Source organism: Acromyrmex echinatior, chromosome 2 (assembly GCF_024713525.1).
Source record: "Acromyrmex echinatior isolate Ae372 chromosome 2, ASM2471352v2, whole genome shotgun sequence".
Lineage (NCBI taxonomy): Eukaryota > Metazoa > Arthropoda > Insecta > Hymenoptera > Formicidae > Acromyrmex > Acromyrmex echinatior.
Window position 1 is genome coordinate 10,166,419 of NC_141853.1, and position 144,179 is coordinate 10,310,597.

A 144,179-nucleotide genomic window follows, 5' to 3' on the forward strand; every position below is an offset into this window, starting at 1 on the left:
TTAAATTAACGACATATTTAGAAGGAAAGCATCATAGCGATCTAGAAATAATTATAAAAATAGTTAAAAAGAATTATAAATTGACATTATAAAAACAGTATATTTCATATTATTAAATTATTGTATTTATATAGAATAAAGACATACGAGATTGTCTGAAAACTGAATCGTGATTACGGAGAATTTGGACTTCGAATCCATGAACTTGATCTTGGCAAAATAAGATCGGAATGTAAATAAAAAGTAACAGCAGCATAAACGAAACTCCTAGAAGATAAAAAATGAGCCAATAAAAGATAAAAGAAGTGTAAACATCTTTCATTTAATTTTCTCCTAGAAACTTTGTTTATGCTTTTGTTACTCTCTACATTCCGATTTTATTTTGCTAAAATCAAGTTCATGGATTCGAAGCCCAAATTCTGTCATTTTTCTCTTCTGATTTTTACTTTCGCCAAGGCATTGTAATCAACTGATCGACAAATACATGAATGAATAATGAAAAGGACACAATTCGAAACGTTAGTGATGAAAAATGAAAACAAGCAATTATAAACGTCCGTGTAATTGAAACGACTTAATAAAATTATAAAGTCCTACTTCGAATAGATATCGCGTATTTTTAAATTTATTAAAAAATCTATTGTATAAATAGTTGTGCTACTTGATAATTAAGAAAAATCGTCTATTAAACTATTGTAGACATAGTATATGTTTATTGTATATTATACAATAAGAGTACCATAAAAGAGAACATTTAAAAATTAAAACAAATTAATTTATTATCATACAGACATTTATGTTCTAAACACATTCTTTATCTTCGAATAGAAATTATAAAAAATAAATAATTTTTTGAATTTTTTCCACGAAGTAGATATCTAACTTAACGAGAATAAATAGTTGCTCATTTTATGCTACGTGTTTATGTTTGTTCTCCCCTGTTTCAACGGATCATCGTTGAACTGATAAACCGCTGTCAGACTTTTATCTCTCTCTCTAGTATGGAACGCGCTTCTGCAGACTCGCCATTGGGATTCCAGACCTGGTCTGTAAGGTAGCAGGAAAAAGAATAGCGAGTGGCGCCTTAACGTGCGGGGAACTGGCAGCCACGACTCGTTGTCGCTTCACGGAACTAAATCCTACCTACTTAAGCGGCTCAGAACAGCTCCCGATACGACGGATGGTCGTGAATATGGAGGTCAATTGGTATCCTGAGGCGTTTCTCAGTGCGAAAGAAAACCTTAATCCGTCCTAGGTTTTGCGTTCTTTCCACAACGTTGTTCCCTTCTCTCCCTCCTTTGTTCTTCATCTTTAAATACGTCCTTTTTACCCCTGCTATGTAGATTTAAATATCGCAACATCGAACAGTTCTGTGATTAAAGCTTCGTGTCTCGCGTCTGACGCCTAACTCTTTCCGAACGAAATGAAACAAGTTGGCTAACAATAAGTGATTCTACGTAGAGAACTACATAAAAATATTTCAGTAATTGATACTTATTTATACTTTTATTCTTTCTATATTCTTTTTATATGTATCTCTGTAACAGAGAGAGAGAGAGAGAGAGAGAAGTACAACACGTCTATTGCAGCACGCAGATTCTTGTAGAAATTTTTTTATTGCACCTGTGAAGTCAAAAACTTTATGACAAAACTTGATTAAGACATCCATTTATCTTCTTTCAATTCGCAATTCTAAATATTAATAAGTCCGTGGATCGTTACTGAATTAATATAGTCCCATGAATATTAATAAAAACGAGAGGACTTCGAGTCAAGAAGTATCTCAAATCAGAGAGAGATTCTTGTGAATGTTGAGTTTCGTGTCAAATTACTATCTAGTTCGGGAAGTCGCACCGAACACTCCAAAATAGAGGACTGAGAAGAGTAAGACAACGAATACCCGACCGTGGCAACGGCAGCTCGTTGTAAGCATTTTGAAGTTCGCGTGAATTATTGCGGACCATCGGCATGCCTCGTGCATGCCTTCGATAGGTTCAAGCGAGAAACTTCTAAAAGAGAAACAGAGAAAGAGAGGGGGGAGGGGAGGGGAGATGATGAGGGAAGGGAGATGGAGAGAAGCATCTGCTCCGGGATGCATTCGGCGCTGATAGCTTTGTCGGCTTCCCGCATCTATACGCTCCTACGCGTTGAGCCGCTTAAGAAGCCTTCCTTTACGCTCCCACTTCAGCATCCCTGTCCCGCGCTGTGCCACCCCATTGTAAAATCTCATAATTTCGAGGCACGCTGCGCTTTACCGGTCGCTAAGACGAACGATCTTCTAACACTCGATATCATCGAAAAACGTTTTCCGATTCACGATGGCAAGTCAGAGGAAGCAGAAAATTTCGTCATTTTCCACACCGATTGCGACGCATTAGAAAGAATTGAACGGTGTCGTCATTTAACGGACGTTCTGAGACTACCTGGGACAATTTTTTACTTCAACATCATAATAAATATAAATTCAATACGCATAATATTATATTTAAGGTATGAGAATAATTTATAATTAAACTGATGTGCAGAAAATAATAAATAAATTATGTTTTCGTAGGAGCGTGTGTTATGTATTGTATATTTACATATGATAAAAGAGCTTGTGCGAATCTCTTTGCACAAATGTAAAGCAGAATAAATAAGTAAATTATAAACTATTTCATTATTAAACAATTATTGGAAGACTAATGCCTAAGAGCTATATAACATAAATTGTTCACGTAAATGTTAATTTTATATTATTAAAGTAACATTTATAAACAATAAGAATTTTACTGTACATTTAAAAATTCAACAATAAAAAACGTTTATAAACATTTCAACTCTCGTTTCGGATAAAGAACTTCTCAGTATTCAAATTATATCTTAACGCTAATAAATGAAACATTTATAACTTTATAAACTAGCCTCGCAAATTTTAAAAAGCATGCTCTCAAGTCAAGTTTTGAGATGATCATTTATCTTAGCAAACAACAACTTGTATTGGTTCTCATAGGTACTATTACTTTTTCGTCGATTTATTCACAGAATCTGTGATTCCATTATTTGTTCAATCAAATTGTGAAATTATATGCAAAAAAAAAAATAATAAAATTTAACTTCAAATTTACAAGAGAGTACGTATAATTTTCTTTAATTGTAACTATCTCAAAGACGAAATTGTATTGTCAATTTGTATTAAAAAAAAGGTATATTTAAATTTTCGATGTAACCCGGTCTAATGCCTCATGATGGTAATGGTACTGACAGTTTAACGAGTACTACGAGATGTACGTCACAAACATTTATAGTAAGTTCGAATGTATGTCATCATGTCAAAATATATCGTTCGTGACTTATCTTTCTCGCTCATGCACTTTGTAAGCGTATCCCGAAAATCCACGGTTTATTTCTGATCAATTCAGCTTATGTGCGATTTTGTAAACGCAATAAGACATTAGGTATACGTTCCCGTAAAACGTCGGCTCTTTATGTAGCTGAATTCACCATTGAACTCATCGAGATAATAAAAGCAGAAATGTTTATCTCAGCTCTAACAAAGCAATAATATTTTAGTGACATTCGAAGTACAAACAACTGGAATGCGAAAAATTGTTCAAGCAACTTCCTTGGAGATAAAATGGACATTCAGTTGTTAAATTTACAAGCCACAATAAAGGCAAGGCATTGCCGCAACGAATTCTTTCAATTCTTTTGATCAAGACTTATGTTATACAATTGTGGTCTGTAAAACTTCGCCAATTGAGTATTGCTGTACAAATAATCCAAATATTATTGCAGATTCTAAAATTTGGCCCTTTGATTTTTTATTACAATAAATTAATAATTTCTATTATATTTATTTATTTAATTTGTATTAATTTATTTTCTTTTAATATTTCTTGTAACATTTTTAAAAGAAACAGATTACGAAGTAAAATAGAGATACCAGACCCAAAAACAATTTTTTTTCACAATTTCTTTAATTTTTTTCTCATAAAACGCTCGTTTATTCATTAAAATTTTACCTCTTTTAATATTTTTTTTCATTTTTAAAAGAAATTCTTTACAGACTGCGAGGTATATACATGACAAGATGGATCTTTTATCAGCAAAATGGCCAGTCCCCGATATTGTATTCCTCCCGGCTCGCCGACCAACTCGCTGGCGTAACGCGGATTAGCTAAATGTGCCGCAAGCGAACCGCGAAAGCTCTTCCTTTTTTGCCGTGCGAATCACAGCACGCCACGCGAGGCTGCTGCTCTTTTTGCTTCTTTTTCTTGCGCAAGCTCCTTTCAGCTTCGATTCGAAGAAAGAAGCTTCCGCTTGAATCGCACCGTTGTGTCGTGCGACACGCGAGCCGCGCCTCCATTCCGTTGCCCGTTCAAGTTTCGACTATTCTTTTCGTCGTCATTTCAAAGAGATCAATATTGATCCTACGAAATCGGATAATAAACGATAAAGCGGAATAAATCGACAATATTGCTACTTTCACTTTCAATCAGGGCTGTGCTTTACATTAATTATGTAATCACTGCAGCAATCGGTATTTTGTATTCGTTTGCGATTATACCAGCATCGAGTTTGGCGTTAACGCAAATATATCTAGTATTAGAAAACGCCGATATTGTTTAATCTAATTTATACACTAAAGCGACAAAGATAATATCAATAAATAGCCGACAAAAGATAGTTTTTATTGCAAATTATAATACCATAATGTTGAATGTTTCACGTGAAATGAGACGTAGTTACATTTAGCAAATGTACAATAGAGATATGTTATCTTTACCCACTTTAAATTACAATACGGAGGTCTAAATGGCATTAGCTTTCACTTTCGTTAATATCTTCGATCGATCGATCGATAATTTTCCAGTAACGCCGAAAGGTTTAAGATATTGATTTTTAATGTAAGCATGTATACTTGTTTTAATATCATATACTTTTTCCAACTATAGATATTTTAATCACAGTGTGTCGATTTTCGTTTCCAACATTTACAGAAATATTTTCACAATTATCACTAAATGTCCACTTTGAAATTATTTGTAAGAAATTTACGTATATTAATAAATAATATACAAGTATTAATAAACAAAAAATTGAAAATTAATTTTTATTTGTGGAATACAAGAACAAATGCAAAAAAATCTTGAAATTTGTCCTATTACAATATTTCAGTAGTTTTATTGTCGAATTTCTAAACATGTTGATAATTGACTTGCTTCTGTAGAAATTACAATTTCATATAGATAAAGTTCATATTGAATGAAAAATAACAGTTTAACAAAAGAAAATGAGATTTTTTTTTTAATTTATACAGTCGCTGACACTTAATTCCGCGCTGTTCCATTTATTTTATAATGTATTATCGCGAATATACGATAATACATTTTACAATGAAATCTAATGGATTAATTTCTAGAATTGCCCCTCCGAGAAACGCTATTTAGTACATTAGGAAAAAAAGAGATTCTAATTGCTCGGATAATGCCGCGTTTTTTTTCTGACTCGAATATGAAAATGGTAACTGCTGTGATATTCAATCCGCCATTCAGCAGACGTAATCTTGTCAAACATTGATACAGCCGTGCGCGCGACGTGTCTTATAGAGACCAGACAATTTAACGAGACTTTCAGGCAAAAAGCTCACTCTCGTTGAATCGTAATGTCGGATAATGTGGCGAGAATGAATCACATCGATTCGGCGAGCGCGAAGGAAATATTTACTTCCGCGAGAAAAGCGCACGCTTCAAACTTTAGTCGGGCCGAAATGTTGAAGCAAAAACTGTCGGACGAGCCAAAATTTTATTTGATCATCCGACATCATCATCCCTATCAGCGTTGATAAAGGCGACGTTCAGCGTTATTCCAACGAGATTAAAAACACTCGCCCGCTAACTGGACGAAGGTGAGTTAATCTAAAAAATTTAAGGGGATGAATTATTATATACGCGAGTAAGTTCGACGAATACGAAACTTCATTTACTTTAGAGACTCCATTTACTCGATTCAAATTCTATAGTCGGTGGGTCAGCTCGACTTTGCATAACAACGCTTCGACGCTTTTCAATCTTGGAACAGTAGCGCGTACATGACAATACAAATCGCAGGGTGTTTTCTTCGAAACCGGAGAGATTTTCAAAAAGCGAAAAGATATAAAAGAAATTATCATTACAGACGAGAATATAATAAAAACGTCTAATTCTAGAGTCACAAAGCGAACAGACGTGTCGACTTAATGTCAAAAGAGTTATGTGTGTGCGAATTTAATTAAAAATTATCACGCAGAGAGTATTAAAGACAAAACATTTTACTTCGCAAGCACTTTGTCATTAACGAATACCTATTACCTTCAACTGTGTTTGAGAGAGAGAGAGAGAGAGAGGGAGGGAGGGAGGGGAGAGGAAGAGAGAACCTTTTTAAAAATGTAGAATATCTTCAATTGTGTTATCATTGAGAGAGAAAAAGAGAAAGAGAGAGAGAGATGGAGGGAGAGAAGCTTTTTAATAACACAGTAATCATTGTGATTCCGGTTCGAAATAAAACACATTGTGACTGTAGAATTAAAATAACAAATATTTGTATTCTTTAATTGAGAGTAATTGTAAAATATTCCGCTCGTCATTGTCTCCATCACGCATTTATCATCGTGGCCTCACTTATTTTCTTTATACCATCTTAATTTCTTAATTGTATATTCTGTTATTTTTTTATTGAAATCGGAACGAATTGACACTCCGTAGTCAAAATTATAATAAACGAAATGCAGCCTGGATCTGCCATTTGCACACGTTTTTTTCGACTTCGGTTTACCTTTAAAGCTATCGGCTAAGTATACTTAAATTGAAAGGCTACAGTACACTCCCCCATTCTCATTCAATGGAATCCAAACCGAACTTTTCGCTGCGCGATGTTTCTAGCCTCTGTCGGACATTGCGCAGAAATCGACCTAATCGATACCTCGTGCGGCGGTAGGAAGAGTCTCGCTGTTCTCTACCGGAGACACGTTCGAAGTGTCCTCGAATATTCCTTTAAAGCGACGGTTTACTCAGAAAGGAGGACGATGAGACGAAGGGAAACAGCTCGAGAGCCGGAACGTTTTCGAGATTTAACGCGAAATACGAAGGAATGAGAGATGTCGGGATGTCTGTCAATTTTGAAAAATTGCGCGTCGCGTATATAAGTGGCCGCCATTAGAGATAGCTCCATCCGTGACGACGGCGAACGTATAAGATATATCTTTTTGATCATATATACGTGAGGCAATGCCAAGTATTTGGCAACTACCGGTCCAGTTTATGTACTAAATGTACGAAAAAAATGTTTCGTTACTAATAACCCAATCATGTATTTTGCTCCATTACAAAATTATTTAACTATTCAATTAACTAATATAAACAAGAAGAGAAAAAAAATATCCCAGGTAGAACACAGAAATCCAGAACACAATAGATAGAACACAAAAAAATCTGCAGAAATATTGCTACAACGTTTGCAATGTTACCGCAATATTACTGGAACAAGGTTGGTTGCAAGGTTGCTGTAAATTCTGTGTATATTTGGAGTAATATGACGAAGACATCATCATTTGTTACTTTATTTATCACTCATAAATTCGCTCATAAATAATAAATAAAGTCATAATAATGTTCTATGGTATATTATTGTAACTCTTGTTTTATCCGTATGAAAAAAAAGGTGCTAAAGTACTTAAAAAAATTTAGCTAGATACGGATCTGAAAACAATTTGTTAGACTATTAAAATAATGATGTGAGATATTCAAGTACAAAATAATTATGTGAGATATTCAAGTACAAAATAATTATGTGAGATATTCAAGTACAAAATAATTATGTACGATATTCAAGTTGGTTGCTGGAATGTTAAAACTTTTTACAACATTGATTATTTGCTATCATGCTTGAGTTTCCTACAAAATTATTTTGATAGTCCAATAAAATTATGGATGTGTGTGTGTGTGTGCATGTTTTCCAATTTTTATCTACCTAAATTTTTAGATAATTTAGCAAAATCGTTCTTTCCGTATAGATAAGTGTAATTAATTGTCGATCTGAGACTTTATTCGCAAAAAATATCACACCATATAAAAAATTAGTCTAATATATAGCGCAGGAGTTTGCAGCAACATTGCAATATTATTGGAACGTAGCAATGTTGCTGCAATATTGCTAAGATATGATTTGTGCTGTACGGGATGCATTACGTATATTACAGATTTCCGAATAGATTCAAGAATAGGTCTCCTAATCGCAAGTCACGTGAGATAGTGGGTCGCGATGGATATATCGGCAGAACGAAATCGTAAGATAGTCGAGAAACAAACGAGAGGAAGAAAGAGAGTCTCGGAGAGAGGATATGCGCGAATTGCAGTCGAGCGAACGCGGGCGTAGCGTGCCACGGACACGACATAGATACCGGCCCTTGGTTACCGCTCATCGGGTAGCATCACGGCAGCTCGCAGATTAACGGAGAGAAAGAGCTGGAGCCGTGAGAGAGGGAAGGAGAGAGGCAGAGGGAAGAGAGAGAAGGGGAGGAATGATGGAAAATATGTCGGCGAAGACGAGCAGGCGAATACGACGATATATCGGCGGCAATGGAAGGAGACAAAGAGAGGAGAGACAAGACAAAGGAACAACGAAGGCAACCCGGTGGCGTACAAAGGAGGGTAGCAGGAAGAAGGAAAGCGCAGGAGCAACGTGGAGGAGAGGAAGAGAGAGAGAGAGAGAGAGAGAGAGAGAGAGAGAGATAACGCGGCAACGGTAGGAGGAGAGTGACGCGATGGAGGTGGACAGGCTACGGCGGAGGAGAAGGATGCGTGGAGTCGCGGAGGATAGGCACACGCGCGAATCGATTAGGTGCGCGTCGGCCATTTTGTTGCCGGTTCGCCGGGCGGCCGCGGAGGCGTGGATCCCGGACGGCGTCGACTCCGCCGCGAGGACGAATCGTTCGCTGTCGCGCGCCGCTCTCTCGCGTTCGATAGGAACGCCCGAAGGTGGTAGGGAAAGTTATAGAGATCCGCCGCGAGGTCCTGGTGAAGGTAGGGGTATCACGAGTCCGTGGTGGGAGCGAGCGAGAAATGATGGAGATGAGCGAGAGGGAAATAGAGTGGATAGTGGGGATCCGGCAGTGGGATCCGGTTAGGTTGGGTTGGATTCTCCAGCAGACTATAGCGAGACACCTAACTGGCAGTCAGTGGCTCCCGGGGCCCCGCGTCGTCAGTCTCGTTGGAGTAGTTTCGTGTAACCGCGGCGTCTCTCTTCTCCTTTCTCTCTCTTTCTCTCTCTCTCTCTCTCTCTGTCTCTTTCACTCCCTCCCTTTCCATCTGTCTTTCTCTTGATGCCTGCCCTTTCTCTTTCTCTTTTCACCTGCCTCCCCTCTTATCCCTTCGTCCCCTTCTTTCCTCTGATTTCTATACCTTTCTTCAAACCTCTCGTTCAGCTTCTGCTACAATGATTGTTTCTTTCGTTTGCCCTTATCATTGTCTGTTATCGTTCGATTCATCTCCCCAAAGGTTTCAGTAACGGAATATTCATTGTTACAACGCGCCACTTTTCGCCCGGCATTGCTGATGAATGACGTAATCGTGTATTCGAAATTCCGATAAGGGACCGCAAGTAGCCGATTTCGGAGCCAGTTACTCCAACAAAAACTCGATCGCAGAGATCTAGAATGTTCTTCCAGTTCTGTACAGTCATTGATCATGTCTATGATCGCATTTACATCTGATAACCACGAGAAACCTCTCGTCGAACTCGCAAGATAAGTTTCGCGACATTCAAAGAGTGCGTGTCGAAGTGTGGTGATTCGACGGAGATCCCAAAGAAGAATCGGAGCAAGAAGATCGAGTGGAAAAACCGCGAAAGAGAGAAGTACCAGGTGAACTGAGGGAACTCTCGACGAAGCAAGAGGTCGTGGAAATATAAAAAATAACAAATTAGCGAATAAACTTTCAACGAACCAAGGAGTCGCGAAGGTGTTGGTTGAACTGGACGGGTGATAAGCCGGAACAACAGACGGAACGCCAATTACACTCGGTAGAGATTGATTTAACTGCCTTCGAAATTCGTCAAAGTTTGTCAACAAATGTTTCGAACATTTATCATTTCGAGATGAAACAATAATACAGATCACCATTACATTACGTTGATATTGTGTGGTTCGTTGAAAAGCTTATCTGGAGACACGCGTGATTTTTTGCTTCTAAATTGCATAAGAATTGAGTTTTAATCCGATGACGTAGTAAAGTAGCAGGAAAGTCTGAAACTCTTGTATCTTGTATCTAACGTGTTGTACGTGTCGGGGTTGTACGATTCGACCCCCAGTGAGCTTCGGAAGCGCGCTCTGAAGGTAGCAGACACGTCGGGCCGAAGTTTCGCGAGTTTAAAGAGTACGGCCGGTGGTCGGCGTACGAAGGCTTCAAGATTGCTCGAAAACCGTCGCGCGAGGTGCGCAGGAGTGGCAGAGCTGCGGAAATAGGGGCTGCCGGCGTGATGCAGCGGGTGGGCGCAGCCGGGGGGCCCGGGCCCATCGGCTTTCAGGGCCCTCCGAGATCGCTGAAAATTTCACCGGTCAATATACAGGACGAGCCGGCCGATCCCACGCAGAGTAAGTACCACTTGAGCTGTTCTTTTCTCTACTTTTCACGCAGAGATTTGAAATATTGTTATGCGAAGAAATACATCCCTCTTATTGTCAAATTTACAAACGAAACTTATAAATTCATTCAATTTTAAAATCTGTAGACCTGACATGGGTCTATTGAACTGATACAATTATATCCTTTCGGAGTTGACAGTTCGGATTGGTTACCCACTGCAGTGATTGTTTGAATAACAAAGTTGAGTAAAAATGACTACCTTCAGTAGAAAAAGTACCTTTACAAATGTCGTGCATGCTTTAATATTCGTCTTCCTTGTCGAATTCCTTCACTGATCTAACTGTATAAACTAAAGATATTAAAGAATTTCACAATAATTGCAAAACCACTTTTTCTGCTGAACGCAATCATTAACTCAGCTTTCTCCATGAAGTAATATTAAGAATACATTATTATATAATTGAATCTACTATTAGTTCTGAAATCTTGTATTGTTGTAGCAATCGCCATTTTACAAAAATGTCAAACAATTCAATTTTCTTTATGTTACATCTGCAAATTTGAATTATTCTTATTAAAATAAATTTAGTATTCATTCTTTTTTATATGAATTACATCATGTTGGTTGCTTCGAATTAAATAATGCCTTTTGATCAACATACATGTTATTATTTTAAATTAATAACGGAGCAATCAATTTACAACTTCGTCGATTTTTTTTTTATTCCATAGAGAGTTTTGGTTATTTCTTATTTTATACAGTTGATCAGTCTGACTTCCGAAAGGCTCATATGATACTAATTGTAAAAGGAGGCTATATAAAGGAGGTTCGCGACGCGAAGGAACAAATTGCCATTTTATGTCTCTCATAAAGTAAGCTTAATAAAAGCATAAAATCTGTACGAAGCAAGATAGACGCCACTAGATGTGCACAATAATACACGTTCTAAATATAAAAATAATGAAATGAGACACGCCGATCACACAAGATAGGGTATTTTCCACTCCTTCGATCTCACCGATCTTTATTCGTGAAACTCGCGTACATGTGCAACGAATCGTTTTAATTTTCGTCCAGAAAGTGAATAAATCTCGTCGTGACTGACTCGATTAATTCTACATTGCAAATAATCTTGTTCGATTGAAACCGTTTTTTTTTAACGATAATGGTAATTTTTTTCTATCAATTAACTACAATTTGCACGGTTTGCTACACCGTCACTGTTTAAACGTTTAAAAAACTCGATCGCTTGAAAATTAGTTTAACGTATCACTTCGTTGCGCGCACATCGTAATTAGATGGCCAAATAATCCTCTCGTATTCATTATTTATCTATGTTAGCGTAAATCAGAGGACAAATGTATTAAATATGAATAATAGATATCCGATATATATATATATACATAATTATTTATACAGTTAAAAATTATTATTTAAAAATATTTTTATATTTTAAAATATATACTTTTAATACCTTCAAATATTTAGCTGCAGTTTTCATGATTTAATCTTGTCATTTATATATTCTACTTTTAAAAAATTTACTATTATTTTCTTGATGTTCGTAATTGTCAAAGATATGCGAGTAATGCAATCTTAATAATAAAACGCAATAATTTTACGATTACCTTGTGTTAAACTATAGTATAGGTACCTCTTAGATTTGAAATAGCAAAGAGCGAAAAAAAGGATTCGACGGCAACGATGAATATAAAGTCCCGAATGATTAGATTGAGTGTCTTACGTTTAACGCAAACTGCACGCACAAATTATGCTAAACTATTACACCATAGCCAAATTGTTACACGCAGCATGTTGAATATTTTTGCCCGAGTGCCATAAGAATGCGAAACGGCCTCCTTTCACGATGTGACGTCATTACAATTTTGTTGGCATTGAAATTACCGGGAAGTCGTCGTACGCGTGTCTAGCCATGCAGGTGAATAAAATCTTTTTGTCGCGTGATAAGACGGCAGTTAAAGTCCACGTGATTTATGAGCGATGACTTCTCGCATTGCAGCGCGAATCATAAAAAGATTGCACTCTCAGCATACGCAAAAAAAAAAGGAAGAAAGAATAAAAAAATCACTAATCTTGGATCCACGAATACTTTTCGAGCAATTTATAGTTAATGAAGTACATTTGTGGTAAATAAACCTTGGGACATCGTGCATTACTAAAGACGCATATCGTCTACATATTTTTCGACGTAATATTGACCATAAGTCAAGGATAGATGGTCGCAAGCAGGACAGGCAAGGATAACGGACGTGAAACCTGTTAATGTGCTTGTAGAAATGCGCGATCGACAAGATCAATCGTTAATTATCTTGCCGCTTAAAAGCGATCATAGAAATGCCAAAACATGTCTAAGGGAACTTTGATATAATTTCCATCATTATACGTTATCGCTGTTCATCTTGTCGAAATACTCTTCGTTAATGTGGCCAAAAATCTTCATCGACACGCTGTATGCTAATGTTACGTCGCATGCATAATGATAATGTTAATCCAAGATGCAAATTACCGCAGCAATGAACGAGATTCTTTATCATTTAACATATTTCTTTGTTACATTATCGGAAAAGCTTCTCCTAAATATCTGCCGATGACAAACGTCGTAATTCTAAATTTCAAATAGAATTAAAAACAATTATTGTCTTCCAAATTCTGGCATTCAGAGGAAAACCTCATCACACTACAACGATTACATTCAAGTTATATTTTTTGTATTCAAACTTCATTATTATATCATTTATTGAGAGAAAAGTATTTAATATTCGTGATTTTAATTACATGGAAAAATAATTATGGTTAGGAACTTCATTTTTATAGTTATTATTGCTGTAATAGTCAATAATAACAATTATATTCATAATTCTGTATAAAAATAATGTACGGTTATCCCCAAAAGCGACCATAAAATTATAACCGTTTAACATTACAGCAGTAATAACTATAAAACTGAAGTTCCTAACTATAATTATCTTACCGTGTAGTTGCAGTCACAAATACTAAACACTTTAATTTCTCTCTGTAAGATAGCATCTCCTCAAGTGCGCAAACATTATATACGTTAAATAGAACTCAAGTTCGTAGTAATAATGATCAACTGTATAATTTTATCAAATGTCAATACCGAGCAAATATAAATTATTAAATTTAATAACTATAACAACTTATTAATTTGATATTTAACAACTTATATTTGTTCGATAATGACTTTTGATTGAATCATAGGTCAAGATTATATACGTTGTTTCCAGCACCTCGTGCTATATTTAGAAACTAAACTAATATAAGAATGATAGAAAATTATAAAAAAAAAAAAGAATTGCAAATAAAAAGAAATATGTAACACCAATAAATATATGGAAGAGACAGAAAAAAAGAAGAAAGAAAGCTCAATTTTTACTTCGCCAATACATCGATGATTTCGATCTTGGATATAAAATTTATAGTACTTATCATTAAATTCGGAATGGGAATATGTTTGATATTACGTTATATAACCCGGGGAACTTATCGTTGTACGGTATAGAGTGAATGATGTCGCTCACGCAGGAGTCGGCGAGCCTTTTCCACGTGCAACCGTGTGCTCGTGTGCTCATTTATTATTAACGCGAGTTATCGCATTTTCATAATCGGATACATGGAATATTCAACGGCGCGAAACGATTCGCCGATGATTTTCTGTAATTAAATGTTACAGTATTGCGTTTAACACGTGTTTTTCGCGCGCGCGCGAGCGTGCGATCCGACGAAGTCGCAATTATCGCGGGGGCAACATTAATATCAGCTGTATTTATCACTTATAATTATTGCGGCGCTATATTATTCGCGAGAAAGAATGGTGGAGTGCATGCACGATCGCACGAGCGCGTCAATGATACGATCGCGGTCTTTAATTTATGCTCGCGATTAATTCGATAATGTGTTCAATGAGACGGATGAATAATTAAGTCGATGACCGCGATGTAGGCACTGCCGAGAACAAAGAATAATTCAATTAACGGAATTGCGAGATCGTAGTAATGCGAGCTCGCAGTGTAATCTCGATACGAGACCAATGTTCGATGCAACATGAAAAATCGATGTGAAAAGAGATCTGTGTTATTTCATACCATCTCGATGTCTCTTTTGACGAATAGACATAGTTCCGTTAATCGGAACACTTGATGCTTGAAAAAACTTCGGCAAACAAAAGTCTCTGGCTAAGTTTAATGGATATTTCAACTCATCTCAGTGATATCTTAAATTTGCAACACAATGAATAAGTTTAGGTAATTAGATTTTTTGATATTGTGTGAAAAATATTCAACTTTATTGGCTAACAAGGTGGTTATAATCGAAATTTCAGTAACTAATCGAAGTATGAAATACAGTGATTGTAAATGAAATTTCGTGAATTTGCTAGATTCCTTTGTTTCCACCTGACCACATAATACATTCTTTAATTTAGTTACGCAATCGAAAGTAGGTTCAGTGTTATAATTCAAGATTAGGCTGACGAAAATATAAATTAATTAAAACAAATAATCCTATTTTCGGGTAAAGCGGATCTTAATGCTTAATAATACTGATATACAAATTTTTGCAAATACAACTGAAAAAAAAATGTATTTACAAAAATTTGTATATGAATATTATATTAAGCACTAAGATCCGCTTAGATCGAAAATAGGATTACTTCTCTTAATCAGCCAGTTTTTCTATATATTTCCAACATTTTGATAATCGCTTCCGATAATCAAAACGCGGAAGAGAATAGTTACATCAAGGTCTTCTTCGAAGAACGAAAAATATTTTCTACTTCGTGCGAATAATTTACTGTAGCAAACAGTTTATTTTTTAAACATAAGTAAACAACGTTTTTTCTTGTAAACGTCGTGCCATATAATAAATGTAATAAATAAAGTAGATAGTATATAATGAACATAATAAAACATCGAGAAAACTGAGAAAAATTTACTCGCATTACTTACCGCGGTGACCGTCAGGAATGCAAAAACTCGTCGATCTTCCACCTCTTTCCCTGCCAAGTCCCGCGGCGAGATACAGTTTGCGTCGGTTTTAATTAACGACTCATACATTTGCATGATTAGATCCTGAAACAGAGTTATGCGGTATCAATATTCTGTACTTGGAAAACGATCGCGACGTTATCGCTGGGATTCCTAGCTCACCGACGCACATAATTCTGTCTTTTTATTTAAATATTTAAAAATATCCGTCTTTCTTTATTTTTTTTTTTCATTGTCTAAACGCGCACTTACATTTGCGTATAGATGATTTATAATTTTATGTAAATAGCAAAAGCAACTATATGTAATTAGAATAAACAAGCGATATAAACAGCAATATTCTACAATTTTATCTAGTTATTTTTCTCTTGCTGAGGCAATCGGGAAAACAATAAGTATTCTAATCGGATTACAGATACCTATGCCTGAAAATACCTGAGATAAGATGGTTAGAATATCTAAATTTTTTGTTTCGAAGATCTAAGCTTTTTACTAACAGACTCAAAAATATTTTAAATATTTTAAAAAGATTTAAATTTGTGAATTAATATAAAAAAATTTCGTAAATTTTAAGAATTTTTCAGATAAATATTAATGTATCATAAAAAATTTGTGCATCATAAAAAAAAGGATGGGATTTAATTCGTAATAAACTTAATATATTCGCAACTGATGACGTAGTACTGTCTTTTTGTGGATTAAATTTTGTAACGTAGAACTACATCTTTTATTTATGACAGGCGGCAATGAACATTTACCTGCATGTTAATTTATGCTTATTTTATAAGTCTTTTTTCTAAGATTCGTATAATGAATATAATTAACTCAAATTCTGCTGTATTAATATTCTATAAAGTAAAAAATATATTACTTTTTATTTATTTTCTCTTTTAAAGAGAAATAAGTATTCCATAGTAGTAATTTATATATTTTAAATTATATAGCTTTATTTAACTACATATCAAAATATTATTTAAGGTAACTCTTTTTTTAGATTCATCTTGTAATTCAATGTCAATAAATATATTCTTTAGTTTTTTTATTTTATATCATTTTCGCTCTCATGCATAAATTATTTTAAAATTAAAATTAAATTTCTAAATTCTGAGTTATAGTTTTCATTTTTTAGCGCATCTGCTAAAAAATTTTCATAAAAATTTATTGATATCTTCGTTAATAATTAAATATTCGACTTTCAAGGTACATGTCCTCATATAAAAATCATGTGCAGTATTGCTTCTCAAAATGACGACTGCCCATGACAACTTTAGTATCTGTCGGACGGAAAATCGCCGGAAGTACGCCGCTGTTATCAACTGCGAAATAAAGATCCAGCTCTCAACTAGTATCCCGTTAATCCCGATTGTTTGCCTCGCGAATGCTCAATATCAACGAACGATTTATTTCGTACGCGTGAGAGGAGAGACGCGTGCGCGTTAAGAAGCGGGGAATCGGCTTCGGTGGAAATCATCAGCCGATTAGAGTGCAGATGTTCTCATACGGAGATTACGAGCCGTTTCCACCCTCTGCCGCGGTGCCATCGTACGGGGTTAGGCTCGGCAGGGGCGGCGGAAAGTGGATATAACGTCATAGGGTAGGCTTGATTGAATTATCATGAGTGTTTGCGGAACGGCGGCCTGCAATTGAATTAGATGCGGGGCCTTTTCTATCGAAGCGCGTAGACATATATCAGTGTCTAGACGCGAATTTCTGCGTCTTCCCCTCCCCTCCCCCTCTCTTCTCTCTATCTTTTTTTCTCTCCTTCTCTCTCTGTTGGGGACAAAAATTACTTATATTTTCTTATCAGCCCTCTTTCCATTGACATGTTTGAAAGAACGAAACCTCCGAATCCGAATGTATTTATAGAATAAAATATAAAATAATAAGTACATGAAAACTGTTCATGATCAACTTGAAGGACACACTTGGGAAAAGCATATCCAACCCAATTTGATTGCTTATAACTTTCATAAAAATGAACATATAAACCATAAGCGAACGCATATACCTTTATTAACAAAATAAAGTTATAAGCAATGGAAAAAGCGTTGGAAAAATATTGGAAAAATAAAGTTTTTGTATTCTATATCCAGAGCGGCGCAAAAATGTTTATATTTATATATAAAACTGTTATGTTAAATATTTATTTATTGCACTTTTATTTAATATAAATTTAATATTTAAATCTGCAACAGGTTTAAAGAGAGGAATCAGAAATCGGCAGGAAGGCAATCATGCGGAATTATATCTAGTTTATTATCGATGAAAATCGAAATCGATAACGATATGTTGTCCTGATGATACCGCGATTCTCGAAAAAGTTATCCGGACGTTCCAGCTTTGGACGGAGGGAACGTAATCGTTCGGTACACAGAGTTATCGATAATCGGAGAGATTCTTTGCGAAGCGTGTACAACGAAAAATCAGTGCATCCCGTGGATCAAAGACATGCCGCTCGGTGAGAAAAAGGCGTCGCAGGCGTACCGAACAAGACGTCTGATAATACATTTCGCGGCTTATCGCGCAATCGATTGATTAACCGGTCGACCGACACGATAAGGATCTCGACATCGGTATTTGTCATCGCGTGACGCATCTCGAAACCACGTAATTTTGAAGAGTTCTAACCTCAATGCTAAAATGTACAAGTAATAACGATCTAAAGACCATGATGATAATCGCGAAACGAAATGGCGGAAACGAATAGAGATAAAAAAAACGTTCTAATATTGATGGTGAGAATATCGACCAAGTTATGCTAGTGGCATGCACTGACAAGGAGAAAAATTTCTGATTGAAAATAAACGAACCAGAAAATTCTGATCATATCGATTCTGATTATCTCAGCTAAAATTATATAATAGTGAAAAAAAAATTCCTAATATTTTCTTGAATAATACTAAGTAAACATTTTCTTATTGCAAATAAATATAATAATTAAATATATTATTTAAGTATTACTCTCTTTTTTTGAATAAATATTTATTTGCAGTAAGGAAATGTTCGCTTGATACTGTACAGGAAAATATTATTGTACTTAAATTTAGGAATTTTTTTTTCAATGTAACAATGGATTCAATTAGAAAATTTTGATTTACAATTAGATGCAATTAGACTCTTTTTTTCAGTGTGGCATATATAAAAAAAGCAATTTTTGCAAAAATATCTAAAAAATTAATTAGATATAGGTCTGAGAAAATAATTTTGTCTGGACCATTAAAATAATCATGTAGGACGCTCAAACTGGTTGTTAGAACATTAAAATTTTTTGCGGCATTGTTATCAACGCAAGTGTTTTGCATAATTATTTTTATGGTCCAACGAAATTATTTTTATCTAGCTAAATTTTTAAGTGTTTCAGCAAAAAACCGTTCTTTCTGTGTAAAAAAACTTAAGTAAAACGTAAATAGTAAACGAATTGGCCAATTGAGAAAGGCAGAAATGTAAAACAGTAGCAAAATAAAAAAAATGTTGATGTTTCCTTTATACTACTTATATTTTTCTATGTGCTATAACTTTATCGCGTTGAAAAAGTTTCAGATCAATGAGAAATCGTTCTGAAACGGATCACGTTGTCGCTATTTGTATCGTAAGGAACACGAACATCGATAATATGTCATAGAGCCTGATCGTTTATAGAAGATTCGATATCGGTGTACATTTACAGGAAGTAATATGCCACGCGATTGCCACGCAAAAATATGTTCGCGTGCTATGGTTTACGGCGTGGTCACGGCCGTTTACGGGCCATTTGGTTGTTATTCTAGCTACGAAAAAGTCCAGAAGGCCCAGACCGGATCAGATCGGCTTGGACCGATGTTCGAGTCGGCGCCCGGCGCCAGACCCTCCAAGTCTCCAGGTCCCTCCGGTCTCCAGTTTACAACACCGTAGTATCGGACGTGGGGTCCTGTGCTTCCCGTTATTAGACCCCTCTAACGAGAAGGACCACTGCCGCTGTGGTTTGAGAAGGCTTATCGCGCTCGGGTCGCTTATAAAGAAGTGTAATCGTCGCTCGGACGCGGTACGGTATGTCCGATTTATCGTCGTTCTCGATCTCACCCGGACGATTTTTCCTCTCGGAGAAATCGCAACGGGCTCTGCTACGGGTGGTCATCCGGGTATATTCTGTGGTCACACACCTCGATACGTGCACTTGTCGCGCGATCAACATATAACATGCAAGTTTCTCGGACAGCGAGGAACGCAGACAGGCGTCGTCTGTCTGTTTACCTAAGCCTGCGAGGCACGCGTCCGTTTCATCAGTTTTTAGCGAGGCAAAAATTTGTACGGTAGGACGGCCATAAAGCGCCGGCGATGTTTGACGAAAGGATTCCTCGGAAAATTTTTCGTTGCTTGTAAAAGATCTTTATATATTTTGCACCTTCACGCGAGGAAAAACTATCATTGGGATAATAATTATTCTGTTATCATCTTTAGACCGCGAAATATTATTTTTCATTATAAGACAAGACGTTTGTTTAGTAAAACGATCGTGTATAATTCATAAAAGGAATTTGATTAATTAAGTTTCTTTGTAAAAACTAGAAGAGATTATATTTTCTCACGTTTTTTCTTGCTAGTCCATATTTACATGTATAAATTTTACACAGATGAAAATATTTAATTCTTTCCTTTGTGTTTCTCGATAAATCGATAAAAGAGAAATCAGATTTTACGAAATTATTTAACGAAACACAATAGAGACTTTTCTTACACGGAGCCTTAGAAGTTAAATGAAAAATTCGACGAGAAAGTGCGATATAAAAACTAGTCCTTACTGAGATCATATTAATTGTTTATGTAGAATAGTATCTGGAAGAAGCTTCGTTGAAATATAAAAAAATTAGACTAGATACAGATCTGAAAGTAACATGTTGCACCGTCAAAATAATTATATAGAACACTCAAGAAAGATGATAATGCTATATAATGTTTTGACTTTCAGCAACTAGCTTCCAGTATAATTATCTAAATTATCTAATCATGTTTATATTCTTTAATCTGTATCTAGCTAAACTTTTAGATACTTCAGCAAAACCATTATTTTCGTATAGTAATTAGCATTAATTAACGTCGAACAAGGGAAACTTCATCGAGACTAAATTTGAAATTCTGAAAGATGGAAATGCCCGCATGGATGGATCTTTCGGTTATCCGCATTATCACCGGTTTGCAGACGGCGTACAGCATGCGCGTATCAAGCGTGAGGAAAATTTATGAAGATAAATCATTGTCTCGCGCGATTCCTATGCCATATCGGGTGCATAGGGTGGATCACCGGAACAACGGGAGAGGGATGAGGTGCGACCGACTTGGAGTCGCACGAATTAGAACCTGCTCGGCGGCGACGTCGGGGCGCCGGGTGGACGCGCAGGAATGCTGGCCGGACTGATAAAAGCCACGGCCAACACCTACATAAATTTCAACGGGGGATATCTGAGGACTGGCCTTTTCGTTCATTTAAACGTACGCCCTAAATTTAGTGTCGACCGCGCGGTACCGCGTATCGGCGCCGAGGATGCTGCGTTCGGTCCAGCGCGCTTGTCATCTCGAGCCGGACGTCGCCAGCGAGATCTCACGTTGAATTCTAGACGATTAGGACCGTCGTTATTCTGGTAACTCAGGCAGATCTCTTTCTCGGGGCTTCGTGTGACGCATGTATTTTGCGGGCCTTACACCTTTCCCCAATTTATTCACGAACTTCATTCGAACTTCGTCGATCAGCTAGTTTCTTAACTGTCTTGGGATGCGTTCCATTTGGTGTTTACAACACGCGAGCATTATCTCTATTTGTCCTCGTTTAACATTTGATAAACAATAAGGATGAAATGCGATTTCCAAGCGTGTGTTGTGAGCATCAAGTGAAACGTATGTTAACCTTGACAGAAGATTGGCGGCAATAAACTTTTTGCACAACAGTCGATGAGATTTAAATCGTATTTTTGTATCTGAACATCCGATATCGAATTAATCAATAATATCTTCTGATATCATTTTTACAGACTATGCGTCCATCACGAAGAGACAGGTGCGGGTTGCCCATATATCGCGGATTTGTTCGACCAGACATTGCGAAACGATTTCAGCATTTCTGCCGACGTGATACCGCTCGCAAATTTGCACGCTACTTCTCCCATACGTCACCCCGTACACTTTCTTCTTCCTTTTTCTCGCCGCTAAATACAGTCGAGTGTACGCACTTACGCGGGCGCGTGCATGCGTGTCCGTGCGTACATTCGCCGGCTTGTACGCGCGTATCTTGGGCGGCCAACTGCACGAAAAGCGAATCGAGAAGCGCTGGAGAGGAGGCTGCACCGAGTGGGCTTGTAAGGTGCATTCCCTGATTCCGCTACGAAACTGGCCGGTAAAAAAAGGGAAATAATTAGCGGAGGTGTTAATGAAATACCAAACGAACGCCGTGGGACACCGGGTCGGCGCCTCTGAACTGCCAACCAGACATCCTCGACACAAACTCCGGCGCCGCTTCTCTTTTCTCTCCTTCGTAGTAGCAAGCTACTCCAAGATATCTCCTTGTTCCTCTTTTCTCTCTCTCTCTCTCTCTCTCTGCTTTTTCTTCTTCTTTCCCCCTTCTTCTCTCCTCATCCTTTCCTTCTTCGTCTTCCTCTACTTCACATCTTACATTTCTTTGTCGCATCTATCTACATCTTCCTTTTTCTTATTTTTCTTTTCCTTGTCCCATAGAGCAATCTCCACATTTCTTTTTGATGTTTTCTTCTCTCTGCCTGAAAATAACGAGCTTGAAAACTCTGAATTACATATCGGCGACTTCTCGCATTTTAAATGAATCGAACGTAGATTTTATTGTCGTGAGAAAACGTTGTTCGTCGCGAATAACATTTAAGAGTGAATATTATACGTAAACAAATAACGTTATATCTTTTTATATATTTATATAAATTAATGGTTTTAAGCGATACAATAATGCCGAATTAAAGTTTATGATACTAAGTATAATTTGCACGTCAAATGTTGAAATGTCAAATATGTATATTTTACATTCTAAAAGATGCATTTTAACGAGTCGAATCTAGAGATTAAAATGATAAAAATGAAAAAAATGAATAAAATACAGCCCTTGACATATATACAGTACTTGAAGCTAAATGCGATGTCATCACATAAATAAATGACGATATCGTGTTTAGCGATATTATCTCTTTTGTAAAAAAAAAAAAATATCGTGGCAAACCAAAAATATCGTGGCGTTCACCAGCACAAAATACGTGACCTACAATTGAACAGAGAGAATGACCCGCCACCCACATTCGGTCAGTAGCGAGCCGATCCAAAATCATTGCAGTCGTAGCTCTCTTTTATCTACAAGAGAAGACCGAGGAACGGTGATGTGGAGAAGGGGGAGGACCACCTTGCCGCATGACATTATTATCCTTCGGCGTGTTCCGGAGATCGAGTTTTGCCACCGATCAATCGTGACGAGGGCCAGGCAGCACATTCTCCCTGTCTTTATCGACGCGACTCCGCCATGCACTTCTCCCGTGAATAAATTATATCTCGGCTCGGCTGGCGTGAACCGTACCGTTGATACGCTTTTAACTTTTTCTGGGCACTCTCGACGGTCAACATTAAAAAAGGCATCACGCGGGTACGTCTCGCATTTCTTTGAACTACACAGAACCCGCACGATACTGCTATACCTTTAAATTTCCATATTTAAAGGTATATATCTATAAATATTAAAAATATACGAACAAAAGTACCCTCATTCATAAATAGATATAAAAGAGAAGAACGATTTTGCTGAAATATTTAAAAATTTAGTTAGATACAGATTTGAAAACAATTGGATTATCGGAACAATTATATAGGAAATTCAAACGTAGGCCGGTATTCATAGTCGGATCTTATATATTTAAGACCGTCTTAAGTAGAATCTTAAGATGTCATGAACCAATCAAAGAGCCGTATTAGCATTTTAAGATGTTACTTAAGGCAGTATTAAAATAATGAGCAACAATAAAAAACTTATATTCTAGCAATTAGACTGAGACAGATTGAGTATCCTGGATAATTATTTTGATAATTCAACAAAATTATTTTCAGATATGTGTATACTTTAGCAAAACTTTTCTTATACATTTCCATTTTGTATTGACATTTGATGTCGTTTTATATCGAATAAACGAGACTCGAAATACGAAGTCGACGTTCTAGAAAGAGCTTAAATTGTTCAAGCTTAAACTGTACAAAATTGCATCGATTGCGATTAAGACTCGATGGCATGATATGCGGCAGAACGCTAATACAGTTATATTAATCGACGAGTCGTATGATTGCAACATTAACGGGGGATTAACCTTCCATGTACCGAAAGATATTCATTCACCATAATTGGATGATAATTATTATTCCTGTCATATCACGTGGAAGTTTTAAGTATGAATTGCAAATTACAATCGTAATCTGTCGCCTGGCTCATTATTACTCATTAATGTCAACGCAACGTGATCCGTACCAATAATCGGCTTGCTGGGAACGAACGATGACGAAAAATTAATGGCTTTTAGAATGAGAGAGAGAAAGAGAGAGAGAGAGAGAGAGAGGAAGAAAAAGGGATAGCTGTCACAAGCTATAAAACGTCAAAATTGTAGATATTATACTTTAATACAGATTCAACTGAAAATTTGAAATTAGCGCTCAATTATCATCTTATAATTATTCCCCACTTTTTTTTTATAACGGAGCAAGATTATTTCATCATTAAGTATGATAATTTGTCACTTTAATAATCTCGGAGCAATGTGATTAGCGCAATTTTTGAATCCTCCGGGATCGGGAATGATTCGAAATCACAGATAATTCTTTTTAAAGGTTAATACAGATTCGGGTCGGCTGAAACATCCACTTCATGCCCGGTAATTCCGGCGGCATTAAATCATTCGCGCCCACGTGAGCAAGACGTGTAACGAAATAGCGACAAATACGCGATGGTATCTTCAAGATGATTTCAGATCAGGAGGGAGGGAAGAGATCGAGCTATGCGCTCGCGTATTACAGAGATGCGCGTTCTGGCGCATTAGATCGTACGCTTTAGCTCGAAGGATCCGAGCCCGAGATACGAGGTGGTTGTCGTCTCTGGGAGCTAATGGGATGCCGCCGACACTCTCTGCTCGTTCGAGTCCCTTTGATCCTGACCGACCTTGCCCTCGCCTCCCAGTAACTCCCATCCCCGTCTCGTCTCCGGTTTCTCGCTCGTTTCTTTCTTCCTCTTTTTTTTTTCTCGCGTGCGTATCCACCCTGACCTTATCCACTGGCCGGTCGGGAATTTTCATGATAGTCGCGAGATACTCCCGCGTCCACACGCGAGTATAAATATGCATCCAACTAGAGACTCTTTAATAAGTGTCTAGATACGAGCCGTAGTTTTGTAATTTTAATAAAATCGATGAAATAAAAGGACTTACTTTTATTATTTCTTTCTTTTTTTTTCATTTTGTCCTATCTTTTCGGTCTTTCAGGAATTTTTAAAATATGGCAGCACTAAAAAAAAAGTTTCTTTTCTGGCTTTCTGGTTTTCTCATGTCCGGATGTCTTTAAAGAGAGTCTCTACATTCAATGCGAGTCTATGTTCTGCGCTTCACAAGCTTGTAAATCTCGACGACAATACGGTTGAACAAGAATGACAAAGGTCTTTCATCCTACGACTAAAAATCGAATCTCGTTGCTTCTACGATTTTTAAATGATGTTTTCGAGAAGACGAAATTTCGCAACTATGAGAATTTTTTTACTTATACAATTTATAGAATCTCACGGTTATCAGTTTTATAATCAAATTTTTATTTTATTTTATTTTTTTACGTTTACTACATGGAAAGAAGGATTTTACTGAAGTAAACTAAAAATTTTACTAGTTACAGATCTGAAAATAATTTTGTTTGTTGAATCATCAAAACAATTATGTAAGACACTCAAGCTAATTATTAGGATATCAAATATTTTTGCAGCATTGCTCATCATGCTTGAGTTTCCTATATAATTATTTTTAAGGTCCAACAAAATTATTTTCAAATCTGTTTACTGTTCGCACAACCGCACACTTGCTTTAAAGTTAAAAAAAAAAGATTATCATTTTCCTTAAACGGTAAAATATTTGATGTAGGTAATGGTAATATTGCGATGCATTTTTGCGGATAGTTTTATCTAAAACCAAGCTCTTTTTGCACTTATATATACTTAACTATGACGAAGGTGACTCTATCTTTGAAAATAATTATTTGAACCAGTTAGCTGTAATTAACGTCTAATTATACTTATCAGTTGATAAACGGAATGACAGTGCGTGACTAATTTTCACTTCCAACGTGTATAACGAAAATGTGAAAATTGTACAGTAGTGACGTGTCAAATAGTTGAGGTGTGTGTGTTTGATGAATTTAAAGTTAATTTTTAGAGGATGGAAGTCTATTTTTAAAATCATATACTTTTCCTTGAATAATATTTGTTATATTAGGTCATTTAAAAAGTATTCGCGGTTTTTTGTTCAATTTTTGAATGAAAAAACCGCGGATACTTTTTAAATGACCCAATAATTCATTATTTTATTACATTCCTTTCCTTAAAATATAACATTCTTTCAACGCCACTGTAGGCTTTCACATAAAGGTTAATATAATGTCATTTATAAATAATATTTATGAATAATATAAAATTATAAAGAATATTCATATGTAAATGCAATGAAGGACTATATTATGCAATTGTTTCCTTTGTTATTTCCTTTGTTGTTGTTGTTGTTGTTGTTAGCATTTAAAGCATTTTCTATATATTGTGAATTCTTTTAAACATTTAATTTCTTTATGGAATTAAAAAAATATCAATGTAGATGCTACGAATCAAAGAAATATTCCTGGAAAAATATTTATGAGTAGGAATAAGTATATATTTAATAGAAGTAAATACACACTGAATACACTGTAAACTGAATACACTGTAAAAGATAAAATGTTAATTTTAACTTAAAATGTTAAAATTAACACAAAAATGTTACAACATTTTTGCATGTTTAAGAAAATCCATTATACGTCTTAAAGTTAAAATTAACATTTTATTTTTTACAATGTATTTAACACATGCTAGATATAACTATAAGCTTTTCGTCTCTTTTTTTCTAGTAACAAAATACTTTTATTACGATTTCTTATAATTTATCGCATTTTCAACGCATAAACAAAATAAAAGAACGATTTTTCTAAAGTACCTAAAAATTTAGATACATTGAAAATAATTTTACTGGACCATCAAAATAATTATATAGAAATCGCTGCAAGCGTGATGAACGCTGCAAAAAGTTTTGACATTCTAGTAATCAGTTGGAGCGTCCTACATAATTGTTTTGATGGCCCAACAAAATTATTTTCAAATCTGCGTCTAACTAAACTTTTATATATTTCAGTAAAACTTATTCTCTCCGTGCATTTAAATTCATTTCCTCAATCATAACACCGATATCTAAATGTAAGATGCGTTTAATATATAGAATCTATTTTTAGAGATGAAAACATCCCATGACGCAAATCATGCATCAAAAGAATACATCATATTTAATATTAAACGCGGAAAGAATAGTTTTGCTGAAGTATCTATCTAAAAGTTTAGCTAGATACAGATCTGAAAATAATTTTATTGAACCAATCAACATAATTATGTAGAACGCTCAAGCTAGTTAGTGAAATATTAGTGGAATGTTAAAAACTTTTATCAGCATTGTTCATCATGCTTAAGATACCAACATTTATTATTTCAATGATCCAACCAAATTATTTTCAAATCTACATCTAACTAAATTTTTGGGCAAATAATACTTGAGCAAAATCGATCCCCTTATTAATACGCGTATCTCGTAATAATATCCACTCTCGCAATAATTTCAAATTTGGTGAAAATTTCACGTGAGTCGCCACTGACACCCCTTCGCTCGAGGGATCGGCGTCGCGAGGAGGAAAAAAAAAAAAAGAACCGACGTCCATCGAGCGAACGGACTCCGCAAATTCCCGGCCACCGCACCGAGCCACGTCAGGGCGCAGAATCCGGTGTGACGGACGCCGCCGATTGCGGACGGTCTCGCCGTCGGAACTCTGGGCGGAGTTCCGGCGGCGAGACGGTAGATGCGCGCCGCCCAGGCGTGTACGCCCCTGATGGTCTTCGACGCGCCTTCGTTGGCGCACTCCTCTCCTCGTGGCCGCCGAGCTCGCTCACGCACTCGCGTGACAATGCGTCTCGAAGGAAACGTACAGCTCCAGATATACCAGAGTAGCGCTACCCTTTGATCTGAGCCGAATGCCGACAACTTTCGTATCACTGCAGATCCGAGTGTGTATAATAAGTGACTTCAATATACCTATGTGTGCGATTAATTTTCCGTATAAAAATAACGCCCTGCGTGCAAATATGGATTTACACATTTAAATATGTCATTTTTACATGGAAAATTAAAAAATATATACATATACCGAAGTCATTTTTACACATTTGGATTTTCAGTGTATTGACAGACAATTTTGATGGTCTTTTTTACCTGATGGTCTATCGTTCGATAAGTAAGTAATAAATAATAAGCAAGCTTAGTAAATAAGTCAACGGATAAGTATATAAGCTTATTAAAGTTTGCTTTTCTATTTCTGCACTAGACTGTATTAGGACTCTCTTTCTCGCTTTTGTCAAATATCAAACATGTATCTATCTCACTTTAAGTTTCAAAAGTGTACACTAGTTGAGTCACAGAAAAAAGAGCTTAATTCTTTAATATAATGTGGTTATTATTAGGTGTTGGAATTAATTCGTAGCGTTTTTTAATGAAAGAATGTTATTTATTTCACATGAGCATTAAAAAATACATTAATGAAAGTACTTCCCATCACTTGTAAAACGCTACGAATTAATTCCAACACCTAATAGATTAAACATAGTGGATCTCTCTCTCTCTCTCTCTCTCTCTCTCTCTCTCTCTCTCTCTCTCTCTCTCTTTGCTACTCTGATACATCTAGAGTTCTGAGAAAACGTCTGTGGCATCTGTGATACCCGATTTTGATTTTTGAAACGCGACTCTCATCTGTGTCGTAGAGATCGCAGGCTCTCTAATTTTTTCGTATCTACCGTCGACAGCACGTTCGACCCACTGCTGGCTATGAATTATAATTATACCATACTCTGGTTAAGTGGATTAATTTAACCGCGAGCTAACCTCTGGTGCTTCGATAATTTTTTTTTAAATATAACTCCCACGCTGTGCTGCTAGATTAACGATATGGATGATATATCGAATTGCTCTTTTTGGCAGACGTTAAATATTTATATTATATAGAAAATTTATACAGAACATATTTATATCGACGATATTTATTTAAATACGATAAATTGATCGTTTTAATTATATTTTGACATTTAATTATATGTCTCGGTAATGTATGTAATATTATGGAAAGCTATAAATATTTTCAAAGATAATTTCCAACATATAAAACAAATTTCTCTTTATAGATTTGTTACATGTTATAATACATTCGCGACCGTACTGTAATATCGCACGCATTTACTACTATTCTTTTATGTAAATGATATATTAAATTTTTGTAAGAAGATATTAACGAATTTATATTTGTAAACAATAAGAGATGAACTATAAACGCAACTAAAAATTGTACATAAATTTAATTTCAACTTTGATGAAAATAATTTATGTATGAAAATAAAATAAAATGAAAAACTTATGGAATATTTATTAATATTAAATTACAAAAAAAAATCTAAGCGAAATAGTTAATTTAAATAATATTTTGATATTTCGTGATCAAAAATATGTAAATTAAACTATGAAATTCTTTCTTAAATAATTATTATAATAAAACAGAAAATAATTATATATATATATATATATATATATATACACACACACACACACACACAAAATATTTCTACACTGAATATTAATGCAATAGAATTTTAAACTTTAAACTAATAATTATTATACAGATCTTACAAAAGAGAGAAATTGATGAAACAAACACAATAAAAGTGACACAAATAAATATGTAGATAAAAATTTGTCGTCTGTCAACAAAAGACATACTATTTACTATTTTGGAAAATCGTTAGCGAATGTGTTAATTAAAATAATGATATTTATGTACGCAATTGTCTAACATTAAAAAAATTTTAATCCTAAAATATAAAAAAATCACACTTGATGTTTCTTCCTGTTATAAAAAAACGGAAAATGATTTAAATTTTTGATTAATTCTTAAATTCCGCATGAAAAAAAAATTTTTTTGATAAAATGCGCATTATAAATTATTTACTTTTTGAATTTTTTTCTATATATTATTCTATAAAATCTGTCTTTTGAAATTACTATTGTATCTATAGATAAGATTTATTTAACAGTGTAATGAATTAATAGATCTTATATGAAAAGTACTTAAATTGTAATACTAATCTATTTCTTAAATTAGATAAGTCCTCAGGAGAATTCGTTGGTGATTATCTGTCTTCGATAACATATTCGTATGTACTAATTTTCTAGATGCGACATCGTATGTTCAGAAACGTATGCGAAAAAAAAACGGGCGACAAAAAAATAGATGCTTCGCCGGTCATCGAATTTTGTTGGAACATGAATTTCTCGCTTCTTTTTATTTATACTAAAGAAAAAAAACGCAACATGAATTTTTTATTATTCATTTATATCCCATTTTTAGTATTCTTTTCTATCAAGTTTTAGTATTCTTTTATTTCAAGTTATATTAATTACTTTGCGTGTTTTTCATGCTTTCTTCTACATAAAAAAAAATGAACTATAATATATTAATTTAAAAAAAAAAAGAAATTTTTTTCATTTAATTGACAATGTAAATGGGTGCTTAAATATCATGTTACCTCTCTGATACGATTCTATTACGTAAACTTTATCCGCGAAATCGCTGACAACGCGTGATCGCGAAAGCAATGACAGAGCAGGCAGATCGAAGTATTGATTTCATTTTCATTTGTTGCCTCGCCGGTCATCGATCGCTATTCCGCGACTAATACGTATCTAACGATCGAGTGGTCGATGATAAGATCGATTGACATTCAGTTATGTTTTAATTCAAGTTCGCGTATCACTGAAATACATTTTATTTATCACGAGGCGGATTGCCCTTTGTGCTTTCACCGCAACCATATCGCCTCGAGATAACAAGAAATTATTATTTCACGTTATTATTAAATTCTCTCTGAGGGAACATATCAAATTCAAGATTATATCGGCCATGACTTTCAGCAAAGAGATCTTTAAGAATTTTAAAAACTCAAAACATGTTTGCACATTGTTAAATATCAAAGGAACAATGGTAACCCAATCCTTTGAATTAAATAATATTTTTTAATTTTTCATCTCTATGTGTCAAAATGTAAATCAATCCATTTCTATGATTAGTTTCAAAGTGAACAGCGTTCGTATGAATGTATGCTCTTAATAAATAATAAAAAAAATATATTGAATTTGATTCAAATTTAAAGCTTCTCTGTAACTTTTAATTCCAGTCACAGTCCCTTTTGAGACAAATTCAATATATATATATTATCCTGAGATAAATTATTTAACTCGATTGTTTTAGTTAAATTAGTGACCTATTGAAAAGGAGCAGTAGATTTATAGAAATGATTCAAAATAACTCAAATTGAGTATAATTTGACATTATGAACTTAACAGTGCAAAACTGATGATTTTGAACCGTATTACATTCAGTAATAATGAAAGATTGATTCAGCATAACGATCACATGTAACTTTTTCCAGTAAGAAAAATGGCGAAAACATGAAAAGTTTTGAGAAGTTTTATCATTGAAGGTAATGGAGAAATTTTTCATGGTTCCATTTTTCTAAGGAAAAAGTTACATCGTAATCTGATCGTTAACCTGATTGTATTGTTAAATTTATAATATCAAATTATATTCAATTTGAATATACATAATTATTTTATCATTTCTATAGGCCGCTATTGCTCCTATTCAATATCATTAATTTAACTAAAACAACTGGAGTTAAACAATTTAACTAAAAAAAATGTGTTAAATTTGACTCAAATTTAGTTTATTATTAGGTCATTTAAAAAATATCCGCAGTTTTTTGTTCAATTTTTGAATGAAAAAACCGCGGATACTAAGTATATACTAAGTATATACATTAATATGGACGTTGTTTATTTTGAAACTAACCACAGAAATGGATTGATTTATACTTTGACATACGTAGAAGTTAAAAATAACAAATTCCAGAGACTGGATTGCCATTGCTCCTTTGATATCTAACAAAAATTAAGATTTTTTTGGATGAAGAATGACAACAGGTTTCTCTCTCTTATCCTCTCTCAAAGTAAACCGATTTTTTATGTTTCAGAAGGCAGCAGCTCGCTCTGCGTTGGCTGCGGTGGTCGAATTCACGACCAGTGGATTCTGAGGGTAGCACCTAATCTGGAATGGCATGCAGCGTGTTTAAAGTGTGCCGAGTGTCAACAGTTTCTGGACGAGAAATGCACCTGTTTCGTGCGGGACGGCAAAACTTACTGCAAGCGCGATTACGTTAGGTAAGTCACGTCGACGCTTTCTTTGAAAGAACTTCACGTTAGAAAGTCGGACAGGGAAACTTCTTTTGAGAGGTTGTTCAATCCTATAGCCACACGAAAAAAAAAAGTAAAGGGGGAAAAAAAGAAAGGATCTTCGCCAACGGATTCACAAACCGAAATGAATGTTCGATTTTCCAACATAGTTATTTAGGAGCATCTTTAAAGGAACAAAAAAAATGTTAGTTAACCGAAGGAACACGCAAAAGTCAACAAAAACTCCAAATGAATTTATTCTTAACGTCAATAAATAATCAAATTTTGTAACAAAAAGTCATCGTTTTGACTGCCGTGATGTCAAAATAAAGTCATTTTGAGTTTTCCTTGACTTGGTGCATTCCTTGGGGCAATTTATGCTCGGCACTTCATCTTCCGGTCGTTTGACACCACGCAATTAACTCTTCACGATTACGAGAGCGACGAAATTGCGCGATGACGTGATACGTACGTCAAGCGGAAGCCGTCTCATCGTCCAATGGTTAAGTGTCGCTCCTTAACGAACGAATTCTACGAAGAGGTGAAACAAGAGGCACTCGGGTGAGAGGCCCCGGCCTCACGATCGCAGTGCAATATGGTAATTAATGCAAAATCGTGCCTCTTGTCACTGCGACCGCTACATTCTCCGGCGACACGCGATACGCTCTTTCCGATACGCATTTGCAAATGCTTGGATTGGGAGGCGAGAAGGGGGAGGGAAAGGAACGAAAAAAAAAAAAGAAAAGAGGAAGAAAGAAAGAGAAAAATGGTCGAGAGACAGAGATCGGAGAAGGAGAGGGCGACAGAGTCGAGAAAGTTCAGGATATTTTTATCCAAGGTATACACGTGGAGTGCAACACACAAACGCACGCATACACACATTCATACACACTCACACATACGTATCACGTATGTATATGCCCACATCGTCACTGTCACGACGTTGCGTGCGTTGGCGCGTGCAAAAAAAGGTGCGTGCAACTATATGCTCGTGCGAGCGAAAAGAACTCGCGGGAGTTTTAAGCCCGCGAGTTAATGCGACGAAGCGATGCGTGGCATTGATCGACACCAACCCGACACAGTGATGGTTATTACTGACGCTGCGGTTGAAACAGTCGATCCATTCGTAATAGCCGGCGTAGCCAATGTGTGGCTACATGGTAGTCGATACATGCAGGAAAACCACTTGAAATCTCCTCGATCGCGGTTACCACGGTTTAAAACTGCGAGAAATATCGAGCAAAGCTTTCGATGGTTACGGAATTACGTAACCTTGAGGGTTAAGCAGCTTTTGCCGACTTAAAGTCTAGAAGTTTGAGTGAAAATTTTATATACGAAGCGTCTTTTTTTTTTTCATTAATCTTTCCAGAGACAGATGTAAAAATTAATTTAAGAAAAATCCATTTTTTTTGTATGTAATGATGTTTAGATTGTTGAGACTTTATACATTGAGAAAAAATGCAATAAATTTTAATATTTGAATAGTGTCAGTGGAATATTTACTATGTAAATGTATATTTATTAAATTTAGTACAAGAATCATTAATTTAATTCTTCTTAATTCATTTTTTTTATTTAGTAAATATTTATTCTTCATAAATAAATGTTATATTAGTATTAGTCAAATAATTATTTATTAAAATGTAATATATTTTTCCATTTAATTGTAGGTATTTTTTAAGAATGGATTTGTAAATATATTTTCATATTTGACGACTTATAATTATTCATTAAATTGTCACTAATTTTTTTTAGAGAATAAAACTTATGTGGCAAATAAAATATTTGTTAAGTGAAACGTCAAGTCTATTATCAGATTATTTTTTCTGAAAGTTGTATTGTTCTGAAGGTTATGATAATCAATTTCTTTTCTATTATTTTCTGTTGTCCGAGGGTGACGGAATAACAAATATGTTTTAATAACTATAATCCAATCAGTTATCATAATTGATTTTGCAATGTTTACATTCAATTTAGTGCGGTATTATTAAATTAATGGAAGTTATTGTATTTGTTGTTATGTCACTTTCGATGGCAGAAATAGGGACGGAGATGTGAAAAAGACGCATCTCTTGCACGCGCGGGAATTTCTTTTCTTTTCGTTTTTTTTTTATCGTTCACGATGGTAATGCCACCAAATAACCCATCGGCACGAATTCGACCTGGACCAAATATTTTTCTCTGTCGAGGCAGCGGGTTTATTTGCGCTGATCCATCGAACGTCGTCGTAACTCGAAGAAGACTGGCGTATCCGGCCGCGGACTCGAGCGACAGCGATGACAGCCGTTTGTTGTTGCTGTCGCTTTCGTTCAAAAGTTCAAATTAGCAAAGTATAACTCCCTCCTCATACGTCATTCTGGGTGTTCCTGGTGTCGGCTATTTCCGGCACAAATGCCAACAATCGCGAGTGTTATAATTATTATATAAAAAATAATCGAATATATCAAAATTCACTATAGTGCGATTTACATATGTTGTGTACATATAATTATTGTATTTATATATATTATATTATAATGTTTATATGTGTATATATTGTTTATATATGTACATATTATATTAATACCATGTATAAATTTAACAGTTACATGTATTAAATTATAATATTATATAAGTATTAGGTGTTGGAATTAATTCGTAGCGTTTTACAAGTGATGGGAAGTACTTTCATTAATGTATTTTTTAATGCTCATGTGAAATAAATAACATTCTTTCATTAAAAAACGCTACGAATTAATTCCAACACCTAATATATAATTATATATAATTCATATTTTTTTAAAACTGTAGACAATGTTTCAAAGCCGGAATGTTGATTCTTTTAATTTATCGGTTTATTTTGTAGAAGTACTTACAAATTGTAATTTTGGTTAAAGTAATTCGATTTTATTTCGATTACGCTACGGGGATGTGAACCTAATTTTATATATAAAAAATGCGCCAAAACATCTCTTAATGCGCATAAGGAAAGTTTATCGACTTTGAAAAATAGCAGTAACGATAGTAACAATAGAAATGTCTATTGTACATCAACACGATCGTCAACCATTACGCGATGGGCAACCATTAATCCCACGTTACACTGCCATCAATTTCACTCACATTACCGCATTTTTTTTTTCAATTTCAATGATGTAAATTGGACATTTCATTATATCTTGTGCTGGACGGTTCGCGCAGTTTATTTATTGAATTTATATGTATGTATGTATATATATATATATAAAATACACACACACACCCACACACACACCCACACACACACACACGCGCGCGCGCGCGCGCGAGCACGTGTGTGCGTGCGTGCATGTGTATGTGTACGTGTATAAAAAGGGTCCTCAGTGTATTGCATACAGAAATAAATATACGATGCGACAATAAAGTCACTTTAGCCCAATTTATATTTCTCCACTTTGCATTTATCGAATTTAGAATAGAGCTTTTTATTTCGCCAACTGAAAATGTTTACAATTTTGCGATGTGATAAAATAGAAAATAATGAATGGAAATTTATCAAAAAAATAACGTAAGTAATGAAAAAGTTAACGTTATAACTCATCCTGCTCGATATTAGAGTGGTACGGGCACAAACGTTATAGCAGATTATCAGCGATTATTTTACAATGAGAAATATGGATCAACAATTATCAACAATTTATCAGAACTGAATTTACACATACTTCGTCGATAATGATTAATTTCTATCTAAATAGGTATATCAATATAAATAAAGTGTTTAATTAAAGATTAATACAAAATTCTATTTTCTCAATTAGTTATCATCGAATTGAAAAGATCTTTTATTTGTGAAATTTTAAAATTTTCTACGTTAATGTTCGAAAATTATTTATTTTTGTCAGTTCTGAAGTTATACCAGTGATACTTGTCGGTAGTGAGATGTGATATATATAAAAAAATCGAATTATTATTAGAATGGATAACGTAGATCTGTGAATTAAAAAATGAAAATTATTTAAGAATACTGAAGTGAATCTAACAATTTTCCAATTTTGTTATCAAATTTTGAAGAAAATGAAATAAAATAAATAAGTTAAAAATGATAATTGTGACCATATTTATAAATCTATTATTTTGTATATAAAGTAAAATAAATAAAGGAAGTAAATTTTATGGAAGTAAAATGGAAGTAAAATAAAATAAATAAATTTAGTAAAGTTTAAAATTATATACGTTGTGTTTTTCGTTCATGACATCTAAAAGTATATATACTTCTCTTTTAAAATGATTTTTCTCGTTCGTTAAAACGTCAAAATTAGAGAATTCTCGTATATATAGGATAGTAATTAGAAATCAAGAAAAATGTTGCAAGATTTAATTGATAAAAATTTTGAATTAATGGTATAAAAAATTTCTGAACAAAATAAATAGTTAACATAGTCTACTTCTATTAATGTTGTGCTACCAAATTAAAAAAAGTATACAATTTATTAATATATTTTTACTTGTGGATTTTTCAGGATATGAGTTATAAATTTCTTGGTATTTATAGTCGTCTATTTATAACCATTGAAACAACTATCAAGTTCGAACATTAGTTGAAGATCATTTAGTTACTTTAAAAAATGATAGATAATAGCCCGTATTCAGAACACGCTTTTATCGATAAATATACGTTTTTATTTTTGAAATTCTATAGTATACATAATGTGAGCTGTACGCTAAATATGTGCTAACATTGTTATAAGTGCGTTCTGAATACGGACGTAAATACATATATGTATATAAAAATATATAATAAATAGAAAATAATTATACATATATAATCCAAATTCTAATTATCAGATCATTTTGTTCCACTTTCTCTAGAATTTGACATGATAATAAAATCCGAGGTAAAATCTGAAACCCGACTCAAATTCAGTTCATCAAAGTATTTGATAGAAAAACTAGTGCATATTCTTAAATACAAAATTCACGTAAAATTGTGTAATGTATTCGCGTAAAAAGTTTTTATTGGAAAAACAATTTAACTATCTTATATAAGTTGATAGAATTTGATTTACTGGCTGTACTGTTGGCTGTACTGTTACAAGATAAGGGCGCTCTCTCTGAAAATATATGACTATATAAAACACGTGTTATTTTTACAAACTCTCGCATTAGATCAATATTCTGTGGAGTTTAAAAATCTCACCACTTAATTAATATTAATTGCAATATTTTTCCATTGTCTACCTCTGTTTTGACAAAAAATTTTCTTGATCCTTTGAGTATTTCTCTTTCATCATGCTCTCATTACATTTTTTAAAAATCATCTAGAAAATTTAAGCTCTATTCGTTTAAATTTCTCTTCAGGGATCAACGTTTTTACGAATTTCACGTATTCATTTGTCACGATGACGCATTATATCTTTTTTTCGTATATGTTGCAGGTTGTTCGGCACAAAATGCGACAAATGTAGCCGCTGTTTTAGCAAAAATGACTATGTGATGAGAGCGAAAACTAAGATCTATCACGTGGAGTGCTTTCGTTGTTGCGCCTGCTCGAGGCGGCTCGAAACTGGCGATGAGTTCGCTCTGAGGCAGGACGGCCTCTTCTGTCGACTCGATCACGATGTTCTCGAAGGCGGAAAGCACTGCACCGGAGGTGTTGGTATACCCGGAAGCGAGAATAACAATAACGCCTCCCTGACGAACAACAATCATCATCTACACCCAAACGACGGCTCGATGTCAGGTAAAAGCATGGTCATTCGTCAAAGACTGGATTGTTTTTTTCTTTCTTTCCTTCGCGCACGTGCGATACATTTCGGATTGACAAATTATTCATGAAATCATTCCCCAAGATTTTTCAAAGAAGTGAAAAGATCTAACAGTAGATACCACGACGTTCTGAATTTAGATATCGAGTTATCGTAAAGTCTATTTTCGTATCGACGTTATTTCCGTACTCCCGTCAGTTCCTTAATTGAACATCGTTATCGAGATATTCTACGATTAAATTATCTCACGTTCGTGTGAAATGGGAAATCCGGCTTCTGATGTACGTCATGACAGGACATGGGATATATCTGTGGATTATCAGGCACAGTCTATCCATGTTCCCAAAGACCAAATTTACAAAAGGGTGCCTGCTCGAGGGTAAGCTCAAAGGACTCTCCTATGTTGTGTTAGGCTCACGACGTATAATTAGGTGTTGATAATTGAAGCCGTTAAGACCGTAAAGGCTTGACCACTACCCTCCTACACGTCAGGATTACGTAGGCTTAATGTCCTGTAACCTAGCATAACGTATACATTCAGCCTACTGGCTGGATTGCTACCAAGCGAATTAACTCAACCAAGCGGGAATCGGAATTCAGACACCAAATCTAATCGTATGTAAGACAGCATGGGATTGCATCGGCAATTAGAGAGAAAAGGACAATCTGGCAAGTAATCACTAAAGCCTACGGCACACGATGAGTGTTTTCCTACTGAATTGTTTGCTTACATTTTGATAAATTAGTAGAAAGTCTGCGTTCTGTGTAATATAATTCTAGTAATTTACTAAAACGCAAGCAATTCAATAGGAAAACAAGTATCCTGCCGTAGACTTAAGAGTTAATACCAGACGATCAGTGTTAATTTTCTTGACTCTTTCGAGTTGAAAGGCAGTCGCAATTACAACTCGCTAATTTGCCAAATCGGTTAGTGTGTCAATGACAAACGATTAAATAAACGTCGGTGAAATGCTACTATGAATTACACTTTAAAATGATGTAAGCGTCAAGATACCGAATGAAAATATCCCAATGGGATAATGAAAAATGAGATTTAAATTACATTTTGTCAAACAGCACGTTCGATTTCTTTTTTTTCACTGATTAAGAATCAGAAAAGAAGGTGAACTTTTTAAAATTATAAAACAGAAACATGTAATTTTATAAATTTGCATATGAACATTATTAAGTATCAAGATTCGCTTCGATCAAGAATAGGATTTTTTCTCTCTTATTTAATTTATTCTTGTTGGTCTTTTCATTTGCAATTGAACTTTTTAATGTGACATAATAAGCGAGAAAGAAACGTATACGACACGATCGGCTACCGTTTCTCCTATGGATTTCCTCTCCACGCTCTTCCCTCTCAAAATGTAAAGAACAAACATCGGCATAATTACCCGATATACTAATTTTCGTGCAAATAACTCGTGTGCGGCAACGCGACGTGCGCACGTCGTCCCGTGTTTGTCATTGTGATTCGTCATTGGAGATCGTCGCGCGTAAACGTCGTTCCCCACGCACGAAAAAGTTGGACCATCTTATGCCGACGGTAGTGGCATAAGGTGGTCCCGATGTATCTTCAGAATGCTGCCGAGGTGCCAAATGTAACACCACCCTGCCAACTACTGTCACGCATAACTACGCACGATCTGTTTTCTCTTATTCCTATCTTCTTTATTAGCGTGCCGGGGATATCCCGCAGGATGGGACACCTGAGTGTAATACATGAACGTGTCGCCAAGTTATTAATAGTCCTCGAATTATTGATAAACTCTAATAAACTGTTCGTTCTTAATCTGCGAGAAATTACGATCGTCTCAGGTATCGTCTGTGCGCTTCGTGCAAAAATGCTTTTGTGCTATAATATTAGAATAAAATAAATCTTCCTTTCGTATTTATTATTCGTATCTAAAAGCTTTGATTATTCTTTATCTAAGAGCTCTGATCACTCTTAAAAATTTATCTTGGTACCTATACTGCTAGAAATCAAAGCAATGGTAATCCAATCCCTTCAGTTAAATAATATTTTGTTATTTTTTTTATTTCCTGTGTGTCGAAATGTACATCAATTCATTTCTGTGGTTAGTTCCAAAGTAAACATTGTCCATATCAATGTATGCATTTAGTAAATAATACATTTGAGTGTCAAATTTAATACATTTTCTTGAATTAATTGGGTAGGAGTGGTAACCTATACAAATAATTAAATATAATTGAATGTAATTTGACACTATAAATTTAATAGTGTAATCTCTGATCTTAAATTTTTTCTTTTTTTTAGTAGATTCTGTGAATTTATGCCCCGCATATTTATTGTATGATCGCTCGCTGCTCTCTAGGCGTTAAAAGGATCAAATTTATTAGGATACGGATTATTCTTACGTGTAAAGGAACAAATTTTCGGCATGATTGTTTGAACACGTACACTACGAACTAGTCAACATTAATCAATTTTCAAAAAATTAATGAAAATTGAATCAGTTGAAAATTCACCTTTTAAAAGTATTTAGGGTATTTGTTTAGTTTAACGTTCACAAATCAGTTAATAAAAAGTTAATTTCACAAAAGTTAATAAAAAATATATCGATGCGTTTTTTTCATAAAACGAACGTATCTGGCAAAAAAAGTGTCACTCTATTTCACTGAGATATTAATCTTGAAATTTGATAATTGCTCAAATTAGAAAATCCATTATATCGACGAAATAGAGTTTCGTAATTAAAAATTTATACATATTCTCTGCTTTAATTAATTAAAAACGCAATTTTCTTATATAATTTTAATTATAGTAGAGGATATGATTTATGATTCAAAATTTATACATATTCTCTGATTTAATTAACTGAAACTACCAATTTTCTTATACATTAAATCATAGCTGAGATCAGTTTATGATTTGAAATTTATTCCTTTTTCATTCTTATCTAATCCTAGTGCATGAGCAGTTCGCTAATTATATCGATATGACAAGTTTGTAATCTCATTAGTAGTAAATAACTACGATTAATATCTTCGCAAAACAGAGTAATACTTTTTTCAGACAAATTCCTTGATTTCATAAAAAAAATAAAAAAAAACACGCGTCAGTGTTGTATATTCTTATTTTAATTTTTATGATTGTGTATTCAAAATTGAATAATTACCGAATTTGCTTTTTGCTATTGCTAGATGTTATATACTTTTTACTTTTGCTAGATGTTATATACTCGCGAGATAATTTCTCCCTAATCAAATTAAATACCTCTTCGCGCATACCTTTCACTCTTTCTGCGGAAGGTATACTTTCCAATCTATACATCATATGATAGCTGTATATACAATCATATACGATAGTTTTTCGAAGGTCGAGGGTCTATTCACTCTTCTTATCGTCGTGCCGCCGTGTCAACGCTGGTTTCATTCTCGCTTATGCCAACCAAGACCGCTATTTGGTTAGGACACAGAAATAGGATTTCGTTTGTTCTCTTGTAGTATACTCTCGTTGACTTTCCATCTTCCCGCATAGCGAACCTACTAGATCTCGAACGACACGATGCCTAAAGAGATCGTCGGCATTATCTAGAATACATTGGTAAAACGATTGGTCAAAATTTTTATTGTTGGTAATTTAACTTCCTGCAAGTGATGTGAAGTGATTTTAAGTGGCTTCTGTTGATTTCATTTTCTCCTCATTACATCATGAGGATTTCTTTAACACTCTATATTGTTTAGATCATCATTTAACGGCAAAATATACCTGCTTTTTCCAAATGCTTTTCCATTGCTTATAATTGCTTTTTTCATTGCTTATAATTTTTTTTAAAATAAATTAAGATACATATAAATTTGCTTGATACTGTTATATTCCTTAATGTCTGGTGTTTTAATTGAAAATAAATTTTTTTACAATATATTTATTTTTATGAAAATTATAAGCAATCGAATTGAGTTGGTCATACATTAGTGTCTTGTTCCCGCAATGAGATGTTTAATAATTAAAGCTTTGCTTTTTTTTATTAGTTAAAATCTAATAAAATAATTTAAATTTTTGCTATTATTTTCTTGGTATACTATTTCATAACAGTCATCTCAGTCGCGAAACTGTGTTGATAAAGACTTATATTTTGCCATCTTTTTTTCTTTTAAATAAATCTCAAGTGTATCTCAAGTATCCTCCAGGAAAGACAACTATGAGACTGATGGACAGATCAAACAACGCACTATTTTTTGACAAAAAACGGAAAGCCTCTACCATCTTTTGCAAATAAAACTTTGTGTGACCGTGGCTCGCGAGTCATGAATGTATCACGCTTAAATGTTCCACGATGCCAAGGTCGGTTGATCAAGGAATCACATGAGTACGAGATCCGCGTTTGCCCATCGACAATATTGTCTCTTAACTGTTGTGTCGAGTGCTGGGTTCGCAGACGATCGTCGCGTCGGTACCTTTTGCTTCGCTCCCCGTTGATCCGCCATGCTGAACCCAGTATCTGGATCTCCCATTAGCCGGACTCGACCGTTTTGTAAGACCGGTTAGAAAGATAGTCCGGAACCGTATCGTGCGTTCCCTTCTTCCGTACCTCGTGCTCGGGATGCTTCGTTTCGCGAACGCGATGCTCTCGCGGATAAATCTTCCCGAGAGGCGGGTAGACCAGCAATCGCACACTCGCCCTTTGTAACTGTCGAAAAAAACGTTAACGAAGAATCCGGAAGACTCGAAAGATTTACAATCGCCACGTGAATTCGCGTTTATCTTTCTTTCTGCGATTTCACAGTTCGAACAATTCGCGCTTACGTCAATTTATTGCTACCATAGCAGCATCTCTTTCTTAAGTCTGCGTATTAGATTAACTAATTAGCTTTGCAAAAAACATTCCTTGATACATCTACTTTTTCCCGCAAACTTTATTAACACCTACTTACGCAAACGCCACAGTGATTCAAGCCCAATCAATACTTTAGATATACACGGAAAGAACAATTGCTCTGCAAATAAATTTAATTTATAGATGTAAATCTGAAAATAATGTTGAAATATATTCAATATAAAATATTTGTTGAAATATATTCAAAGATTACATAAATGTATCATTCTTCTGATAAGATTATTAATTATTATCGTATTAAGAATTAATTAAGATGAAAATAATTATGTAGAACGATAAAATCTACATAGCTGAAATATTCCGAATATATCATATGAATATTTTATACATGCTACGCTATTTTCAGATTGTCCCTATGATATAATTTGGACACTTTTGCTATATGAGAATATAACGAACATTGTACTGCTGCAAAAAAATTTTGATATTCTAGCAACCAGCTTGAATATATCATACATAGCTATTTTGATATTCCAACAAAATTATTTTCGGATCTGTATCCAGTTTTTTTTAGATACTTCAAGAAAACCGTCCTTTTTATGTATATATCTTTTTTTATACTATTTGTACGTTACGTTGTAGCTTAATTCTCTTCAAGAATAAATCATATCTTGCACTTTAAAATGCACTTTTCGAAGTCCCATACAGCACAGACGTCCTAAAGACGTCCAGAGAACGTTCTTATATATCTTCTGAACGTCTTTAGGGAGGGACGTTCTTAAGGAACGTTTCCAGGATGTGTCTCGAAGTGTGCTGTGTGGGAATGTCCCGTAATTTGTATTGCTTATAATTGATATTTTATATTTGGAAAACGTATTCGTTTAGCTCGGCTCGACGACGACCACGAGGGAGGACTCTCGACGTTTATGCTTGCAGATTCCGGATCTGAGAGCGGATCGCATAAGGCGGGAGTCGGTGGCGTTCGCGGTTCCGGTGGCCACAAAAGTGGCGGCGGTTCCGACGGAAAGCCAACGAGGGTACGCACAGTTCTCAACGAGAAGCAGTTGCATACCCTGAGAACCTGTTACGCGGCAAACCCTCGACCGGATGCCCTGATGAAGGAACAGCTTGTCGAAATGACGGGGCTGAGTCCACGCGTGATCAGGGTGTGGTTCCAGAATAAGAGATGCAAAGACAAGAAGAAGACGATCGCCATGAAGCAGCAAATGCAAGAGAAGGTAACGAGCTATGATATCGCCTATATCAATTACAGTCCATATTAGACTGTATTGATCATTAAAAATGAAATAGAGATTTAAAATTGAAATGATTGAAACAAAATGAATGAAGATTAAAATTATTTGATTGGTCAAATTCTGATCTTCAGTTTACGATTGCCAATTTTCAATGTATAGATACAAACTTAACGGGACGTTATATCCTTTTGATGATGAATACATTGCCAAAAACTAACTGAATTCAATTAACTAAATGAATAATGAATGAACGTACACGCTGTTGAATGTACTAACTTATGCTTGAGGACAGAGTTCAGAAATTTATTTTTATAAAAAAAAAGCGTAGCTGTGTATCAACGTCTGCCATTGTTGCTGACAGTAATTGTGGCAACTCGTGCTTATTCAATGATCTCACTCAGAAAAGATAAAATAATTTTTACAATTATAATGTCATAACTCTGAAATTTAAGTATTTCTGTAACTGATTTAAAATTGTGAAAACGATAGTTGAAAATTACGAAAATATAATCATAAAAACAAATGTAAATCGAATAAATAAACACACAGAGTGATTCATTTTAAATGCATACTTTGAATATTTGGAAAGAATTTAAAAAAAAAAAATATTTTAGATAAAAGTTCTTTTAAAATTTTGAAAAAAGTTATGCCACCCATTTTACCATAAATATGATGTCGATTTCATTTTAAGATATTTTAGAATTTTTAAGTAAAAATCTCCATTTTTTATTGTTTTAATTGATGTTACGATGTTTTTAAAATGTTGGTTTTCAAATCTTATTTAAGTAAAAACTTCCCGAGAGAGAGAGATTAAGAATTATCAAAGTTTAAAGATGTACATATACATATATATGTACCACTTTAAATGTCTAAATTATCAAGAGAAACATAGTATCTGAAAAAATATTTTAGATAAAACTTGTTTGGTTTTAAGAGTGAAAACACTAATGTTATGAGTGTAACTTTGAAAAATAATGTCAAAATTATTTCAATTTTTAAAATAAAAACGTATATCTTTCTCATTATACATATATTTTCATAGTTGATGTCAAGTCTACTTTGAAAAACTCATTATTTCCTTACGCAGTTTATGTACCCTTATTTCGTAGTATCGATCGCAGAACTTTTATATGAAGAAAATGTTGTTACAATTTAACAACTCTAGACGTTATAATTATTGGATTAAAAGAAAAGTAGAGAAAAAAATGAAATAAAAACATTTTCTTGATATAAAGTACTCGAACATATATGAATATTAATACTCTTTTTAACAATGGAAAAAGCTTCTAAATCTGATCAAAATGATAATAGAAAAGGAAATACAAAAAACATCCAGTTGATAAAATAAACTTTAAAATCCCCTTAATAAGTTTTTTAAAAAGTTTGACATTTTTCTATAATGTATCTTTTAAGATAATTTAGATAGGCGTTTTAAATATTGGATACACCCTTAAACTTTGGCATCCTTTAAATGAAAAAGTTTTCACTCAAATGGAATTTAAAAGTAACATTTTGAAAATATCTCGAGGTCAGTAAGAAATATGCGATAAAAATGATAGTTTTCACTAAAAAAATTTCAAAGTAACATGATCGTATCAACATCCAAGAATAAATAGATGGTATAATTTTTTTATCCTTCAAAATCAAACAGCTTTTGTTTGAAATACATCTTTTAATATTTTTCTTTCCAGATATTTGAAGTAGACATTTGGAATAAATCATCATGTATAACATGATATTTCGATGAATGATCTAATGGAACCAAGCGCTTTTTATTTCAGGACGGGCGTAAATTGGGCTTCGGCGGCATGCATGGCATACCCATGGTTGCCAGCAGCCCCGTGAGACACGAGAGTCCTATCGGCATGACGCCTCTGGAAGTTCAAGCTTATCAGCCACCGTGGAAAGCGCTTTCGGAGTTTGCGCTTCATACAGACTTGGAACGACTGGATCCTAATGCACCATCGTTCCACCATTTGGTGTCTCAGGTAACCATATTCAAAACATTTAATTTCTTGTTTCTGAAATATCATCGAAAGAGTAACCTCGAACAGCGACTTTCGCCCTGGCGAAAATAAAAACCGAGCCAATAAATCGAATGACAGAAGCATAAACGAATCATCTAGGATGCAAACGAAAATTGAGACAACGAAAGAGACATTTATTCTTTTTTTATGTTTCGTTGTCTCAATTTTCGTTTTTTAGTTATTCTTCGTTCACTCTCCCTTTATATTCGATTTTTGCTTCAATCTTTATGTTCGCCAGGACATGAGCAAGATTTTTTGAAAAAAAAAATCTTCTTAGAAATGTAACTAGACACGAATGAAAGAGAATGATTTACAATGGTTGCCAAAAGGCTCTAGCCTAAATAATTTTACATATTTTTTTATATCAATGTTTTTCAGTTTTATATATTATAAATTAATATAAAATTCTTATTTTAAGACCATGATAATTTAATACTAAAACATATTCCAATATTTACATACTAGATTATTTTATTTGTAAAGATTTTTTTATCTGAGCAATACAGTAAAATTATTTAGTTGGCTGGAAACTTTTGGCAGCCATAGTACATTCATAGAAGAATGCTAGGAGTTGTCTTTACTCAGAAAGTCGAGTGTTGTTATTGCAATAATTGCAGATGCACGGCTATGACTTGCATGGGGGACCACCGCCGCAATTGGCACCCCCGCCAGGGATGCTTGGCGGGCCGATGAGCGACGGTGGAGGCGGACCGTTACCGCCACCGGGGCCTCATCATCCAGGTGGTGGCGGGCCCGACATGGGCCAGCATCCCGACAGCACTGATAGCTACGTGACCTACGTTGAGAGTGACAGTGACTCGTTTCACCACGATACGGGAAGTCCATAGTGTCGTGCAAGGCATGAACGTAAAATTACCACGCCCCCGTTGTCCTTCGCTTTCGTAACGACTCTCGTCGTGGTGCTCGTCATAACGGTGAGATGCCTGCAACGGCGAATATGGAGCGGTTACGGAACCAGGGAACATCGTGATACATATGGATATAGGAGGAACAATTCAGATACCAAAGGATGCATCGATCTTTCGACGATAATTAAATAGACTTGTACCGCACTATTACCAAAAGTGGCTCGGAAATGACAAGTGAAACACTGAAAATGAACGGCGAAGGAAAGAAGGGGCAATGTCGCTGTCTTGGACGTACATGAATAATGTATTTTCATTTTAGTTATGAAATAATTTCTTTGAAATGACACAAAGGACGTTTGCAAAAATAACCGTCTAATCATTGAGCGTACAAAACTTTCAAAAACCTTGAACATCCTGTATATTATTAGCTTATTGATATAAAATCGAATTCTGGCCAGACCGAGCATTATATTATTTTGATTCCCGCCATTTTGATTTTTAATAAACATGACATTTCCGTGTGTCTCTATCGTTTTGCATTACATTACATTATTAACGTAACAATGAAAATTCGCTACCTGTGTAAAATTATAATATCAATTTCGCTGGAGATTTGTAAACGGCTTGTACGTGTGTCGTTAACTGCCTGTATATACCAGAAGGAGATGCGATTCGGTATCTAGTACTGGAAATACATTGTACATAATTGCTACTCGCTGTAAATCTAAGCAATGTTAAATCATAATGTACTCAGGCGCAAGTTGTAGCGTAGAATACGAATAATGGAATATATATACAGATACATATAGGCACACTGAATTTACATTGATAATTGTATTATTCCAGTTATGTTAAGTTTCGTAACGGCAGAAGATATACATACTCGTGAAAGGATACAATTTTATTTAATCATCTTCGACGGGAAAGTTTCCGTTATCGTTGTTAATATTCTGCGTTATCTCTCAAGTTTGTATGGAAGGCGATTTTGTATTTGTACGACACACGATTTGACTTGTTAAGAGATGGCTTACGCTTAGTTACCGAAGAAGCACAAGGGAGCGGTACTCCTTCGTTTTTATAATTGGATATAAAGAAGTTATAATTTAATGGATCGTGCAATCGATACCATTTAGTAAGGAGCGAGCCAAAAGAAAATTAAGAAAAGTTAATAAGAATTAATTACATATAATATATAATATATTATACTATATATATATATATATATATACTATATATTATATATAATATACATATAATAAAAGTTAACTGAATTTCTAAATATCTAAATTTAAAAATATCATTAAACGATTATATATATATATATATATATATATATATATATATATAATCGTTTAATGATATTTTTAAATTTAGATATTTAGAAATTCAGTTAACTTTTATTATATGTATATTATATATAATATAATTATTATATATTATATGTACTAGGCGAAAGATTAAAGAAAGTCTGATATATATAAATATAATATATGCAGAAATTTATATAATTTCTATATTTTATATATTTAATTTTTTCTAATCTTTGAAAAAAAGCAATTAGCCTCAAAATCGTTAAATTTGTGTTTCTACTTTTAAGCAGGAGTACTTCTCGAAGCGTAATCGAAAATCATATTTAAAAAAAATTAATTTCGAAGTTTAAATCTTGAATCTTATAAGTAAAATTTAAATTCGTTTTACAGATTTTTACGTCAGATCGATTTCGTATTTTTGTGCCGTTAATTTTGAATAATATCTTTAATGATTTAGTTCACAAATACACCTAATCTGTTCAACTCATCCACGAAATAATTATAAAGGATTATTTCATCGGATAATTTTGAAGAATATTTCTGTTTCAATTTCTCGTGATACTGAATGTAGCATGCATTTTTCAAGACTTTGCGCTCCATTTGAACTAAAAAAAAAAGACTCAAATACAGCCTAATGCGTGTTACTTTCACAAACTGCTTTCTAGTCTCGCAGAATCGTTAGCTAACATTTTCGGAATAAACGGAATTTTATTGCGAGTACTTTTCGATACTAAAATCTGCTTGGGCGAGACGGAAGGCGTAATGAACTGTGTATAATTGTGTATAATTGATTATTAATTAACTTCATTTAACGGGAGCAGCGATGAAAATTCACCATACAGCATGCGTCAAGCCTTTTCGAATAGAGAACCGTTGTACACCGCTCTCTTGTACGTAACATCATTAAAAAAGAAAAAAAAAGAAAGAGAGAGACATAGATCATGTAAATTTAATATTTCGTAATTCGTTCAAGCATCTTCGAATTTGTATAATATTTCTATACTGGCACAATGTATGTAATAAACTGTCGAACAAAAGCTTTTTGATGAGATTCCTTTATTTTGAGTACTTAATTGTTTGTAAAATGTATATTTCGAAAATTTTTCATTTAGAAATTTTTGTAGACGGTCATTAATTATATTTAAAAATCTAGACAAAGTACAAACTTGTAGAATACGTTTTTGCGAAACTACAATTTAGTAGATTTCTAATGACAAAAAATAATTACAATCACAATGTAATTATTGGAATTATTGTAATTACATGGTAATTACAATTACAATCGTTAAATAATTCTAATCTTGATCTTAATCCCATTTCAATTATTTAATATTAATTACAAAGAGAAATAAAATTTCATAGAAAGGGCATAGTGGAAAAATAATTATTAAAATTTAAAAATGTTCATCGTTCGAATTATCGAAAGAAAGAACTATTTATGCCTGACAAATAAGAACTTATTTATAGGCTTATGTTAATTAATGCCTGATTTATACTTCGATCTTAATCCTAAAATCCTAAAATTCACCCAATGGAATACAGATGTCAGGACCAATTATAACTAGAGACCCTTTAATCAGAGACTGGCCAATTCAAATTTCTTCGAACGAGAAAGGAATATAGACTATCTCACTCCTACACCAATAAAAATATGTATATATCATGCATACACACCGCTATTGGTGGAGAAGTGAGATGGCCTATACTCCTTTCTCGCTCGAAGAAATTTGACAAAATCCTTAGGGTCAATCTCTGATTAAAGGATCTCTAATGATTAGAGTCCCTCTAGTAAGGAGTTAAAGGGTATCGATTTCTGATATTCGAATTCCTTTAAACACTGCCATTTGCAGATACTTTCGATGCGATAGTGAATTCGTGTGAGCTACTATTTCATGGTATAAAAGGCGCGAACGCGAAAATGGACTATCAACTGTCAACCATGATGGAATTGTGCTGTTTCCGGTCACCCATCCTTCCGGTCTTATGTCTTAATTCTTAAGGTGCATTCCGTTTCACACATGATGCGCATGATGCATCATTTATCCTTGTTGTTCATCGAATGTTAAACAAGGATAAATCATGCATTATGCATATCATGCGTGAAACGGAATGCATCTCTAACTCCTACTAGAGGAATTCTAATTATGATTGGCAGCCTTATTGGGCTGAATTTTAGGATTTTAGACCGAAGCATAAATCAAGCATAAATATTTTTCATAAATAATAATAAATATCACGTACTTGATGACGATCCATGCACCTGTTGCGTTTCTCGCTCCACTCCAAACCTGCAGATGAGGAATGCTGATACCAGGATCTTCCAAATCGATCTGCGGAACTTAGAACGGCAAAAAATTGTCTGTCGTCGATTAAATTGTCTTTGCGTTAATGCAACATAACGCGACGTTACGAGATTACGATGGCGCGGAATCATTCCGAAATTCACTACCGATCGCGGCAACGAGTATATGATAGTAAAGTATGTACTAACAAACACATTTAAGAAAGAAAAAAGTCCTTGACAATCTCCCATGCACGAGATACGCTTCTGGAATATTCTAAATAATATAAAATCGCAGGGAACAGAACAACTCTAGCACGGAATTTGCAGTTCGTGGCGCGTTCTACGAGCGATAGCAAAATCTATTGAAATCACGAGAATCGCAATCTCGAGACCATCGATAATCGCGACCGTGGCGCCGCGCATTATTTCGGTGAAAAAGAATATAGTTCAGTTGGCTTCAGACACTTCGGAATTGGCTTCCGCTCGAGAAGTTTCTGCTTCGGAAAGTATGGGTTGGTTTTTGACTGTTTCAAATATTTGTTTCTCTTGGTTGTTATAATAATAGAGATAATCGTGTAAATATGGAAACCGATAAAAATACCATGCTCGCAGTTTTGCAGCTTTTGAAGAAGTACAATTTTAAGGTAAGTTAGAAAATGTTCTTTCGTCTCCAAATCCTAACCTGCATTCGGTGTTATTGAAAAATTTAATAAATAGATCTTTTTACTCACATGCATAATTAGAAACAAATAACTACGTATTTTTATTATTTTGTGTTTTTAGGGAACTGAAGAATTATTTAGAAAAGAAGCTAATCTTACTGATATTTCGATTGATGACTCTCAACAATCTGATTCTGATGTGACCAGTGTCCTTTCTGCTTATAAAAGCGAAGGTGATCCTGCACAATATGAGAAAGCATACAGCGAATTGAAAAAGTTTGTGGAAGGAGCTTTGGATATTTATAAGGTAAGTCGAAGTTATCACTAATATATATATGCGCAAGTATTTTATGTCAAATGTTACAACATAAATACATAGATTATATCACATCTATTCAAATCTTGGCTTATTTATAAGCTACATGTTTCTTTCTTTCTATCATCTCGTTGTATGAGAAAATAAAGAATAGATCCTAAAGTAGCTAGTTATAGAGTTTTAGTGTCTATTCTTTCTGTCAGTGTATGATCAATTTAAACTTCTGTTTCTTTTTTATTTTTATTTTCTGTTACTCAATGAGATAATGAAAAAAAGGGAGGGAGTATTTACGTATTTATGAACTACATTTTGAATAAGTCTGCTCATATATTATTTCATATAATAATTTATTATATAAAGTAATGATTTATATTTATTAAATCTCCTATTGCCTGGGCAATGTGTATACCTTTCATTAGTAATCTGTGTCTTAGAACTATTGTTAGTGCAATTTTTTATATCGTTCCAGAATGTATAAAAATTTCAATAAATTCTTGTGTATTTGTGAAAGCTTTAACAAGCTTTGTGACAGCTTTTTTCTTATTATAGAAATCGAATGTTTTACTTATTTTTTATAGATTTAAAATTATCAGAATTCACAATAAAAAAATCGATTATTTTTTTTGGAAATCTTATATTAATGATAGAAGATTAGTATAAGATATATAATAATAGCATTATAATATGAACTTGTAAGATTATATTATATTCTATACAAGATTATATATAATAATAGCATGAATTGGGAACCATATTATATCCAGTTTTGGTGCACATGTATTTGGAATTGGTTTATAATAATCATTCTCAAGAAGCAAAACAACTCATGGAAAAGTTCAGTGGAAATTTACAAGAATATTATCAGGATGACTTGAAAAGATTATCCAATGTAACAAAACGGGAACAAATGGCAGGGAATGAATTAACCGACACTTTTAAGTAAGCATACAAGCGAGCAATATATGATGAATGTTATTCAGATCTAAGTATAATTTAAACCTAAGTATCATTTGATATCTATACTTGCAGATCTAATCAGTTTATAATTAGAATGTCGAGGGATACCCTTTCGATACTAAAACGACATTTGCAAGAAAAGAAACATAGTGTTTTATTAAATATTATACAGGAGCATCTTTATTTTGATATGTATGAAGGTGTTGCTCGTAATAAACAACAGATAGAAGCAACATCTGGAGCTATGGTAGGAGAGGCTACTAGGCAAGGTATAAAATTTCTTTATTTGTAACAAGAGAATTATTCCTTATTTTTATGCTTTATATAAAAAAAATGTTTATTAACAAATTATTAAAATGTAGATAACAAGGTCAAAGTCTATTACGGACTTTTAAAGGAACCTGATATTCAATGTATGGAGCCAAATAAAGAAGAGGAAGATGATAAAGAAGGTGGTACAGATGGTGATAAACCAAAAAAGAAAAAAGCTAAAAAAGATCCCTTATTTTCAAAGAAGACGAAATCTGATCCGAATGCACCAGCTGTAGGCAGAATGCCGTTACCCAATCTGTAAGATAAATAAAGAATTAACAGAATGTTTCGCTTCGGTTTCACAATTTACATCTTTTCAATTTAGGAAAGATGCAGATAAACTGGAAAAAATTAAGTCCTTGAGGGAAGCGTCAAAGAGAGTCGTCCTTGGACCTGATACATTACCATCTATATGTTTTTATACTATGTTAAACACTGTTTACACGTAAGTATATGAAATTAAATTTTCTCATTAATATCCATTCCATAAATCTTCTTTTATAATTAGTGTAACAGCGGCAGAAATAGCAGAGGACTCAAGTTTATTAGCTACCGGATTTAGTAATTCTACCATAAAAGTGTGGAGTTTAATTCCACAAAAATTGAGGTTGATGAAAACGGGTGAATCATTACAAGATATTAATAGAGAAGCAGGTAACACACATAAAATCATGATAGAAGCCAATTTTTTTTACTTATATTATTCTAAAATGTGTTGCAAAAAACTTTGTAGAAGACGTATTAGTTAGAATGATGGACGAACGAACATCTGAAACTACGAAAAACCTGTATGGTCACAGTGGGCCAATTTACAGTCTTTCATTTAGTCCAGACAGAAATCTTCTGCTTTCGTCTTCAGAAGATACCACAAGTAAGATTTGATTATATTACTTAACTTGTTTATTCAATCATGTAATGAAAGTTATTAATGTAATTATTAATGTAATGTAGTACATTAAAGATAAATTAATTGGTGTAATAATTTTAATTGTTCAGTAAGGCTATGGTCACTGCACACATGGACATGTGTCGTTTGTTACAAAGGCCATTTATTTCCCGTGTGGTGCGTACGATTCTCACCGCACGGTTATTACTTTTCGAGTGCCTCGAATGACAAAACTGCCAGATTATGGGCGACTGACTCTCATCAACCATTACGAGTATTTTCTGGCCATTATTCAGATGTTGATGTGAGTTAACATTTAATATCATTAATTTATTTGTTTGATCATTCATTCGCTCGATAGTGCAATATCTTAAAATCGAGACTGGGCTTGTCCGCGAATTTAGCATGGTAAAATCGCGCGCTATCCACCGTGCTGCGTGCTCTGTTTGATCGTTAAATGAAATTAATTATTATTTCATCATCTTTATAGGTAATTCAGTTTCATCCAAATTCGAATTATATCGCGAGTGGTTCAAGCGATATGACCGTGAGATTATGGGATTGTGTAACTGGCAATCAAGTCCGATTGATGACTGGACATAAAGGACCAATTTTTTCTTTAGCTTTCTCAACAGAAGGTCGCTTTTTAGCTTCAGCTGGGGCAGATCATCGTGTACTTGTTTGGGATTTGGCACACGGTCACCTTGTTGCAGCCTTATCTGGTCATACAGGGAATATTCATTGTTTATCGTTTAGTCGGGATGGCAATATTTTAGTCTCAGGTATTTTCATCATTCATCACTTTACGTAAATCAAATAAAAATGTATCGAATAACAATAATCGATTGCGTCACTTTGATAGGTTCCTTGGACTGCACACTGAAATTATGGGATTTCATAAAATTAGCAGAAGAAATGAGTTTGGAAGATGTCAACGTTTCGCACAATCCAGATGTAAAAACAAACTCGGAATCTTATCTACTACGTACCTTCCCGACAAAAAGCACATCTGTCCTAACGCTACATTTTTCACGTAGAAATTTATTACTGGGTATTGGCATGTTTGAATCGACATAACCCACGGAGATTTTACGCCCATGTAATTTATCGTTACATAAATCAAAATATAACTTAAATCTATATATGTACAGATAATTTAAGTACAAATAATCTATGAAATGTATCATAAAAGTTATTAATAAATTTTTCACATTTATTATTTTCTTAGTGTTGTCACTATTAATAAATGCAACATTCAATTTTTCTTGATATATGATAAAATATGATTCGGTAGAAGTTATATTTTATTTAATATTGATAGTTTACTGAAATAAATGTGCTTTATTTGTATCTAAGCACTTTCGTTTGATATGTTTATCATTGTGTAAATTAAAGTTTGAGTAAAAGAAAATTATACTGTAAAAATCGATCTATTTTTTACTCAGTAAAAGGTAGACCGATTTTTACAGAAATCTAATTTTATACTGAAAATTGCTTATTTTGAGTATTAAAATACTATTGTTCAGAAAGTACTTACACATAAATTTATGATGAAAATTTTTTTCAGAATTTTTATATAAAATTAAAATTAAAAAATTTTAGAATTTTTAATTTTTTAACTTCAAAAATTTTTTCAGATTTTTTGTACAAATTGAAATACTCTTTAGAAGTACCAAAAAATATCTATATCTCTTTTCTAGAATTTTTCATATGTGCGAATTCTGACGTTTCTAAGATTTCCTATAATTTATGATGAAATGTTATAAAATCTAAACAAGTTTAAGGTATTTTTTCCAAAATTATAGAATTTAAAACATCTCAGAATTTATATATATATATATGAAGAATTCTAACAAAAGATATAGACTTTCTCAGTATTTCTGAAAAGAATTTTAATTTGTATAAAATTCTGAGATAAATTTTCACCAAAAGGAAAACAGTAACTTATTTCAGTACTTAATAATAATAATAAAATAAAATTTCTTAAATCTTATAGCATTTTTCATTGCATATCAAAATAGAGTAAGTATTTCATCTTATTGAACAACAGTGTTTTTAATACTCAAAATATAATGTATCTTTCAGTATTAAATTTCTATAAAACGGGAGCGGGTATGATACGCACGATCGATAATTCGCACGAATTTGTAACTCGTGCAATAGCATGCGATAGCGAACGGGTGAATGGGTGAACGGCGATAGTTCGACGAATTCAATGTCGATCTCGCAGTAATTGCCGATCCGTGATCCGTGTATCAGTAGAGTCGGTACTATCAATTGCAAGCGAGAGGTGATTAATATACACGCGCACACACGGAAAGGCCGGTCGGAGCAAAAAATCATTGACAGAAAAAGGCAAGTAGTAGGGAAATGAGATGTCCAAACGCGAACGAAAGTAAGTAGGCGGTTCTCTAGCATTCTGGTTTTCACCTGGGCGTTGTCGCCGTTGAGACCGTCGCATTTCACTCTTGCTTTCCACGATGGACGATAACAGCGCGACGAGGTTAGGTAAGCTCGCCGTATTTATATTCCTTCGGAGGCACACATTCGAGACATATATATATTTTTTTTTCGTTTTCTCGTTTCTCTCTCTTTACATTTTATATATTTTACAGCTGCAGATAGCTATGAAATGGTTAAGGCCGTGTACGACTTCAAGGCCACATTTGCCAAGACTCTCAGTTTCCGGGAAGGTGAATATTTCATTCTGCTACAGCGTAATGTTAAGCAGAAAAACTGGTGGCAAGTTGTAAACAGAGGAGGACGTCTGGGCTACATACCCTCCAATTATGTTGCCTCTGTGAAGGTATGCGAAACTTGTTTTGAGACATATACGAATATTTAAGTCTATTCTATTTAGCTGAACTATTTGCATAGTGTATCTTTCCCCTTTTCTTTTCATTGTAAAGAAAAAAAGGTCTATTTTTTTTAGCTAAACTTTTTGCATCTTTTATTTTTTCCTCTTTTTCTCTCCATGTAAAAAAGAGAAAAAAGATTGGAAAGTATGAAAAGTATGAAAAGTTCAGTTAAAAAGAACAGACCTAAAGAAAAAACATGAACTGTGCAAGATATTTAGCTAAAAAAAAGAACTGTTCTTTAACTGAACTTCTTGCATAACTTATGTTTCTTCTTTCTTTTCACATTAGAAAGAAAAAAAAATGAATTGTGTGAGAAATTCAGCTAAAAAGAATAAATTTTAAAATAGGTCTATTGTATTATCAATTGATTCATAGGCGCAGCCCCAGTTCCTGATTGATTTTTTGAAAGATTGTATACTGACTTTAGAAACGGAAATTAAAAAGGATAGCGAGTCGGTGCAGCCTGACAAGCAAGATCTCTTAGCGAAGCTAACAGAAAGGAAGAAACAAATCGAACTGAGCAAAAAGTCCAAAAAACAAGCGCCTAAACCACCAGATTTAGATTGCAGCATTATGTCTAAAGAAACACATTCTGTGATTGCTTGTGACAATACAGAAGCAGATGTTAGATCAGCGCCAAGCAATACCTCTTACGCAACTGCACAAACAACTCTCCGCAGTAATAATACAGATCATATTCCAGCAATTGCACAATGTCAACGGCCGAATGAAGATGAGCAACGTGTTCAATCACTTCCTCGTCAAACGTCTTCGGACATTGTTCAAAAAGTCCAGACATCGGTTACTGAAGTTCGTAAAACCTCTTCGCAAGGTAGCATACAAAACATATGCAGCAGCTCACCAAATAAAAGCAATTCGCCTGCTAAGAACAGCTCGCCAATAAAGAGCAGTTCTTTACAAGCTATTAACTCGCAAAGTGCTTACCAATTGCTCGATCAAGTACGCAGAAATACTCAACTTAGTCATGAAATGTCGAAAGTAGCAGTCACAGTTGTAGTGTCTAGCCTGCAGCAGTTACTGCCAGAAACTGTAAGTCATTACCTCGATGCTTTGCTGCATCAGCTACAAACACCATTGACTGTGTCAAAAATGAATATAGAAGAAACTTACGACGCTAATAGATTGAAAATTATTTTTATCGAATTGACTTCGTGCAAGGAAGATTCGCAGCAAAGAAGTTGGATGCTTTATGAAGATGAGTCTATTATTGTGGAATATATCAAAGAATTGACCGAAATATTGGTATATTTTTATTTTATGAAATGAGGCAATAAGCTTAAATTATATATAATTAACAGCTTAAATTATATCGACGTCACATGCTTAGTATTAAATTTAACTTTCAATATTGCTTGTTTCTAACGCTCTTCAATTAAAATCTTTTTTCAAATTTACATGAATGCTTTTAAAAATATATTTGTGTGTTAGTCTTAATATTAAAAATGTGATATAAATATTTACTTGATTTACTTGATTTAATTTGATTGTATTATTGATATAATTCATACGTTTATCTTCTTTCAGACTAATGCTGATGCAAATGTATCGAGATATGTTTTAAGGCAAGATCGATACAATGGCGTAACTATATTAATACAATATTATCAAATGGAGACTAGATGGACTATTAGACAATTGTTATTGCAATCATTTGGCGTTATGTGCAGTTTAGATCCAGTGGTACTAACTATAATGTTAAATAGTATTCTACCAATGGAATTAGCAAGGTATGAGTAATAAGACATTTAATAATGAAGTATATCTAACTAATATTTAATTAATAACAAAAATTCTGGTTTTTATAGAGATATGAAAAGTAATCCCAGGAATGTATTAAGATTAAATTATTCTTCGTTGTTGCTTACAATGATTTTTTCAATGGGTGAACCCATGCCAGTTACGCATTTAGGTGAATAAAATAGATCATACAATATCATTATTAAAAATAAAAATAAAAATATATATTTCTTATTGATTCGTTTTTAGAACAACTTGGCTCAGATTTCATATCGTTCCTGCTGGACCTAATAGAAACACCACCTGATACAGATCTGGAAGATCAAATTCCAGATTTGTTCATAAATTTGATATTATCCTACAATTTACAATTTACAACTTCTGAGAATATCGTTCTAAACGCCTTACGTGAGCGAACTGTAGCCAAGACATTTACTGAAAAAATTTTATTTCTTCTTAATAGAGAAGGTAAACTTATTTACAAATAATATGTATGTCAGAAATAATTCGAGCTGACAAACTTCTACCTTACCGCAGAGGATCCGGTACGAATATTTGATCACGAGCCACAACCGCCGCACTCTGTACTAAAACTTTTTGTCGATTTATTTAGTAACGATGCCATAGCAAGTCTCTTTTACACTAACGACGTAAAAGTTCTTATCGACATCATACTACGACAACTTTTTGATATGTTTCCGGGTGATAAGGTATTACATTATGTTGTGTTATAATCTTATATTGGACTTGTTAAAAATATATGTATTTAATATGTATAATTTAATATGTAATGACAGCGTAGAGAATATCTTGAACTTTGCCGCCGAGTTCTACGCACATCCAATTATAATGAGCATCGTCATCGATCTGGAGATTTATTAAAATGTTTTACAAGGTAAAGATTTAGATGCATAAATGTGTCCTCTTTATTACAATTTATTATAAATATTAAATAATTAAATATTAATATTATAAATATTATTATTATCGTATTATATAAAACTTTATTATATGTATATCTTGTACTCTACACTAGGATATTTTGCGAGGAAACGGCAGACAGTCATGAAGACCAGCAAGTAGTACGCGAAATTAGCAACGAATTTCCACATTTGTTCAAAATGTGACATTTAATTCCCTCGTCTGATCAAGATTTGGACGAAGATGACTTGCAAACTCTTGTTTAAGTAGCTCTGAGAATTTATTAACGGTAAGAAGAAAAACAAATTTTGTTAATAGCCTTTACGGCTTTGAGAATTTATTAACAGTAAGAAGAGAAACAAATTTTGTTAATAGCCTTTATGGCTGTTCTATATTTTATGTAGTAAAAAGAAACGCACACGTAGCTTATGAAGTGATAATGATATGTTTTATGACTGCCATAAAAATCTTCATTCTGTTGGTGCTACAAAACGTTACTCTTTGTGTAAATGAACTATTTAGTAGGAAAGATATATGAAATTATTATACATGCGTAACGTATGAAACATAACAAAGAAATCCTTTTCATTCTTATTGTGAGGACCATTGATATCGAAGCATTCCAACATAATTAAATTAAATTACATTTAATATAGTTGATAATAATATATAAGTAAAATAATTTATATATAGAGGTTATATATATATTGAGATAAAACTTTAATATAAACACATGCAGCTGGTACATACATTTCTGTGTATATTGTTAAAAAACGGAGAAATTAAATAAAATTATTAGTATTATTTCTCCATAAAGTTTAGTCTAGTCCACGTCTATATATGTCAGAACACAATATTCTAAGTCATAGAAATTACATAAATTCTAGCTTATATTTTATTTTCCAGAGAAGTACCAATACTTTCTTCAAATATCATTATTTTGCAAATATTTTTATCGTAAAAAAAATAAAATTTTAGGTAAAATTCGTACGGACTTACTTATAAGACTTACTAGGTGCCACTTTAATCAGTAAACTTGCTAGTCTATGATTAGTAACTATATTTTTTTAAGCATGTTATTCTACGTTATGTTTTACTATCAACATGTCAATTATAAAGAAATCTCAAATTTAATGTGATTATAATTAAATGTTAAATAAATAAAAAGTTTAGCTCGTAACTGTCACATAAAATATTGCTCTTTTTCTTTTTCTCCATAACTAACAATTTAAAATCTAACTTTTAAAAAGTCAATTTATAATATAATAAATGATTATATCGATTTTTTTACTTGTATTTTTGTTATCTAATATGAAAATTGTTAGGAGCCATAATCTAAAAATAAATTATCTATTTGTTCATTATGTAATAAAAAAAAAACAAAAAAGATAAAAGAATATAAAAATAAAACATTTAGAGATTTTAGTCGAAATAGAATGAAAAAATGTGCTTGAATACAGATATTAAAAAAAAATATTAGTCTCTAAATAGGTAAAAAAGTATTACAAATTTTCTGTCCGTATATACAAACACGAGGAAAGTAATTTACATTATTAAATAAGAAGATATTATATTAGATTTTTATCTTGTTTTATTAACAATAAATATTCTAATTTTTCAATGAAAAATTCCAAGTAATTCTTATGTAAGTGTATGAAAGTAAAATTTATTGTTTTATAATAAATATGACGTATGTGTATAAAAGCAAAAAGTACAATTCATTCGATGCGACATTTATGACGGAATTTGCTTTCGAGACTAATCATAAAATAGAAAATATCTCTGTGCGAATAAACTCGATGTGCATTAATTCCTCATAAACACGCGAATGATTAATTTCAAGACATGATTGCATGGATTGCATAAGTGTCTTTAGATTCAAAAGCAGTTCACCATTCAAGATGATTATTCACCGGTCATCATCTCCATAAACTCTGAAAAGAAAAAATACAATATATATTATAATAATGTTCATTTTGTTGATATATCTCCCTTTTAATTAGAAACGCAAAAAATTTTCTTTCTTATAAGCATTTAATTATATGTCGCTAAATTATAGTTTGTTGTAAGAAAGTCACTTAATTTATTGTAAGAAATACAAATAAGTACTAAGAATCGAATTTCACATCTAATTTGCTACAAATCTTTCTATTATTTCAAGGAATTATTATAAATCTTTCTACATTTCAATATTTCTTAATATCACATGCGAAATTCATTGGAAATTGGAACGGACGTGTGATTTTGATAAATCGCTGCGATTTATTAAGTACGAATATAAAAATAGACAGAATCGCAAGATCAGTGGCATCCTCGATCTGCCAACATATAAATAAATCGTTTGGCTTTCTGTTCAACTTATATGACATTGATATACGCTGACACATGCTTATTCTTCATAAGAAATGAAATGTTGAATCTTTCAATTAAATATTTTTTGTTTTATAAATTTCATAACTGATATTATATCAAAAATATTAAAATCAGCATAGTATCGAAAGATCAATGACTTTATAAAGAAATTATCTTCTTCGATAAAATTAGTCTAAAATTCTTTATCTTATATATAGATTTATCTTATATATTAACGACCAGAAAAAACAGGAAAAAATCAGGGAATTTTCTTTTCTGTTTCGCTAATCCTGTCATGGGAGATTATTGTCTTACAAGTTATATTGTAATTTATTAGACATTATATTTTATAATTTGAAAGAGAAGGAAGAGGAAAATTTAAAACATACCATCAAAATCTACTGTACCGGAACCATCAGAGTCGATTTCTTCGATCATCATGTCCAATTCTTCTTTCGTCAGTTGATCATCCAATTCTCTTAGGATTTCGCGTAGGCACGTCGTTGGGATGTAACCATTACCTGGTAGAATAAGGTATGTACAGAGAATCACAAACTTTTTCTATAGAGAAATTTAATATTGGAAAGTAGTGATTACTTATTTTAAGTATTAAGTATTGATAGGCATATTTTCTTTACTTGAACCGGGTATTTCAGCGACAAAAAGGAGGTAAAAATTGATGAATATCAAAGATTAATTTTCATCACGTGATCCTTTTAATTGTCATTGAAACGGCTGATTTGAGCAATTCTTGGAAATGTATCTTTAAATTGAATTTCTGTAAGAATTTTTGTAAAGATTTTTTAAAGATTTAGTAATATTTAAGTGATGTACGCATGAAATAATTGTAATATGATTAATATAATATCATCTTTCTTCTTGCACTCGTAAGAATCTGAGAATATCGTTACATTGCTGCATTATTTATATATCCTTAGACTCTATTTTGGCATGTAGTACTCATCTCCCTTTCACTTGACACAAATAGTAATTGCAAAATTTATCCGCTCCTCAATATTTATCTTCTCGGTGCCAGTTACGTTAAAATATATACGTTACACCCTCAACATAATCGTAATTCATGAAAGATGTATTACGACATTCTTGGCTCTCGGCCGTCACGTGAGCTTCCTCTGTCGGGAATCTCCGACTTATTTTTACGTTCGCATATAACGAAACTGATGCGAACTTAATGCGCCTGTTTGTACAAACGTATTCTGAAATTTCCTCGACGCATATCTCACGCTTGTCACGCCAAGTCTTTTCACACTGTAAAACTGATTTGTTTCTTGAAATAAAATATCTACTATCATATGGCAACCTCATTTCAGAGACTACATATAAGAAAGGAACATGAGAAAAGTCAGAAAAAATAACTTAAGAGTTTAAAACTTTTTTATCTTAAAAAAAAAATCATATGGAAAAAGTTGACAAATTTTTAAAAAGCATAATACTTTACCGCTATGTCGAAAGAGTATTGATTTTATTATTTTCATGTAAAGAATTTTAGATTGATCGTATTAAAAAATATTAAAAATCAGACTCGAAAATTATATATATATATATATTTATTTATTACAATTATTAAGAAATTAGAAAAGTGTCTTAAATATTATATATGATGCGTTTGCATAATTTATGTCAAGACGTGTTATTTTCACATTTCTAAACATTGATTGCTGTTTTTGAAATCTCTACGAATAATCTGAATTTATAAAAAAAATAATTACTGTTATTAAAATGATTGTTAGCCATGCCTTCACTGAAGAAACTTCATAAAATAACGAGCTTTATCCAATATTTTAGTTTTATTACGAGTCTCGTAACAACGTAACGTTGTTATTACCTTCCTTGTCGTAAAGCCTAAAAGCTTCTCGTAGTTCCTTTTCCAGCGCCTCAGCGTCCTCCTCAACAATAAACTTCGCTGCCAACGTGACGAATTCATCAAACTCAAGCCGCCCAGATTCTGCAAGCGAATATTATATGTGGTGTGCAAAAGTACAACGAATTCTATAAATAAAATTACTGCGAGAGATACTTTGTTACGGTACATTAAATCGTGCGACATTTGACAACAACTCGGTAGAGACCGTTCATAATGTGTGTAAACACTTTAAAAATAGAGAGATAAACAATTGTTACGTTTGGTCAATAAATATTCTTTAAATAGACTTCGGGATTCGTCGTACGTGTTGTAACATTGTTGATGTTGCGCCGTAGATAATTAATACAATTAATGATATTTACTGTCGGCGTCGACCTCGTCGATGAGCTCGTCCAAGATTTTCTTGTTGAACGGTTGTCCCATTAACCGAAGAATATCAGCGACCATTTCAGTAGGGATGCTGCCGCTCTTTCCACTGTCGAAGCTATCGAAAGCTTTGCGCAGAACTGCAAAAAATTATATTTTCGCATTAAAAAACATTTTATTATCCGATTTCCGCGAATTCAAAACAGACAATAGCAAAAATAAAGAAATTTTTTACGAACTTTTTTATTTAACGAATTTTTCTTTAATTATTGAATGTGTGTAGCTAAAATTCGACGGTTCGCAAAGAAGATTCTTCAAAAGAAATAAAAGATCTCTCTTTTCTTCTACAGTTAATTTTGCTAACAATAAAGCGTTCGGTTAAAGACATTAAACGGGGCGATACAGATTTAGATCGTATGTTAACGTCCTTCCGGGACGGTTGGCGCTGAGCTTATTTGGTCTGATCGGTTCGCATCAATGGGTTACGTGATATTTATTTATCGTTATTTTATCTTATGTAAGCCGCGCGCGATTACACGGTTCACATCACACGTGTCATTTGGGTCTTACGACATTTTCGACGAATCTATATTGCATTTGATTTAATTTGATTTAACTGCTCCGATTTAACGCGCGATCCAGATTTTGAAAGTTCTTTCGACATTTACGTTACTAGTATCGTGTTACCGTATGGTATCTTCTTACTCCAGTTTTCCTTATTTTTAACCCTAACGCGAAATTATTCGGCGATAAGCCAACTTTTGTGTAGCAATCGTAAGGAATATTAATGCATATGTATTAATATCTAATTTAATGTATATTGGAACATTAGGTATGTAATTATTACTCTTTGTGTGTGTTTATGTGAACATAAATAAAAATTTATTATATTTCTTCAGTTCTTAATTATATCATATTTGTTAGTATATTAAAAAAATATCAATTTTGAATTTTATATAATTTAGGACAACCATATAGAAATTAAATTTGAATAACGATTGAAAGGTTTATCTTTCTCCTTTAAAAATTTCTCGATTTTTTTCACTGAGATACTTAACTTTTTGTGCGAGAAAATCACAAGTGTCCATCAGCTGTTTATTCATTTAGTCTTTATTTATATCAAATATATATAATTACATATATCACTTACAATTATAGTAATATTAATTTTATGTACATAATAAATTCCTATTTCTGTAAATACACACATACGTATATATTTTGTGTAACATATATGTGAAAGTTTTGGAACGTTTGGTCATGGTCGCATTTACGTGGTCAGTCAATCCTGTTATCAGCGAAGCGTGAAAAAACTACATCTTCCGGTGTATTTTCGGTACGTTTCCCGAAGAACCGTATCTCGTTCGAGGGCTATATTCGTAACTCGCGGGAGTTACGTCTCGAATGTTCCGTGTATTACTGCGTCTTGATTCAGCGACGGGAGGCTGCGCGCGATTCCAGACGTCCGTCTTAAAACCTCGGAGCGCGAGAACGCGAATATGCAATCGCAAATCGGATTGGAAAAGAAAACGAGAAGCTTATCTTTTCTTCCTCCTATTCTCTGTTTTTTTCTCCTATCCTTTATCACGGTTTTTCCCTTCTATTTTCGTTTCGATATATATTCGTGGAATCGATCGTCGTCGTCTTTGTCGTCGTGCGAGACGCTGCTTTTTCATTCCATTCTACGTAGCTATACATAGCTGCGTTCTCCGCAGTTGCCCCCGATCGGATCAAACGCATAAATAAACTCGGCGAAAGCATTGAAAATTTATCCGTGCTCGACGCTCAATTGCCATGTTCCATTTGTAAGAGAGAGCTCTATTTTTGATCCCGAAGCCACCGTCGCGATATTAAAAATGATTCTATACCAGCACATTTTTTTCGTTGTGGAGAGATTGCAATTTAAATACTTTTACTTAAATCTGCTTGTATATTCGGTATAATCGTGACTGATGGCTCAGTTCCACAATTCACGGCTTACTCTTAACCGTGAATTGTAAAACTGGACTTATGTCTCGTTATATTTAATGGATATCGAAACTGACGATATTATTAAATCGTAAAAATTCATCTTTTAATACGCGTCTTATCAAAGCTATAATAATGTATCGCGATAAGCATGAAATAATTTCTAATAAAATCTTTAACTTCACGGTATTAAATTCTAAATGATATGTATAGATGGCTAGATTTATGTCTATTTGTTCTTGGCGTTCTACCTTTGTTTATTCCCTGGATTTTCTTGAAATATATGAGGATATCTATTTCTGTGTTATAGCAACTGCGAGATCAATAGATAAGTTTTGATCGCTTCGTTGTCTGCCTTGTAAACAAAGTATTCAATTTTCAAAACTGATATAAACATTTAAAAATTTTAACATTTGAAAATTGTAAAATAAAAAGTATTTTTTAAGAAAGATAATATGTGATTCAAATAAAATTGCTTTATATTTTTTGTACTATCGATTATTATTAATCAATTTAGAATTATTGTTATTGCGATTTTATTGGAAATTTTACTAGATTTTTGTAGATATTATTAAATCGTAAAAATTCATCTTTTAATACGCGTCTTATCAAAGCTATAATAATGTATCGCGATAAGCATGAAATAATTTCTAAAATCTTTAACTTCATGATATTAAATTCTAAATGATATGTATAGATGGCTAAATTTATGTCTATTTGTTCTTGGCGTTCTACCGTTGTTTATTCCCTGGATTTTCTTGGAATGAGGATATCTATTTCTGTGTTATAGCAACATATTAACAAGTTGCTTTGAATTTAAATACATACCGGCAAGTTGTTCTGGCGGCAGCTCATCAGCCTGTAAATGGCAAAAATTACGATAAAGATACAAATTATCGAAGTATAAAGTATTTTTTTAGATACTCCACATTGGACTTCAAAAATCTTCATCAGTCTTATCAATTAAAAGTCTTATTACACAAAAATTGTTACACAAAAATTTTAAGTACATTTATTTATCAATCGAAAATCTTTATCATTTTTCTAATCGTAATTATTACACACACAAATTGTTAATTTAAGTGAATTTTTTCAATTAAAAATAACCAGTTACTTTTGGAGTCCACACAACAGATATATTCTGAATATATCATATGAATTCTACAGATTGTGATATCTGTAAGTTGTTCCTGTGATATAATTTGGACATTTCTGCTACAAGGGAGGAAACATTCGTGCTCTGTTAAATTTCATTCAAGAAGTTTTGATCTTTAAAGTCTTCGTTAAACAAGTTAATCTTTTTTTTCAAATCATAAATACGAATACTATTTTGTGATTTTAGATTATAATATATGTATATATATTTTACACAAGATAGAATTTTTATGCGTGCAATTCTGAGCATGCTAAAATATTGAAACTTTTTGATATAAAATATAATTATAATCAAAAATGTTCACTATTTTTAATGATTTTATGGTGACAATGTGATTATTGTTAAAAAATTATTGTTCAATTTATCGAAAAGTCTCAATCATTCTACTCAAACATACCGGTTACAATTTATGAATTAAAATAGATTTATTCAAACCGTCGCTTTAAACAATCCACCTTAAGCTGTAATGTAACAGCCGCGGAAAGAATCAATTTTTCACACCAATCAATTTTTCGATCAATATTATATCACAAATATATTTAGGATAATGAAACACATTTTATTTTCAACGGTTTTAAAGAGACGGTTCCGTCAATTCGCCGTTTAAGAAACAATCACGTTTTTCCAGAATCTCGTCCATCACGTTTCCAAAATAATCTCTCTCAATCAGAAGTGGTTGATCGGTTAGACACATTTTATCTAAGCGTGCTAGAAAATCCGAGCACGAAATGTACACTGTTAATCGCTACTGAATCACGATGCATAAAAAATAAAACAAAAAATAAAACAAAGATCATCAAGAGATAGATTAGAAAGAGGGAAGATTCATTTATAATTAAATGCCCAGGCGGCACGTGCAAATAATTTTTAACGATATTCAAATAAATTGAAAGATAGAAAGATAGAGGCAGTGATAGTAAAGAGGAGAGAGAGAGAGAGAGAGAGCACGGTTAAAAAATACAACAAATAACTACGTAAGTATAGACAGCAGGAAAACGTGTGTGTTTACCAGGGCGACGACTTACAATATCATCGATAGAACATACCATGGTGGCGGCGCGAAATTCGATTGTTTTCTTTTCTCTTTTTTTTTTTTTTACTCTACTTAAGACACCGAGGTGTTACTCGACCGATTTCGACCCGAGTCTCGTAGGCGCGCGGCTTGCTTTCAAGGAGGATTTACAAACGAAAACGATGAGATCGATGAATCCAAGCCTCTTCGTCGATTTGACGCACTGCTACGAGACGACGTAGCGTCGCGATAATATTCGAATGGGGCGATATAGCGGTTGCGTGACCGATCACGGACCGCGCCCCAGTCTGGCTCCAGCCAATCGTCGAGGACGCGTTTGCTGCCTCTTTAGCGGGACTTCGAAACTGCCTCCGGGAAGGTGCTTGTGCGCTATTTCTGGGAATGGTGTATCAGCGGGACGATGTATCAGCGAGACGGACTCAAGGCGGCTCCTCTTCGTCTCGCGTTCGCCTGTGGGATCCGGTAACGCCGGCGACGAGAGCTTTGACGTGAAATGAACCTGATCGTCGTTTGAATCGATATTTTTTTAATTCGGAAATACACCCTTTTCCGATGCAAAGGCAAAGTTACGTAAAAGGAAAGAGCAGTACTGAAGTACTAAAAATTTAGATAGATGTAAACTTTGTTGGACTATTGAAATACTTATTCTTAAGCATGATGAATGATGCTGCAAAAAGTTTTGACATTCCAACAACTTGAGTATCCTATATGATTATTTTGATAGTCCAATCAATTATTTTCAGATTTGTATCTAGCTAACTTTTTGGATATTTCAGCAAAACTATTCTTGCCGTGTAAAAAAGAAAGAGAAAAGAAACTGTTATTAAATCGGGGAGATAATTAGAAATTTAGATTATTGAAAATTTTAATTTTGAAAAAAATGAATATTTAATCAAAGATACCAGCGATATTGATAAAAAAATAAATAAGATAAAGATGGAGCAAAATAAGGTTCTGATTTATTTAAGATAATAAATAACTGCTAAAAAAACTCTAGTATACTTTACAGAAATCTAATACTAGTCAATTTAATAGTGAAAGACAATAATTAATTTATTTTAAGTATTAAAAGTATTGTTTAATACTTTAGTACTCCAAACATGTAATTAATAACTGTCTTTCTGCATTATATTGATTTGTATTAGATTTCTGTAAGGGATTTGAGGCACAGTGTAAGTTTTTATTAGATTCTCGTATTCATGCGATTACAACCCTGCACGAACATAGCATTATACCTACTACTGCAGCGGTACGAAAATAGAGAATGAAAATCCCGCGGTTGGAGTAAGCGACAGTAAACCGTCAGTACGTATGGTGTACCGAACGAATCGGATGTCAAACTTGTTATTTGGAATCAAGACAAAAATCTATGCAACAATAGAAGCGAAAGCGACTTGGAACGAAAAATAACCGCAACGAGTTAAATCCTCCTTGCAAAAAGAACAACGTAATAATAACGAATTCTTGAAAGCAGAATGTATCCAATTATTTCATAAATGATATTAATTAGAGTATTTTGCTTGCTTTCAAGGGAAAGAAAATAATTATGCTTCCGAGTCAGTTTCGAGCGTTCGTGAAATAATTTCAGTTGATATTCTATGATTAAATAAAAATGTTTTAAATAAGAATATATGCAATCATTGTGAGTTGAATCCTTTTTGAAAAAAGATTATCTTAAATAATTGTTTTGCAATGTATTATAATTGTAACATTTTACTTATTTAGAAGGAACAACAACAATAAAATATCTGAATACATCGTTATAGAATGTCTTTGCAACCATAAAAGTCTAGGTAAAAATAAAAAGTTTAAAACATTCTTGTATATCTCTTATCATTTTGATAACACAGTTATATTATAGTTGAATGTTGTATCCAAATACTAGAAATCGCTTCGAGATTTTGGATGGAGAAAGAATTAATAAATTGCAATTAACAAACACGTGATTAGTTATTTCTTTCTTCATCCGAAATTTCAGAGCGATTTTTAGTATCGCGAATAAGGCTTAGAAATATAAAAATCAATTCTTTTCTAAGTCTTATGTTTGCGATGCTAGAAATCGCTAGCTTTAAAAAAAAATTTATTCCCTTCACGTGCGTAAGAGTATTTATAAAAAATAGAATGCGTATCTTATTTTATCTTGTATTACAACATGCAAAATTCATCAAAATCAAAGAGGATACATTTGATATGTTTTCTTCAGAGTCAGTTTCGGGCATTAGCATTTGAAGATTCCGATTAATATCTTGCAATTAAATAAGAAATGCATTGAGATGTGTGTTTCTCAATAGGATACGCATGTTCTGAGATTACATATCTTCGCATACGTGTGCCAGGTAGATCTTTCCGGATACCCCGACACATGACGGGGATGAAAGATGGAATGCAAAGATACGAATGGACATTTGCCAAGTGAAAACTTGTGCGCGGACAGTGCTCTACGCGAAAACAATAAACAACCATCCTGTATCTGAAATAAACTGAAGAACGGTCATTTATCATTATTTTTTTGAGAATGCGCTACACAAGTCATGACAGATTGAAAGTTATGCGGCTTGCGTTATATTGCGCTAATACACGTACTCAATTAGTATTATTCTTGAAACAAAAACACGATGTTTATTTGCTACGAAAATGGCAGCTTCTATACGTTGCATTTCGATACGTTTAGTCACTTTAATTCGAGGCACGCGTATGCAACGTTGATAAATTGGAATCGCTCTCTTCTGCGAGGATCTCTAATACTTACAACGTATTAAGATTAAAAAATTTTCGATCAAAGGATATATAAAAATAAAGTAAAATGAAACAATTATTTTATGTTTCAATATAAACTTTTTATTATAATACATTTTTAGAAAAATGAAATAATTTTTTTGTATTATTAAAAAATGTTTTGAATTTGTATTTTTAAAATAGACGATTGGTAAAATTTATTTTTCAGAACTGAAATTTAATTTATGTGGAAAAAATCTACCAATGAAACTATTTACAATAAACCATTTTAAGAACAAAAACTTAATATATTTTTTAGTAACGTAGAAATTCATTGATCCAAAAAATGAACTATTATTTTTTGAAAATTATAATTTAGAATTATAATTTAGAAAATGTAATATTTCTTCTTTTAATTACTTTCTTAGAAAAACAATTAGATAATTACATTTAAAATTTAATTGATAAAAATCTATAAATAATACCTTTTATTTTATGAAATTTTAATGCAAAAAAATTTTAATACAAAATTTTACTTTATGAACAATTATTTATAAGTAATTTTTCTTGTGAATTCTTTCTACATTTTGTTATCCAAAATTGTCATATTTTTGCTGACATTCTATCACGACATTTGCAGCAGACATTTTCAAAATCTATTTTCGATAGATTTGGCTAAGGGAGTATTGTTGATTTTTATCTATAGATGAATTATATTATGATCATTCATTTTATTTTATTTTAAATTAATCAATGTTTATTGATATAATTATCTTGAATTATTACATATGCTTATATTTATACCTATTTATACCTTATTTCAATGACGAGAACATACTTTACTCGCAGGCCATCTAATAGTTGTTGCTACTAACATAAAATAATTTTGTATACACTCGCGGACTCACATTATTCAATGTTGTGATGGTATCCACCAACAACAAAGATGGCTCGCGAGTAAAGTATGTTCTCGTCATTGAAATAAGATATAAATAGGTATAAATATAAGCATATGTAATGATTCAAGATAATTATATTATTGTACGTTAATAGTTTTTTTTTAAATAAAAATTAACTACTATAATATGATTCATCTATAGATAAAAATCAATAATCATACTCCCATTGAAATAAGCATAAATAGATATAAATATAGGAATATGCAATGACTCAAGATAATTATATCATACATATTTATTTTTGCACATAATTAATTAGTGATGTCAGTCTGTAGATAAAAATCAATAACCATATCCCCATGGTGAATATCCGTCGAGAATAGATTTTGACAATGTCTGCTACAAATGTCGATAGAATTTCAGCAGAAATATAAAAATGTATTAAAATAAAGGGTGATTATACTGAAAAAGAAGTTATCATTTTACTTTTTGTATCCTTTAATTGGACAATTTTTGAACCTTATTATATATCATCCATATTACGATTGTCCGATTCTGACTTTTGAGTGCAGCAAATATGTTAATACTTTTTCACGGAGGTTTCCACGGATATTTACCTTAAAGATGCCAGAGGGTTTGCGGGTTATCGCTATGGATGGCATGATCCATATTGCTAATGCCATTAACACTGGATCATGACATGGCGATAACCCTCAACTTCTCTGGCATTGTCTTCGAAATACAGCTTGTCTTATGAAAACGAGCAGTACGTATATTAGAGCTAACAAATATTAATTAACTGGCATACGATCTATAATTAGCGTCGGAATGTAGAATATTCTAATTGTAATATCATGTTAAAAATTGGAATAAAATGTATGCATACATAAAATACATAAGTATAAAATATACATGTAAAAAATTATAAATTTCAGGCTAAAAAGTTTACATCTTCTAAAACGTATCTAAATATGTATCTATTAATCGAAAGCCAAGTGTAATAATTTTAAGTTAAATATAATTAATACGAAGCATGTCTATTTAATAAATATGCGACAAATAGATTTTAGTGATTCGGAATTACTGTCAGACGCATTCCCGATTTCATTAAATGTTCGTTCTTGGACGCTCGCTCGTATTCGAGATATTTGCGCTCGACAGTTGGGTCATTCCAGTTTCAGATCGCCGCTTTATTAGTTTTTGAATATAACATGACATAAATCAGTTTCCTGGCGCGTCTTGGCCTCGCGACACCTGTTTCCTTCGCGTAATCACTGAGATTCTGATCCGAATAATATACTCGCAGTCACGTGCGGCGTGTGGCTTTTATTTACAGGAAATGGTCATTTTCATCCTCGGTCAAGGTTTTACTTTTTTTAGTTCATGGTCACTTTATTGCTTCTTATTAATAAGATCATATAATTCTAAAGATGTTGCGAAAATTAAATTATCTCTTAGTAAAAATTTATGTTCTCGACTGATAAATTGAAAATTTATTGGTTTAATCAACAATAAAGGCATCAGGATATAAAAAAAAATTCCTATAATTTAATTAAGGATTTTACAAATTATCATATTTTTAACATTGATAGAATTATTCATTGTTTGACGTGTAAAAAGAATCGATATGATATTGTTTATTAATTACTTTTTTTTCATTTACAAATAATTTATGGAACATATAAATAATTTTACAGCAAAATCCAATTGTTTAATATATTATTAGTTTGCTCTAATTGCAAATACATGCAATATTTTTATGTGTTTTTAAAATTCAGCTGATTTAAGCCCGTTTCTACCAATGTATTAGGTGTTGGAATTAATTCGTAGCGTTTTTAATGAAAGAATGTTATTTATTTCACATGAGCATTAAAAAATACATTAATGAAAGTACTTCCCATCACTTGTAAAACGCTACGAATTAATTCCAACACCTAATAGATTAACTTTAATCTCAATTCAACTTACTCTTCATCTTTTTCTCATTCTTAAAACTGAAAAAAATGAAAAATTAATTATAATTAAACCGAGATTAAAGTTAAATTGATTGGTAGAAACGAGCATTAGCGTGTTTAAAAAAAGGAAAAAGTCGTATGTAACAATCGAGTAATCGATCCGACTTCAAAGATAAGAATAATCGTCGATAGATCGATTAGTCGACTTGTCATCTTTATTTCTTAATTGAGGCCGGTTAGTATTTTGACGTTTCCTGCTGATATTTCGTTTGTATATTTTATATTTCGTGTTCACGCGTGATTATCTCTGATTTACAATCGTCCACAATCTGCAAACAACATCTTTAGCAACGAAGAAGATGCCTGGCATTCCAATGGAGCGAGACAGTAACATGTTAGGGAAGCTGCAGAGCGAACGGACACAAGACGAACCGAAGTGCGAGTCCGTTGTGCGAGAGATTACGCAAACCGATCGGCTGAATAAGAAGTTGCTCGTGTCGGTTTTGGAGCGTATGAAAAAGTCGGACGGACAGTTTGACAAATTTATGGAGGACGGGAAAGGAAGTTGCGAGTCGCACGACGACAGCGATTTTTAGAACGACCTGTAAATCTTAGTACCTAAGTAAGTCTAACCTGTAACTTTTAGATCGTTTAAAGACCAATTATTTAGAAATTTGATATCGTTTGATATGAGAAACTGTTTCTCCCACATCGATTTTGTCACAGTCGCAACTTCGAGGTCAATTGCTACAAATCCTTTGAAGCAATTGTTTATTTGATTGACTAATCAGAAGAAAGAATGTTATTTTTACTGATTTAAGAAATGTTACTGCATTTTAAGATTTTCCTCATGATTTGATGATTTTTTTCAGAAACCTGCTTAAGCGGTGATCAAATTGAATCAATAGATACTTCACATCATTATGGCAGATATTCCAGATTACGAGGGCGACGATGATATCATAGAGCATTACGAGAACCAAGAATCCGATGACGAACGTGGCAGCCATGGAGAAGCAGAGGATGCGACTTCTGACAATGAGACAGGAACTGCAAGGAGAATCGATCCATCAAAGTCCAAGTCTAAGTCACACGTAGTAAGAAACCCTGTGCCCAAACTTAACACAGAAAGACTGACAGGCCCCAATGGTATCCAAACCATCGAAAAGTATTTCGAAGGCTTTAAATTCTACGGCAAGGGACATGAAAAAACGGACCTTGACAGAATCATGAAAAGACTGGAACATTGGTCCTATCGATTATTTCCCAAATATCATTTTGATGATTTTCTCACGAGACTCGAGCAACTAGGTACGAAGAAAGATTTACAGGTGTTTATCAAGAAATATCGATTGGATATGATTACTTCGGATGATAATTTGATCACTAATGATATGGATAAAGATGACGAGAATGAACAGGAGGAAAGCGCGCCTTTGGATAATTTCGATTTACTGATAACAGAACAAATTCAGAAACAAAAGCAAGCGGAAACACGGGCTTCTATTGATCCTCCAAGCACTTCAAATGAGGATGCATTTGACAAGCTTTTAATGCAGTCCATTGGTACACAAAATTCACAAATACCATATACAGATACTACCGCTAATGAAATGAGTGACGAACTGAAGCAAAAAATCGAGAGGAACAAGCTATTAGCTATTCAAAGAAGACTCCAAAAGCAGAAAGAGCGCGATGAAGAAGTTAAGAGAACAAAGTTCGATGATATGAATGTAGAAACTCTAAACAAAAGCAATAATCTTAAAATCCATAATGAGACGAATATATCCCAGGTAGACAGTATAGCATCACAAATTAACGAAAATACAAATGAAGCAATTGTTACTGAGACAATACTACCAAATGAAGAGCTAGTGAATGAAACAGACCATATTTAAAATAAAATCTTGCAGTAGTTGTAAGTTTTGCTGTCCACAGAAGATATCATATAAATACGTTTATTATACAGTATAAAAATTGTCTCATCTCAAATTACTGTATAGAAATAAGCCAAAATGTAGTTATTTAAAGATATATGTAAAGATGAATTTTTTCAAAAGCTTATTAAATAAACATTTAGTTTTTAGTTATTTATATTTCATGATTAATTTCTACGTTTCTGTGTACTGATGTACAACACATTGTTTCCCCGTATAAAAGCATCTCCGTATTTATCCTTTAATTGTCCATTAACATACTCTTCTGTTTGTTCAAGTGCTATGTTCATGTAGCCATCTATACAAGCTAGTACACCTACAAACAATACATAATATTAGAATATGGAGTGTTTTAAAAGAAAAGTATTTTAAGGTCAATATTAATAACTTGATCTTATTTCAAGACAATCTTAAGTGATATCTTAAGATGTTAATATGTATGGTTTTTCTGGTTCTCATAATTAATTCTTCTATTTAAAACCATCTCAAGTACAATATTAAGATATTATGAACCAATCAGAGAACCATATTAGCAGATTAAAACATATATTACTTAAAATAGTTTTAAAATAAGAACTCACTATCAGCCTCTGATTGATTCATGATATCTTAAAATTAAATTTTAAAATTGTATTAGGTGTTGGAATTAATTCGTAGCGTTTTACAAGTGATGGGAAGTACTTTCATTAATGTATTTTTTAATGCTCATGTGAAATAAATAACATTCTTTCATTAAAAAACGCTACGAATTAATTCCAACGCCTAATACTTAAATATAAGAATCAAGTATGAATAAACCTGTGATTGATTTATGACATCTTAAGACTACTTAAGACAGTCTTAAGTATAAGAACTGATTATGAATATCGGTTTAAGATCCAAAATAATAATCACTAATAATATTCACTAATTACATTAAAAACACATTGATATAGATAAAAAGAATTGACGCAATTCTTGACTTTTAATATAAACAATTTGCTAAATATTATTACATATCAAATTTAAAAGTAAGTATTTATTAATATATATTAATATTGTTAATAAATATCTACCTCTATAATCGACGCCACTGTTCAGTTTTACAACAACAGGTCGACCATGAATTTGTTGTATAAATTGAGATAATGCTTCCTTTCGACTCATCTGTCAATGCACAAACATAATATTAATACCTTAAAGAAATTATGCATTACAGAAAAATAAATAGTCGCGTTAAAGCATTGTTTATATGGCGCGATGTTCAGTAATTTTTTTATTTAACAACAAAACATAAGTACAATCGTCACTACTATTCTGCATACCTTCGTAAATAATACAAACAATTGATCTCTCTTCGTGAGTCGTCTAAATTCAAAACAATTTTAACCTCTCTTCGGAATTCGGACAACGGCACATAATAGACGCCAAGTCGGCAAAAACAGGTAGCCAGCTTGCCGATTGAATATGATTGGTTTAGGTTTCTCTCATGCCTGTAGATCCACTGCTCCACATCCAACTTCATAAAAATTACATTCGACGCTAAAGCGCCACAAATTTTGGAACATAACATCAAAGATGAAAAGAGGCATAAATTTTATTGTATTTTTAAATTTAGTAAAAACTGAAAATTTTTATTTACATTTTTTAGTATTTATTGATTAAGTATTAAAAAAGTCTTTCTTTTTAAATTGTTTGTAGTTTTGCGAATTCAAGATAAAAAGCTTTATTACTTTTATTAATATTTTAACAAAACGTAATTAAGTTTGCTCATGTTGCAATATTAAAAGGTGAAGGAAATAGTAACAGATTGTTATCTTTTTAAATAACGGTAACTGTAGTTAATTTTTAAAAATAACTTTTCCACTCTGATTATTTCACATTGCATAAATTATAGCGTGTTACGAATAATTACAAAAAGGCAAAAAATAATAGAATCGTCAAACAAATATATGCGTGAAATAAAAAAAAAATATATGTATATATACATATATATATATATATATATATATATATATATATATATATATATATATACGTATTTATACTTTTTCCTCAGGAGTACCATTTGCGTCATCGATTAAATAAAATCATATATGCCCATAAAAAATGTACATATATAAAAAGTCATTATATATGAATTATTCATAAGTGATTGTAGATATTGGGCTGGGTATTTTAAGCTAAATACATCATCATCACCCACAGTGATGTATTGACTAATTCTTCACTGATTTCATTATACATATTATACAAGTATATGAATGCGTTGTATAAGAAAAGAAAATAATGCATTTTAAAAAATTATTAATTATGTTGATTACTAATAACTGTCTTTGGTAATTGGCACCATTATTTTTTAAAAACGCTATATAAAAATAAACATTATCTAATACAAAATTTATAATTACGCACATTAGTTAGCTAAATAATAATTTAAAGTAAAGAGCGTGTTCAATACATTAATTGCGAAAATATAATCTTATTTAATCATATTACAGCATATATTTTGTTCAACTAATAATAATAATAATGAAAATTCTATTGTGACGTACAAAACATAAAAAATAAAACATACAAAACTCACTGTGCAGAAAATGTATTAACACACTCAATTAAAGACGGATAATTACATTACAAAAAACTAGGAAATAACAAAAGAATTTCCAGTCAATCATCATCATGCAACCGGATTTGTAATCCCGACGAACACAAACAAGTCTTGATGTACCGTCAGACTATTATATTATAATCACGGAGTTACACAACGCGATTAGCGATAAATTACATCATTTGAGTATTCATTAATGAAAAACCGGTATTCCCAGCTAATAAAAACAGCATTAACTAACGCATAGCTTTATTATATAGCAGGTTGCTTTATTATGTAGCAAGATAACAGGCATTATGATTTACTTGATCGGTACTTATGATTCGTCATATTTATATTCTTATATTGAGAGATTTTAAAGCTCTATACAATCAGATAATTTAAGATTCAATAAAGTTTCATTTGATTACACTTAGAAATAAAGATAAACTTGAAAACATTTTTATAACTAAACGCCGTAATTGCTAGTTTCTGATTTATTAGACAATGACATATTTGATTATTATAACAGATTGTAGATATTTAAATAAGATGTGAAAAAATAAAATTTTTTTATTACAAAAATGGGTAAAACAGGAAAGTGGATCACTCTTTAATTTAACATAAATTAAAGAGGTTTTCTAAATCATTTAAAAATACGAAAATAAATAGAAATATTTTCGATATTTAGACATTGATCTTAATGTTAATTGTAGACGTAAATGCTTTTTCTTTGTGGGATTAGGAAACATCAATAAAGCACTTAGAAGAATGTTATATAATCTCATGGATTTATTTTCAGCATTACATTACGCTTAACGGGATTTGGAAATAAATAAACCGTAAACCTTGAATTATGTAAAATAACGTTTATGTAAAAATAGATATTTGTAATTACAGCTATGCATCTTGAGTCGTAAGGAAGATCTCTAGCACAGCAACAATTTCCGAAATCAAGATGAAAATTAAACGCGACATTTATGCTGGAATTTTACCAGCTTTAACAGAGTAAGTACCTTTACCAGTATTGTCTATGTTAGACGCGCTGCTGCTGTAAACTCCTTTGGCTCCTTCGACAGTACCGCTCTTGCTGGTACCACCGTCATCAGTGTCACCAATACGGGAGAATAGACTACAAACGAAATCAGACAGTTATCAAAAAATTAATGTCTCTTATCAAGGGATTTTAATACTTTGACTTGAAAGTTATAATAAAGTACATAATGAGTACTTTAAAATTTTTAGATGATGATCTCAGACATGCCTTTTCTTTTTAACATATTCCTCTTTTTTAATAATTTCAATAATATTAAAGTTTTTTTTTATAGAAATAAAAGAAAACATATTTTTTAATGAAACTGAAAAAACTTTTTAATATTGAAAATTTTGTATGAAATGTGTAAAGTTCTTAAAGAAACAACAATTAGTATTAGCTATTTGGGTCTTTGTTGACTGTCCATTCAAGGTTTATTTGTGCAATAAATTATCATGTTTTACCGATTTCCATAATCAAATACGTAGTTTGCGTATTATGGATTATAACGAATAAGATATACGGAGATATTCGATCTTACAAGCGAAAAACTTGTTCACCTTGAAATCTATTCTGTTGAGAAAACACGGATTAGTTCATCATATACTAAATTCTGATGTCATTAGACGATTGCCGAATAATTTTTCTTGCAGTGTTTTGGACTATAATTATAACACCGAGTTAATTATTATTAATCATAATAGTAGATTGTTAAATTAGAAAATATTTTTTTAATCTTTTAAACAAAATTGAGGTTTATATATAAATTGTTTTCAAATCATGAGTAACTGAGATTGAAATACTACGAAATTTTATGGTATGTACTCATATATATATATTTTTTTTGTAATACATACTCCACTCCCGGTCCGTGACCGCCAAGACCTCCGTGACCTCCATATCCGCCACTTCCAGCACCGGCATTTGCGCTCGCACTAGCTTGGGCATTAGCATATCCACCACCACTAGTACCACATCTTCCACTAACACATCCACCTAGAACATGAGACCCAATGATTAATTAATTTATCTTAAATAATTAACATTATCTCATGTGCCATTAAATTTTTATTCTAATTACCTCCATGTCCACCGCCCAATCCACCTCCATGTCCACCACCCAATCCACCTCCATGTCCTCCACCGTATCCACCACTTAAACCTCCTCCATGTCCACCTAAAGATCCTCCATGTCCACCGCCTCCATGTCCACCTAATTCAGCAATAGTATTAGCTTAATTTTTTAATGTACCTTTTTCAAGATTACCATCACCATCTATTATTAAAATTTACATAGAATTTACATAGTCTCAAAACTTGAAAAGATATGGAAATGTAGAATAATTCAAATTTTTAGAATTAAATACTGGAGAGATTGTAGAAATAATAAAAGTATGTTGAAAATATAAAATTTAAAAAACAAAGATAATTTCAAATATATTTAAATCGAATAGATTTTAATGGCATAAACAAGTTAAATATTTTTTTAAATGTTTTTTTATGGTCACCTCCGTAATTATCTGTATTAGAACCTACCTCCCAAATCATCGTTGCCATAGCCACCTCCACCACCTCCGTAACTACCTCCATGAGAACCAGCCCCGCCATACCCACCACCGCTACCACCACCACCACCAGCACCACCACCACCACCACCACCACCATGTCCTCCGTGGCCATCACCATCATGTCCTCCTGAACTACTTCCTCCATAACTGCCAGCACCGGCACTACTTCCACTGTAGCTGCCGGCACTAGACCCACCTCCACCATAACCACCTCCACTAACTTTGTCAATTCCATCACCGTGACTATCTAAAAATGCGCAAAAATTATATAAAAAAATAAAGCGGGTATAAAAAGCTTTATATATTAAAATGGTCTTATTAAATTGAGAAAAATTATTACTGTTGTTATAAAAAAAGCAAAGAATAAAAACCGTTTGTTTTAGATAATTTTTTTAAAATTACTTTTACTCTGTTATCTGATGAATTATACTTATTTCTATATTATTTTTAGACTGCGCAAATATTTTAGTGTAATATTTTTGAAACGTATTATTCTATTAAAATGAAAACGAAGCGTAATTATATTTAAATCACTAAGTATTAATTTCTAGTTATTATTACACTATCTACATATATATCTACACTCTATATACATACAAATTTTTTTGTTTAAACTTACCACCACCATAGCCTCCGAGTCCTGAAAAAAATTTACGAAACATTAATTTTAGATTAAGTATTGATATATGCTTTTGTAAATTAAACATTTGAAGAAATATAATTAGAAAATTAATTATTCTTGATTAAACTGCTCAAAATTAATAAAAATAAAAAGTTAATCACCATATCCGCCTTTGTGCCCACCTCCATGGCCGCCACCTCCGTATCCACCGCTGCCTCCGTATCCGCCGCTGCCTCCGTATCCGCCGCCGCCGCTTCCATGTCCTCCACCTCCATGGCCACCACCTCCGTATCCACCACTGCTGCCATGTCCACCTCCTAATCCACCGCCGCTTTCATATCCACCACCTCCGTGACCACCGCCATGGCCACCTCCGTGACCACCGCCACTTCCGAGTCCACCACCTCCGTGACCACCGCCAATTCCGAGTCCACCATCTCCGTGACCACCGCCAATTCCACCATGTCCACCGCCACCTCCGATTCCGCCATGACTACCGCCTCCGTATCCACCTCCGCTACCAATGCCATCAATACCACCTGCTAGACTACCACCGTGTCCACTGCCACCGCCAAAGCCACCATGTCCACCGCCACCCCCGTAACCGCCGTGTCCACTGCTACCTCCAAGTCCGCCACCATGACCACCGCCACCACCGCCGTGTCCACTACCACTGTGTCCACCACCACCGTATCCACCACCGCCATGTCCACCGCCTCCGTATCCTCCATTTGTCAAAGCCGAGGCTTGTGCACCTGCCGAAGCACTACCGATAGCTTGAGAATCGGATTTGGAGAAACCGCCACCATCACCATACGAGCTTGCGCTGGCCGAACTGCTAGCGCTACTGAAAGCGCTACCTCCACTATAACGCTTCAAACGCAGTAATTCATTTTCTGCAACAAATTGAACAAATTGTTTTTATATTATCAAATTAAATGATTGAAAATATGATTTTAAATAAATCACAAATCCATTTATATACAGAATAAAATATTTTATATTTTTTATAAATAATTTCTCTTTTTTCATATTCACCATGACTGCCGTCAATTCCAACATAAGGAGGGATTGCACCTCCGAGTCCCTCACTTACGCTAACTTCATGGCTGAAACCGCTATTTCCACGGTATACATATACATTCCTGACTATTATGGAGTAAAAATATAAAATTGTTTCAATGCTTGTAAAAAATAAAAATGTACTAGTTTAAGCAAAATGTTTATCTTGGATCAGAGTTCAAGTATTTACAAACAACAGTTATCTATGCAACTATAACAAATTTCTGCAATTATTGCAAATATTTGTTATCAATTTTTCAGAAAAAAATCTAAAACTTGCGGTGGCTTTGTATTTTTATATATGCTTTCTTCGAAGAGTAATCGCAAAGCTAAAAAGGAAGACGCGCAACACGCATTTACACACATATATTAATGAATGTTACGTCATGAGAGAAAGATTATCGTTATCTTACTAATAATAAAATCTTAGAAAATCAAATTGACATTTTACGCATTATATCTTGTATAGACTATAAATATCAATTTTTAAATAAGAACAATGTATATACATGTATTGTAATTATTTTATCATTTTGCTGTTCAAAATTTTTATTTTGCTTGTTATGTAAAATAAAATATTAATTGTGTATTTTATGCATGCATATATGTATATGTATATGTATATAATATATTTATATTAGGATAAGAAAATATTTAATAATGATAATAAAATATTAAGTTTTCTTTTATATGTTCCACAGATCTGATGAAAGAGTTTTTCTTTTTGTAACAAATATATCCTTTCTTATTTAAACAATAAAAATAATAACAAAAGCAAAATGTATCTCAGGCAAATTAATAATGATGACAAGTTAATACAGAAGAAGAAAATAATTTACCTATTCCACCTATTCCTCCTACTCCACCAGCTGGTATTTGTGCTTGGGTACATGTTGCGAATATTAAGGCCAAAAGGCCAATTGTCCGATACTGCCACATGACGATATCTGGTCTCTATCCTGATCGGCCGCCAAGTCTTTATATCTTGTCTCCCACTCGATCACTCATGCCTTCTTAAAACTCTGAGTACTCCGTTAGAGAGATTGAGAAGCAATAAGAGCAAAAAAGTACGATGCACACACAAGGTTGAGACAATCACCTAATGTGTGATCTTATCCGGGATCTTAGTCGGGAATTCACCTGGACCTGTCATCGTATTTTCTTGTACTTTCGTTTACCTTAATTTCGATGACATAAATAGTTTACATCCTGTTACAAAATACAATGTAAACAATTGTCTTCAGAAAGTATTTTAAGTTAGACGAATGCAATATAGATTGCAATTCTAAAAATAAAAGGTGTACACAATTTACTTTCTTAATTTTTTTCTTTAATTGATTTTTTCATTTCTTGACGTTTCAAAGATTAAGCGTCAGATATGAATAATGCAAAAATATATTGTTTGTAGTTATTCGCGATAACATAAAAAAGTACTGGTAATCCAATGTTAGACCAATCGAATGAATCGACCTTTGTAAAAAAAAAGAAGATAAATATTTAAAAAAAGATATAAGAAATATAAGAATAATTTATGCTAAAACAATAATTTGTATTCTACGGATTAAGTCTATCTTTTCAGAGAAGTATGGAAAATAAAGTAATTTTTTACTTGTTATTTATAGCAAAAATATATTTATTAGACAATTCAAGAAAAGAAGCCTCTAAAAGATCAAGTCATATGCAGAACAAGAGATTTAATCACAAAGAGAAATAAGGATAGAGTAGTACGAAATAAAGACATTTTCTCTTGTTTAATATGATTTACTAATTTGCGAGTAACTTATCATTTATTTACTATTGTTGGGAATGTGTGCTAAATATCCGTTAATAATGTAAATGTTTGGTCGTTGACATTATCAATTTTTAATAATTCAAACAGCCACGAGATGACACATCTTATACTATAAAATATTTACACGAAAGTCATTTGTAGCCTCCAGCTGATTTGTCTTGATGAATCTCAATGTCATTTTACAGATTTATTACCTATGCCAATCGTTAATACGTAATAATATTTGTCAATAATAATTGTGATTTTCCTATTATCACAAATTACTGTGTAAAGAATAAATGTGTAATGTCTGAAAATAAATGTTAACACAAAATTTAGTATTGTTTTTAAAATTTTTATGTTTTCTAATTGAATAATTATAGTAGTAAAATTAAAATCATATATTCGTTGAAGAGTTCATATTTATGAGAGTTTATATTCATTAGAAAGCATAAAGAAAAATATAGCTAATTTAATAGATCATCGTAATAGAATTTGAAAATACATAGGCAATAGAGGAAACAATATCGCAATACTCAAGACATGTTTATTACATGTTTATTTACATGTTTATTTACATGTTATGTAATTTTAGAAAAAAATAAATATAAAATGTAGATATGAATGCAAAACAGCCGATACTACTTTCAACATAAAATACCCATAAGACAGCACATAAAAATTATATAATTCCTATTTTTCCGTAAGTTGTAAGTTCCGTAAGAACGAAATGTAATTTTTTAAAAATTATTAATTTGCATTTTTTATGTGTCTTTACTTAAACTCTTTACTTCGTCTCAATTAGTGTGTGTATAAATGATAATCAGTTGAGTTTGTTCATTTGGATTTCACTTGACCACGCGTGTGTATATATGTATATATATATACACACACACACATATATATATATGTGATTCTACGAAATGTATATTCTGTGAACAGCATATCAATTTATACGCTACGTAAATTAAATTATAGGAAAAATATTAAATAAAAACGTATATATTCTCTTACTACATCCGATAATTAAAACACTTTGGTTATTTATGCTAAAAATTACATTCTGTTAGAACCGCAAATTTCCCGGGATCGATTTGTCTGTATTTTTATGGAACATTGTATAATCGTTTGATGGCACAGCATGCGGTAACCATTAATAAATCTCAAATTTAAAAAATATGATATTTTTTTCAAAAACCTTTTTAGGTTTTATTACATAATCTGAGAATATCGCACGTATTATATATTTCTACATTTTCACATTATCATAATTAAATAAAACGGGGAAAAAATACAACAAATTCTCTCTAATCGCTTTAAAAGATTAAACTGACATATAATCAAAATAGCGAGATAGTTCATGGCTGCCGTCATCAAAATTTTTTGATATTTTCTCGATGCAATGATTTATGATTTGCATACTTAGCATAAAATAAACAACATAATACAAGAAGATATTCATTTAATAAACTAAACTCGCAAACTGTTGTTAAAGTCTGTGTGTAAAAGACGCCATGCGCCGATAAATTAAAAGAATCTATGATAACTTCCATTTAATGTTTAAATACTGACTCAATCGCTGTGTATATGCTTGAATACGCAGTTTAAATTTCCATAAAATGCAAATAATAAATCGTGATACGGAGGTAAATAAATCATTAAAACTATTCTTAAAGTGTATATAATCATAAATCTTTTATCTCGCTGTCTGAATAGAGAACAAAAGCTTCTACACAGCCACTTTTCTTGTGCAAAAATACATAGTCAATAAAAATTTCATTTTTAAAGTAAAGAAAATATAAAGATTTAAAAATTTACAGGCTACTATGTTGTTTTTCTCAGATTAAAAAAGGTCAAATTAAATAGAGATAAGTAATTATCTTTAAACTTATTTTGTTTAATTTTTGTATCGTTAGATGTATCTAATAAATGTTTAAAGAACTTTATGCCTCGTATAAAATACAATAGGATTAACAAATGATGGATTTATCGCTAATCTGACAGTTTTTATCAAGAATGCGATTATAATACTTTTTTAAATAATTATATTCGTTTATTCATTATATGTTCATTATATTGTGTTTTTTTTTTGTTAGTGTATATCTTGACAAATATGAATAAAATACAACAAATAAACAAAATTCAGATATAATTAAAAAATATCTACAGATATTAATAAAGCAATGTAAAAAATTTTTTTAATATAGATAATATTTATAAAAAGATATTATAATATAAGTATAAGACAATTATAATAGTTTATCTTCTCAAATCTACCGAATTCATTTTTTGTTTAATATTGATACTGAATGTAAATATTGATACTGAATGTAAATAAAGTTTTTAAAATGTATTTTCAGACACACTGGCTCATAAGTATCCTTCTACATTTAAAGTACAAATATAAAAAGAAATTATAAAACAATTACTCAAAAGTAAAATAATACAAATTATTATAAATATTAATTAAATAAATATAAGATAAATAATCTTAAATTTAATGCTAATAAAAAACTTCTTTCCGAAGTTGCCATGTACGTTGACAAGGTAATAGATGATATTGGATTTCTCCAACGATTGCCTTCGCTGATATCGATGCAACAACTATCGAGTATCATTTATCATCTTCGATATCCTGGAGAACATGTAGCCACGGAATTTCCACACATCTTTTTCTTAAGAGATGAAATAGATACTTATCAATCAGCTCTTAATTTCCGGCAAGAACATCAATTAGAACGTATTTTGTACATGCAAGAAAAACGAGTAAAAAAAGAATAAATATTACGAATGATAATTACAGATTGTGACCACAACTACATTTAATTCCCGGTATTTTCTTGCGTTATCGCGGATAACATTATATACTTCTAATTCATACTAATTTAACATTGTATAATCTTCGAAATGTTAAGAATGAGAAAAAAAAATTAAGCAAGTAATTTATATCCCCTTTTTTAAGTTGTAGTTAAAACAGTGCGCAAATGGAACACTTTTGTATAGAATAAGATAATAATTAGCGTTTGTTTAATTACATCATTTGATATAGGTTTTTTATCTGACTAATATTTATCTATTTCTATCAACAGTACCAACATAGTTTAATTTTAATCTCAGATCAATTAACTCTTCTTTTTGTTTTATTCTAAGAACAAAGTGAAGAGTAAGTTATAACTTTAAACTCTCGATTCAATTTCTTAACTTATTGTTTATCTTTTTCAGTAAATTTAACCGAGATTAAAGTTAATCTTACATTGATGGCACTGGACTTGTCCAACATCTTAAAAAGTACTTTCTGCTTTTACAAATATCAAAAGTTTTTTTTCTTACCATTAATTAGAAATTTTTAACTTCATCTCCGTGTAATCACGAAACATGTTTTTTTCGTCGAAAATTATTCTGAGAGCAATTCTATTGCAATTATTGAAAGTAACAAAAACATGTATCGGTAATAACTATACTTATATTAATAGTAGAATTTGCGAATAAAAGAAAAGATGTATCATTATCTAATTTTATAAAAGATCAATTTCATCAATAATAGAATAAAAACATTTGTGTTGACTCTTGAATGAAACAATAAACGGCCTTCTTTTCGAGATTTTATTACGTATTTCGGCCTCTATCTCGCGCGTCAGGTTACATGCTTATTCATCAGCACACGTGAACGGCTTGTTAAATTCCCTTGATTCACCATATTTGCTGTGAGATCGTAATTAAGAAAAAAAAACCGCTTTTATGCCAAAACTCATTAAGTTCATTACCGGTAGAGCGGACCAGAAACGGTTTAACATTATATGCAGTTTTTTTCTCACGTTTTACGCATACGTGCTATTTACGATGCTACCGCATATTTTCGATCATGAAGCTTATATACTCGTAAAGATAAATGCACGGCTACATCAGCGGGATCATTACGAATTTTTATTTGTTTTACCTTGTTATGGGAATCATCTGCTCGGAAAGACCGTCTCTCATGAATTAACGTCAAGAGACGTTATTTCCCGAGAGATTAAATATTAATTTTAACACACAATGTTCCGATATTATCGAATATTCTTTTGCAGTCGCTAAATCATTTTTTTTTTTACAAAATCGAGAAATCTTTCCGTACTTTCCAATATTTATCTCGACATTTTTTATATCCTTATAAAATTTATGAAAAGTAAACAATTTAAAATATACAAAATTAAGAAAGTCTTCGATAGCACAATGAATTAAAATTTCAAATGAGTATCTATAAAGGGCAATGAGAGCCAAGAACGCTGTCAGTGCACAAAAATCTGTTTTATATTGAACGAATCAATTATAATTTAATTAAAACTCCAAACGTTTCGGTTCTAACAGAAAAATCTTTAGTGGGCAAACAATTTACAATTAGTCAGTATAGTGTAGTAACTCTTGATTAATTGTTTCAAAATTTTTTATGCTACTTTGTCTATTTTTTGAGTATATCTAAATATATTTTATTTATAAAATATTAAAAAATGAAGCTGCAACACCGCAAATAACAAAGGTGGCGATGTGAGTTGCTAGCACATAGCTCCTATTATATTGATCCGAAACAAACAGAACAAACTTTTTTAAAGTTAAAATTTGTCGTATGTTTGAAAAAAAGATTTAAATTTTTCATGAAATTTTCATTGAATTTTGCAATAAATAAGTATTTTTTTAAAATAATTTTTATAAACATTTAGATTCACATAGAAGCTAATTATATAGTTTAATTGTATCTACAATTTGAAGAGGATCAGTTAAATAGTTTTTAAACTATCTTGTACGTCAATTTTAAAAATAACGCTTTGAGAAAAACGCGTTCAAAGTTTTGAAAGATAAAAACTATATGATTTTATTCGTATTCTGCGTGTAACCACCTAAGCATCTTTGAAGTTAATTGACACTCTCCAAAATATCTGGTCAGTAGATATTTCTTCTCTATTTGAGCAGGCAATAATATCGGAGAAGGGATTATGAGAAGATTACAATAGGCGGATCCTTTTGCTCCGAGCGTGCTATATGGCACGCTCTGGTTACGTATATAGATAATAACTCCGCCAATTCTTCAAATTTCGATATAAAATTTTGTCAGTATATTCTTCATATGTTGTACTAATATTTTATGCAAAAAAAGTATATTCTTTTAAGATTGTAAAGGTATTTCCTTCCTTAAAACGGTCTTTATTTTCGCTAAAGAGTTAAAAATGCAAAAGATCCTTAATTTCATGTTAAAATATCACTCGAAATAGAAGAATTCAGAAAGAGTGTGATAGTCCATGAAAGTAGAGTATCAGAATAAGTAAATTATTAGTTAATAAATAAACTCACACCACACACACACAAATTAAATGATATGACATTAAAAGGAAGTTTATATATCAACAAAAATAATTGAAATATATTTAAATTTACAAAACAGAGGAGACAATCAACTATTATGATTTTCACGAAAAGATTAAATATTGAAAAAACATTGTCATCATAACAACTGATTTGACCGACGAAAGATCGAGACGCGAAAAGATCTAGAAAATATTAATTCCTATAAAAGAAAGCGCGCATCCGTACTTGAAATCTTTTATTCGCAGCCTACCACAATTAAACAGATCACCATCTCAATTAGCTGATGACAATCGTGCTTATACGCCGACGTGAATAATTTGTTTGCTGCAATCCAAATTCGTATGTAAATAGTGTAATTACATTAATATAAGTTATTATAAAGTAATATAAGTTATAATATAAATTCGGTAATATAAGTTATAATATAAATGTGATTGTACATTAAACAGTAGAACAGAGTAGAAAAAAGAAAGAGGATTTCGAGCTTTTTATTTCAAAGTCCTCTTCGCCGCTCATTATAGTCATCGAGTTTGCGATGCTCATGCATCTTCAAAAAAATATTTTAAAAACATTTAATAATAATATTAATAAAACATTAATATAGATCAGATATGACTGAAGGTTATACTTAAATCAAATCAAATTCATAATTGATGCGAAATGGTTTTTTTGCGGGAAAAATCAATTTTAATACGTTAAACATATTGTCGTTATGACAGACTATGTGTATGACATAACATTTTTTTCTACACATATATTTCTTTTACAAAAAGATGAAAGTGAGAGAGAGAGGGGGGGGGGAGAAATATTAATATAATAAATTATATAAATTTAATGATATATTTTTTTTCTTTACAGCTGAAATATTGATTTTTACATATCTAATACTATAAAGATGACTACTACCAAAGATTATCGATTAGAGTCTGTCCGTTTGGACAGCTTCAAAGACTGGTCGAACTTATGGATAAAGCCAGAAGAACTCACAGCGGCTGGATTTTATTATACGGGCGAAAGCGACAAAGTAAAATGTTTCATGTGTGAGATTGAATTAATTAAATGGAAACCAGGAGACAATCCGATAGTCAGGCATAAACTGAACTCTAAAAGATGCGATTTTATTAATAATATTTCATGGGAAAAAGTACCGATCGATATGGATCCTAGCACAATTCCTGCATCTAGTCCTGAAGGAGTAGACGAATGTGGAATATACTGTGAGGAGGTGTTGAAGATTATTGCAAACCAGCATTGCGAAGAAACAGCAGACAGAATAAATTATTGGCTGAAACATCTTCTGTACCATACAGCCTCAATACCGAAGTATCCCCAATACATTAATTATGCTGTTAGATTAGCATCGTATAATAGATGGCCTAAAATAAAGTCACAAGCTGAAAAACTAGCAACTGCTGGATTCTATCATTCGGGAAATAGCGATAAAATAGTAACATGCTATTACTGCGGTGGACAATTAGAGAATTTGGACCTGGACGATGATCCTTGGATAAAACATGCCGAATGGTTCCATCACTGTCTTTTTCTAGTTCTAACTAAAGGAACGGAATTTATAAATAACGCTATTAAGACACCGTGTATCAAAGTAATAAGCAAATTTAATAAAATATATGTATTGTTATTGGAATTATGCAATTTGTATGTTTTAAATTAATATTTTAATCTATTCATAAAATTATGAAATATAATTTTATGAAATTGTGCTGAATGCAATAATCAATTCCAAATCGTTTAATTTTTTTAGAAAAAACTTCCGTCTGTAGTTGATACAGATACAGTGGAAGAGAAATTTGATTTTGAGAAAACTGATAATGGGAATATTGCTAGTGGAAGCTCTCGAAATTCAATTAATGCTGAAAAAGGAAAACCTAATTTACTTAATACAGAAGCAAGTGATGTATCGGATGAAGCCAGCAACAAGGAATAATCTGTTTAAATACAGACTGATAAGATTATACAGAATGTAAAATTATGCAGAATTTGTTGTAGTAGAAAACAACAAATCTTATTTATGCCATGCTATGCATATATTTTTTGGCGTGTGAAAAATATGCGACAGATTTGAAAAAAATGTGTATGTGGTGAGAATATTAAATGTACTTCAAAAGCGAATATATTGTAATATCTTTAGTTTTTGTGCTAAATAATCTGTGGTTTTTTATAAAATTTTTCACTTATTGACACTTCAAGCAAAACTAAATTATCATTTAATTTTGCTGATTCATATAGTATACTGAGTAGATATGAATTAAAAAAATAATTTTAATTCTTTTTATCTCAGTATTTAAATAAAAAAATGTATGTTTTTTTTAAATGATAGAACACCGATTATTGAAGCTAATTTATATATAGCTATTATTGAATTTTATATAGTATCGAATTTTGTTTAATTTGTAAGTTTTTATCGAGATAGATTACTGAAATTGTAAATAAATTGACATCATTGGAATCGATATGAATAAAAGTTGATATATGTATTCATCGATTTTTTCTGGAGATGTTTCAGACATACTGTGTACCTTCATCTTTATTGTACATATATATATATATATATATATATATATATATATATATATATATATATATATATTCCATAAGAATCATATAATAAAACATTTGCTAATCTGTACAGTTTCGTAACCTCTATCTCTTTCGAATATCTCATCAGAAAATAGCAATCATTATCAGCTAGAAAAAAAATGTGAGAGTAATCACATTGATATATGTTTATTGCAACAAAACATGATAATCATAGTACATAATTATGACATTCATTTGTTACATTCGCTTGTTTATCTTAGTTGCAAGAAATAATTTAAAGATAAATATACGATGTAGGTGAATAACTGAAATAGAGTTATGGATTATTTCGATATCGAGATCAACAGTTTTAGCCAAAAAGTAATTTATTAGGATTAGAAAGTTATTTTGAGACACATGCTGTATAGAGGATATACATTTATTTGGGTGAACACTAACATACTATAACTTACGTACTTGTGTAAATTGTCTAATGCACTTTAATTTGATTAGAATGTATTTCGGTCTTTTTCTATTTTCGATCTATTGTTGTACCTAAATGTTATACTATCGTAATTTCTCATCATTGTAGATATAAGACTGTCCTTCTGGAATTGCATTCTTTGCGATTAAAATGAGGCAAATATCTACACTTTAACATATTAATATTTGAATTTTTTATTTTATTTACGAATATGTATCTGTTAGATTATTGAACACTCAGAAAGCATTGTACATCAATATTTAACGAGGCAAAGGTACTTTAGGGATACTATTGATAATTTATTTTAAGTAAATTTCTACATAGATATGTCTTCATAAAGCGTTGATTAAATTTTCACTCACAGATTTTCAACCGGGCAGTATATTCTTTCCCATTTTTCTCTTTTCTTATTTTCTCTTTCTTTTTCTCTTTTTGTTTTGCTTCGTCGTTATATATTAATTATAATTTAAATCATACAACAAACAACCTTCTGAAACAAATCCGAAAGATATATTTTTAAATGTCAAAATTAAAAATGTTTTCTGATTAATAAAGCGTAATTCAATAAATCAATACATTCTCATATTTTTAAAAGACTTCTATATAATCTAAATACATCAAGCAAGCTTAACGATTAACTTAATGATTATTCATCTCTTTGATTCATTATTTAGATAGATTATCTTAGGGATTTTGCCAATTAAATAGCTACGTCACACAAAGAAATAGTAAAAATAGATTATGTAGCACTATATTGCCATCTTATAAAAAAAATTTTTGCAGTCTCTTTGTGCAAAAGCTATATCATAGATTGATTCTAAAAAGCACAATGGCACCATTTACTAAAACTTATAAAATCATAAGCATTTCCTTAGAGCTACAATTCATAAACATTTTTCCATTTTACACATTTTGTTAATACGAATTAGATAGTATAAGAGAGAAAAATGTTAACAAAATTATTGTCTTATTTAAAAACGATAATCATTATACAAACAGATTTGATTATAAAATTGGTCCGATATTAATACTAATATGTATAATAATCTTGTGACTGTCATTAAGTTTCGCTTATATTACAACAGAATGTGTTTTCAAAACGCATTATTAATATATCTTAGATTTAACGTTATACCCGTTTTATACTGGATAATAATCGCACAGTAGCAATCAATTATATATAATGAGTAAATTATATGATAAAAACTTTTGTCTTTAAGATAAAATGTTCAAAAATATATTACTTAATATTATATTACTACGCTATTCAACTGCAACTTGTTCGCGCGACTATTGTTCAATAAAGAACAGATATAAAAAAGCTTTATTAAAAAAAACTCTTATAAACGCGAATATATATTTAATATATGTGCAAATTTTATATTTACATATTTATATATATAGTTCTATCTCTATCTCTTTCTATGAATAACATTCTTTATAAATTTGTGACATGACATTGAGATTCTTGTCACTTATGTATATATGCATTATATATATATATATATATATATATATATATATATATATAATGCCATTTTAAAGTTTTATATTAAAAGCATAAATTACATATCAACAAGTCTTGTGACTTATACAAAAAAATTTTTCTATATTTTTTAAAATCTAAATCATTTCCTATATCATTTTTATCATTATATTTTTATATATTGGCATAACAATTTTTAATTATCTTCAAAATTGTGGAGTTCTTTGGAAGAATGACTCAAGTCAAAAAATACAATACTCCAAAGTCATTAAATATTTTAGTTTTAAGTAAATGCTTGCAATATATTACTAGCAAAATAATAGAATAATAGCTTAAAAATAAAAAATATGTAATTAAAGATAAGTTGTTCTTCCAGAAAACTGTATACACAATCAAAATTTATATTATATATAATATCTAAAATATCACCAATTGTGACTCTTAATTTTGTATATAAGGCCAAAAATTTAGACTTTTTTGTTGTATATCATTTTGAAACTATACTTCGTAGCAGGATTCTATAATCTTAACTATTTTTAATCTTAATAATTATTTCGGTAATTATATATCCATGTAAATTTAGTTTTAATACTCTTCTTTTCCATTCATACTAATGGGCATATGACTTTGTTGAGTTGCACTTCGAATGACTTCAATCCATCTGAAAATATAAAGTTATCGTTGTATTTTTCTTTTAAATTTTAACTTTTTAAAATCATAAAAATAACCTGCATATTTACCTCCCAAAAGTGTAATCACTTTCCGCTCGAAAAAAATATACATGGTTTTTGAATTGTAACTTAAATACAAAATCCTTGTTAATTCCATCTTTTTCTGATGGTGTAGAAACAGCATATCCTAATAATGGCAAACAAGCTAATGGGAAGTCATCTTGATGAGATTTGTAGAAGAATAAACAAAAATTAGTAAATACAACCCAAAGCTTTTGCCAACCATTGCTATTCTTGAATTTCCGTAAAAGAAATCCACTAAGCTGGTTCTGAAACAATGTATGTAATGAATATATCGATTTTTATGTAGAATATCCAAGTATAATGACTGATAAGATATCAGTGATACACAAATATTACTCGAAACTTTAACATACTTGAAACGCTCGTAGTTGATCACTGTAACTAATACTTGTATTACGATGCCAACAAACGTGAACTGTAGTATTGCTACGTTGTGAGGCCTTCGCACCTCCGCAACTAGTTCGATCTACTTCTAATCCTACACCATCTCCCACTTCATCGGCTGAACCTAGAACTTTTGCATTAAAAAAAAATCTTAGAAGTAATCTTCTTTCATTAAAAAAGAATGCTATGATGAAATATTCTTTCACTCAGTACACTTCAAGTTTATATTGTTTAATTTAACAGTCACTTACTACAAGATTTTAAACTTAAATACGGCATTTTCGCATCCGATGCATCGATCTGTATTATAGCCATGTTTAAATCATCCATCCATCTCTCTTTCTCTTCTTCGTTGCTTGCTGCAACTGTTAATGATCTGCAAAAATAAAATCATTTAAATTTTATATCTTCTTTTACTTTTGTTATGTTTTTAATTTTAATAGTATAACATTGAAAATATTTTAATTTCTATTCCTTAAAATATCTTTAACACGACTGGCTCTTCCGAGTTGAAGTCACAATCATACTGATCATTAATAGCACGCGTGCTTCAATAAAATCAGTTTAGCTAGTTGACTTCTGAATAACGACCTTTTAATGACTAGTATCTTGTAGTATATTTTACACTCTATTATCTCTTCAATTGTACAATGTAATTCAAAGCGTTTGATATTTACTGATTTCCTTGTCCATCGATAATAAAAGCAAAATCCGTTCCAGTCTTATTATCTGCATCTTGAATCTTCATTCCTTTCAATGGTAGTTGGCCATGCACACGAAAACATTGCGTTGGTTGTTGGGTACGGAATGTATACAGTAATACGTCTGAGAACTGAAAAAAAAACGCGATATTAATCTGTTATCAGAATTATCAAATTCACATTCAATAAGAAATATATAGCATACTTACCAAGAAAAACATACGCTGTTGAAAACCTTTACGGCTGTACTTCTGTAGGCATCCTTGCCTGATAAACCTTCGTCCTTCTTGTACTAGATTATCAAAACCAGTAATGTCTCTTTGCATTTCGCATAACTGCACTAGATTTTCCTACAATGGTATACAATAAAAATAAAAATTAAAAATAATAAATATAAAATTGATATAATTGACTTTACTGTGAATTAGTGGAAAAACAATCAGTACTCTCATAATTCAGATCCATTCATTTTATTTATTAAGTTTTTGTATCAATCAATTCTAATTGTCCTAATTTTCTTACCGCTTGATTTATAATCGTGAGTCCCTCGAGCAATGTTTCGCCGAGTCTGTCTCTCGCTGCCAAACAATCCTCAAAATCGGTATGATCTTTTGGATAATGATCCAGTAATCCTAAAAGAACATCACTTTGAGAAATTAAGAATTATCGGTGTACACGTTGCAAATCTATAATCTGATTTCGGATTACTCACTGTCAATAATACTGTTATAATGCAATAATCGTTGTAGAGGTTTCAAAAGGAATGAAGATAATGGCAGATAGCAATGCTTCTGCGATTCGAAATCACGGCAGAGCTGGTCGAAACGTCGCGACGTTCGCATAGAGTATTCCATTTTCTCCAACACCGGGATGAGATTCTCCAGATATTGGTCGTAGAGAGGCAGAATGTTTAGAAGCGTATTGTATAAAAAGTCACCGATATTGTGACGAGCGTTGCTCTCCCAGCGTGCCAGCCGTGCCTCCATTTCTTGAAGGCAGGGTCCATGTACGTCGGCGAGTAGCTCGATTAGAGACACTACTGTCTCCCCTTCTAATGCCGCTTCTCTAGAAACTTCCTCGCGGAACCACTGCACATGAATATAAATCACAACTTAAAATTTGTGAGTCTTCTTTCTGTTTCTCTGAATATAGGACACCTTCTAAACTGAATGTATTTCAACTGACGTGTTTTCCATCTCTGAAACAAAGTACAGTTTCACATACCACATTAATAACATCCAAATCCTTCTTGTAAGTTCGTTCTGTCATGAGGAGCTCCTTAGCTATGTAATAAGCTTTATCGGTTGGCCATCTCTACGGATAGAAAAATAAGTCTTGGTTACTGTTTCCCTGTAAAGAGTTATCGTTGAAACAATATGTCGATTATCAATAAATCTACCTTTGTTTTTCTGACTTCTGTTTCTTCTGCTTCCCCGTTTCGTATATTTTTTATCGGGCTGAGATCCGGTGAATTTACGACGCTCGCATTGTTCATCTCAACTCCGCCATTCGTTGTTCGTTTATTCGGCGATTTCTCAGCAGTATATACAGAATTATTATTTTCTCGTTGATTAGATATCTCCTGCTTTTCAGCTTGAACACCTGTAAATAAATATCAGTTAGATACCCTGAAAGAAATAAAAATTAAAAAACACGGAATTAAAAAAAGAGATAAAATAAGTGTTGATGAAACGTCAGGGAATAAGTAATAAAGATTTAATACATATGTATACACAAGGGATCCCAAAACTGGTGGTAAGTGAGAAGGGAATGGTTCTACATGAAAAAATAAGTTGAAAATGTAGAATAAACTTTTTTTATACGAAGCTATTTTTCTGCAAAACAAAGCCTCGTATAAAAATTTTACTGTCTATTTTTTTACTTATTTTTTATGTACAATTATTCTCTTCACGGCTGTACTATCGATCAGTTCTGGAACATCCCGTATATGTACAAGGTGTTCATTGTAACCCTTTTTTGTAACTGTCGCAAATAGCTAAAAAATGATTATTACAATAAACATCGTTACAGAAGAACGTATATATAGGCACGCATGCTACAGTGCACTATCTATATCTGTTCTTTTTTTATTGTGATTTTTGCAAAATTGTAAATAAATATTGATAGCTGATTCAAATGCAACATAACGTTTGGGAAAATTAATCGATGAATCGGTGGCATATTTATAACAAGTGTCTATAACATTTGTACTAACTTTATGTGAACGAACAGTTACTTTCGATATGTTATACAGACATCAAGAAATTTATAAGTAAGAATTAATCTCTACTTTTAATCCAGCAAAAGAATAAATTTTTAACATCTTTATCGTAGCCTCTGTTCTAAGAGTTTTTCTTATCTTATTATCAATTACCATTTAGCGGCTTTATTAGGCGGATGAGTTATATATAAATATTAAAATGTATTTCAATGTATTTAAATAAAGACAAATAATGTTCTGCGAATATCTCAGTGAGATGCGTGCAGTATTTCTAATTCGAGAATAAAAAAAAAAGATCGATCCTCTTTGCGCAAATCATGGTATAAGGGTAATGATGCGAGTGAAGAGTGCAGATAATGTCGAGTAAGCTATTTTAATAAACAAATGAGACATCAAAGTCAGCGTATATGCGGTTTCATTCCTATGAAAATTCATGCCCAAGTACGTCTATGAAATATCGTGCTCCAATTCACAAGCAGCTAATAAAATGATTAGAAGCCGGATCAAGTTAATACTAAGAATCCATAATGTAACAATATTCTACATATTATTCCACTTAATGCAAAATGCATGCGGAAATAAGAAGCATCATATCGAGATCGCACGATATTCGCAATGGGCGAACGGAAATTCCTCAGCAGCGAGAAAATCTCCGATCGAACTCGGCTTCCTCCGAGAGGAAGATAAAATGTAGTGAAAACAACAGAAAAAGATATATGTATGCGGTAGGAATAAGCTATTTCGCCTATACTTTGCTTCGATTATAGTGACGTAATGATCATTCAAATACGAGTGCGGACTTGTAACGCATTTGCATGAATCTCTGAAACCTTGAAAATATATTTCTCTAGCCTTCGAGCGCGATAATTAATAGCCGTATTACTTTCAGGCTTATACAACGTGTGAAATGTGACTTCAAGGATGCTTTGATACTTTCACCTTGATCCTGAAACACGTGACTTATTCTTTACCATGCATTCGTCTTGAAAAATCGTTTTTATTGTTAAGAACGTACACTTACTGAATTATTTTTTTCTAAATAACTTTCAAAACTGCAGCAAACTCTTCAAATGAGGAGTACACGTAGATCTGTTTATGGATTATGCAAATGCGACAAAAAGCCGAGACTAAATAGGAATTCGTGCTATTTCAGTGATTCGTGAAATAATGGCGAAGAGAAAGAAACTGTAATATCCACAATTAAGACAATTAGGCATTGTAAAGGGGATTACTCACACGTAGTGTCATCCGTGTCGAACGACGAATCCGGCATTGCGATAAAGAGATACGGCATGAAGAACGGAAAAAAAGAAGAAAAAAGAAAAAAAAAACAAGAAGAGGACAGGCCACGTTGCATACGGGGAAGGAGAAGAAAACGAAGAAATTCAATATTCAATTCAGTAAAAAACAATAGATAAAACGAGGCAGAACAGCAATGCTGTGAATCTCTCGGACCCGAAATTAAAATGTCAATCTGATCGCATGTGGATAACGAAAAACGAGGGCGGGAGGAGAAAATGAATATTTTTTAACGAAAAAAAGGAGAGAAAACGAAGATATTCATCCAGAAACCAAAGTGAAATTACTAATGCAGATCCGACATGTGACTTTGTATATAATTTATTGTTATCATAATTAATGTATCAATAATCAATGTACAATAGATTCCCTACGCTTGGAATACCGATCTTCGTCCTTCGGACGTCGGTAATTCCCCCACGTCCCTCCATCGAGCTGTGCCTCGATATATATCGTTCGAACACAATTAATCGGTCGATATATCGAACGACCGACGAGACGGCGCACCTCAACTGGGGGAATCACCGCGTAAAACAGATATATTTTTTATATATATATATATATTTATATATTTATTTTTATATATATATAGCGTTAACAAGTACGGTATATCGATAAACGATCAAAAAGTGTTACACAAATTACAAACGGGGGATAAGGGATGGGGGGAGCGTTACGCCGACACGACGGATACCTCGACGTGTATCCTGCTCTAATTATCTTGTCCATCGCATTTCGTTCCGACCTTTAAATCGGGTCCTAATTGTACGCAATTATATTTACCTACGCATGCATACGCGGGTGTGCGCGTATACAAGATGTCTTACCGTTATCAATTGACGCCTCAGATATCGTAGGATTAATTAAGAAGAAGAGCAAAAGTTATGGAGTTGTTTCGATAAAATTTAAAAAATTATTTTTTTTAATTCTCAAAGAAAGAAAAGAATGCGTTGAGAGAGAGAGAGAGAGAGAGAGAGAGAAATAAAAGTTAGTGGAATCTCCTGTCTGAGCGCTTTTTATTTCGATGAAAAGATGAATTTGAGTTTAATGAAAAGATAGACTTTCATAACCGAGCTATCAAACAAACAAAAATAAAAAGAAGATATCTATGGCTAAGACAGCCGGTAGGACATTCCGTATACGAACGTCGTATATTTCGAACGCTCACAAATCGAAGCAAAAGTCAGTTGACACGCGAGTAACGTCGTCTTTGCAGACCGGAAACGGAAGATGAGCGAGCTCGAAGTTACGTTGGGATGACAACGATGTGTGATTACCGTCCAGTCGATGATTCTCTCAAGGACTCCTTTATTGCTAGTCTCGTAAGCCATTAGAAGAGACGAAGCGTATTTAATAGTAAAAAAAAGACGTCAAAATTAATTAACACGAACTGGAAGACAAATAATAGTTTCAACGAGAATATTGCGTGAAATTAACACTTCGCGATCCTATTGGAATTTCATATTATCGTTATTAAAATCGACAGTCTTATAAAAACGTTTGACACTGAGAGATCGAGGTGTAAAAACATAATGCTTACGTTATAATTTGCGACAATATAGAAAAAATTGTCGGCTTAAAATACAAATATCAAGCTTTATCATTGATAAAGTTTAAAGCCGAATCACGTTTGGATACGCGACAAATATCCTCAACAAATATCCGAATCAGAATAGAAAGAGTTCCGTAAGAACAGCTAATAAACAGCTTATTCTTAAACGTCATTATAAATCTACGACTGGCCAAATTTGCCCCGAAATATGTGGAAATCAGACACATTAATAATATCCATGACTAGAAAAATTAGGTGCATTTATATTTGCATGCAGTAGAATTTGCGAAAAGAGAAAAAACTTAAAGTTATTTTACACTCTCTCTGATTATGATGAATCCATTCACAAAATGTTTGGCACTATTTTATCTAAAAAAATTTTTCATCGTGGTTGTCATCATATTATCATTCTATGTATGGTTAATACAAAGTGCCTTTTTCTTAACAATTAACGCGTTCGTAAATGAACAGTGCCAAGAAACAGTGCCAAGAACGAAGTTGTTCGATTCATCTTCATCTATTTTATAAATGGCCAAAAGTTATTAGGCAACATTTATCTTTGTTTTCTTACAAACTTAAACATACAATTTATATAATACCCGATTATTATGGAAATTAGTGCTTGAACTTTTCGTCAGAAATTTATTTCTCCAGTGTTCATATTTTGCCGACTTAATGCAAGTTCCGAAATTACAAGAGTATTAAAATTTCAAGCTTTCAATTCAATTTTCTTCTTTTGCACGCAAAAAGTTAAATACCACATATTTAACTTTCCCGTTGTTAAGATTAATTCCTTCTGGTATTTGAGAAAGTGAATTAAATCGCAGTTACATTAAATTTTTCACTCTCAATACGAAATCTGGCCGAATACAAATTAATGTTATTATTATTATTAACCCTGTATTGCATGACTTCTCTCGATGCTAATCAACTTTAAAAATAAAAGACGGCAAATTTGTATAAATATTTAAATCTTGTAAGAAGACACGTGTTTCCTGTATATAAAATTAATTTATTTATAATGTTATTAAAACAATATTTCAAAATAAAATCAATATGACAAAATCGAATACGCTCAGTTATATTTACCCGGATTTTTACGTATAACAAACGTAATGCAATAGAGGGTCAACTATTTATAACATATATCCATTGCAAGTGTCTCTGCGATTGACTACTCGATACATAACAGTCGTTCGGCTGTCACGCTCGGGTTATATTTATATATTGATCCCCTGAACCACTATCGAGATACGATATTGAGAAGCACGGAGGATGATTCTTTAGAATTCATAGTAAAAACAAAGGGGATACGGGATAATATCCATCAATTACGAACTTCTCGCCCCAGGCGTCAAGCATTATTGCTAAATTCGTGAACATTCGTATAGTAAATGTTAACTGTAATAATTCGACTTGTTGGGAGGTTTATAGGAGAGAAAAGCTCACGTTCGAACATTGAGGGAGATTTAAACAATTTCAATTATCGAGCACTACGAGAAACGTTCTCAGCGTTCTCTTGTCATTATCATGAATGATCCTTCAGGAGATTTGGAAAATAAGAAAGAGCGCTGAGAAATTTTCCATTAGAGTAACATAATATTTAAAATGTCTGAATTGTTTATATCTATCTCAGGTGTAGTCTCTTTCGTTGGAAGGAAAATTGTACAAGCTTCGAATAAATTGAGGAGAAATGGGACGGAGAGCCGAGGATGAACTCTTACGGTGTTTGTCCATACACATATACTGCAAAGATACTGTGATAAGAATTACAGTTAAATGAGCACGGTGACGTGTGACCGAGAACGGAGATTTTGTACAATTAATTAGGGGTTGACGTGACGAGACATTGTGACAGGTGGCAAAATACGTTCGTGATTCGTGACAGGGGCGCTACGTAATGGTTCCAAAGGTTCCTAAATAGTTAATAATTGACGTAGAAGTATATGTGTAACGTGTATGCGTGTGTGTATATATATATATATGTGTATGTATGTATGTATGTTGTGTACATGTGTAATAATGATGAATAAGATGCGGGAACGTTCAGTACCACGCTGCAACTAGAGATGTGAGTTTGACGATCGCGTTTTGCTATGTTCTCCACTCGTTTCAACAATATCATGGCAATAAAGAAATTCACAGATTATTTTTTTTTATCTTGCTATCACAGCTTAACGTAAGGCAGTGCGAAAACTGGTCGAGACTGTTCGATTTTGCGAAGAGACGTCGCAGCTGAACTGCGAATATTTCACCGCTTAAATTATTCAATGTTAGGGCGTCTCGACGAGACCGTGTCCTCTCTCGTTTTTTTTTTCTTGAGATTTGTCGACATGCTACTTCGGCGGAGATATCTCGTGCCCCTTCCGATCTTCGGGAAGCCGCTCTTCATAAATATAGTAGCGTACCATCAATGTGTACCATATCACGATCGTTCGATTAATGTAACTTCGTATATTCGTATGAGTGAAATTCACATCTCTACGCACGTTCTAGGCAGGGGGAAGGCAGGAACAGTTGACTATTATATATAAATGTATGTATAGCACAGAGACTAATATAATACAAAAATACGAGGGGGTGACGTTTTCGAGGATAAATTGCTTGAAACTACAAGAGTCGAATAATGATGGAAACTCTTCGAATTCAGCTGTAACAGTGCGATATCGCGTATATATACAATCGGGAATAGACATCGCACAACGTGTACAGCGTATTTTAGTTCGTAAGATATCGAAAGTTACAGCATTACTTTAACAACATGTTAAAACATCGCGTCGACGCGTTTTTAGAAGATCTAATTGCAACAATCTAAAAGTGCAGTGCCGGTGTATCGAGACTGTGAACATCTTGTGGACATTTTGTGCATATACGAAAGTCATCAGATTTTATACAGCGAGATTGTCTTTAACATTTTCTTCTCTTTTCTTTTCATTTTTAGATCATGAGCAACGTGACGATCTTCAGAATAAATACTTTAGAATAAATATGGTGTGGCTGAGGAGTTAAGTGCGTCTAAGATCTAAAGGACAAGAAATTTCGCTACGAAATGGAATTAACGAAGCGGAGAAACATGCTAATAAAGAGAGAAGCTGGTTAACAAAAGTGGTCCAAGTGAATCGCGAGAGGGGACAGCATATTTTATTCGCAAAGGCGAACTCTTCGATTCTCTGTCCTCTGAGAATTCTGACAGGAGAAAAGAAAAAAGGACTTCGTGGCGCTTTTATACACACGCGGAGCGATTTGGATATATAATGTATACCGTCCAAATATATATACATTGATGGTATTAATATATATATTATAAAACATCGCACACTCCGTGGTGTCGCTAGACGCTAAGGATTTTCTTTTTGACAGTAGAGAATTTTTACAAATCTTACGCTGTAATAACGAGAGAGCACAATATTCGTGGCTTCCTACCTTCCCCCCGCAAGAATCACAATCCCGTGATAGTGCTGCGTGAAAATCAAACGATCGCAAAGCATAGTGTTCAAGGGAATTGCAAAAGGATGTAGAGTAGAAGCTGGTACGCTTGGGATCTTGGTTTTTTGCGCTCTTTTCTTTTGCTCTTTTCTTTTTTCTCAATAATCTCGTTTCGCGATCCTTTGGTGCGTGCGGCCGCGCGATCTACTCGCGCGAGCCTCACTGTCGTGTAGCGTGGTACTTTCTTAGCCTCAACAGTGTGCGGTGTATGGCTTCCCGTTCAACGTGGGTACAGCGGTAAAAATCGATTAGTCAGGGTGCGTGGTGTTGCGTGAACCATTACGTTACGCACCTGGTTCACGCGGTAATGCATGTGCCAGGCCGGCGAGTTCACGTATCCGTTCGTGTAGGTCCAGCGATTGTAATCACCACCACCTGTCGAAAAGCATATGTAAAGTACACCGGGTACATATCTATATGTATACAAGTATATACGGTAGTCTGTCGTGCGAAGGCCTTGTCACTCTGTTCGTGATGTGTGATTTAGGGGACCCGTACACTCTCCGACATTTAAAAGAGCTGCCAATACGGCGCTTTCTTCTCCGATGTGAAAGATCTGCCGTTCTTTTAAAGATACTTTCACGTATTTTGCCACAAAAAGATAGGAAAGAGAGGCAAGGAAGGCTGTGTCTAATTCAGGGATGACTTAAACGATGTGGTTTCGTGATTTCGCCAATGTCATTTTTCTTTGAGCAATCAAAATTGAAATAAAAAAAAAAGAGACTAAATTTGATAAAAGTATACAAACGAGAGCAAAAAGAATAAAAAGATCAAGTCTTCGAAAATTCGATTGTTTTTTAGCGAGAATATATCAATGATTCTTTTCTGAGGAAAAAAAATCAATTCAAAATTGATAAAAAAATCAGTAAATATTTAAAGAAATATTTGTGATAGGTCTAGGACGCCCTGTGTCTAAAAGTATATATCGTCGTAAGTATGTCATTCCTTTTTTTAAACTGATCGACAAGTGCAGCTGTTCGAGGCACTTGCTTGGGCACTATTTCTAAATCAGATAATTCAATTTCGCGTGTCGAACGAAACGACACGCTTGATAATTGTATCTCGAAGAGTGAACTTCGAACTTTTATAATAAATAAAATGTGTATTCTCGATGTATTTCCATTTAACCTTTCATATGGTTTTATATGTTCAATTGATGTACACAAGGTGTCCTAGACCTAGTGAGCTATCTCTTGTTCGAGTCTGATGTCTGTTTCAAAAGGCGTTCTCCACGAGTTCTCGAGCAGACGCATCTCACGAGGACGGAAATATCCGTGTCGATATTTGGTTTCTTCGATTCCTCTATGTATTACGCGGTTCCGGATGCGACTGTATAACGTGTTACGAACTACGAGATTGAGTGAGAGACGTGATGACAGACGGGTTTGGGGTCCTCTGTTCCGAACTCAGACGGCGCGAAAACTTTCGCGGACACGTCAATGATCGCGTAAAGCATATGATCTGCATGAACGGGGAAACAGGCGTTATGTTTTACAGGAAACAAGACTGTGAAGCGAGTCGGCAACTTGTGCGCAAACACAAGTAAAGGGTCGGGGGAGACAAGTGCGAGATAGAGACGAGTGCGAATATGTAAGTGCGATAGGAAACCTTCTAATCAGAATTTTGACGAGGGTCCAACACTTTTCTTTCTTAAGAAAATTCCTTAAGAAACGGAAAGATATGTGTAATCCTTATGACGCACATAACGTACATCAATATTTGCCAAGTTTCATAGATATTCAATTTTGACGAATAATTAAAAGAAGTGAAAAGAAAACCGAAAGAGCATTTTTGAGGTTTTCTGAATGTCATTTAAATATTCTCTTTTTTGTAATTCTAACGAAAACAAAGATATTAAAAATTATATATTACAGTAAAAATAGAAAGAGAAATATATTTAATTTAACTATGGAAATTATTATCAAATATGGATAAAACCGCATAATTATTTATTAACATATTAAACGTAAAAATATCTCATAAATTGCAACTGCAGGTTGCTTGCTTACTTAATTATTTAAATTAGTTTAAAATATTAATTGGTTTTATATGAAATTATAATTTATATAGAAATTATGTTAATTTATATGGAATATCATTTATATAAAATTTATTGAAAAACATTATTTTTATAAATTTTATTTTACCAGCAAAAATTACTATAAATCATAATATTAAGAGAGAATTAAATGTTAATAAAATATCCTTTTAAAGTGTTAATTTACTTGTTATGTTTAAAAAAATAGAAATGTCAGAAATTGAAAACGCGAATTGAAAAAGAGTAATAGAAAAATAGTAATTAAAAATTACTATCTTAAGATTCTGATTAGAGTATTTCTAGGAGTAATATCATAATCCGAACTTGATCGTCTTAAGTCTGTCAGTGTTAGATCGTCTTAAGATTCCATCAACCGAAACTAACTTTATATCTTAAAATCGTAATTAAAACAATCTTAAATTTAAGATCGGACTATGAATATTGCTCTAGGTGCAATATCATACGATGACAGGACCGAATCTGACGATGCACAAATGCAGGAGCCAAGAGACGGGGAGGACGTACCAATATAGTGAGTTACGGCGAATTCGATGGAGTAAACGCGAGTGAATAGAAAAAAATCACGAAAGAAAGTGAGAAAAAAAGGGAAAAAAAAGAGAAAACAAAAGAAAAAAGAAAGAGAGAAGGGAGTAAAGAGGGTGAAAAAGAGAGAAAATTTCCAATCGGGTAAACTGAACTGATGAAAGTGATGTTACATTGTTTTCTTTTCGTAATGAAACGACAAACTTGCGCCATATTTCGTCCCAGCGGTTTGATAGCGTTCGTGCGTCTCCGATCGAGTTCGCCGCTGTACAGATACTCATACACAAATGGAGACATAATGATACTAATCACGCATCAAAGGGTTTTATTCGACTAATCGCCCAGGCCGTGCCACTATAGACATTAACGTAACTAGACCAGTATGACCTCTGCACCGATTACATTCGGAGAGATGAATCGTATGTTAACCGTTCGTCATTTGTGATTCTGCACCATAATTTCTCAAAAAGAGAAAAAAATTATGCTTCTTTTCAATAAATTGTGATTCATAGATTAAAGTATTCAGAATTTTAGCTTGGTTATTACGTAACAACTATAATCATTAAATTTATCGATGCGCAAAATGTGATTTTTACTTAAACTTAACTTTTATTTAAAAATTAGCGTCCTAACATTCACGTCAAAAGCCCTCTTTATTTCACTAATTTACATATGCCGACGCATAATTTTAAAGACCAAATTTATTTAAATTGATTTATTTATCTAAATATCGCTGCAAAAAAGATCGAAAGAAAAAAAAAAGACATTGTATCGTAAATCACATAGGCACAGATAAAGGAGGAAAAATCTTCGATCGTCGAAGATAAGTCATGGGAAGCTCTTTTCCAAATAGAGATACATTTACGGAAGATCCTTTGGAGATTTATTTTTCTCGTGCGTGGTCAGATAAGCCATCTATCGTTTCTAAGTCATGCTCCAAATTAGAACCATCGTGGAATTGCCGAAACCGCGACCTATTTAAGTGATTCGGCAACAGCCATTCCGATGGTCTCGCTTCGGACAATTCCGGGATAACTGTCATTCCTAGCTTGGACAACGACATGTACAGAGTGTAGTCAGAAAATCCAACAATATGACCCTGACACGTATCGACGTAATCCTGAAGTAAATCTTCGCATTTAAGCCTTTGGCTCGGAACATGCGCGGATATCAAAATTGAAAGTTTGCCAAATAAAGCATGCCATCATTTATCGGCACTCAGCGTTCGTTCCTGTGTGCGTCTCACACATTTCGCACTATATATTCCTTTCATCGTAATATACGATCATCAGATAACGATTTTAATGGAGCCGTGTATAATAACGATGATATGGCGAGAATCTCCGATATATTAAGAGTACATAACGATTTCGCCTCGTAATCAGGAATGCTGCAATTCCCGAACGAATTATTGACGAATTATTGCTGTAATGAATTATATTTACCACGAATCTATTCAAAGATACTTTTTTTTCGGATATACTTTAACAAGCCTTTAAAATTAAAATAATGCTTCAGTTGCCATTTATAAATAACCGTGTTCTACAACAGGAGGAGTAGTTAAAGTTACTTAGTTCCATATCAATTAAGTCAACCCTGCTATTCCGTTTGAGATTTATTTTTATCTGTTTTCATCTTTAAGATGTAACAGGTATCGCACCTAACATTTTAAAAGTTCGTAGCTCGATATTTCGTTTTTTAAATACGTATTTATGAAACGTATACAAGAAAAATATCCATATTCGATGAAAATCAAATTGAAATATATAAAGAGTACGAAAATACTAAACAAGTCGCGACAGCTCTAAAGTAAATTTAAAATGGCAGCAATTCCTTATATCCATTCAACAAAAATAAGCAAAGTCGCGTTTCTGACAATGTCGTGTAAATTTGCAATTGTGATCGTTATCCCGGAAACATATCGTGTACATTCGTAATATCCGTATCAGACTAGAGATTGAGATGAATTGAAATTTGACCAATCGAAGCGAAGTTCACTAAACCTAATATTGGTTTTCTTTCTTCTGACTGGTCTTCTGATGGGTAAATTCTAATGCAATCTCAATCTTAATTTCTAATCTGACATTGTATGAACATTACTCGTTTTCTTTTTCGCATAATCTGTACCTACATTTACATATACTTTACCTATCTAAAGACGCGTTAAGGAAATCACATGCACACGCACGTGCGCGCATAAACGCGTCGTAGTTCGCGTCGAAATTGTCACGCCTCGCTATCATAGTTAAATTATGCACATGACAAATATGGTATAAAAACTAGGCACAATGCAAGCCAATGAGAAATCCAAATGGGACTTTCTATTGCTTCGCTCAAGTCGGACTCCTTCCTGAAGTTTTTCCTGGTCAAACTGCACGTTTCTTTCATCAGGAAGCATCTCTTTTCTACCATAATTCACTCGCTGATCGCAAGCCGATCTTTTTCTCTCCTTTTCTCTCAAAATCACCGATCTAAGAGAATAATTGTGAGCAATAAAAAATATAATATATAATACATACGGATTGTATTGGTCTCAAATAGAAATTTTTCTGAACGGATCGTATTAGTCTCAAATAGAAATTTTTCTGAATGAGCGAAAGAAAAGAAAAAAAGAAAAGTCATAAGATTTTCCGGAAACAGCCGAGACGCGTTTCTACCTGCAATCTTCTTCTCAAACAAGTATCGGCGATAAATAATCGCCACCAGTAACAATTTTAATATAGAGCATAGATTTCCCGGCCTGATCTTGCGAATATATTTGTCGCTAGGCGAATAAGTCTGACGTATTAATGATTAGACGAGACTTAAGTTTCCACCTAAAACAGAGAGCATAGCAGCTACCACTCGGTTGGTCCATCGCCAACGTCTATTAACGAGTAACAGGTGCTCCTCTTGCTCGTCGAGGGTAATTCCATACACGCAGGATATACTGGAGATGCATCTGCCGGCGCCATTAAAAACGCGAGAAGGCGCGATGCATCACGTTTACGTATCTACGTTGAGCAACTTTTCTTCCTCTCCTTTCTAATTCGCGTGCGCGAAGCAAACCGCGGCGTAATCATAGGATCGCGTTGTCGTTGCTGTTCGGAATTCAATTCGAACTGGAAACAATCGTCCCGGACGATCTTATGTAATTCCGCGTTTCGTTTCCCTCGTTTCTTCCTCGAGGGAATTCCACTTCGAGCGACCGTTGCTCGCGATTGATTGTCCTGGATGAATTTCAAGGTAGCGCGACCGAATAAAACGTCGTGTATTCGCGACGCAGTGATTTAGCGCTGATTTATTACAACGTCGTTACAGCATGGTGCGATAACGGTTGCACGATCACGTGGGAGCGCTGAATGTAATCGTATGTAACAAAGTTACGTTAATTTTTTTTTTATTTTTTTTTTAAGGAGAAAGAACAGAATATTTACGTTATTCGTTATTTGCACAATTATCCTTAGCAATATCTCGTGTAAAAAAACAAAAGAGTTCAAGCCGATTAAAGGGTTAAAAATGATTCGCGATGACACAGCTCGTTTTAAGTTTTTTTTTTTTAAGTTTACAATTATCTTCAAAAATCCTACGTCGATCTTTCAATTTCTATGCCTTATAACATTATTATTAATAGGATATAACGTGTCGCAAGTAACGATTATCATTCTCCAACGAGTCGCGCACGGGCACGCTGATCACGATAGTTAAGATACTTCACTTCCCGTGTATATTATGTATATGAATATTACTCGCTAAAGTATACTCATATCTACTGGGCGATGGGGACCAAAGAGATTCTATCATTGATGATATCAAAGTAAATCGGGTCTCTAAAACGCGTAACAAACCGTATCCGTATTCCTAACGATATAATTATGCTACTTTCCTCGCGCAGCTTTTGATCATTCAGCTTTTTGGGCTTTCCAGCCCGGAACGACAAACGTCGTCTTCGTCTTACGTCTGTCCTGCTTTCATCGTCTTTAATTCGCTCGTGTCGTCATTCATACCCGTATAATACCTCTCGATTCTCGATTGCCACTCAGCAAAACTTCGCAAAACTTCGCCGGGCAAATCGTCGTTGTTGAATCAAGAATGCAGAAGATCAGGCCGAGTCGTCGAGATTTGTTCCCATTTGATCTTTCACGCGACAGACATAAGTCGAGAGTGCCTACATACGGAGTCTGTCAATTCTAAAAGTGCGTTCAATTCCATACGACTGGGAACTTGCCTATAAATTCTGCTAATTTGAGCCCCGAGTGAGCGTGACCGATATTGTGCTCAATTTTCTCTTTTCCTCGGGCGTTTCTATTTAGTGTCGATCGTCGACATTGCGTCAACGCTGCTGCTGTCGATGATGTTCATCTTTCGTCTCGAGGGACATTTCATCGTCCTCGTCGTCGTCTACGTCTAGATTCTGACTTTCTGGTAGCAGCGGTGGCGGTATGGTTGCCACGTCGAAACTGGAATCAGTGCTGGATATTATGTGGCCGTCCTTGATCTCAAGATCGACTACTACGCGGTGTCGCCTCTTAGCATTCTGCTGTCGTTTCCGGCGGAATGCCCGTTGACCCCGATCAGGCGTGTGCGCCGGGCTATCCATGCTCGAGGAGGTGTCACCCTCGCTCTGTGGACTACGGCTCGACGAACAAGGCATCGTCTTTGTTCTGATCTGCGTCTTGATTGGCATAGGCGGACTAGATGTAGTCGATTCGCCGCTCAGACTCGTGGTAGAATAATATGGGGTCGACTTCGCTCGAATCGGCACCATCACAGGCCGTTCAGTGGATCGTGTGCCCTGATACCTGCCTGTTTCATGTGGACTCGGTTCTGAGAAGCCGCGATCGAATTTGCCTGTCGATTTCATCGATGGTTTCTCTCGCTCCGGGACGTCTCTTCGTTCCTCAGATAACCAATCGTCCGGTATTCTCGATTGTAACGTCAGATCGGCATATTTCTCGTGCATATCTTCCGAACTGTCCCCCCGGCCGACTTCCATCCGTATTTTCTCGTTACTAAAATACTTCATTGCAGGCACATTATCGTACAATTGATCCTCCTCATCCTCTTCGGGAATTGGCAGCGCCGTGTCATCAACGCAGATCGTATCCTCGTCTGGAACCATTTGAAAATCATCGTCGATGGCCTCGTCGTACTCATTTCGAAGGGTGATACGAGGTGGCGAAGTGTCGGCGAATTCTTGGTGACAAACGCCTTGCTGTTCGTCATCGTATCGGCGCAGACGATGATGTTCATCGAATTGGCTCTCAATAAATCGTCGCGCCTCATCGAACTCGTCATCGTGCGTTTGAGATTTATGTGAACGATCGTCATCATTCTCGATAGTTTTGGCTTGTAAAGTCTCGTGCTGTTTGATCATAGAACCGGTGGCTTCATCCTCGTGAAGAAACGAGGAAGTAACTGTCTCGGGTGGAGAAGGCAGTGGTGGCGACACGGGTAGCGGTAGTGAAGAGGGAGATGGCGGAGATGGAAGGGAGGAAGTATCTGCAGATTGACATTTCGAGTTTGGTCTCATGCTAGTCGCACTTCTCTCGGATGTGGTGGTATCACTCTGACTTTTGTCCACGGCTGTGGCGTAATACTGTTGTGGTATCACCGTTGTGCTACCTGACCAGTCTGAGATCGAGGCGCCAAGTTCCGCAAGCGAGTTGTCGTCAGACTTCGTACCAGAGTACTGGCAAAACTGACGCACGGTGTTGTTTGAGCTGGACCATTCGGACATAGACAAGCCCATCGACGTGTCCTCGCTATGCGACGAACCAGTTATGTACGAATTTGATTTCGGTTTTACCGCGATTTTGACTGTACCGTCGGCCGTTGTCACAGACGTCGAACTTTGTCCGTCCTCCAAAAGAGTCGAATGCAGATCATCATGCAGCGTTCTATTCTCGTCACTGGAATCACTGTCTTGTTCCGCATGAACAGGCGTCTCCGTACTGTCCGTCACGGTCACTTTGACGGCTTCCTCCGGTTTGATTTCCATATAAAATGTCTCTACGTGACTCACTACCGGTGTTTCAAAAACAGGTGAACTGGGTGGCGATGGCCAGTCCTCGGAACTTTGCAACTGCAATCGTGATCGCCTGGTCGTTCGCGGCGATTTCGAGTCTTCCTCATGCGCACCAACCACGTCGATGGGAATGTCTGGTAACTCGGAAGATGTTCTGCGATCATCAGAAACGGATGGTAACGCCGTACCAGACGGAGGATCCGATGATAGAGACGGCTGATGATCGCTTGACATTAAAGACTCGTCGTCGAGACTCGGTGACCTCGAGCTGGGCTTAAAGGAGTCCTCCAAGTCGCTTCTGTCTTGCTCCGACGTAGTCGATCGTTCGGATATTCTTGACAGCGTACGTGAAAGTGAAAATGCGCCATAATTAGCTAATATTTCGGGACCAATAATAAAGGTGCCAGGAAAATCCGCTAGGTCTTCTTGGAAACTATCCTCGTTCTGACCATTGCTGTCCTCAGACTGCGATTGCTGTGCGTTGCTCTCATCCTGAGGCACCCAGCCGTCCTCGAGACTGGAACTACCGGAGCTTCCCTGCGGGAATGATTTCCACGTGACGTTCATTTCTTGTTTCGGAGGAGGTTGCGTGCCGTTACTGTCATCATCCAAGGAACCGCTGTCTCGGGCGTCTTCGATCATAGCGATTTCCCGACGATCTATTATGGGTTGTATCTGACCGATTCCTAATGGTCGAGCGATAGAACACGAACTAGAGTCTGGGTCTTCTCTGTCCGGTGTCCAAGTATTGGTTTCTTCGCTTCTCGAACGTTCAGTACTCAGTCTGAGTTTTTTGTCGATGGAGAGACGATTGGAATCCGCGATCTCCATAGTCTCTTTCGCTGGTTCATCTTCCGGTAATTCTTCCGCCGTTTCTTCATCTTCTTTCTTCATCTCCAGGTATTCCGGCGTCAATTCAACCTCGACCAATGTTTTCTCATCCATCTTATCAATACCATAGTCCGGTGAACTTAACTCGCTATCCGCGCCTCGCGTCTGGACTTGCGTATCAAGCGCATCAAGCGTATCCTCGCTCGTATCAAGAGAGTCCAACCGTTTATTTTCCTCTTCTTCTCGTTCATCGATGTCCTCCACCCGTACTTCTACTATTTCTTCTTCTTCCTCCTCCTGATTCATATCGTCGTCGGAACACTCTTCAATAGATATTTGTATTGGCGACTTGACCATATCTGGAGGATCATCCTGATCATAATTAAAGAAAAACATGTCCTCCCGAGCCGCGCTTATAGTTACATCAGGTACATCATCTCTCTCAGACGGACTTCTCGAACCTTCAACTCTGACATGAAAGTCGTATGGACGAGGTGAAGAAGATTTCGGCGATACAGTTTCGCTAATTTTTGCATTTGTTTCTCCATCAGAAACTTCGCTCGGCGAATCTTCAGTTTGTCTACAAACAGCTTCTGTGCTAGCGCTCTTCACGAAGACTGTAGAAACTGCTGATTGATCTTGATCTAACTGAACTTTTGATGTACCAACCTTTGCATCGGAACTCTCCTGAGAAGCTTCCTGTTCAACACCGGATTCGGCGGAACTTTGATCGATGAATTTTGTCGCTTCCTCCATTTTAGCGTTCTGTATGACCGATGTTTGCGTTCTGTTTCCGTTAATAGAACTCACAAACGGCATTTGGCCGCCTTCTTGTCCCTCATAGAAATCAACGCAAGGAACAATTTCGTTACATTCTGTCAGTGGCGACTCTAGGTACTGCGTCGAAGTCTCGGTAACAGACAAAGAATCCGTACATATCTCTGGCACAGTCGTGTGATCGGTACTGTCAGATTTGTGATTCGGCGAGGCTTCCATCTGAACTGAAAACACCTTTGATATCGTACTTGCGCCTTGAACAGCGTTCTCTTGATCCTCCAAATTCTCCGACACATCCACTGTGTCATCTTTGCTGGAGAACGCGTTCGCCGGCGGTAGTCTGTGCACGGAGATTACGGCGGCGTCCAAAGATTTCGCGCGCCGCTGAGCAGTAGGTGACTGCGTTGCGCCTTGACGCTGAAGAGCACCAATCCCGCTACCTTCCGAAAGGCCAAGACGTGCGCGAGCAAACAGAATAGGTGTCTGTCCCGGTTTCCGTAAGACTAAAGGAGATTGAGTTAAATCCTGAACAAGCGTCGTTTTCTTTATACTAATTTGTTCTTTGCTTGGCTCTTTGCCTGATTCCTTAACCACTTCCTTGGACTCGTCCGTTGTTCGTTTAGTATCCATTGGCTGATCAATTACTACATCAGGTTTAACAGACGGCTTAGAATCCTTCTCTTGTTTAGGTTGTTTTGATTCAGCAGCAGTTTCCTCGCTAGTCGCTTCCACTTTCAAAGCCACTTTCCCACGTGTTATTTTCGTATCCTGTTTTGGCATTGCTTCTTTTGCCATAGCAGATTTATCGGCAGCTGCCTTGGCAGCAGCTTTGATTCTCTTCGGTGAGATTTTCTCTACTGAATCTTTCTTTTCCGTACTTCCCAAACTTTTAGATATTCCCAGTGACTTCGGTCTCGATTTCTCAGATTTTATCGTGCCCTTAATCAGTTCATCGTCGACGGATGCAGATTTCGCACGAGTCTTCGTTTCTTCCTTTTCCTCCTTCGATGTTGAAAATGGCTTGTCAGACAATCTAGTTACGGATTTTGATCTGCCTTTTTGTACAATGCTTATCTCTGGCGCCACGTCAGTCGAATCTATTATTATGATCTCCTGTGGCATTTCACCGAGTTTCAATTTGGATTTGTCGATTTTTGTACTCACTGATGGCGAACGTGACTCCTTCGATGCGCTCTTTTTCAGTGGCGGTTTGTCGCCTTCTAACGATTTTGATTGTTTTTTAAAATCTTTTTTCGGTTCGGACTTCACCTTCCTCATTCTCTTCGGAGAGACATCTTGCACGAAATGTTTATTCTCGACTTCCGGTGAGAGCAAAGTATCGATCGGCGCCTTCTCTTCTGCCAACGATAAAGATTTCGATCTTATGGGTTCCGCGTGCGGTCTCAGCATGAAAGGAACGAACTCAGGAACTTTAAGACTATCCAACTCTAGAGTAGGTTTCACAGGCACTTCGTCCAAAGGCAAATCGGCGACTGGATCCACGAAATCATCAAATCCTGTATCAATGATCTTTGGTCTCGATATTCGTGTAGCGGAATTTTTACTAACTTCCGAAAATTTCGATTCTATTCTCTCCAAAATACGTTTTGTTTTTTCGGGAATACTTGGCTTCTCTAATGTTTTGGGTTTCTCCGGAATCGGCGGTTTCTGCGGTTTGATTTCCAATGTAGCCGGTATGTGAACTTCAGCTATTACAGACTGTACGTTATCTCTTTTTTGATCATCGTCAGATAATTCATCGACGACTCGTTTCGAGGAACGATTCCATTCTTTAACCATCTGTTCGATATTACTGACTTGATCACTTATTGATTTCCCGTCAGCTTGTTCGCCAGGAATATCGGGTAACGGTATTTTTTCAATGCTATCTTGCTTTTCTAAACTATCGTCCGGTGCTTTCAGACTATCTTTCTCAATTTTCGCCTTGCGTTCCAAATTTTGCTTCATTTCCATGCTAACGATATCGGCAAAATTTAGAGCAGCTTTTACGGCATCCGCCGCTTTCGCGATACTGGTGGGACTTCTGGGCGCACCGTCGAGAGATTTCTTCTTCTGTATCACAGAGACGATAGTTACGTTAGAATCAGTCGGCGACTTTTTGGGCGAACGTTTTTCGATAGCCGAGATAATAGTGATATTCGGTTCCACCGGCGACAATTTCGAAGGCTTTTTGTCCAAACTCGAAGATTTCTTGCACGTGTAATCCTCGATGATAACTTCGGCTTTGTTTCTATCTAACGAGCCGCCCTTTTGTGAGAACTTTTCGGGAGACTGAGTCTTCACTTTCGAAGGGCTTCTCTTGCTGGGCGATAAACTGCAAACGATGCTCTTTGGATCTGTAGGCGAAAGTTTCGATGTAGGACTTAAAATACTCTTCGGCTTATCCGAAGGGCTTAATATCGATTTTGGTCTTGCGGTAGTAACCGTGCCGCTCTTCGGTTTATCCGGAGATACTTTATTGCTGGCCTTTTCTATCGAGGCAAGCTTAGTTAGATCGAAATATGGGAGATCCGTTACCATTTTCAATGATAACTTCGGTAAATCCTTGGCGAGACTCTTGACATTCCTCGAGGTTTTACTGCTATCCGACTCGGATTTTTCATCGGATGCGGTGCCGTTCATAACATGCCTCTTATGCAACGTATACGGAATATCGACATTGTTTTTCTGTATTGCTGCGCTGTCTGAAAACGGTTCTTCATCGCCAGAGTCGGCCGGTGTTAAATCTATGGATTTCTGGTGCATCAGTATATGCCTCTTGCTGTTGCTGGATCCTAATCTTTGCCGTGCCGGATTTGGATCGCTCTTCGTACGCTCTACTGGCACGTGTCCGGGTAATGCAGTTTCCTCGAAACCTAGCACGACACCGCCAACAACCTTCGGCTCGTACTCGGCAAACACGGTTTTTGACTTCAAATTCTCCATCTCATGCGGTACGCCAATAACAGTTTCCGTACGGGATTCGATGGATAGTTTAGCTTGCCGCTCGCGCTCTCGTCTTTCGTCATCTTTCCGTGCTTTCTCCAAACTCCTCCAATCATCACGTTCCCGCGGTTTTTCTTCCGGTTTGCTTTTCTCAAGTTTGTTCCTAGTTTTCTTTTGATCTTTATGTTCCATTCTTTCGATATTTTTTCTACGTTCCACATTGTCGAAATCCAAGCACTCGAGACTCCTTCCCTCCCGTGACTCTAAGCGTCCTAAGTATTTTCGTTCACGTGAATCTAGCTTCTCTAGACTCTTTCGCTCGGCGCTCCTTGATTCGATCTTTCTCTCATAGGTTCGTTCTCTTTGTTCATAACGTTCCAAAGATTTCAAACGTTCGATCGCTCGTGGATCGAAGTCAAACTTTTGAGAATCGAGTCTCTCTATGCTCATCCTCCGTTGCTCTTTCGGAGTCAACCGCTCGAATGGGCTTCTATTGTCGGAATCAAAGCGTTCTAAAGTATGCCTTGCATCGTAATCGATAGAAGCAGCTCTACTCTTTCTCGTTTCCCGAGAATCGATCCGTTCGATACTTCTCTCGCGACGCTCTAAATGCCGATGATTGCTCTTCTCTTTAGGACTCTTTAAATGCTCCATACTGCTGCGCAGCCCTTGAGAGTCTAAACGATCGACACTCTTACCGCGCGATTCATAGAAATCATTGTAATAAAAGGCACTCTTTTCCCTTGAATCTAGGTGCTCGTAACTTCTCTCGCGCATATCAAGTCGCTCGATGCTTCTACGTAGCTCGCGCATATCGGCCCGATCTATACTGCGACGACCGTGACTGTCTGATCTTCGCTCGCGCGAATCGAGCCGATCTACTGAACGACGTTCTCGTGAATCACTCTTATCCATTCGTCTGCATTCTCTTGAATAGTCCCGTTTTCGCTCCTCCCTCTCAATGCTTCTACGCTCCTTCGACAAGACTTTCTCAATCTTAACGTCAGCATCTCTCGATTTCTTATCTCTAGATTTATGACCTCGACCTAGACTACCTGTCTCGACATATAACCGCGGTGGATGATCATCCAGACTAGCAATACTGCGTGCCCTAGTCGTCCTACCTTTCGCGCTATGATCTAATGTTCTACTTCCGTCAACCGGACTTAGATCGTCATCAATTCGCGATTTCGGACGCATGATACCTTCGTCTCGCAAGACTTCTGAATCTACGTGTGTGATCTTATACTTGGGCTTTAAGTTCTTCAATTCGTTCAAGACAGACATCTTTTGCTTCTGTACCTGCATCACCACGGGATCTTTTCTTACGGAGTCCTGATGCGGAATACCCGTTTTGGGTGGCTGTTCCACGGAATTAGCGTGTCTCGTTTCAAATTTGCGTTCTATTTGAGTACCTGTCCGTTGTATTCTAGATTCGGTGATCACGAAATCGTTATCTACCTTAGATACAGCTGAGTACCGATCGATGGACTTAATTTTAGAGTTCTTAAGATCAGTAAACGCGGATCTGTATTGTTGTTTCTCTGAAGGCTTTAACGATCTGTGCTTGACGAAGGAATCGGTTTCGGAGTCCATTTGGAACATCTCGTGCTCGATTCCTTCGTCGCTCTGATCGGATATTGGTTCGTCGTGCGGACTAGAATACGATTCCGGATACTCGAATTCATGTTCGCGTTCCAAAAGCTCGTAAGAATCGTGTGAGAGATCGTCATGTGATAGATCTCCAGCGGGACCCGATTCCTCATGGCCCGATTCGGTAGACAACGACGACGTTCCCGGGTAGGAACTGCTGTAAACACGCTCGGGGACAGAATCGTGATCTAGGGAAGGTAATTTCGAACTAGCGGCGCTATACGAACGATTACTTTCGTCGTAACGTGTTATGGGGTTATCTAGTTCACCCTGGGAGGCTAACTGGAATGGATCTAATGGAAGGTCCGCGGTGACTTTGTCGTCCCGCGGCCGCGCTTTACCGGAGTCCTCAAAACTAGAAGCGTACAACTCGCGACAACTAGCCGACCGTTGCCAGGGGTATCTGGGCAGAGGTCGTGGTAGTGGGAATTCGGGAGGACTGCTGTTAGAGGGGCTGATACGACCTGTTGATGAAATCCGTTGCTGGCTGGTAGCATGCATCTGCCGCTGTGCTGGGACCTGGCTGGGGGTGGCTGGTGAATGGACGTCGATAGAGGTGAGCGTCCGAAACGATGTAGCTGTGTCTTCTCGACGGTGAATCGTCCCTCCCATCGAGACACTCGTCACAGTCGTCGGAGAATCCAGCGTCATCGAACCGCATGACAGAGACTGAGCTGGGGTTGCCAGAGCTAAAAAAAAACGCATGATATAAATCTCCTTTCTTCTACGTTCACATATGACATAACAGAATTTTTTTGTTATTCTTATGCGATTATGCCTCTGTCATGTTAATTATTCTAATGAATATTTAATTAATGAAACGACTATTGCGGAAAAAATGAATTCAACGCATGCAAACGTATGATATTTCAACTTTTTTTATTCTTTTGAATAAAGAAATAATAAAAATAAATCACAAAATAAACGAGTATTAGTGAGTTAGTACTCAATATCAATAATAAAGAGTAAATTAATAGTCGATATTATTAGACACTTTTATATATAATATTATATTACTTTGTTATAATAATCAATAATATTATGATATCATTCTGATATGTGTATGATATGTATAATCATTAATCAGTATATATTATCATCTATAAATAAGTAAAATATAAATATCATATTTTGTTTCTTTTCGAAAACTGTTAATATTGTTTCCATATTTTTCAAGATATCAAAGTTGAATAATTATTTCATTTTTTATGTGAAACTAAACGCATAAACGTTTCAATTTCGAGTCTAAACGTACATATATACATTTTTTTGGAACATTTCAATGAGATATAATCGTATACATAAAAGATTAGATTTTCTTGCATTATAATTTTTGCGCGTACACATACACACACACATACACGCACATGACAGACACGCACGCATACACACACATATTCAATTCTTATAAACATAAAAGTTAGGCACAAAATCCGTTTAAAAACGATCTATATAAGATACGCTATTCTACTCTACTATTACAATACTTTAGTTATGATACGGTGAAAAGAAATGAGGCTAGAAACAGGTGGACAGAAATAGAGAGCCAAAGGGCGAAGAAATTAAAAATAAAGCGTTTGTTGTGGAGGTTGGTGTCGGTCATGGTACATACCAGGATCGCCGAGGGGCAGGAGGGGGTGGGCAGAGATGCTGGAGCTGCCCATAAGGGAGCTGCTTGGAGTGGCCCCACGATAGCCTCCCCCCTCCGAGCCCTGCAATGCCCTACCACCGCTAGTCTGCCGGAACGAATTGGACCTGCGAGCAAGAGAGAGTCAAGTTCAGCATCAGACTTAGGCTGTCAAATGCCAAGCCTGTGTTTGGAACTAGCTTATCCCTTCTTTCTCTTTTGTTATCGTCAACGATTGTTAATAAGAAAAAAAGAAACGGAAAAGAAGAATGCTTCTCGACTAACCGACGCTAGGATGCAAGGAATTATGCGGATGATATTGATTTTCGTACCAATCCACATCTTAAAATATGCGATAAACAAAAATAGATTCTACTTCTGATACGATACACGGTCAACACCGCCGTTGAGTGACTTTTACTGCAATGTAATTATTGTTGTTGACATAAAGTTATTTTGTATTTTTAATTATACAATATAATAAAATATAGAAATGTCTTTTAAAACGTTTAAATGTGCAAATATTTATGTATATACATATATTTACTAATTATATACGTATATATAATTAGTAAATCATCACGAATTATCGCGGGTGCAACAGAGAACTGTGTACTACCATTGAATTTGGGAATAGTGAAGACAGCCATTATTTTCGACGGAAAACGAAATTGTAAAAAAAGGCTGTCCTACTTGCAAAAATGCCATATAGAATATACTTTATAAAAACATTAATATAAAAAACTTTATTTGCGCGTTCGAAAATAGCCATACGTGCAGTAATTATATGAAACACAAGAGAAATATCTTGCGTGTTCCAAAGCATAAATAAAATACAAGGAAAAGTGCACTTTTAAAATAAATATACCTAATATATTATTCACATCATATTTAGACATCATATTTAGACTTTAATGCATTCAACTTTGATCGTATATAAATTTATTTATATTTTATTGCTCTCAAAGTGAAAAACAGTCTAGAAGAGACAAAATATATAATAAATATTTAAAATCATCTTAACAAAGAGACTTTTTTGCAGAGTTTAATATCAATATGTAATAATGTATAATTTTAACTTACTTATAAACAAATTTAATGTCACGCGCGTTATAATCTTTTTGTTAGTCGATGTTTCAATGTATGAAGGCGTTCTTCAACCGTGCATCGATATCGCACAGCAAATGAAAATCTACCGGTGTACAAGAACAACTTCTTTTCTTTTAATTGTATCATATAATAGACTATCTTCTATTTTAGAGAACAATCTACTGCTATGGACAAATATCTTATTGGATAGAACTTGTTAGGGCAGTGAAACATGGTATTTTGCTGTGTATTATTAGATACAACAATATAAATAATTAGTGATCACGCTATTGAGAGAGGGTACACTCATCATTCGGGTTTATCGTGCCTGATGGTGAGCCTGACTCCCCGCCACCCCTGTCCGAGCAGGCAACACTGACAAACGGAAATATAAAAATGGATATGATAAACCGTTTTCACTATGGAAATTGGAAACGTTTGGATAATACATATATAAGTATTGACTTATATCCCGGCAAAAGCAAGACCGTGCCACCTCCTATCTTACTCACAAGTTTGGTGCGTTCGTTAATAAAAATCTCAATGGTACAAACCAACACTAAGAAAATAATAATGGTCTGCATGCACTATCTACATATTACATGGATATCCAAGAACTCTTTTAATTATTCAACAACTCTTCGATCTCTTAAAGGAACTTACCTTTGAAATGTCTGCCTCTTTACGTAATTATCTCGAACAAATTCAACAATTTGTTTTTGAGTTTTGCCGCTATACCTGGTAATATGTAAAAGCATTACAATATAGTGATATTTTGATTATCCAAATTCAAAATACCATATGTTATTTAACAAGTTCCTATACGATTATATTATATTTTAAAAATAGAATATTTAAATATAAGGTATATATATCTAATATACATTTAAACTCTAGAAAACTATAGAAATTGGACATTAACTTTCTTCTACAAATATAGCAATATTCTTGAAGCTGATTTGACATACCTAAATGATGATCCACGGCTAAGCACTCTAGTTTTCTGTCTTACAACTCTCTTAACTACAGAACAACGGAAGAAACCATGATTTTCTACACATTTTTTCCAAAAGTTTTTACACTCATTACGTCCCTCAAAGAAAAATTCGACTGTGTCCTTATAATATCCCTACAAGTAATAAAAAGTGACATAAATACATGATTACAATATTACAAATATTCAAATACATATTAATTTAATGTCTAATATAAAAATAAATTAAATACTCACATAGCCTTCAGGATGTAATTTGATTAAAAAACGTTTTCGTTTAAAACTGATTTTTCTGATTTTGGCCCAACTAAATGTATTTATCTTAGTATAATTTTGAAAGACTACAATGCCCATATGTGCTACTGCGAGATTTAATGGAACATTTTCATGATCCTAGGACAAAATAACATAAAGTTATAAAAATATTTTATACGCAGAAGAGACTGTTTTTGTAATTTCAAAGTATATAAATCTTAGAGTATGGCTTACCTTAGCTGGATGCATTTTCATTCCATACAATTCACAACGTCGAGCAGTTTCTAAAAGATTGAGATCTGCCTCTGCAGGAGATTGACCCCTGTTAACATTAGGCATAATATTAGGTACGCTCAACATTAATAAAATTATGTATTTGATAAATATTGATTTATTTCGATATATATTTCTTACGCATGTTTCTTGTGATTCTCCATAATACGTCGTTCTAATTCTTGATCCTGATGAGGCACAAACTTGTATGTTGATAAATACGTATGATCTGGATAGTCTTCTATTACATAATCTCCACATTCAGCTAACAAAAAAATAATAATCAAAGAAATAGATCACAACATATTTTATTAAACAACGGCAATGAAATATATTATGAAACAATTAAGTTAATCTAATTTGTTAGGCTTAGGTTTAAAATTAATAGTAATAGAAACATACAATAATTATTATTACCTTGGACAATATAACTGGCCATCAATGCTGCTGTGTTATCATTGCATTGCAGTAAACCTTGAGCTAAATCCCGTTTGATTTGTAGACAGAATAAATATCTTGTAAATTCCTCCTCGAGCTGTGCAGGATCTGGCGTATAAAATTTAACACAGAATCTCAATAACGGATCAATAAGAGATAAACCAACTTGTCTGCATACTGGTTTCTCCAAATCCAACCAATACTGTAAATATCAATATTTTTAATTTCATTGTTCATTAAAAAATGTTATTTACAATGTTAAATTACGTCTTACTTTTGTAAAATTTGGTTCCTGATATTCAAGACCAAAGTAATCCGCTTCTAAAAGATGCAATTGCTTACAAACTTGATCAAACAACACTCTACCTAGTGCTTTGGCCTGAAATTTTCAAATAATTACATTTATGTATGTATGATGTAAGCTTTGATACAACTAACTTTGTTAAATTATAAAATATCGATATCTCGCGTTACTATGTTATATTTTCATAATAAATAATTATCATATGAAATATCTAAAAGAAATGTTATGTAATCGAGTGCTATGTAAATGTACAGAATAATCTTATTGTACTTTCACTGTAAAAAGTTAAGATGCTAGAATAAAATTAATCTCTAAAGAAACAAGCAACACGTTGCAAGCATTGTAAATAAATAATCAATAAATGAGTATACATATTTCACACATTCAAGGAGATCCCCCATTTGATACATTATATGCTCCAATAGCTCATTCTTCTGGAAGTATATGCACACACTATACTACATATATATGGTAACTATCTTGCCAATATAAAAATACATAATATTATAAGCTAATAAAAATTTTTAAATTTAAATAACAAAATATCTCATTTACAAAAATTAATTCTAAGATTCTTTCGAAAATTTTTAGAAGCTTACAAGCTCAAAATTTTTACAAGCTCAGTTTATCTATGCTCTCTTCAGCATCATTAAAATCTCCCATAATACTAAAACAAGTATGAAAATTTTTAAGATGGTAATTCCAAAATAATATAACAAAAAAATGCAAATCTTGAATATCGGAATTTTAAGTTAAATGGCTTCAGAGAGAAGATTATAAGAGGCTTTGTAATCAATGACTCTTGACCTGAATATACGAAGTAAATGGTTTAACATGCCTATGGAGCAAAATATGATAGAATTAATACATGTGCAGGCTTTTGGATTACATAAAAGATACGAACACAAGTTCAAGTTACATAAAAATAATAATGTCAAGCATATTAAATAATATATATACTTTACGAAGATTATATCAGAGAGATATGAAGCTCTCTCAAATTAAATTATTTAATGGCGTTTTAACACACACATACACACACACGCACGCATACATACACACAAAATATACGTGGAGACGCATAGGACAGATATGTAGCTTAGGCTCGCAAATACAATAATAGAGGAGCACACATTCAATTGCTGTATAATGTAGAATTATGAAGGTACAATAAGATATTCAAGCATCACTCAATGTCACTTTACAACATTTATTCCTGCAACAGTTTCTGTAGGGTGCAAGAAGTCGCCTTTATGAATAGTAGACGGCAAACATTTTCACATATAGCTTGCGTATTTTAGCTTGCGTATGAACAATGCACACGAAGGTCTCAAAAAAACATATTACGCCACACGAAGAACAAGAGCGTAAAATATTCTTAACTTATATTTATAGAGGTTCTATCGTGACCTCAGTTAGACAAAAACTCTCGCGTTTACTTCTATAAAGGGTACTTTAAGAAGTGAATTTGAAGCTGTATCGATCTAAAACTTTATTAACTAAAAGATTTTAAATTTTGTTAAATTATTTGAGAGCTTCACTGTACAATTTCCTTCATGTATTTTAACACTTAATTGCCGTAAGCATTTCAGATATTACGAGACGATATTATTTGAGGATGAAATAAGTAGTCTTTACCTGCACTTGAAACATTGTAATAGAGTCATCCAACATCTGTACACGAACTGCCAGCATCTTTCCAGCTTTTCGCGGTGTTGCAGGAGGTGTTCTACTACCTCCGTCTACACCAGCTGGCGTCGAATGACTGTGAGGCATTTTCGAGCCGGCCCCCTTCATGCCAAAACTTTCTATATCATTCATCATGATTCATTTAGTCTGTTTTACGGAGCAATCGTTTAATGCGTATTTTCATAAAAGAGACAATCAATGTGTGTCTGTATTATGTCATCATCTGTAACGAGAGAATTAGGAGAGATAAGAGATTCTGTTTTCAAATATATCTCATGGGAAGAAATTCAAGATCAGATAAAGAACCTACAATGTATGATCAGCTGCAAAAAATATTCACGTATAAAATAATAAGAATAGTCAACTTACGTGAGCTTGTTGAGCGATCTAATGATTTTATTAAAAACAGGAAACGAGTAATCACAATAGACTGCATAACAGAATCAAACATATGAAAAAAATGAAAAAATAATGGAATATTTCAAAAATAGCAACAAAACATTTCTCTAATCAGTTACTTTACAACTGTTGAAAGTATTTTTTGTCGCTGATTGGATGACACTTTAAGATGCAAAAGATTAATCTCAGCGGAGAAAACTTTGCAAAATAAACGTTTCTGCTGAACGCGGCCTATCTCAGTGTCGAGACAATACTTGTTTTATCCCGCAACTCGCACTATTTCTAGATAAAGGGACAGGAGAGATTCAAAGAGAGAAGGAACAGAATACGTGCCAATTTTACCCCGAGTCTCGCAAAGCGGAGCAAAGCGGACACGAGCGTCTTTCTATTCCCGACGCGCTGCTCCACTTTCGGCTGTCACCGTACACGCGTCTTTTTAAAAGCGCATCGATTCATTCTCACGACGCGGCGCGGATACGCGAGACAGGACAAGACGTAACTCGGGTTCGCGTCGTTATCTATCCGATCGTCGTCAGAGAACCGACGCTAAGCGACGGTGTTTACATAACGCGCTGCGGTATATCCTTGTAAGTCACGCGGAGTCCCCCGCGTCGTTTCCTCGTTCCGGTACCGCTAGTTTCGCCCCGATTAACCTTCCTCCTCTTAAACTTACGTTTTTCACTTTCTAGTTAACTTGGACGCAGCTTCGCCTAACTTAACGATAATGTAAAAATCGTGTTTTTTTTTATCTATGATTAATCACTAAACTAAAGTAACTTTTAAAGTAACTGGTAAACTTTGAAAATTATTCACTGCAAAATTATTAGTTTAGGCTATTTTTCTTGTAGGACACAAATATTCTATCTTTGTTATTCGGAAAATGTCAAGAAGGATAGAGTGACATTTTTTCGGCCGCGTCTCCTAAAAGAAAAGCAGCCTTAATGATCAGCCATAGCTAAATGTCAAACCACGAGTTAATAAAAAAATGAAAAAAAAAACAGGTCTTAACGTCCATTTCAAGCAACGTAGATTAACTTTTATCTTCTTTTTTATCTTTCCCTAGTGCTAAAAGTTAGAAAAAACTGAAGAGAGAGAGAGTTGAACCAAGATTAAAGTTAATCTACATTGGTAGAAACGAGCATTAGATTTATTGGTCCTCAGGGCCGCGTTGAAAAAGTTCAGTCGAGTGTATATTCAGAGTCTGACATCGTTTTATCCTTGCTGTTCTCCGAATGTTAAACAAGAATCAAATGATATCCGGATGAAATTTCTGTTCGTAGCCGATGCTCGTTTTTATCAATGTAGATCAACTTTAATCTTGGCTCTTCATCTTTTTCTAAAACTAGAAAAAGACGACAAGTTGGTTGAGCCGAGATTAAAATTAAGCTATATTAAAGTAGAAACGGACACCATTCGGGCCAGGCGCGATTAACCGCGACGACGACGAGGACGACGTCGAGTCGTCACGAGAGAGAGAGACGCCTCACGCGAGTCCCGTAACTGACCGCGGTCGAGGATGGAACGCGGGAGGATGCGTGTTTTAATGCGTGCTAACGTTTACGCTTTCACCTCGCTTCGCCGCGCGTTATAGGTAGTTATAAGCAAACGCCACACACCGCCGCGCCGCCCGCGCACGTCCGTTCGCATATAAAGTGCGTGGTCGTCATAATTGCGAGTTCCTCGGCGGTGGCGTACCGAAAATGGAAGCCGATAGGTCGTCGTCGTTGTGGTAGACGGATGCTCTAGAACGCCCTTCGCGCGTTGTGCCTCTTCCGCGAGAGAACCCGGATGGTTCGTATATCGTGAGAACGAATCGCGGAATAAAGCGGAGTAAAGGAGAGGCGGAAGAAGAAGAAAGATATAGTTTGTCTATTTAGAAAGAAAGAGAGAGAGAGAGAGGAAGAAAAAAAAGTGGGCTGAGTAATTATATGTTATACGTACGTCTACCGGGGTCGTCGGTGGTGTGCCCCGGTGGCTGCCAGCACGTCTCGACACGCGTCAACCAGAGTTCATTGATCACTGAGGCACCACCGCTGCGTCCGCCGGCCGCTTCCGTCGACCGCTACACCGTGTCCTCCTCGCGGCTGCGGCGGCGACAGCGGCGACAACGACGACGATGACGACGACGACGACGACGACGACGATGATGATGACGGAAGGGAATGGGATGATCTCGTGTCGTCGTTAATAATGGGTGGCGATGCTGCTGTTGCTGCTCGCCGATCTCGCGGCGCCGCCCGACGTCGTAGGTGCGGCGATGTGTGCGCGACGATGCTCGACCATCGAGCGCGTACGAGAGCCCCGAATCGGAACCATCACGTATAGATACGTACACATAGATATATATGTGTATATCATACGTGCGCACACACAATCTCACGCGACGACACTCACTTACAAGACGGTTCGAGGAGGTTCCGTCACCATTTAGACATCATTTACACTAAACGAACAGTGGTGCTCAAGGATGGATATCGCCATTACGTTGTACGTTCTGTTCTGTTGCGTTTTATTACATCGCGTTACGGCCGTTCCCGTCTTCGTTGTTTGCGATGTTCGCGATCGCGCCACAAGGCACAACTACAATGTAGGGCCGGTCTACCGAGGGCGCGACATGTACAAAGGGCGGTGGCACCGGTCCCGCGAACCGCGTGTGTGGTGACACCTGACAGTCGAGGTCGACAGGTAGGACGATTTACCTGTCGAAGGACAATTATGATGAGGATGTCACGCAGATAAATATTATTGTAATTTTTATCGAACGAGGTCGATAAGACTTAAAGAGCGCTATATTATCGATTGATGATTACCTATCGATATATTTCTTTACTCGATCGATATAATGATAATCAGTGTCGGTAAAACTTTTTTCTACATTATCACACGTGGATAATCGAGCTCGGATGATAATAATATAATTGCAGATTTTAATAAAGATCGAATATTTTCAAAATATCATCATAATAGCGTAAATTAAAATTAATATTATATATACAAATATAATCAAGTAATCATGTTTTTAACAATCTCTCACGCGAACTCTTTTCTAACAGAAATTATCGATTGTCTAAAGAAGGAAAAATAATTAAAATTATCGCCATCTAGAAACTCGTTTAAGATTCTGTCATTTATTCCTCACATTCGATTTATGCTCCAATCTTTATTTTCGATTTTTAATAGCTATATTTTTTAATTGTTAATTAATGTCTATAATCGTTACTCGCACGGAGATCAGATCAGCAAATAAAAGTAAAAAGAAATATATCTAAATAAATTTAATAATAATAATAATAAAAATAATAATATTTACATCAATTTTAATAGTTACAAGAAATTTCATAAAATTGATTTTTAATATTAAATCTTATCAATGACTGCAGATACGACAAAGATATGACTTTTAAAACAATATCTTCTATATGCAAGATACGTACAGAAGGTGTTTGAAGATTGTCGTACATTCTCTTTTACTCGCGAACTTCTCTCGTAAATTGTAAATTCTCAACAAACAAACTGGATCTAAACTAAACAAACAATCGCAAACTCTCTTCAACGAATTGCAAGTAATGTACAATACTAACGGCGCCATTTGTTATTCATTTGCATTTGTTCATCCAATCCAGATTCAGTTTCAGATTAACATATAAATAATAGAAATAAATTGTTTTTTAATATAGTGCAGGAGTTACCAATTCAGTGAGGAAAAGTTGATCGGTATTTTGATAAGGGATGTTTAAAGAAAACCAACTAGTATATAATAGTATAACAATGTATGTATATATATATAATATATATATATATATATAGAGCTGCAGTTTTATTTATATATATACATTTTCTTATGTATAAGTATGTTATTATTAGTATTATCATCTGAGAGTTAATATACATGTAAAATTTTCCTTGCGTATCTCATTGGTTGCCATGGGTGTGTCCTGAATTTAAATGAAAGAACATCATTTATATTCGCGTGCACCGACGTAATCTATCACTCCGTACTGTCTTTTACACGTCTGTTTTTTTTTCTTTTTCTCGTTTTCTCTCTTCTTAACGCAGTACATCAGCTAAGATACTCTGCCGTCTAATATTATTTTCTATGTTCGCCCATTTAATATTCATGGCTTAGCGCGTTTACGTGATTACCTTCGTACATTACAAATGGGGTGCGCAGAAGACTAAACAGCTTGATGGTACGATCGGACGCTTATTTTTCCGCATCCTACTTCGTTTTACTTTTTATTATTTTTTTTTTTTATTACGATTAAATAATCAAGTACTTTTGACACATTGGAAGTATGCTTGCTACCAAAAATCATCGCTTCGCGAGTTCGCTCGTAATTGCTCCACCTTGCCTCTCACAAACATCTATCGTACTTTGTCGCATTTTGCTTTTGATGTCATACCTAGTTATCTCCTTTTTTTTTTATCATCGATTAGAAATGTGCTTTGGGATATTCGTTCACGCGATCTAAATTATTCTGGAGATTCCGAAAATAAATCTCCCCATCATTCAGTATTCAGCCTCTATTCACTTCCGTGACTTTGTTATCCTCTTTGGTATGTATCATCAAGATATTTGGCCAGTCGACGTAATAACATCATGCGTATTATGTGATCTATGCAACTTACATGTCGTCGTAGTTATTACAACTTTTCTCGTGTAAGAATCTCTGATAAAAATTTTCTAACGCTAAAAAGATCACTTTAACGGTCGCAATTTTGAATATCAAATCGATAATCCCACTTTTATATTTATCCTTCGTGTCTATTGCACCTCCGATGTCTTGATAATCGTGAATCCTCGTCTCCGTGGCGAGAATAATTTATCTAGAAAGGCTGCTGTGATATAGGTACAGAAACATGCCGGTCCTTCTAGAATGAAGTATCTAATTCCTATGCGTCATATCCGTCCGGTTGACGGGCTGTCATTTACCTTATTACACTTTTACGTAATATTGCAGAATAATATGCCCACACATTTTAAATGTCCGCGATTATACAGGTCGCTAATCAGTCTAGAATTTAGACTCTAAATGCAAAAGTCTTACGTCCCAAATCCCAAATACGTTCCGCTCGCGCAAATGTGAGACGGAAATTAAATAGGATAGATGAGACGTTAAAAGATGTAAGAAGATGCATCGAGTGACGAGGAGAAAATGTTTCTAACCCTTTAACGTCACGAGCGTCTATAAGATCACTTCGAGAACTTATTTTCTAACATTTTAAAGAAAAACGATTTTAATTTTAATTTCATTATTTGTCCACACTTTAGAGATAAGTAACTTAACAAAGTACAAATAATTAATTTAATGTTAGTATAAGTACTAAGAAAAAATTCTAGTCTTCTCTAAGTAAATTATAAAATTTAAAAAGTTCCAGCGTTAAAGGGTTAACGAACGTGCTCGACAAGCAGGATAATTCGAGCGAGCGTCCTATATATGCCTACAAATTTCACGAATGGCTCAACTATGTTTCCTTTTCGCATTACCGAGTCCCAGGATTTTCTAGAACACAAATAGAAAACCCGATTCCCACACAATTTTTCAAATACTTCACACTTCTCCCGCGCGCAATTATCCTTTGCAAGAAAAAATTTGCAATATCGTAATTTACGATACGACTTCTAATTCAATTATATACGTGTCTCGCCAACCAATCGTAAATTCTAATATCATCTCGCTGTCATACGTTTTTCCTTTCTTTCATTTCCTTTCTTCTTTTAAATTAATTACAGAAATGCATGTATGGCCAGCAAACAGCTCTCAAACAGAACAAGTCACGTAACGTTAAAATAACGTTAAAATGAATTGTGATTGATTGCAAGATGACTTTTAGTAATTACTCTCGAAAAACACATAAAAGTCAATAAAAAATCAAAATGACTTCGTTTTAACGTCATGAAAATTAAAATAATGATTTTCGTTACAAAATTTGACTGTTTATTGACGTTAAGAATGAAGTTATTTTGTCTTTCTCTAATTGACTTGGTATGTCTCTTGAATTTTTTGGAACCATTTTGACGTTGTTTTAATGTCACAGTGATTTGTTTGTGGACTGTTTGAATTAATAATGCGTGCTTCGGATGTTGTGCTTTCCAGATGAAACTTTTGGCACTTGTCCTATTGCTTCTCTTGTATATATTGCGGAGTCGCAAAGTGTTCCAATGTAACGTGCTTTCTTATAAGCGACGCGATCAAAGACACGATGAAAAATTTCGTCTTTAGGGGGGGGGGGTGGATTATTCAATGGGCTCACATACATTCATCTTATACAAAACGCTAACCCTTAACGGTCCGCGTCGCTTTTTATTACGTTAGATATTTTTTAATCTTCCGCGTTCCAATACGCGCAAGACATCGAATTTTTTCGCATCGTATACGTGCATTTCCCTAGACTTTTTCCTTTTGAAAGTACACGTAATACGACGGGCTTATCGGAGCCACGTGTTAAGTGCCATCGATATTAGACCGTTAAGAGCACTCGATACAAAGTAGCCGCTAACATTGTCGATACTACGACTATAATAATCGACAGGGTCTTTTACACGAGTACATGAGGTGGAGTCATAATATAAATACGCATATCTCGCACAGAGTTTTATCGATCGATCACGATAATAAGACATTAATAGATCTATCTTGTACGCTATATAAGAGTGAATGAATGAATGAATGAGTGAACGTGCATATTTCTTGTGAGTGCGCTAAGAAAAAATGTAATAAATGTTCAATTACATACTTTGTGAGGAAAATACCTCGATTTTTCACAGATTCGAGTTCTTCCGCGCGTTCGCAATTACAACTGAACTTCTCGGAAGGCAAATCGATCGATTCAACTTTTTGTAACTTTCTTGATCTCAACATCAAAGCGCGTGATTAATTTTTCATTAATTTTTCTTCTGCTTTTTATTTTGCGGAGTCGATCAAACTTCCGAGAAGTCCGATTAGCGCTTGATGTAAAGAAAAAAAAAAAAAGAAAATCAAAGATTCTCTCTGATCTTCCCTTTAGATTAATTCCACGTGTCCTCCTTGATTATAATTCGCGTCTCTAACATCCCTTACAGAAATTTCATAATGGAAAGTAATGATTAATTACTTATTTTGAATATTAAAACATTACTGTTCAAAACAAGTAATTTTCAGTATTAAATTGAATTTCTGTAAGGGATGAATGTAAATGCATCGCGTTTTCGCCCTGGGGATGCAGAAATGCGATCCCTAAATTATTCCCTCGTAACTGCACGACTTCAACAGTTGCGGAGTTCCACATTGCATTCCTTCGCGTCGTCTTATGCAAAGAACGGAGATCGTCGAGTGTTGAACAAAGTATATATCCTGCGTTAAAGTGCAATTCTCTAATTTCATAAGAAGTACAACAATTATTATCCGAATAGCCTAAATGATACACGACTTATATAGTACTAATCGATTCGCTATTACATCGCTTTGCGTACGCTTGCATTCGCCTTCGAACGAGAGTCGCCGCAAATACTTAAAATACATATATGCGGTTGTTACAAATACCTTTCGAAATCGAAAATCTGTACATTTAAGTACTCTCGTTGAATATTACACGCACGTACGTTAAATTACTCCCTATGTCGCGAACTACCCACGGTATTCGTTTATAGTCAGAACTTTGATAAAGTTTGTTTTTATGAGGAACAGATGGTCTCAAGAGAATCACCCCATGTATATGAAATGTATCATGTTTTACAATGTGCAGACGGGCGTTCATTTATGGTAGATCTTATGTCTCGATAAAATGTCACAGAATACACATACATCTACATATAATATATATATATGTTGTGTATGAAAAGGTCAACAAAGAATATATAAATAATAAAAATTGTTTTTACAAGTAAAGTTCCTCAGAAACTCTTTAACATTAAATAAGAAGTCTACAAATTATTATCTTCACTTATTAAAACAAGAATAACTTTACCAATATCCCATTTCTTACATAACAAGTAATAAAATTTATGATAAGGTACTACATTTGATAACGAAAGCAAATTCGCAGCAAGCAAATCTTTGGTTACAAAATTATTAATGAGAAGTAAAATTTGCGACGAGATGTATCTCTCGATTACCCGAGGGATCGTAGTGTTTCCAGCCGAAAGATTTGACAGATTAAATGTGCGAGACGTGGAAGATGAACGAGTTTAGTGTATCCCAAGAGATATCCTTCGCGTCTTTCGAAGATTCACTTCAAAAAATTACTCAGAAGGTAATCCGGAGAATATTCTCCATTATTAATACTAATATACACTTGGCTTGTACACTTATATAAGTTCGTTCTAATTTTTTTCACTGTAAAATCAATAATTAAGAGACATGTGTTAAGAGCAATCGATTCGTTCGATTAAAATCAATTCATGGAGATTTCATGAATCTCCAATAAGATAAGAAAGTTGCAAGATGGAAAGCAACAACGGGGAAAATAAAAAATATGAAAAACAGAAAGTGATAGTATCATAACAAGAATATTATAATTTTAGTAAACACAATAATACCGCAGAGTCTCTCTATTCACAGAGGATACTTCTTTATAAAATTATCCTTTGGAATAGAACTCGTGACCCGTTTTTCCACACAACTATACTTATAATATTGATTACCACCCTCTAAAAGTAGTATTATAATACGTGGTATAAAAATATCAGGAGCATTAACATTCTAATAATAAGAACATTAAATGTCTCTACGGATCTAAAAGATAATCATCTAATATAGTAAAATTAAAATCTCATAAACGAGTTTTTCTCGTAATCGTTTTCGAATATGGAACAATATCAAAATAATTGCAACAATGGTATAATTAATTTTTGTAACAATGTAACTTTGGTATAAATATGTTAAACACATTATAATCACATTATGCAGGTATATCCTGTGATTGATACGTCACAAATTGAGTTCCCATAAAATGTAGACACAAGACATACGATAAATGAACGGATTCCAATATCGCACGATGCATACATTTTGCGCGTCGCGATAAGATTACTAAAAGTGAAGTATGTTAATTAAGTAAACAGATCGTACCAATACAACGATTCATATTATATTGTCGACACGCAACATTTGTTTTACGCAGAATATACACACCTACCATAATTTATTTATATACCGCCAATGTGTGATGTAGACCGGAGTTACTTCATATATCTACTCAACCTTTTCTCACGAAAAGGTCAGAGTTATTTTCTGTATCCGTGAATTTAGTGAAACGCGTAGAATTCATCGACAAAAGGGAGCTTTATGTATGTATGCTAAGCCCTATATCAACAAAATCGCGAATCAGTTTCGCATATCACTTTCCAATTGAATTCCGCGTTATGCGAGAACTCTCGGTTGTGTTAAATAACACTATAACAGAATCGAACCTAATCGTTATATCTTTTACGCATATATAAATATAAATAATATAATATACAATATATATATAATATATATCAACTGTGTTTATAAATAATAATATAATTTCTATATTCACGATATACGCCGTTCTTAATGCTTCACGTATCACCGTGATAAGTAGCATACTATGTAAAGTTATCATTTGAACAATACATGTGTTAACACTCTCGCGGGAAAATAACAAGTCGAAGAGTGACACCTCCCAACGCTTGTCGCATCGTTACGATCGATTAACATCTACTAAATGGAAATTGTTATCGAATCGCATCCGTCTCATCCTTTCGGTGTGATAAAAACGTTCCACTTGGTTTCTTTTTTAATTCCTATCAAGATCATAAGTTCGCCGTAATTGACTGTCAGACGCGTTTAACATCTCTATCGTAACCTGTCCCTTATAATATCTCAATCACTTAAAAATGTTGCGACATGTACTTTGCTACATCGCGAGTCATTGCAACGATTTGGCACGAAGAAAATAAATAAGTATCTATTTCGTTTTTCCGCTGAGTAAATTGTAATAGGCCGTGCGATTATTCTTCGATCTCATCTTAAAGGGACTACTTGTATGTATTTGGGGGTACGGGCTTCGAAAGTGAAGCGATCAACGGCGAAAGTTGCTACGCTAAAAAAAGGGGTAGATTCGTATGTCCCTATATTGTCTATTCATACTGCATACCATCAAGTCTTCGATAGAATAAGATGATATATGAACGCGAACTATGAGATAATATTCATGAAATCATGGTTGTACTTTCAACGAGTTCCCGATGAAACTGGTACGTCTTCTTAATGTATGTGTGTGTGTGTGTGTGTGTGTGTGTGTGTGTGTGTAAATGCATATAAATGTGTGACTGAAGGATGAGCGCGTCGTAACAAATACCTTTGTCTTCTAGCATCGTAGAGCATTTTGTACTTACTCCCTGTGCGTACATAATACTTGTTCTTAAGAAATTTCGTCACTGTTAAACATCGTCGCTTCTCTACATACCGGTAAACAGATACGTTACGTTAATTTTGGTTTCAATTAACGTCTAATGGGCCCACAGGGTATTTCCCGTTACACGATCCGGGGATTCCCGGCGCGGCGGCCTGTCAATCAAAATGACGCGCTAAGAAATTAACTACTAATTGTAAGGGTGAATCGCAGCTTTCCTTTTTTTTTTTATTTTTGGCGTTTGCGTCTATCTCTTATCGTAGACTAATTTTATACTGACTAGAGGCATCGATACGTCTTAATTTGGCATGAAGCGTATAAGTGACATTCACGAACAGCGTTCTCCGTTTAAGAAGAAAAATTCGAAGCAATTTTACTACAAAATACACAGTAAAATGGGAGAGTAAATTTCTCCTTTCTGGAAAAATTTCGTGAAATATAAATACACGTGGCAGCCATGTTCTCTACGGGAGAGAATTTTACGACATATTTTCTCGTGACAAAATCTTTTCCCACTTTGTCGTCCCGTACAATGCAATTTAACGTTAAGGCGGCTAGAACAACTGTGATTTACAAAGTTTCGTCGCTAAAAACTGAAGATTAATTAACAACTTCGCCAGATCATAAATATGATGGTAATATCTAACACAAAGTACTATCGATATCTTTGTCACAATATCTACAAAGTTGTAGATAGGAACAAATCTAGAACCACAGATCTACGCGATGATATCTACAATATCATAGAAAGTTTGTACAGTATTACAATATTGTGATAACGAGCTGTGTAAAGTGATATAATTCCAACTAATGTTATTATACCGCGATAAAACGTATGGATATATCATGAAGGATAGTCGCATACGTTAGTAACGAAAATAATGTCGAATATTTAATATAAATATAAATCTAGCACAACATGTACACATATATACGTTTTTATTCTATTCTTGATATATACATATATATATATATATATATATATATATATATATATATACATATATATATATATATATATATATATATATATATATTGGTGAAAAGTTCGCAATGCGTGTGTTCCGTGTCTGAAGAACGTTTAAAATTTCGGTACCCACACAGAGACGTTTCTCGTCAGTCTCGTCATCTCTTTAAAAATTCATTTCTCGTACGTTTATCAATCGAAGGAAACAGACTCTTTGGATATGATTTTTTTTGACCAAAATCAGCCGTCGAAAGGTATTGCAACATTGAAACTATGGATAGATAAAAAGTAAAAAAAAATTAGAAAAACGAAGAAGACAAAAGTCGAATTGAAAAAGTTCTATCTGAAAAAGAATTCAGATAGAACTGCATTTTAATCCTTTTTTAGTTATCATTCCTCAAGAAATGTTGCTGTCTTAAGATGACAACGAGTAATTTCTGTCATGTGTGTGTGTGCAGTCACTGGTGGAAAAGACGTGGTGAATCTCTCTACTGTACGCCTTTGTTGTTTACGAATCGCATTAAAATAACTCGTCATAGCAGCGAACGAGTTAATACTTCCCGGACAACATCCACAAGACATCGTAAAGACATTTTATATTCAGGCAAGATTTTTCAGGCGTGTTTCGAACATTTTTCGCAATTATAAATTACTCGTGATCTCTTCAGACATTCATGGCGTAGTATACCGTGTTTGGAGTATTGGCCGGAGCGGACATGAGACTGGTATTGGGATCGACGTAAGAGTTGGACATCAGCAGGACGTGTGACGCCGAGTTCGCCGGACCAAGAGCCGACTGTGGGAAGTCTCGGACGGGCATGCTGGCGGCACCTTCGGGAACTCCGCGTTCTGTTACTGCGCACGTATTAATGACGCGTGGTAATTGCATTACCGTTGCCGAAGACCCGGCGACGGCTGTCACAGTCGCAGCTGACGATGATGACGCCGGGCACGCGAGTGGAGCGATGTTCCCTGACACGGACTGTGCATTGCTGCTACCGTAAGATGTACCCAGAACCGATTCGCAGTTCTTGTTGTTATTAGTCATGATCCCGGTGCATTTTAGGGAAGCGGTGGCAGCGGCCGATATGGACGAGGACGAAGACGACAGGGCGGACGCCGATGCCGAAGACGATGACGAGGACGATGAGGAGGAAGACGACGAGGATGACGATGATGAAAACGATGAAGCGGCCGCGATGGAAATCGTTTGCGTTTGCACGTCCGCAGCGACGGCGACAGCAGTCGCGGTGGTACCAGCGGTAGCGGCACCGCGTGCCAGGTGAGCCGGATACAACGGATAACCATCCTGGTTACTCGCTGGAATACATCTCGAGGGCGCGATCACCGTGTACGAGGATGGTGATTGCTGCGTCGCCATAGGCACGCGGTACGATGCCATTTCGTGATGATGCTGATGCTGATGCTGGTGTTGATGCTGATGCTGATGATGGTGAAATTGCATGGGATGTACCGTCGAGTGAGGAACCGGGGAAAACGCGATGTTGGGCGAGCGGAAGTCTTCAGTTTGATGAGGATGTATGTGCAGGTGTAAGGCCTGCTGGACACTCTGCAACGGTATGGAATTCGGGTTGGAGGCGGATGCGAGTGGTGGCGGTGGCGGAGGCGGGGGCGGGATGGGTGGTGATGCATTTAAATTGGAATGTGACGTCGCGGAACGATTCGTATTGTAATACAACGCCTGTTGCTGATTGGTCTTGTTTAAACGAGGATACGGGTAACGCTCGATGTGGCTGGCGTAGTTCGGAGAAGAATGCGGCGGCAGGATACGCTGTATGTTCTGATACGTGGGATCCGACATGCCGCTGTATGGCACAAAGTACATAGTGCGATAGCACTTGGTACTGACAGCAGGCACGGTACCGCCGGGCATCACGTTACAGTGGTAGTTTGCGATCGTCACCGGTGGGTTGCGACGTTGCATCTTCGACAGAGTGTTGGTGTATATTGCACCCGCGATATCGTCGCCACCGTTGGTTCCTCCGCCGCCGCCGCCGCCACCACCACCACCACCACCACCACCACTACCACCACCGCCACCACCACCCGCGATACGCAGCATGCGTGTGCTCGACAACTGCTGTTGTTCTTGAAAATAGTGATGACCATTTCTGTGCTCGGCGTACAGGTGCGCGGCACCGTCACTGGACGGAGTTCTGACGAACTGCCGCGGTATCGCGTTCTCCAGATAAGTCGTGTGCTCGGAAATACCCTGGATATTCGCTGTTACCGCCGTGCTCTCGGCAATAGTTTGATATATGTCATCGATTTGCTTCTGCATTGTGTTTATGCGATTGATCGTGTTTGTATCCCGCTCGAAGCTCCCCATCGTGGCGTACGCGTCTGTAGGTATGGGAATCGCCTCGTCCACTCCGTCAGCGGTCAACATAGACTTTGCGTCGATCTTGTCGCCGTTTACATCGCAATATATCGGCCATATCGAGCCAGATCTCGCATCATTGTTAGCTGCACCGGCACAAGCCGCTCGTGCTCGATGAATAGCCTCGTTGGTAGCCTCGTATTGCGTTTTGATACCCGTTACCGACGGTCGTCGATTGAACCCATAATCGTTGAGTTCGTCATCTTCCTCTTCCTCTTCATTGTCTGCCTGCGCGTCCTTGCTATCATGATTCTTAATGCCCTTACCGTCATAATTCTCAGATGTATTTATGGCCTTGTCCTCGGAATGGTAGCCATTAATGAACGTGTAACGATCCTCTGGCTCGTTGTAACGGCGTTTTATTCGTTCCATCCTCGACTTGTCCTGCTCGACGAACGCGAGCAACTCGTCAGCCGTATTATCGCCGATGTCGGGTCTACTGCCTATCGGCGTGCATCTCGTCACATCCGGTTGACCGGCATACTTCCTGTCGTCGCCATTCAGAGCTGCTTCTATGTCTTCTAAACTGTACGACGAGTCTGAGTTATAGCTTATCGATTCACGGTTCGAGGATGCCAACATCCTGGAGTCGTTTCGGTAATAGTCGTCCTGGTTGTCAGAACTGTTGACTGTGACACAGGATAACGGTGCCAGACTCGCTAATAATTGCCTTCGCACATCCGAGTTCACCTTCGTCAACGGGTTTTTGGATTGACACTCTTTGGCGAGAAGATTTCTTCCACCCGGGCCTATCCCGAGATCTGGTAGATTCGATTGAATGTTTTTCTTATGCGCAAATAGATCCGTGATCTTCCTGTAGGTAGACTGATTTGGTGGATTGTCCGTCACCAACATCGGCATTCCCATCGAATTATACCCATGCGTGTTCGTGGACGCGCTCGCCGTCGTTGCCATCGCTGCCGCCGCCGCAGCTGCCGTAGTCGTCGTTGCCGCCGTCGCCGCCGTCAAGGAGTTCGATCTCGTCGACACCATCGTTAAAATGGCAGTGGTTTCCGTCGAGGCTACACTCGCCGGCAGCGACTCGCACATAGGCCGTTCCTCACCCAATGGCGACGTTCGTATCGAGAGATCTCCACCGTACTTGGGATCGCTCGCGGAATTCGTATTGTCAGAGCTATCGGTCGTGTCCAGGTTCTCATCGTCCTGATCGACGCACGTGAGTTGCCTGATTCGCTCCTCCAGCGACAGATTTTTTGGCCGCAGATTCTTCTTACGCGTTACCGTGTTGTACTTGCCGATCAGACTACGCCGCAGAGTGTTCCGCTCAATGGATCTCTTGATCGACTCTCTGGACTCGCATTCTGGCGACTCGTAGGAGCCACCAGGGACCGTCGACTTTTTAACCGCATCGAACAGCCGCAGACTCTCGGCGGTAATCAGAAACTTCTGCGCTTCATCCTGAGAGTGTTCCGAGCCGGTCGACGAGTTCACTTTGTTAGCCGGTACCGGCGGTGGCGAGATGAACTTTGGGTTGGGAAAGAGTTGTCTCACCGCGGAATTTGGCTTCAAGCTGTTACTAGCGAGGGACACGTTGCCCAGTTTGAAAACGAGGGACAGCTCTTTCGCGTCCTGCTCGCGCGACTGTTCGCTCGTTGCCGTTTGATCGCTGATGCGTTCCGCTTCCACCGTCGTCGCTACTCTTTTGTCGTTGCCCGTCGAATTTTTGGCGTTTGCATTACCTTCACGATCCTCTGTGACGTCCGAGTCGTTACACCGTGTGGTGAACTGCGCCGCGTTCTCGTGAACGATCGACGAGTCGCCTGTCCCGGGACAAAGCGCCGGATTAAAACCGTTATCCTTTGGGGCATCGCAAACGCTTTTATCTTTATCCGTATCGGATCGCCCGAAGCAATCCTTTCGCTCCTCCTCGCTAATTTCCCGCACGATGCGTCGCTCCGTAACAGTCGTCATCGTTATTGTTTCCACGAGATAACGATGGTGCAGATCTAGGAACAAAGTTACCGTATATTTGAATCAAACGAGAAAAATAAATGCACCGCGAACGCGCAATGAAATTTCGAACGCTTTCGTTTAGTACGCGAGATAACATTTTACCATATAAAATTTTTATCTCGAATATTGCATGCTGCATTGAAAGCGTTAGTTAGATCGATACGTGCACCTCCTCTAATTTACTCGAACTTATCGTCTTCCGCATCTTCATTTATGTCATTTTCGAAATTAATGATCATCGGTTACATAGTTATGAATTATCTATGTAAAAGAAATACTTGCGTTCCGCATTACACAATGCCTCATAATATTTTTTAAAGATCGTTACATGAACTACATCAATATTATAATACTATAATATAACAATAGCTTTATTAAAGTCGCAAGAGATAAAAGATGTTACATACAGATGAGATATTAGAGAGCAGCATTTCAAAAGAAGAAGCATTAACAACGATGCTGCTCTTACAAGCCTCAATCCTTTATTGTAATCAATAAAATTAAAAATGACAATAAAATCAATGATGATGATGATGATAATAATAATAATAATAATAATAATAATGAATGTATGCGAATACAAAAGCTACAGAAAGCTACGTAAAAAAAGACTCTCTTCTTCTAGTTCAACTTAATATAAATAAAAATGATAGAATAATAGATGATAATAAATATAATCAGATACAAAACTTTACATAAATAGAAAGAAGATCATAAACATTGATACATACATTAATATATACAGATATATAAAGATGTAAGAGCTCATAGAATAAATAATGTAATCGGCGATTAAAGAAATTATTAACTGAGGCTTAAAGAATACAATACTTAAGATGGATATAATATATTCACTTATATACGAGAAGCAACTAATCTGAAAGTACAAACAGAGAAAGAAGAATGAATATCAATAGGTAATGAGTTAAAGTAGTTTACAGCAAAATATGAAAAGGCAGCCTGAAAGTTGTGAAGAGGGTAAGAGGATTATAGTAAGGATTGAAAGCATGTAGCGTTTTCCTGTTTTAGATGCAATCGAAGACATAAATAAATGTTTGCCTGCAGAACAGATTGTATTTCTAAAAATAAATCGCAATAAAAATACTCAAGTAATTTGAAATGAAAAAAAGATATACCGGGATGAGATGCCCGATGTTGTTTATCCTGTTTTTCTTGCAAATTTCTCTGACTGCCGTCGTGCACCGTATCCTTGCTGCCCTGCGTATCCTGTTCATTCCCACGATCCTTCGTTTGCGATTCGCATTCTGGAACATAAGAGGCAAGATCGAACTCATACGTCTTAGCTCACGCCTTTACGCAATTATGCGCATTATTATGACTCCATTAAGCACGCGTGTTTATTACATGTTTCAAGACAATAAAGATGATATGTGAAACGTATACTATATATTATAACTCACTAACGATCTTTGGATAATACGAGATCCTTGCAGAATTTGTTACGCAGTGCGTCAAATCTGCCATATTAATGGCCGCGAAAAGCGAAGTCGAGGTGTCTGATACAAATGCCATTTCTGTACTGCAGTATCTCGTTAAGACCTCGCTAGAAACTTTATCTGTTATCAGGTATGTGTATTACGATGTCGTAGCAGATACGCGGAAGAGATATATGGTGTGCCAGAAATCGCGTACTTTCCCTTGATTATTGAGATCACTTCTCAGGTAGAGAAAACCAGCCTCTCATTTCCTGGAAATTTCATCGAACGCCATTTTTTTCCCTCTTTTTGATATACATTCATTAACGTGCACTACTTAAGTTGCAAGTGAAAACTTTATCGTGAAAAAATATTAATAGTCCATAAATTAAAATAAATTCGACAATAGATAAAGTCAAATAAATAAATAAAAAACACGTATATAAAGACTGTACGTTCGTCAATCTTCAACTGTTCAATTTTCCTTACGAAATTATGTGAAATCTCAGACAGATTGATTGCATCTACTTCTCATAATGGATTCTGGCTGTACGAGATTTAAATTTTTTTTAAATAAGACCCAATTTTTGTAAATTTTGATACGTATATATTTGATATACATGTATTTTATATTGAAATATTTATATTAAAGAAATGAATATTTTATCTATAAGTAAAAAAAAAGAGTTCTTTTTAAAATAATTTGACGATAGAATTGTGGTATTTCTAAAGGAGAAACTTCTCATTTAAACGTTATCAAAATCGAAGGAGTTTCCTAATTAGAATAGTTATTGGTCTAACCAAGCGATGGCCATCGATGTTTAATGTACTTTCAAAGTCGCACCGTGTGTATCGA

General features: G+C 34.5%; 10 protein-coding genes across 22 annotated transcripts in view; 5 read left to right on the top strand and 5 right to left on the bottom strand.

Annotated features, from left to right (window-relative positions):
• The first annotated feature begins 9,164 nt into the window (after positions 1–9,164).
• Positions 9,165–47,381, top strand: tup (LIM1_Isl and LIM2_Isl domain-containing protein tup). Of its 3 annotated transcripts, none has more exons than XM_011059496.2 (6): positions 9,165–10,609; positions 32,041–32,227; positions 37,633–37,937; positions 43,656–44,008; positions 45,808–46,014; positions 46,671–47,381. In XM_011059496.2, exons 1-6 carry the CDS (start codon positions 10,495–10,497, stop codon positions 46,899–46,901), a joined length of 1,398 nt encoding a protein of 465 aa, XP_011057798.1. In that variant the 5' UTR covers positions 9,165–10,494; the 3' UTR covers positions 46,902–47,381. The 3 variants fall into 3 exon arrangements, with proteins under 3 accessions (XP_011057798.1, XP_011057799.1, XP_011057800.1); XM_011059497.2 differs by having other exon boundaries at positions 43,707–44,008; positions 45,793–46,014; XM_011059498.2 differs by having other exon boundaries at positions 43,707–44,008.
• A 3,558-nt stretch (positions 47,382–50,939) lies between these two features.
• Taf5 (TATA-box binding protein associated factor 5) lies at positions 50,940–54,868 on the top strand. Its single transcript, XM_011059500.2, has 11 exons — positions 50,940–51,160; positions 51,300–51,485; positions 52,231–52,433; positions 52,524–52,720; positions 52,814–53,021; positions 53,089–53,208; positions 53,272–53,417; positions 53,497–53,634; positions 53,760–53,953; positions 54,140–54,431; positions 54,512–54,868. The coding sequence occupies exons 1-11, from the start codon at positions 51,098–51,100 to the stop codon at positions 54,724–54,726; spliced, it is 1,962 nt and encodes a 653-aa protein (XP_011057802.1). The 5' UTR covers positions 50,940–51,097; the 3' UTR covers positions 54,727–54,868.
• Positions 54,869–55,759: 891 nt separating this feature from the next.
• Positions 55,760–60,379, top strand: LOC105148040 (NCK-interacting protein with SH3 domain). Its single transcript, XM_011059499.2, has 9 exons — positions 55,760–56,157; positions 56,265–56,455; positions 56,883–57,770; positions 58,053–58,255; positions 58,334–58,437; positions 58,515–58,733; positions 58,803–58,975; positions 59,063–59,160; positions 59,302–60,379. The coding sequence occupies exons 1-9, from the start codon at positions 56,130–56,132 to the stop codon at positions 59,390–59,392; spliced, it is 1,995 nt and encodes a 664-aa protein (XP_011057801.1). The 5' UTR covers positions 55,760–56,129; the 3' UTR covers positions 59,393–60,379.
• Positions 60,380–60,754: 375 nt separating this feature from the next.
• On the bottom strand, positions 60,755–68,222 carry TpnCI (troponin C type I). 2 transcript variants are annotated; one of them, XM_087416674.1, is made up of 6 exons: positions 67,939–68,222; positions 66,586–66,616; positions 63,786–63,929; positions 63,385–63,504; positions 61,928–62,059; positions 60,755–61,120 (listed from the first exon to the last, which is right to left on the bottom strand). In XM_087416674.1, the coding sequence occupies exons 1-6, from the start codon at positions 67,960–67,962 to the stop codon at positions 61,092–61,094; spliced, it is 480 nt and encodes a 159-aa protein (XP_087272800.1). In that variant the 5' UTR covers positions 67,963–68,222; the 3' UTR covers positions 60,755–61,091. The 2 variants fall into 2 exon arrangements, with proteins under 2 accessions (XP_087272800.1, XP_011057803.1); XM_011059501.2 differs by having other exon boundaries at positions 67,960–68,219.
• A 5,773-nt stretch (positions 68,223–73,995) lies between these two features.
• On the top strand, positions 73,996–75,606 carry LOC105148044 (uncharacterized). The gene is made up of 2 exons (XM_011059502.2): positions 73,996–74,137; positions 74,388–75,606. Exon 2 carries the CDS (start codon positions 74,439–74,441, stop codon positions 75,411–75,413), a length of 975 nt encoding a protein of 324 aa, XP_011057804.1. The 5' UTR covers positions 73,996–74,137; positions 74,388–74,438; the 3' UTR covers positions 75,414–75,606.
• On the bottom strand, positions 75,458–76,911 carry LOC105148045 (U6 snRNA-associated Sm-like protein LSm6). The gene is made up of 3 exons (XM_011059503.2): positions 76,757–76,911; positions 76,508–76,598; positions 75,458–75,768 (listed from the first exon to the last, which is right to left on the bottom strand). Exons 2-3 carry the CDS (start codon positions 76,596–76,598, stop codon positions 75,620–75,622), a joined length of 240 nt encoding a protein of 79 aa, XP_011057805.1. The 5' UTR covers positions 76,757–76,911; the 3' UTR covers positions 75,458–75,619.
• Positions 76,912–78,793: 1,882 nt separating this feature from the next.
• On the bottom strand, positions 78,794–83,280 carry LOC105148046 (uncharacterized). 6 transcript variants are annotated; one of them, XM_011059507.2, is made up of 8 exons: positions 83,146–83,280; positions 82,283–82,393; positions 81,406–82,140; positions 81,242–81,262; positions 80,591–80,869; positions 80,160–80,267; positions 79,912–80,050; positions 78,794–79,153 (listed from the first exon to the last, which is right to left on the bottom strand). In XM_011059507.2, the coding sequence occupies exons 1-8, from the start codon at positions 83,243–83,245 to the stop codon at positions 79,000–79,002; spliced, it is 1,647 nt and encodes a 548-aa protein (XP_011057809.1). In that variant the 5' UTR covers positions 83,246–83,280; the 3' UTR covers positions 78,794–78,999. The 6 variants fall into 6 exon arrangements, with proteins under 6 accessions (XP_011057809.1, XP_011057808.1, XP_011057807.1 ...); XM_011059506.2 differs by having other exon boundaries at positions 80,136–80,267; positions 81,427–82,140; positions 83,146–83,279; XM_011059505.2 differs by having other exon boundaries at positions 80,136–80,267; positions 83,146–83,279.
• Positions 83,281–89,576: 6,296 nt separating this feature from the next.
• Positions 89,577–91,782, top strand: LOC105148047 (baculoviral IAP repeat-containing protein 7-B). Its single transcript, XM_011059512.2, has 3 exons — positions 89,577–89,756; positions 90,276–91,020; positions 91,180–91,782. Exons 2-3 carry the CDS (start codon positions 90,313–90,315, stop codon positions 91,360–91,362), a joined length of 891 nt encoding a protein of 296 aa, XP_011057814.1. The 5' UTR covers positions 89,577–89,756; positions 90,276–90,312; the 3' UTR covers positions 91,363–91,782.
• Positions 91,783–92,146: 364 nt separating this feature from the next.
• Positions 92,147–128,835, bottom strand: LOC105148048 (FERM, ARHGEF and pleckstrin domain-containing protein 1). 5 transcript variants are annotated; one of them, XM_087416657.1, is made up of 21 exons: positions 128,128–128,824; positions 125,737–126,010; positions 124,069–124,173; positions 123,774–123,996; positions 123,498–123,621; positions 123,318–123,405; positions 123,066–123,221; positions 122,803–122,963; positions 122,498–122,572; positions 120,731–120,873; positions 119,583–119,807; positions 97,165–97,367; positions 96,990–97,079; positions 96,478–96,853; positions 96,288–96,397; positions 95,975–96,115; positions 95,742–95,896; positions 95,316–95,440; positions 95,034–95,194; positions 94,666–94,925; positions 92,147–94,586 (listed from the first exon to the last, which is right to left on the bottom strand). In XM_087416657.1, exons 2-21 carry the CDS (start codon positions 125,920–125,922, stop codon positions 94,511–94,513), a joined length of 3,183 nt encoding a protein of 1,060 aa, XP_087272783.1. In that variant the 5' UTR covers positions 125,923–126,010; positions 128,128–128,824; the 3' UTR covers positions 92,147–94,510. The 5 variants fall into 5 exon arrangements, with proteins under 5 accessions (XP_087272783.1, XP_011057816.1, XP_087272781.1 ...); XM_011059514.2 differs by lacking the exons at positions 92,147–94,586; positions 94,666–94,925; positions 95,034–95,194; ... (5 more) ...; positions 96,990–97,079; positions 97,165–97,367 and having other exon boundaries at positions 105,005–119,807; positions 128,128–128,835; XM_087416655.1 differs by lacking the exons at positions 92,147–94,586; positions 94,666–94,925; positions 95,034–95,194; ... (6 more) ...; positions 97,165–97,367; positions 128,128–128,824 and adding an exon at positions 126,520–128,038 and having other exon boundaries at positions 105,005–119,807.
• Positions 128,836–129,941: 1,106 nt separating this feature from the next.
• Positions 129,942–144,179, bottom strand: part of LOC105148090 (uncharacterized) — a 20,588-nt gene continuing 6,350 nt past the window's right edge. Inside the window, exons 2-3 of the mRNA XM_087416664.1 lie at positions 143,024–143,152; positions 129,942–141,880 (exon numbers count right to left, since the gene is read on the bottom strand). Of these exons, the coding sequence (XP_087272790.1) occupies positions 138,177–141,880; positions 143,024–143,152 (3,833 nt within the window). The 3' untranslated portion in view covers positions 129,942–138,176. The remainder of the gene's footprint in view (positions 141,881–143,023; positions 143,153–144,179) is intronic.

Excerpts from the sequence above, each read along its gene's own strand:
- tup (XM_011059496.2), top strand. The coding sequence starts at position 10,495 with ATGCAGCGGGTGGGCGCAGCCGGGGGGCCCGGGCCCATCGGCTTTCAG. Across the intron at positions 44,009-45,807 it reads AGCAGCAAATGCAAGAGAAG|GACGGGCGTAAATTGGGCTT; the intron begins GTAACGAGCTAT and ends TTTTTATTTCAG. Across the intron at positions 46,015-46,670 it reads TCCACCATTTGGTGTCTCAG|ATGCACGGCTATGACTTGCA; the intron begins GTAACCATATTC and ends CAATAATTGCAG.
- Taf5 (XM_011059500.2), top strand. The coding sequence starts at position 51,098 with ATGGAAACCGATAAAAATACCATGCTCGCAGTTTTGCAGCTTTTGAAG. Across the intron at positions 52,434-52,523 it reads GAATTAACCGACACTTTTAA|ATCTAATCAGTTTATAATTA; the intron begins GTAAGCATACAA and ends CTATACTTGCAG. Across the intron at positions 53,209-53,271 it reads ATGTTAAACACTGTTTACAC|TGTAACAGCGGCAGAAATAG; the intron begins GTAAGTATATGA and ends TTTTATAATTAG.
- LOC105148040 (XM_011059499.2), top strand. The coding sequence starts at position 56,130 with ATGGACGATAACAGCGCGACGAGGTTAG. Across the intron at positions 57,771-58,052 it reads AAGAATTGACCGAAATATTG|ACTAATGCTGATGCAAATGT; the intron begins GTATATTTTTAT and ends ATCTTCTTTCAG. Across the intron at positions 58,976-59,062 it reads ATATGTTTCCGGGTGATAAG|CGTAGAGAATATCTTGAACT; the intron begins GTATTACATTAT and ends ATGTAATGACAG.
- TpnCI (XM_087416674.1), bottom strand. The coding sequence starts at position 67,962 with ATGGTATGTTCTATCGATGATATT. Across the intron at positions 66,617-67,938 it reads TATGTTCTATCGATGATATT|GCTGATGAGCTGCCGCCAGA; the intron begins GTAAGTCGTCGC and ends TGCCATTTACAG. Across the intron at positions 63,930-66,585 it reads GCCGCCAGAACAACTTGCCG|TTCTGCGCAAAGCTTTCGAT; the intron begins GTATGTATTTAA and ends AATTTTTTGCAG.
- LOC105148044 (XM_011059502.2), top strand. The coding sequence starts at position 74,439 with ATGGCAGATATTCCAGATTACGAGGGCGACGATGATATCATAGAGCAT.
- LOC105148045 (XM_011059503.2), bottom strand. The coding sequence starts at position 76,598 with ATGAGTCGAAAGGAAGCATTATCTCAATTTATACAACAAATTCATGGT. Across the intron at positions 75,769-76,507 it reads CAGTGGCGTCGATTATAGAG|GTGTACTAGCTTGTATAGAT; the intron begins GTAGATATTTAT and ends TATTGTTTGTAG.
- LOC105148046 (XM_011059505.2), bottom strand. The coding sequence starts at position 83,245 with ATGTGGCAGTATCGGACAATTGGCCTTTTGGCCTTAATATTCGCAACA. Across the intron at positions 80,870-81,241 it reads ACTCGGAGGCTATGGTGGTG|ATAGTCACGGTGATGGAATT; the intron begins GTAAGTTTAAAC and ends GCGCATTTTTAG. Across the intron at positions 79,154-79,911 it reads GGTCACGGACCGGGAGTGGA|TCTATTCTCCCGTATTGGTG; the intron begins GTATGTATTACA and ends TTTCGTTTGTAG.
- LOC105148047 (XM_011059512.2), top strand. The coding sequence starts at position 90,313 with ATGACTACTACCAAAGATTATCGATTAGAGTCTGTCCGTTTGGACAGC. Across the intron at positions 91,021-91,179 it reads TTAAGACACCGTGTATCAAA|AAAAAACTTCCGTCTGTAGT; the intron begins GTAATAAGCAAA and ends TAATTTTTTTAG.
- LOC105148048 (XM_011059514.2), bottom strand. The coding sequence starts at position 125,922 with ATGATGAATGATATAGAAAGTTTTGGCATGAAGGGGGCCGGCTCGAAA. Across the intron at positions 123,997-124,068 it reads AGGAACCAAATTTTACAAAA|TATTGGTTGGATTTGGAGAA; the intron begins GTAAGACGTAAT and ends TGATATTTACAG. Across the intron at positions 120,874-122,497 it reads AAGAGGCAGACATTTCAAAG|GTCCAATTCGTTCCGGCAGA; the intron begins GTAAGTTCCTTT and ends TCTTGCTCGCAG.